This window comes from Anabrus simplex, chromosome 3, assembly GCF_040414725.1.
Source record: "Anabrus simplex isolate iqAnaSimp1 chromosome 3, ASM4041472v1, whole genome shotgun sequence".
NCBI lineage: Eukaryota > Metazoa > Arthropoda > Insecta > Orthoptera > Tettigoniidae > Anabrus > Anabrus simplex.
The window spans coordinates 90,398,192-90,542,370 of record NC_090267.1 but is presented as its reverse complement, the minus strand read 5'-3'; the positions used below and the strand labels follow the sequence as shown (position 1 = coordinate 90,542,370).

The following is a 144,179-nucleotide window of genomic DNA, read 5'->3' as shown; positions in this document are numbered from 1 at the left end:
TTACTTAGCACTTGATTTCGTTTCCTGCATATTCCATACATCGGAGTACCTTTCGAATTGTAGATGCGGTATATTTTTACGGCAACAGCCCTATCAGTATGATGTCAACAAACCCACAAAAGCCGTCGGATGCACGACTGTACGTACGTATCTGGTCAGCGCGGTGCGAACATCGTCCGTCTCAGGTCTCCTCGCTGCCACACTGTAGTGGTGGTAGGGGAAGGTACGCTAGTGTGACTGCCCAGTGCTTCCCGAGCGCGGGCGCGCTCTCGGAGCGCAATGGCTGGATGGCCCTGATCTATGGTATTCCCTACAAACCTATACAAGATTGATTGAATTTTATGTGACAATAGTCTAGTGTTGCAATTTAATTATGAAGCTACCGTAACTATTTAGGATAATATCATTCATTTCCAAAGTAGATACTGAATATGTTGACGATTATATTATAATTTATAAGATATTAAATGATATGTAGCCAATGAATGATACACGGGAATGAAACTGATCTTATTATGTATACGTCAAATGTATGAAGACAGATCAAAGCAACCGTTCTTAATATCAGGAAGTTAGTCCATGAATAAGTGAGAGACATTTTCGTTAAAAAGAATGTATGTAATTTAACAAGTCCAATCCACGCAGACTTGTAGAATGTGATCCATGTCAAAGCTAAGCTGAATTAACTACATTTTTCGATTAATATTGTGACAATTTATATTGTTCCGGGTTATCTATGGAACGCAGAGAGGTGAAAGAAGGTGTGGGCTTGAATGGGTCTAACTACAATATCAAAATTTGAATTAAAACTTTAAATGAACGTTATGTTTCTTTCAATAAACAAACTTAACAAATTTTCACTAGGTGAAATAACAATGAAAGTTCAGGTAAAATGCCAATTCAGTTACAAGGGAGAAACACGCCAGAATAGGGAATTTAACAATTTTGGGGTTCGAGCCCCAGAGTTACAAATTCTGAGATGCCGGATCCAGTTTTCAAGATTTTGCACAATCACAATGTTTAGAGAAGAATCAGAATATTCCAATTTAAGAGCACTTGCTCCGACAATTTAACCGCCTTCCAGAGACGCACCTCAATATGCAGTTGAATACAAAAAGAGCTTACCTGCTCTCCAACTTTAACAAATCTCTTACAGCCGCTTGAGGCAACGTTAACAAAACCTTACAATCTCTGGCCTCTGGGCGAAATTTACAGTTGACAAAGTTTGTTTACAGGGGTATCTAGTATCCAACCTACTGGGCATTCGTGGAAAAAGAATAACACGTTAACTTAATGGCCCGAGCACAAAATGAATGGAGGCGTATACTTGCACTCCTAAATGAAGAATAAAATCCTAACGGGGCTCTCGGCCCAGTGATACAGGGGATAATCCCAAGCTACTGAGAAGACTCGAATAAAAGTTACTTTAAGGCATCACAGAAAAGAAGAAAAACAGTTACAAAGTCGTAGTCACCTCGAACGAAGTTGAAGGGGAACTCGAGAGGGTAACGCACTCTCTATCCCCGATTTACAGTTAAGGACTTGATGAAATTTTTACATTAGCCGAACGAAAATTTACATTTTAGAAAAGGTTGGTTACATAGTTAGAAATTCAGACCTTCCGCTCGGATAAGTATGCGGAGACAGCAAGAAAGATAGAATTTATGTGGCCATTACCTGGCTGTTGTTCAGACTGCCGAAGAATGAGGCGTCTCGCCTCCTGCCTTAACACACACACACTCAGAAAGACGACGATCAATGAGACAAGGAAACTTGAAAAGCCGCAACTTATATACCCTTAGGGAAGGTTCGAGAGGATTCTGGACTAAACCGGACACACCCTCTCTTTTTTATTGGCAGAACCCAAAAGTTACACTAAAAACCGAACAAGAAGCCTGTGATAGACTGAAAATTAATTACAGAAAAATTTTCATTGGCCAGCTTCAAAATTGGCGGAATGGGAAAGAAGTGTTGCAAATCTAGAATTACATAAAAAACAAATGAAAGTTGAGAAAACCTATTAACACAAAATTTCTTTCAATAACAAATTGTTCTTGTTGGCACCAGGGTGCGTGACCTCAGTTTTGTAATGACATCTATGGAGAAAAGTTCAAACTTCTTGAAGTAAACAAACACAAAGCAAAATAAATTCAGTCTGTTTAGGCAACTTCACAATAACGCAATTACTCAATACTTCCGTAGTGACATCTTCAGATTAATGTCCCAAATTCCTGTACTAGCAATTTCACGTTTTGGTCGATATAGGAGTTCATAAAGGCGCTTCTTTTTAATGTGCGGGGTTGAGGTGTACCTCCCGGTATATACAGTATATGATAAAAATATTATTGAAGAAATAATTTAAAAGATAATCTTTAAATTTCGTCCATAATTTCAAGTTTCAATCAAATCATATATTTAATTTATCCATCATATTTATTTCTTAAATAAATGATACTTAGTAAGAATAATTTATAATCATTTGTAGATTTTGGTATAGTATGTAAGTGATGATTATGGCAATGTTAAGATATAAACCGATACCGCAATTGATAAGCGATAAAGACGTCTATCAGATTTATCTTAGGTGATTGGAAGTGTTTCATGGTATGATCCTCTTTGAATTCACATAAAAAAATCCATATTATTTGTTACAAACCCTGAGATGACTACCGACACTAACCGTGGATTTTTCTTTGACGCCAAGAGACTTGGATTCGGGAAACGACGCAGTACATGTAAGTCAATACCCAACTACCATAATGTTTATTGTGTGTAATGTAATGTACCCCATTATTCTATCTCCGAGACACCTAGAAAGCCATCTGATGACGTTCCACTGTTTACAGAGGTGATGAATCTCTCCATCATGTAATCCAGAATTCCTTCCTTTTCCCAGGCTTCCCATTCACGTGATTCACTGCACGTCTGCCCATCTCTCAGCTGTCACAGGTTCACCTACGTTAGGGCTTACCGCGTTATATTTTCTACCTGCCTTAAACTGTAACTTTCATTGTTATGGACCGCGAAACGTTTTACCTGAGCCTAAATGAGCTCAATTGCATTGAAATCACAGTGGCATGGTGGCCACCGTAATACACCTTGCACATGATTTTGTGCCATCTCATCAAATAAGGCTTGACTTGCTTCGCAACTTCCAGGAGCTCAGTCTTCTCCACTCCTATTTCAGTAACTTTACTACCACTTCGTGATCTGAGGTTCGAGCTAGCTTGGGTGGGAGCCTCATCGAGTATTACCGAGTGATAGTGGGCGTTATGTCCGGCTCCATGGCTAAATGGTTAGTCACAGAGGTCCCGGGTTCGATTCCCGGCATGGTCGGGAATTTTAACTGTCATTGGTTAATTTCGATGGCATGGGGGCTGGATATATGTGTCGTCTTCATAATAATTTCATCTTCATCACGACGCACAGGTCGTTTACGGGCGTCAAATCAAAAGACCTGCACCTGGTGAGCCGAAAATGTCATTGGACACTCCCGGCACTAAACGCCATACGCTATTTCATTTCAGTGAGCGTTAAATTGGGAACTATTGCTCAAACCATTCATTTCCTCGTGGTATTCCCCAGGTTTCTTGAATCGGAACAAAAGCGTACAGATTGAAACAAAGCCTTCAGAGGTGCCTGAATGAAAAGAAAAAAGTCTTCCTCCCTTACCTTTAGCTGCTAGCATCGTACCTTCAGTTGTGTCATCACACCAACCTTTACTAATAACTCGCCCTTTATTAGTCCAGGTTTCCTCAACACTTCTAAGGAAACTATAACGCCAAACAATAATATCTTGTTTTTCCATCAAAAGTTTACGCCCATTTATTTTACTACTAGCAAATATACCCGTGGTTCCCTACAGTATTCTACCTTGTGCACGGATTTCTGCGTTAATAACTGTATACGCAGTGAGTAAACATTAAAATTGCATGTCTCTTATCGCTATCCGAGAAACACCACTGTGGAGGACCCCAGACATTTTTTCGGACGTAAGGTGCGCGTTGGGGACATTGGCGATAAAGGCAGGCCACGTTTCATACTGCCATTCACAGTCGAGTTCGGGAGTTTCTACTATAACGACAGGCTCACTTGTCTAGTGCCAATCATAAACGAAACTGGGAGATTCTCAGTTGACTACTGCCATTCACAATCGAGATCGGAAATTTTCACTATAAAGACAGGCTCCTTTTCCTAAAGCCATGCCCAATCGAGTTGGAGAGATTTGATTATAATCGAGAAATGCAGCTCATCTAACGTATAAGGGATCACAATACGACAAATATTCATAGGAACTCAGTTGTGATACGACTTAACGTTCAGCCCCAATTACCCCGAACGAAAATTTATACCTGCAACAATGTTGCCTCCATATTTCGATATTTTCGGGGCCAAAATGTTACACATTTGAACAGCTTGGAATTTTTCTTCAAAGGAAAGAGTTTCCAGGTTTCGGGATTAGCACTCACATACATCGGAAGAATTAATGAAGAAAATTTTACAGTTAAGAAAGTCGCCATTAATTGAAAATAGGATAACTGAGAACAGCCGGATAGGAAAAATATGTAAATACCAAGTGGATATATTGAACGAATGAAATGTCCCTCAATAAATTGTGATAATATGAGTTACGGTTTTAAGAAAGCGGTAACAGAGAAAGAAATTTATGAGCAGGGATTCTTTGGTAAACAGTTAAGAAAATGACTGATGGTGTTATTATTTAAGCCTAAAGAGGCTAGGCAGAGGCTAAACATTATAGCAGAAAACAGAAGTACAGGAGAGATACATTAAAAATAATAGCATGTACCAGAAAACACGGTGTGAAATAATGGGCTACACTCCACGGTACTGTTGAAATATTAACAGCCAACCTTAATGCTATTCGAAGACGATTGTAACCTCTAGCGGTATTCGCTAAATATCCCGCAGAATGGCAACTTGACGTCTCTTTGCCTTCTACCCAAGGAAAAACCACAAGTTCACAGGACTGATGACTAAAATGGGCTTCGTTACTTACCTGCTGGCTAGCACCCAGATACATTGTCTACGTAACCGTTAGGTACGTTTTCGGTCTTCGAGGGCCTTCGTCATCCAAGGCAGAAAATAGCAAATTTGTCCGTCCTGTGAAGAGCGAGAGAAATTATGTACATAAAAAAGGTTGTTTAAAATGAAGATGCCTACGGATTTTGCAGAAAAGCAATAGTATGAATTGAAAACCCTTGTTCGGGTTTTCGTATAAACTCTAATTGAATTGCATGATTTTTTCAATTATATGCATATCTAAACCTGCTCCTGGATGAGTATACTCTAAGTATGAAGTTTGGTCAAGATCTATCCAGCCGTTTCCCGTGATGGTGGAACAAACGGACAGACACGAAAGCTAAAAACCACTGATACGGTTTTGTGTTGGCGTGAACGGATATATATCTGAAAATTAAGCAAACCAAACGAAATTAGAGACCGCGGACACTCTACAAATTTATTTATATAGATAATGGGAACCTATACTCTTAAAAGGGATAAATCAATCAATCAATCAATCAATCAATCAATCAATCAATCAATCAATCAATCAATCAATCAAGCAATCAAGCAATCAAGCAATCAATCGATCAATCAATCACCACTTATATGCATTTAGGGTAGTCGCCTAGCTGACAGATTCCCTATCTGTTGTGTACCTAGTCTTTTCGTAACCGAGCTCGATAGTTGCAGTCGCTTAAGTGCGGCCAGTATCCAGTATTCGGAAGATAGTAGGTTCGAACCCTACTATCGGCAGCCCTGAAAATGGTTTTCCGTGGTTTCCCATTTTCACACCAGGCAAATGCTGGGGCTGTACCTTAATTAATGCCACGGCCGCTTCCTTCTCACTCCTAGCCCTTCCTTGTCCCACCGTCGCCATAATACCTATCTGTGTCGGTGCGACGTAAAGTAACTAGCAAAAAAATAGTCTTTTCGTAAATAATTGCGAAGGATTTGCAAATTTATTGACCTTTAAACAAACATCAAACAAAATATTAAACAAACATAAAACAGGACTCTCCTAAAGAACTTAACTTGTTTAGTGCAGGATGGTCCTTATGCCGATAATAATTGTGAACATGACGTCTCATTGCATCCTCCTGAAACAAGTCTATGGTATTAACTCTCTTCTTACCTTGTCGCTTCTTCCCTGACGTTTCCAGTGGAGAGTTCAAGGTCCAAACTGTTGCTCTTTATCATATTTATCTTTGAAATTTATGACATTAGACCTACTAATATTTACAGCGGCACATGTTCACTCTAATACTTTGTCAACCGGCAAAAGTGGTCCAGTATTAGCTTTTTCGGCTCGAAGTATTCACGCAAAGCAATAAAAGCCGCTCGTGTCTGGTCACGATGAGGCACATCTCTTCTCTTCTTTCCTACCTTCTCCGTAGCACGGGCATTAGGAACAGGCGGAGTTCAAGGTCTGTCAAACGTACGCTTAAGCACACGTGAAAAATGCACGTGGAACACGCACACGTCCGCCTCTGTGGTGTAGTGGTTAGTGTGATTAGTTGCCACCCCCGGAGGCCCGGGTTTGATTCCGGCTAAGGGGGGGGGTCAACTGAGTAGAGGAGGATTCGATTCCCACCTCAGCCATCCTGGAAGCGGTTTCCCGTAGTTTTCCAATTCTCCTCCAGGAAAATGTCTGGATGGTACCTAACTTAAGGCCACGGCCGCTTCCTTCCCTCTTCCTTGTCTATGCCTTCCAATCTTCCCACCCCCACCAAGGTCCCTGTTCAGCATAGCAGGTGGGGCCGCCTATGCGAGGTTCTGGTCATCCTCCCCAGTTGTATTCCCGACCCAGAGTCTGAAACTCCGGAACACTGCCTTTGAGGCGGTAGAGGTGGGATCCCTCGCTGAGTCCGAGGGAAAAACCGACCCTGGAGGGTAAACAGAAGAAGAAGAAGAAGAAGAAGAAGAAGAAGAAGAAGACGCACACTAATCCCTTAACTATTATGCTAACCTACAGATAAGACCCAATAATGAAAAGTAAAATGGCGTATGGCTTTTAGTGCCGAGAGGGTCCGAGGACAAGTTCAGCTCGCCAGATTCAGGTTTTTTGAATTGACGCCCTGCGCATCGTAGGGGCTACTTGGCCGAGGGGGTAAAGCCGTGCTCGGTTCGCCCGAAAGAACGCGGTTTCGAATCCTCACGATATTTCCACTTGCGGAGGTTCACTCAGTCTGCACCAAAAATGAGTACCAGGTTAATTCCTGGGGGCAAAGGTGGCCGGGCGTAGGGCTAATCACTCTACCCTACCAATTGCCGAGGTTACGGATAGTGGAAGCCTTTACCTTCCACCCATCCAGTGGCCTTCATGACCTGTACGGACAAGACTGCTTTTTGCTTTTTGTCCTGCGCGTGGTGATGAGGATGAAATGATAATGGAGTGGACACCATACACCCCGCTCCCGCACCAGCGGAATCATTCAATTATGGTTAAAACTACCGACCCTGTCAGGAATCGAACCCGGGACCCCTGTGATCAAAGGCCATCCCGCTAGCGATTTAGCTATGGAGCCGTACAATACCGAAGATCCTCAAACAATCAATAAAATGTATAACTATATCCTAATGAGAAATGCAAGAACAAAGCCCCAAAGCAAATAACTAACTCAAAACGATTCATTAACCTAAATAAAAGTCTTATTAAATATGAAGGATGTTCACTAAAATGTCCAGCCTCAAATAACTCGTGAATAAAGATATTGACATTCTGTTTTCACTTCCAGCAATGTTAATAAGGAGGCTCATAATTGGATTTAGAGTACTTTCTCATCGTGTCAATATCTTCTGAGATAATAAACTAACTTCGTTTACTTATATGGAACTACACAGTTTTCTACACCCAGCCTTAAACTTACAAACATTTCAAATTCAGCACCGTGATTATTTTGACACACTTTCCTTCACCTTCTTCTGATAGCTGGGTAATCGCTATACTAAGCCTATCAATACACTATGAAAAAATGGGTGCAATGAAGACTAGACAAAAGAGTGACTTAATTGGTGGCTAATAATCTAGAAAATAGAACCCAAGAGAATTAGAGTAGGTGAAGCTTTAACTTACCTGATCGTGTAATCAAGAACAAAACCCCAAAACAAATAACTAACTTAAAATGATTCATTAACCTCATTAAAAGTCTTAATAAATATTGTACCGGGCGGTACACCTCTACACCGTTTATTTAAAAGTTGCGCCAGTTGAAACTCCTCTTCTGGAGGAAGGTTGAACTTTATCTACTCTATTAATTCTCTACTTTCTCAGAAGATGTCACCACGTGGAAAATTTTGAGTTTTTGAACTGTGTCACTTTTGATGTGTTTTTGTTTCGCTTGAAGTAAGAAGTGTGAACTTTCTCTTCTAGAGGACACTACTGAAGATCAACAATAGTGCACCCTAGTGCGGAGTCAAAGAACTATTTTGTTGGAGAAATTTTTATTTCAAAAGTTTGTTTCTTGTTAAATTTCTTTCTGTTATGGTTTAAGTTGGCTGTTTACCCCTCTTTTTCCCCTTGTTTTAGATTTATCCAATCCCGAATTTCTTTTAGTAATTTCTGACCAATCTGGTGTATTTTCCCCCAACTTGTATCTGTTGCGGGGTCCTATCCAATAAAAACATTGTGGGCGGGTGTTTTCTTTCCCCTAACGCCTAGAAACTTCCGCGAGAGTATTTAAACTGCTGATTTTTGGGTCTCTGGGCCACTTCTGTTCCATCTTTCAGTGTGTTAAGTACCTAGCAGGAGGCGGGAGGCGCCTCTTTCTTCGGCAGCGGTCAACAATAAGGTAATGGCCGATTAATAAATTCTTTCTTTTCTTGCTCAGCAGTTTAACTCTCGGGGCGGGTGCGAAGCGTTCCACCATGTAACCTTTTCCTAAAATGTAACTAGTCTTTTCTTCTATTCTCTTGAAAAGCTACATACTGGGATAGAGAGTGCTAACCCTCTCGAGCTCCCACTCATAATGTTTTGAGGTGAACTTATTGTTTCTCAACCTATTCTTCCGTAATGTAATGTAAATTGCTATTAAGTCACCTCTGTAGTATGGGATTAGCCCTTGTAATAACGGCCTAGTGCCAAGGTAGGTTTTAAAATCAAAGTGTATTAGGAGTGCAAGTTCGCCTCCTCTCAAATTGTTTTAGAGGTCATTTAATTAACCTGCTTTTCATTTAATAGACCTCAGTAGATTGGGTATTTTACCCCTGGGTTTGTGTCCGTTGTGGACAACTTGAAGGTGGAGTTTGGTGTGGCCTGGGAGAGGCTTAAATTAAAGAGCGGGTGGCTCTTTTGGAAACGGAGTGTTGTGTGCCTCGAGGAGGCTTAACTGTGTAATTTGGAGCAAGTGCTCCAGGGTTGGATTGGGGTCTTCTGCCCCTTTGTTAAAATTTGTATATCGGAAAGTTGGGCTAGTTGCTCAAGAATTGTGAACTCTGGGCTCGAAGCCCAAACTCTGTAACCCCTGTAATTGTACATTTCAAATTGTGTTTTGGCTACTAAGTACCTGTTCTTTGTTATTACTTAATATTGAAAAGAAAATATAACCTCGTTAAATTTTACATTAACTTTGATTCCGTAGTTTGAAAACCCATTCACGCCCGCACCTTCTTACACCTCTACCTACCGCTAAAACACGGTAACAAGTGGTAGCACAGCGTGGTTGAATGGGTCTCAATTTAGCCCCTTTTGACGGCTAAACATGGTTTGTTCCGAACTCTAACTATTTTCCCAGTTGCTGGAATTTTTTGAGTTTTTCAAAATTGTTCTGTCACCATGCCCGGCCCTCGCGATGTTCTCCTTCTTAACTATTTGCGCAAGGAGGAGTTGATCTATGAATTAACTATCAGAAATGTGCAATCTGGAGGCACGGTTGCAATAGACACTAACAAGCTTAGAGAGTCTCTTGATTTGCCCATTTCCATCCCCAATTTGGGAGAGAAAGAAATTGACGACTCTCTTTCCACGATCACGGAGAATATTACTGGGCTAGCTTCTGTAGTTAGTTTTTTTGATGAAAATGATCCGTCTCCTAATCAAATTAAGCGTGTGCAAGGCAGGCTATATCATTTTTCGAATAGGGTTAACGATCTGTTGTCTCTAAAACTGAATGACGTTCAGAGGAAGGAAGCTAGTACGCTCCTGGAAAATATTTCTGAATTATCTAGTAAGGTCACTCAATTGTTAACTGGGGAAGTTCCTCCCAAATCTGATCAACCCACCATAGTGAATGCAGGTAGTGAGGAAGCGCCTCCCAAGGGAGAAGTTAATAGGATAACCGTTGCTGCTCAAACTATCCCTGCCCCATTGGACAACGAATCTGAACGTCGTGCATCATTGAGTAACATCCGTTCTGAATTGACTTCCTTGCCATTGAAACCTTTACCTACTATGTCACCCGGATTTAGTAGCTTGCCTCATCCATTGGCAATGTTGCTCAGAGGTATATCCAAGTTTTCTGTTAATACCACCAGTGACGTAATTTCATTTTTAAGATTTCTAGTGGAATTTCAGGATCATGCCCTTGTTTTTTCTCTGTCTCCGTGTCAAATCTTGCAAATTATCTATCCGTATGCTATTGGTATTCTCTCCGACAAAATAGTAAGAGCCATAGCTGAACAGTCATCCATCGAAGATTTTCATGCACATCTACTTGCTAATTTTATTCCTGCCCGCGCAAGGTCATCTCTGATTCAGAAATACTATTATCGAGTACAGAGGTTGGATGAAAACTTGGCTGATTTCATACAAGACATTAAGTTTTATACCAGGGTGTTTGCTCTTCACTTCCCTGAGGACCAAATTGTACAAGCTATTGTGGAAGGCATTTCACCATCTTATAGGTCATACTTGTGTTTTGCGGCGTGCCCGCAAACTTTTTCTGAACTTGAAGCGTTGGCCGTCTCAGCGGAAGGAGTTAGATACGCCGATTCTTTGCGTGTAGCGAAAGAACCCCCGCCTTCCTTTAGTAACACTCGGCCTCCACCTCGCCGACCAGTCACACCCCGTAAATGTTATGCTTGCGGGTCGCCTGACCATCCTCGCAATAAATGTCCATTTGTCAAAAGTAGTAGGGCAAATAATGGAGCTGGTTCAGCACAAGGCTGTTTTAAATGTGGGGCCTTCTCACATATCGCCAAGAATTGTCCGAACTCAAATAGCACCCCCTCCTGCTCAACTTCTGGTGCAAATTCCACCTATGCCAATAATAAAAAGTGACTAGTGGCTTCGGTTGAGTCGACTAATCCATCTTCCCGAGACTCAGCCCCTAGTAAACAGATTGTAAATGCAGAGAACGATCAGCCTTCAAATTCATCTTTTGAATGCCCTAAAGAATGTCTTAGGATTGCGGCGGATACCCCCGCACCTGTTCCTTTTCTTAAGATTGAGTTAAATAACGAGCCTATAACAGCTCTCTTAGATTCAGCTAGTGTTTGTTCGATTATTGCGGCTGAATGGTATTCTAAATTGAAATCGGTTTGTAAACTTCCTGACTATGTCTCTTCTCCTGTTCAATACGTTTCGGCTAATTCATCTCCATTAGAAATTCTAGGTTCCTTACTGGTCAAAATTCGTGTTTTTAAGTTTACATGGAAAATTAAATTGTTTGTGGCCAAGCAATTGTCTTGCCCCATTATATTGGGAGCTGACTTTATCTCTCACACTGGTCTTGTGCTCGATCTCATGTCTAGGTCGTGCACATTCAAATTTGCTTCTAGTTGTAAAATACCACTATTAAAGTGTAATTCTGTGTCATGTTCTTCTATTTCGCCTACCCAGGATGAGATGTTGTTAGACCTTAGACATCTACCTGAGGAGCAGGCTGATAGTATTCGCAAACTGTGTCAGTCGTTTCCCGAGGTGTTCTCTGATACTCTTGGTGTTACTGACCTTATTGAATACAAAATTGAGGTTACGGATTCGATTCCTGTCCGTTTTCCACCGTATAGGCTATCTCCACCTAAAATGAAGGCTCTGAAGGAAATCATCGATCAGATGTTGAAGGACGGTATTATTAGGCCCTCTAAGTCAGCGTATTCTTCGCCTATTTTTCTAGTACCGAAACCCCAAGGAGGCTTCAGGCCTGTCATTGATTACAGGGCTCTCAATCGGAAGGTGGTGTTACAATCTGTGCCCCTTCCCGACCTTCATTCTTGTTTTTCATGGTTTCGTAAGGCCAAGTTCTTCACCATCTTGGACTTAAATCAGGCCTATAATCAAATTCCCCTTGCCGAAGAGTCTAAACACCTTACAGCGTTCGCCACGGACTGGAATTTATATGAATACAACCGCGTGCCTTTCGGGCTCCCCACGGGAGCAGCTGTGCTCACTAGGCTGCAAGATAGGGTCTTCTCCGACATCAAATTCGAGTACTTATATCACTACTTAGATGATGTCGTAGTATTTTCAGAGACTTTTGAAGAACATCTAGATCATCTGCGAGAAGTTCTTGATCGCCTTCGTAAGGCTGGGTTAACTGTTAAGTTGTCCAAGGTTGCCTTTGCTAAGCCCTCTATGTCATTCCTAGGGCATATTGTGTCACCCGATGGTGTAGCAGTCGATCATTCTAGAACACAGGCCATCCGTGATTTTAAACCTCCCAAGGACATTAAAGGTATCGCCAGGTTCATTGGTATGGTGAATTTCTTCAGAAAGTTCATTCCTAACTTTGCTAATAGAGCGGCGCCCTTAAACCTTCTTCGTAGGAAAGGCATCAAATTCGAGTGGGGACCTTCTCAACAAGCCGCTTTTGAAGATCTGAAATTAGCTCTCTGTAATGCCCCTGTCCTTGCTATGCCTGATTTCTCGAAGAAATTCATTGTCCAAACCGACGCATCGTCGTCAGCAGTAGCGGCAGTCCTTCTTCAAGAGACTGAACTAGGGAGGCGACCCATCGCCTATGCGTCTAGGACATTGTCGGCTCAAGAAGCCAAGTATTCCATCTATGAGCTCGAAGGTTTGGCAGTCTTATTTGCCTTAGAAAAGTTCCGTCTCTATCTGGAACATGTCAAATTCGACCTGGAGACAGATAATCAAGCCTTAAGCTGGGTCTTAGGTAGGCCGCGTCGTACTGGTCGTATAGCCCGCTGGGCTATTCGTATTTCCGCCTTCCAGTTTGATGTTAGACATATCAGAGGTACCGAAAATGTTGTTGCTGATGGACTCAGCCGTATGTTTCATAACGACGTCGAGACCCACGAACCGGTCGACAGTTCATCACCTTCCGAGTCCATGCTATCTGAGGTTAATGCCATCCTAACAGATGCTCCCATGCTTTTTAGGGATATCGAGAAATACCAACGTGAAGATCCGACGCTGGCTCCGATAATGGAAACCCTTTCTTCTGGGGAACATGTTGTCCCTTATGTTCTGAGGAATGGTGTTTTATGTTGCCCTTCGAGGCATGATAAGATGATGAAAGTTGTTGTTCCAGCAGTTCTTGTACCAATGATCTTCAAGTATTATCATGAGACCCCATTAGGAGGGCATCTGGGTATCTTTAAAACTCGTGAAAAGATTCGTGAAATGTTCATATGGAAAGGTATGGACGGTGAAATTCGGGAACTTGTAAAAGCTTGTAAATCTTGTTTGATCAGTAAACCCACCATGTCCACTAAAGTAGGCCTTTTGTCTTCTCATCAAGCGTCGCGCCCCATGGAACGCCTGTATATTGATTATGTAGGACCCTTCCCCCAGTCGAAGGGAAATGCCAACAAATTCATCTTTGTATGTGTAGATGGTTTTACCAGATTTTCTTGGTTATTTCCGACTAAGCTGGCTACCGCTCAGTCCACCATTACCTGTCTAAATTCTATTTTTGCTTCTTTTGGTCCGTGCCAATATATTGTATCTGATAATGCTAAGGCGTTCACATCAAATCTTTTTCGTAAATTCTGTTTTGACTTGTCCATCTCTCATGTAACCACTTCTGCTTATTACCCTCAACCATCTCTGGCTGAACGGGTTAACCGTAATCTCAGGTCCGCACTTATTGCCTATCATCATGAAGATCATTCTAGGTGGGACACGTCCCTGCATTGGTTAGCTTTTGCTTTGAATTCGGCGGTTCATGAATCACACAAGTTTACTCCAGCTTCCTTGATGTTTAAGTTTGTTCCCAACACGCCGCTCTCTAACCTCTGGTCTCTGAGTGACATTCTGCCCGAGACAATAGATCCGGATAATATTAAAGATCTTTGGAAGAAGGCTAAAGCCAATCTTAAGGTATCTCATGAAAAGGTTAGGGAAAGGTATGATCGTGGACGGAGACCCACCCCTTTAAAGGTAGGTGACCAAGTAATGGTCAAAAATTTTGTTCCCGCGGGCAAGCTTGCCCCCAGATTTCAGGGGCCTTGTATCATTCTCGATTTTCTTACGCCGGTTACCTTATTGTTAAGTAATCCAGCCACCGAGAGGATATTTAGAGTTCACCTGTCCCAGGTGAAGCCGGTGTAATTTCTGTGTTAACTTGCTTTATATTATTTTGAAAGGATATGAAGGTTATATTTTTTTTTGAGTTTCATTTTTAAGGCATTCTGCACTACCTATAATATTTTGTTTCAGATGTAAGCATTTTTGTAAAACCTGTCCCGACCCGTTAAACTGCCATTCTGTCCTTTCCACGGCCATTACCACGCTCCCGTCTCCTGCTCCACTACACTCAGTGGCTGGCTTAGATGAAATGCCATGGATATCTGCACGCCGCTGGCCCCTCAATCTCTTTACATGCCTGTGCCCTTAAAAGAAACATGATGGTCCAACACAATTCTGCCGCCTAGCTTTAATGTTTCAGTGCCCCCGCAGCCGCGCGGCGCCGTGCAGTAACTGGGGAGGGGGATGGGCCCCCTCCTCTCCAGCGAGGACGACATGTGCACGGCGAGCCGGAGCTCTCCTCCCGGCCAAGGCTGATGTGCGGCGCACGACCTGCTACTTGCCCGCAGCCTGTATATGTTCACCGCGGGCGCGGCGTGCTTCAACACCTCTGCTCCCCTCATAGTGCGGGCGAGCGGTATCTCAGGGTACTTAAGGGGTCCGAGCGGCCTCCTTTTGGACGCAAGCTGCAACGGCCGGTCCGGCCATCCAACTTCATCAACATCAACTACATGGACAGTTACTATAAGAGATAACTACACTTGGGAATTCAACAGCAATATTTGGTGGACATTGCAAATTTTTCCTTCACTTTTAAGTATTAAAAGCTTATCTTCAGAAATTCAACTTCTATAAACATAAAGACTTTACTTCACCTGCAACAACAAAATTTTGGAACCGACTTAAGAAATTTCTCAAATACTTCTGCAAGTTATCTTAATCTCAACATCAAAACTTGGAACTTATTTTCAAACAAAAGTTTATGTTCTTCTGTGTTACCCCTTGGAGGAACTTTTGGGGGGGGAGGTCTGTACCGGGCGGTACACCTCTACACCGTTTATTTAAAAGTTGCGCCAGTTGAAACTCCTCTTCTGGAGGAAGGTTGAACTTTATCTACTCTATTAATTCTCTACTTTCTCAGAAGATGTCACCACGTGGAAAATTTTGAGTTTTTGAACTGTGTCACTTTTGATGTGTTTTTGTTTCGCTTGAAGTAAGAAGTGTGAACTTTCTCTTCTAGAGGACACTACTGAAGATCAACAATAGTGCACCCTAGTGCGGAGTCAAAGAACTATTTTGTTGGAGAAATTTTTATTTCAAAAGTTTGTTTCTTGTTAAATTTCTTTCTGTTATGGTTTAAGTTGGCTGTTTACCCCTCTTTTTCCCCTTGTTTTAGATTTATCCAATCCCGAATTTCTTTTAGTAATTTCTGACCAATCTGGTGTATTTTCCCCCAACTTGTATCTGTTGCGGGGTCCTATCCAATAAAAACATTGTGGGCGGGTGTTTTCTTTCCCCTAACGCCTAGAAACTTCCGCGAGAGTATTTAAACTGCTGATTTTTGGGTCTCTGGGCCACTTCTGTTCCATCTTTCAGTGTGTTAAGTACCTAGCAGGAGGCGGGAGGCGCCTCTTTCTTCGGCAGCGGTCAACAATAAGGTAATGGCCGATTAATAAATTCTTTCTTTTCTTGCTCAGCAGTTTAACTCTCGGGGCGGGTGCGAAGCGTTCCACCATGTAACCTTTTCCTAAAATGTAACTAGTCTTTTCTTCTATTCTCTTGAAAAGCTACATACTGGGATAGAGAGTGCTAACCCTCTCGAGCTCCCACTCATAATGTTTTGAGGTGAACTTATTGTTTCTCAACCTATTCTTCCGTAATGTAATGTAAATTGCTATTAAGTCACCTCTGTAGTATGGGATTAGCCCTTGTAATAACGGCCTAGTGCCAAGGTAGGTTTTAAAATCAAAGTGTATTAGGAGTGCAAGTTCGCCTCCTCTCAAATTGTTTTAGAGGTCATTTAATTAACCTGCTTTTCATTTAATAGACCTCAGTAGATTGGGTATTTTACCCCTGGGTTTGTGTCCGTTGTGGACAACTTGAAGGTGGAGTTTGGTGTGGCCTGGGAGAGGCTTAAATTAAAGAGCGGGTGGCTCTTTTGGAAACGGAGTGTTGTGTGCCTCGAGGAGGCTTAACTGTGTAATTTGGAGCAAGTGCTCCAGGGTTGGATTGGGGTCTTCTGCCCCTTTGTTAAAATTTGTATATCGGAAAGTTGGGCTAGTTGCTCAAGAATTGTGAACTCTGGGCTCGAAGCCCAAACTCTGTAACCCCTGTAATTGTACATTTCAAATTGTGTTTTGGCTACTAAGTACCTGTTCTTTGTTATTACTTAATATTGAAAAGAAAATATAACCTCGTTAAATTTTACATTAACTTTGATTCCGTAGTTTGAAAACCCATTCACGCCCTCACCTTCTTACACCTCTACCTACCGCTAAAACACGGTAACAAATATGAAGAGTTGTTCACTAAAATGTATTATTATTATTATTGTTGGACCTTTATATTTCTTTTATAAACATAAATTATATGAGTAAAGAACTGGTATCAGAGGTGGGGCTTTTTACGGATGATGTTATTCTGTATAGAATAAAAAGTAAGTTACAAGACTGTGAGCAACTGCAAAATGAGCTCGACAATGTTGTAAACATGGACAGCAGGCAATGGTATGGTGATAAAGGGGGTTAAAAGTCAGGTTGTTTCACTAATAGGAAAAGTCCTCTAATTTTAATTACCGCGTTGATGGGGTTAAAATTCCTTATGCGGATCACTGTAAATACCTAGAGTGTAATCATATAAATGGGATTGTAAATAAAAGGTACAGCCACAGGGCATATAAATCTCTGGTAAGACCGCAAATAGAGTATGGTTCCAGTGTATGGGACCCTCACCAGTATTACTTGATTCGAGAACTGGAAACTTTGTTTAAAAGAAAAGCAGCTCGATTTGTTCTGGGTGATTTATGACAAAAGAGTAGCGTTACGAAAACGTTGCAATGTTTGGGCTGGGAAGACTTGAGAGGAAGGAGACGAGCTGTTCGACTAAGAGGTATGTTCCGAGCTGTCAGTGGAGAGATGGCGTGGAATGGCATTAGTAGACGAATATGTTTGAGTGGTATTTATAATAGGAAAGATAACAATACGAAGATAAAGTTGGTATTCAAGAAAACAAATTGGGGCAAATATTCGTTTATATGTAGGGGAGTTAGGGATTTGAATACTTTACCAAAGGGGACGTTCAATAAATTTCCAAATTCTTTCCAGTCATTTAAGAAAAGTCTAGGAAAACATCAGATAGGGAATCTGCCACCTGGGCGACTGCCCTAAATCAGATCAATGTTGATTGACTCATTAACAGCTTTAATATCGCCGCAGGTAACACGTAAGGGAAATGCAACTGTGAGGATGGTTTTCAGAGGTTTACCATTTTCACACCAGCTAGACACTGGGGTTGTACTTTATTTAGGCTATAGTAACTGCCTTTCCAGTCGGCCCTTTGCTATCCCACCGTCGCCGAAAATCCACCTGAGTTAATGCCGCCATTAAAACACTAGGAAATGAAAGGAAACCATACATGGTTGACTTCAGGAAGGACATCTTGCCGTAAAACTGGCCCCAATCCACATGAGTGACACCGATCGCAACCACATCCCCATCACGCTGTGGGGAAGATGGCAGAAAAAGAAGGAGAAACATTCGTAAATAAAAAGGAAAGAAAGAAAGAAAGAAAGAAAGAAAGAAAGAAAGGCCTAGTATGAGGGATAATAGTTAACGTTGCACGGACTATTTGAAACTAATATTGGTGATGGAAGTGAGTATTACTTTAAGAAGTAGTACAACTGGTAAAGGCAAACTCATCTCCGTACAGGCCATGAAGGCCCTTGGAGGGGTGGAGGGTAAAAATTTTCACTATCCATAACCCCGGCACTTGTTGGGGTAGAGTGGTTAGCTCTACGCCCGGCTGCCTTTGCACCCAGGAATTAACCTGGTACTCATTTTTGGTGTAGACTTAATGAACCTCAAGTTCATGAGCACCTCCGGAAGTGGAAATCTCATTTCTTAAATTTTTCGATTTCCCCACGGCACGCCTTTACCCTCTCGGTCTGTCCAACTAGTCCAGCTGGGAGGGCACTCCTTTTAACACTAATCAGAAGGGAAGAAAGGAAATGGTTCAATCCTCCGAAGAATGAAGCAAGGGAAAGAGGACGGCCACGAAGACCGTGAAAATGAAAGACTCCATCAGCCTGTAGTGCTGGCTACAGACGGTGAGTGAATGCTTCGAAGCAGTGTGTTGATTCATTCAACTGTTTGAGTGGGACGAATCGCAGCAACGGCGAGCTAGTGGTACACGAGTCACCTGATTCGGAGCAGACACTGCTGAGTGGTCCACTCGCGGATCTGAGCGATTCAGCATACACATGGTTCATGATCATGACATTGGCAGAGAGAAAAACTTCCGCTGCACGCGAGACATTAAGAGCTATGGCTCTGTGAAACTAGTGGATTCATAGCGGAATTTCGTTCTCACCTCATTCGAAAATTACTTATTTTGATACGTTGCCGCTAACTGGGGGGTTTAAATAATAGATGAATAAAATTAGAAATATCATCATTTTCCAAAGTAGATAGTAGTAGATAGTACTTTGTTAATTAACTAATTGAAATTATGTAGAATATTGGTTCCACTAAACTGCAATATTTATCAAATATACTTAAAAGTTTGAGTTTACATTTAAATTAACACACAAATAACTTTCTTGTTATGTTAGTTTATAATAAACCAATAAGCACGGATTTCTGAAAATTAAATTTATCGCTTCACTGAATAATAATTAAATTAATTTAATCCGACCGTTAATGAATGGTACCAACAAACTGAACTGAAAAGAGTAACGTCAATGGATAGTGTTGCAGTAATCATCGCCATGCTATCAACAACAACTAACGCGAAATTATTAAACAAATGGTCATCAGAATGTAGAAAACATACTCATTACAATAATCATCACCACTATTGTGGTAAGAAACACCGATGAACGTCTCACTCATACAGATAAGGACTTCTTATTTATTTCCGTAATTACAACTATCATCTTCACCGTTGAAGAAATGTGCTACTCAAAAGCTGTGACCAGTGCTACCATAAACGATTTTTTTTATCATAAACACTTAAGTTTAGTGATCAACAGCAATAAAATTTAGCTGACGCACTATCATCGCAGACTGAACTAATCGTATAGTGATTATCCACAAGTATTAATTCTCACTAGAATAGACTAGTCCCAAGTCCTCGCAGACTGAGCTAACCCTCTAACTTGGATAATGAATATTAAAAATAAACCGGACACCGATCATTGCAGACTGAACTAACCATCTAATGGATTTCATGAATGTTGAAAGCAAATCGGACACTCATCATTGCGGACTGATCTAACTATCTAACTGATTTCATGAATGTTGGAAGTTAACTAGGCCCCGATCACTGCAGACTGAATTATCTACTTGAATTCATGAATGTTGGAAATAAACTGGACACTGATCATTGCATACTGAACTGAACATCTAATTGATGCCATGAATGTTGGAAACAAACCAGACACTGATCATTGCAAACTGAACAAACTATCTAGCCAAATTCATGAATGTTGAAAACAAACCGTACACTGATCATTGCAGACTGAACAAACTATCTAGCATAATTTATGAATGTTGAAAATAAACCGTACACTGATCATTGCAAACTAAACAAACTATCTAGCATAATTAATGAATGTTGAAAATAAACCGTACACTGATCATTGCAGACTGAACAAACTACCCAGCATAATTCATGAATGTTGAAAATAAACCGTACACTCATCATTGCAGACTGAACAAACTATCTAGCATAATTCATGCATGTTGAAAATAAACCGTACACTGATCATTGCAAACTGAACAAACTATCTAGCATAATTCATGAATGTTGAAATTAAACCGTGCACTGATCATTGCAGACTGAACAAACTATCTAGCATAATTCATGAATTTTGAAAATAAACCGTACACTAAGCATTGTAAACTGAACAAACTATCTAGCATAATTCATGAATGTTGAAAATAAACCGTACACTGATCATTGCAGATGAACTAACCATCTAACTGATATTATGAATGTTGGAAATAAACTGAACACTGATCAATGCAGACTGATCCGTCCATCTAACCAATTTCATGAATGTTGAATACAAACTGGACACTGATCTTTGCAGATTGAACTAACCATCTATTGGATTTCATAAATCTTTGAAATAACTATCAACAACATATGCTGACTTTATAACTAGTGATCTCTCTTTCTTAGTGGATGAATTTATCCGCTGTTACCAAAAATATGGAATATAATGATATGGCATAAGCATTCTTCATTGTTACGTTCTTCTAACCTTAAAATTATTTACATTACTTACAACTATCTGTATGGTCCACCAACCAACCAACAAAAATTACGTATGAGTTTAGCCACAATCATTACGTCTTTAACTGATCACTACTGAACAACTTCAACACCCTGTTGGTCCCTCAGACAACCAGAACTGAGGCCATCTAATAATTAAACCAAAATACCAATGGTGGGTGCCTGACAGACGAGTGCCATCATTTACCCGTAAATTCCCCACAATACACATTAAAAATCTTCTCCCACAACAACTAACTGTGTCAAGATTTCGCCGTAACAAACACTCCCACATCTCAAAAACGATGAATCCATTATACGAAAAATATTATCTCTATCACTTACGAGGTATGCACAATATTATAACTTCTTTTTACCCTCTTAATCTTCCAGACATTCCTCTGATAACCGGCTCGCAGTGTTTTAAAAATATCTCACACTTCCGGTAGTTGTTTGTCAGTTCTATCCCGTACCACCTGTCAATTTTCTATGTGCGGTGAATCTGCATAGAACAAGCCAGTCTATAATATACTCTTTTCAATTGAATTTACCTCTCATAACATCTCGCCTTCTGAGATCACATGATTCCTCAAACATTCTCGAACCCTAGACATTGCACATGCCTCCCATGGCATTCTAACATATTAATTCCTAGGGGCATTTCCTCTTCCCAGCATTATATCCTTGGGGCATTAATCTTCCTGGCATCAACACACCCTGAGTTCGATTCTCTCTCGGGGCATTTCCATCCCGAAATCCAACTGAACTCATTTACTTGAACATTGTCTCTGCTGTTCGTCCTTTCTCATTGTGGCTATTGGATGTCTATATGATTTCAGATTAATTTCTAATACATCGTTATAAGGCCTATAATGATCTCATTCTTATTTTATTTATTTCATTTTAATATCGTGGCTTATTTCATGGATTAATCAACGCACTGAAATTACGTAACCATCGAAACAAACATCTAGCAAACATCATACTTTATATGATAGGAAAGTCATGCCGATCTTGACTTAACTTAGACATGATATCTACCCGATACACACAAAACCAAAATTTATCAACACTCAATTATGTTTTACATTATACTTTTCCACAGAATCTTCACCCACAAATTCTTTAAGGACAGACTGACATTAAAGTTATATTTACCTGATGCCTTCTTTAATTCGATTTAACATAATCGACTGGAATTTGGGGATCTCAACACAAAATGTACGTAGACTTCTCATAAGATCTGTGTGCCACACAGCACTTAATATTTAAACCAAAGCAAAGAAAAACATCAAAATATCTGCCTGTAACTTCGGCCCTTATTTACACAGAATACAACGATGCAGAATACACTCTAAGGAATAAAAATTATGTCACCCACATGGATTTCTGGTGAACAATGGCATGTTTTCAGATATTGCCATTCGCCGACCACCCAATTAAGGCTTACCACACCTTGTTGATTCAAACTATACACACTTCACACATTTGTATCGGAGATTCTTAATTAACAATATTATTTAATTTTATTTTCTTACGTTCTACACACTTACCAAATATATGTGAATATTCAAATTTATCTCACAAGTTTCCTCTTGAATACTTTACCTTTATATAATATTTACATGAAACACTGTACGTTTAACACATAGAATTTATTACTAATTCATTTCTTATTCATACTTCAATATTTACACCATCTGACACATTTAACAGGCAAAGGACGGTATTAATATGATCGTGCCGAGATATGCCGTCAATTTATCCTTCCATCACCAAACGCGGGCAAACTTAATATTCACAAGAATATGAGCATTTATTTTATATCACACTTCCCAGTTCTTACCATAGACTGGTACTTCACTCTTACCAATAACCAATCCGGAATGTTCAGTTTATCAACCGTACATAAATAATTGGCCCAGGGCTACACAGACCTGGACTCGCGCACCATCAAGTAAGGAATGATTCTTGTCTCCCTCACCACTCTTAGTATATCCGGGCTTTTAGCGCGCGAAAAGTGGTAAGAAGATTTCATCACATTACACAATGTCTTTATCCCGCGGGTCTCATCTCTAGTGTTGATATCAGAAAAATTCGAGGAATATGAAGCTCATGATTTTATAATTTAAATTTTCCTCTAAGTGTTCTAAAACACTGAAGCGAGGGTTGAATAAATACTTCCCCCCATGACGTCATACACACGTAGCTTCTAATCTTCTCACGGTCTAGCACAATCTTTCCACTTCTGGCCAGAAGAGATTTGTCTCGATCTCTATTTGGGTCTACTATTAATAATGATATTAGCTTTACGTCCTACTAAATACGTTTTAGAGTCGTTGAAGTGCCGTAATTTAGTCCCGCATTAGTTCTATTTTAGTTCAAGGGAGTCCGAAATCGATCTCCGTTTTAGACTCTCTAAGATGATTCCCAATATTACGCACCCTATGAATACAGCGCATGTATTACGCATTACACAACCTCCCTAGTCCTATGTGCAGCCGCTATTCTGTTTCAAGTTCAGCTTCTACCAATCTCAGCAACAAAGCTCCCTAAAGTTACCCTCGACCATGTCTCATCTTGTCTAGTTAAGTCTAGGCACATGCATCGAACTTGGGTTTCTACAGTTAACGCCCTTAGGTCAGGAGTCTAGAGTCTCCGAAGTGCCGGAATTTAGTCCCGCAGTCATTCTTCTCTTGTTCAAGGGAGTCCCCGACTCGATCTCTGTTTGGGTCAACCATTAATAATAATATTAGCTTTACGTCCTACTAAATACGTTCTAGAGTCGGTGAAGTGCCAGAATTTAGTCCCGCACTAGTTCTATTTTAGTTCGGACTCGATCTCCATTTTAGAGCCCCAAAGATGCTTCCCAATATTACGCCGTCTATAAATAAAGCATATGTATTACACCTTACACCATCTCTGTAGTCCCGTGCTGCCATCTTGTGCTAAGCTCAGCTCCAAGCCCCCTGAGGATGCCTTCCAACGTTAAACCCCTATGAATAAAGCGTATGTACTACACTTTACGCCATATGCCTAGTCATATGTGCAGCCGTCATCTTGTGTCAAGCTCAGCTCCAAAAGCCCCTAAACTATGTCTCATCTCGTCTAGTTATGTTGAGCCTGGGTTCGAATCTCAAACTTGAGTCTGTAACGCCCTAGTAAACTTAAGTCTGGCGTCAAATGCGTGCCTGTTGGGTTACGCTATCACTCCTGACCATAATCACGTCGGCAGTTAGGGTAAGCTGCCATTCTTGGGTATCAAACTTGGGTCTAAAGCCCTTAAGCTTAAGGTCGACTCCAGGACCTGTAAGGTTAAGCCTGAACACGTAGCCAGTGTAAGGTCATGTAAGGTTAAGAGTACGATCTTAGTCAAATAAAGTTACGAGCACGCTCGTAGCTACCAGCTCATACCGCGCTATGACGTCACTCACCGGATCAGGCCTCGTCCAGGAGCCACCGGATTCCGAATGCAGCAGAACCCCCGCAAAACCACTACTAATATCGAGAGATGTCAACTTTCGCTAGCACTGAAGGTATTCAGCGGCACTTCATTCCGCCTCAGGCTCCACACTTCGGAGGCATTTGGGAGGCTGGCGTCAAATCATTCAAGCATCGTCTTCGACGAGTGATAAGAACGGCATACCTTACCTTCGAAGAACTTGCAACTCTCACAACACAAATAGAAGCATGTCTTAACTTAACTCTAGACCCCTAGTTCGGCTATCCGATGAAACCGACGATCTAGTTGCTATCACTCCAGGTCAATTTCTAACTGGATAAACTATCACTACAATTCCCGAACAAGATTTGAGTAATGTACGTCTCAATGTACTCTCTAGATTGCAGTAACTACAACGGCACCTCCAAGGATTCTGGAAGGCGTGGTCAACAGACTACCTCTCCCACCTGCAGCAGAGGAATAAATGGACACTATCAAACAATAATGTGCAACCTGGCACATTAGTGATCGTCAAGGAAGACAATTACCCCTCCCCCACTGTGTTGGAAGCTCGCGCTAATTGATCGGGTCCACCCTATGTGCTGATCGAATAGTACGCGTCGCCACTATCCGTACTTTTTATGGAGAATTTAAAAGGCCCATTGCAAAACTTGTCCCGCTTCCCACTTCTCAAGGAGACGGTATCTGAACGACGTGTGTTTTGTATTGTAACTGTCTTCATGTTTCTTCTTTTGTTGTACTTTGTGTGATAAAAATACGAGTATGTTTAGCCCTTTTCTGGCGAGCGGCATGTTTGATCACCAGACTTAACCTTGCCGCTTTGCTTTTACTTTAATTTTAGCAAGCCCTCACCAGAGGTCCGATTAGGACAGTGTTCCTTTGAATTACCACTGTCCGCTAGGAAGGGGTAAACTACCTGCTACTTATAGCCACCACCCTTAATGAGTGGGAAGTCGAGTAAAATAATGTGCATGTGATAATTAGGGGCCGCCTGGTTGAGGATGCAAAGGCGTGCTCAGTTCACTCGGAAGGACATGGGTTCGATTCCCCGTCAGGATGTCGACAAATTTTAGTAAACGGAATTTCCACTTCCGGATGTGCATATGATCCTGTAGCTCTCTCAACCTACATTTAAAAAATAAGTACCAGGTTATTCCTTGTGCAAAGGCGGCCGGGCGTAGAGCTAACCACTCTACCCCACCAAGTGCCGAGGTTATGGATAGGGGTAGCCTTTACCTTCCACCCATACAAGGGCCTTCATGGTGGAGATGACTTTTCTTTTACTTTCAATCTCAACATCGCAATATTTTGCACTTAGCCAGTTTTGGAATGGACCGCTGACGATATTGCCTTTTACGCTGCTCGCCCCGTCCTCATTGTCGCAAATGTGCTGCAGTTATCATCACTCGGTGGCATTATTGCCGGCCGCCCCGCATTCGGCCTTCATTGTCCCTATACAAGGAATCGAAAGACTTACCTTTCGTCTTGTCGTCCCGTATGAATGTTGATAACTCTCCAGGCTGTCACCTATTCCGAACTGACAATATTTCCTTACACATTTCTTTTGATAACGGGTTCTTAAAGAACAAGTAAATCAATCACACGATGAAGTAGATCAGTTATCATAACGTTCTCTCAGTTAAGGGGAGTCATGACCATAGAGTTAGTAAATAATACACAGTCGCGTGCAGGGTTGAACGAGCGCGCTGTTTGGCAAAAACTGGATTGTATGGCACTGTCACGAATGGTAAGGTAAGGGTTATTCTGCCCGAAGACAGGTAAGAACCTCCGCAGAGGTGTCCCTGAGTCTGAGTTTACGTGCTGTAGGGGGCCAGTTCCTTTCCGCTCCTCCATTCCCTTACCCCCCACCAACAGCGCGTGGCAACCCATCCAACTCCTGACCACGCCCAATGTTGTTTAACTTCGGAGATCTCACGGGATCCGGTGTTTCAACACGGCTACGGCCGTTGGCGTCAGTAATGGAGCTTCGCGATAAATTGAAGTATATCTTTCTCTGAAGGGAAATGCCAGTCTCCTTTGCAGCTAATGTCAGCATAGAGAGGTTCCAGAAAGGTCAGAAGGATTGGAATAATTTGCGCAGAATGAGAAGCTAATATACAGCATTACAATATTTGTAATCGCTTACTTCATGTTCAGGACGTTCACCCGCCATACGTAAGGAAGTTACCTGAAGAACAAGATATGGCACTCCACAGACTTGACAAAAAAAAAGAAAGTCCCCCCTCCCCCAAAGATTGAAGGAAGAAAACTACGTGAAATTATGAGAATTCGATCCTAACAGTCTTGGTGCCAGCTACCACATAAAGGAAAAGGAGTAGTATATTATTTAGACTGCCCGAAAGCAAACTCCTTGATGACTCATAAATCACCTCTGTCCTCTTCTGAATATATAAATGCAGTGAAGATGACATGCAACCTCACCGCAGTCAGGTCGGTTCCCGGTAGGTAATTCAACACAACCCGTTGCCGCCAAAATGGCCGCAACGGGACAGAAACCCTTGGACATGTGCTGGGATACTGCCGGAGCACTGAACTAATGCGCAACTATCGCCACCACCGTGTAAGAACGTGGATTGCTCAAGGCTTGATGGGAGGTGCACCAGGAGGTTCACTGCGCCTCTACCGATGACTCTAATCGGAGGGCGGTCATCGTGGCCATCAACAGAGAGAACATTAAAGGAATGGTCTTAGATCCCACCATTCGCTTTGAAAGAGACCTTAATCAGGCTCGGGATGTGGACCTAGAAAAGCAAACTATGTATGTTCCATGCTTGCCTTACTTTCATCTACGTATAAAATACCTGTCAATCGGTGGATTGTCAGAGGCCTGCTATTCGGAGAAAGAGGCGCCCTCCCTAGTCAGACATCGAACTTCCTACAAAACTTGAAAGTTCCATTCTGCGAGTTAGAAAAAAATAGTAATACAGATACTGAGGGTCTCTCTCTGCAAATCATTAATATTTCCATCTGTACCTGAGAACGTGATTGACATTCCTCCCCCACTAACCCTGGGAAAAAAGAAGATAACAGCATCAACGATTAAATTTTCATTTCTTGATATTTTTAAACTTCATTGAAATTGAAACTGTATTGCGGATCCAAATGGTCACCCTCATTGGAGGACGGATTATTTATTTTTTTAATAAATCTCTCTCTCTACTTTGCCTGACACTTATTGTCATGTGAATTGGCCTACTTGGACTGATTTCGTGACTGATTCCCTTGTCGACGTGAATGAAATTCTTTAGATCTTACGTTGAAGTCTGAAATTATTACTGTTTTACGAAACATAAGGGAGGCCATTTTCCTTTTACTGAATGGCCATGTCTTTGAAAGCAAATATCCGGAAAATTCATGTGCATGATACCCAGTGAATGGTTCCAGGCTTTAGGCCACGTAGCTGTCAGCTTGCATTCAGGTGATGGTGCGTCTGAACCCCAATTGTCGGCAGCCCTGAAGATGGTTTCTAATTTTTACACCAGGCAATTGGGGCTGTACCTTAATTAAGGTCGCAGTCGTTCCCTTCCCACTCCTTGCCCTTTCCTGTCCCATATTCATCATGTGTCGGTGCGACATAAACCAAACTAGTAGAAAAAATAAAATAAGAAAAGATGTGCATGATAACCTGGAATTGTGCACCGTTTTTCACTTTTTGTGTGTATTTATTATATTAAAAGCTATTGAATATATTTTCTGTATATACAGTTTGTTGCTTCCTTCATACAATACGTGTAGCAGTCCCCATTCGTACCTTACCACGTTTTAAAAGTTAGAGACTAGATGTGCAACACTGGGTGAACATCTGAGTCCATTACTTTCGACAATATTATTATTCCTTTAAATATCATATTGGATTATATACAAGCTTAATAAATTATTGACTGAGCGAGTTAGCCGTGCGGTTAGGGCCACGCAGCTGTAAGCTTGCTTTCGGGAAATAGTGAGTTCAAAACCCACTGTCGGCAGCTCCGAAGATGTTTTTCGCTCGTTTCCCATTTTCACACCAAGAAAATGCTGGGGCTGTACCCACGGGCGCTTCCTTCCCACTCCTAGTGCTTTCCTATCCCATCGTCACCATAAGGGCCATCCCCGCCGGTGCGATGTAAAGCAAATTATAAAACATATTGTAAGTATTTTTTCAGTTCTCTTCAGTCATATAATTTAACACTCTCCTTTTCGTTGGGCAGAATTATATCAAAGTCTTGGTCATTACAACGTATGTTGGTCATTTACACAAAAGTAGCGAAATATACGTGCCTTCCGTCTAAATGTATGATGTTAGGAGACTTAATTTGAACAGTAAATAGAGTTTGTGTTACTTAATTGTACCTGAACACCGTCCTCTTTTATCACGCATTTACTCCTGTATTTTTTCTTTTTAGGCTTCCTTTCTTACTGTAGAGAAGCATCGCAAGTATACTGTAGGCTGAGAATGTTTACATGTAAGAATTTTAAACCTTATCTATATCCACACAGTTTTAAAAGTCCCCTATTTACATTGGTGAGTACAGCTGAGTGAACGTTTTGCCAAACAACTGCTATTTCAACATGCTCCGCTCGCTACAGTGATTCTCTCGTAGACGGTGGCGCCAATGCTACCTCTAGTGTATCATTTACTAACTCTATGGTCATGACTGAAATTTGAAACTTATATCATTTACCACAAGAAATGTAAAACACAAGCACGTGTTAATAATATATCACACCAAACAAAACTTGGAGTTGATTGGTTTATTTTTTGCAAATTTTTTAACAAATAACTTCTATTTTTGTACGTTGCATGGAAAATGCTCCTTGCGGCAAAGTTTACATTTTTTGTCCTACAACTTGGCAAACTTGTCAAAAATACTCATATATTTGATAACATTTCCGGGCTTTTGCATTCAGATGGATGCTGTAAACTTTTAGAGATATAATTTTTCAATATTTGATTATTCGTGAAACATTTTAAAATATAGTTTAGTGCTATTTTAGCGGCAAAATATGAAGGTAATATTCAACTGATAACAAAATGCAGAGCTGTTTTAAATTCCTGCTCATATTGAAACATTATGTGGAAATTTCAGGTGAATCTTACAGGAACTCTGACACAAGGAGCATTTTATACAAGGCAAAGAGCTGAAAACGTTTTAGCTAATGTTGTCTGACAGGAGCGTGGGCTTGCTCTTAAACGCTGCACCACCACGCATTAAATCGGAAATTTAAGACATTAAAAATGGCCTTAGGGCAAAATTGATAGCGAGACTTGCTATTGTTAATTATAAAATTTGAATTCTTCTTGCGAAAAATAAAATATTTCAGTCATGACTCAACTTAAACGCTCTTAGAGGCTAAATGTATATAGATTAGTTTCTACGACATTGAACAGAGTTGGCGACCGTCCAATTCCTTGAGCTACGAAGATGGAGGAGAAAACCAACTGGCCTTGCCAGGATAAATAGATAATCAATCAATCAATCAATCAATCAATCAATCAATCAATCAATCAATCAATCAATCAATCAATCAATCAATCAATCAATCAATGTTCAGCCTGAAAACAATAGAAGACATTCCGTATTTACGAAATCTTAATCTTCTTCATCTGTAAATCTCAATCATATTATTCAGTTTGGTATTCACCATATTGTTAACACGTCAGTTTTGAGGTAGACATTTTATTTGTGCTAAGAAAATAAATAACAACATGATACAAAATACACATTAAAATTGTTTATCGTTATAACAAGTCTTGATTTACTTGAATATACCAAGGGAAAATAAATTGTAACGTAATATAATAAATCAAACAATAAATAAAGAAAGAAATATACCTAAGAACTTTTTAGTTTAGAAGAGGGTATAAAACTCCTGACGAACATCATTAGTCGTCTTAACACTATATAGATCACAATAAGAGCTATAATTGAAACCGGCAGTACGAAAGCGATGACATCCAGCAGTAGGTACTGGTACCATGAGAGATCCAGTGCTGCCGATCTCAAGTGCCGAGCACCATTATGTCTCAATACATATTCTATCCACCAGATCGCACGATCCAGAGATGGTCCCACTTCTTCCCGGTACACTGCCGAAAAGGTCTTCATATTGTCACGGTAACTGTAAGAAAGGAGAGAGATTATTTGCAAGGGTGTGTAAGGACAGTTTAGAAGGGTTATAGAGAGTTATTCAGGGAAACAGGGTGGTCTATGGAGCGGTGATAGAGAGAAAAAAATGCATTTACTTTGTATTTCTGCTTCCCCCATTGGAGGCTGCCGAAATGACAAAGCTTGATTGACAACTACAAGGGTCGTGTAAAATATGTCTATAAATGATTGGTATACCATATTACAGCCTACCTATTACTTAATAAATATCGTATCAATCAATAATTTTGAGACCCACGAGGAACTCCTCACACGACAAAGATATAGTTAAGATATAAATGATCTCTTACTAATGTTAACGAGCCCTTCAGGTCTGCTAACCCACTGCCCTTAATACATCGATTATCCAATTCAAATTTCTTACAAAAGTTGTAAAATATGTGAGTAATGACGCCTCTTGTTCGTATCATCAAACCTAATAACTCTACGGAGTCCGGATGATATTTCTCAGTGTAATATATTATTGTAGGTTTGATATATATCACATTTCTCCTTGTGAACATCTTGTGGTTGAGTAGTACAGTGAGCTGGACGTCAAGTAAGGATGATAATTATAAAGTTGTTCGTGCTAAACTGTACAAGTACTGTAAAGGAAGGAATTAATTAAATTAAAATATATTAGGGATTGCGGAAATTTGGTCATGGAACTGGACTGAAGGAACGGTAGGATGGGGAGTATTCAAACTGGAAAAGGAAGAATTTTTAAGCAACGAATGACTTAAGGATCAGAAACATGAAATTCTAGGTGTAAGGCTCATCTCTAAAGATAATAGGCTACTTCATGTTCTTGGGGTGTGCAAACCTAGGGACGGTGGCGCTGACGCTGATGAGGAATTACTTGATGAGGTCACCCTGTGAGTGGGGTTGGTAAAATAACACTCACGGTATCCCCTTTCTATCGTAAGAGGCGAGTATTGGGGGCCCCAGGGGCTCTGAATTTTGGAGCACGAGTTGACGACCATGGAGCTCTTAGCTGAGTCCAAGCATTTTTTCCACATACTCATTTTCATCTATCCTATCCAACCTCCCTTGGCCAACTCTTGTGCTTTTCCTGCCCTTACGGCATTAGAGCACTCCAGCCCTAGGGAGTCTTTCATTTTCACGTCCTTCGTGGTCCTTGGTTTTCTTTGGCTGCTACCATTTTTCGAAGAGTGGGATCCCTTCCATTTTTGCTGTCTGATTATTGTTATACAGAGGATTGGTGCCCAGTGAAATGAAATGAAATTGAATGAAATGAAATGGCGTATACCTCTTAATGCCGGTAATGTCTGAGGACATGTTCGACTCGCCAGGTACAGGTCTTCCGATTTGACTCCCATAGGCGACCTTCGCGTCGTGACGAGCATGAAATGATGCTGAAGACGACACATACACCCAGCCCCCGTGCTTGAAAAATTAACCAATGATGGTTAAAATTCCCGACCCTGCCTGGAATCGAAACCGGGATCCCTGTGACCAAAGGATAGCACGCTGAACATTTATCCATGAAGCCGAACGGTTGCCCAGTAGTACTTCCACTTAAAACAATAATTACCACCACCACCACCGTAACTTGATGATGTAATCAGTTATGTGGGAAACCACACAGAAGGGAATGTTGTTGTAGTGGGTGATTTTAATTAACCAAATGTTAATTGCGAAGGTAATGAGAATGACACGGAGCATGTTCAACAAATACTAAATAAGCTAACCTGGGAAGTTTTGCTCAAGAGGAAAGTGGTCAAACCAACCACAGTGTCTCTCTCATAAACCCAGAGCGACCGCATGGCCGCCCTGCTTTAAGTTTTATGCCACTAATTTACCCTTATGTTGTACCTCCTGATATCGTGTTCGTTATCGATGCCATAGATTAATCTGACTGCTTTAGTATTCTCGAATTTGACAAATAATTAGCCTATATTTGACAGCTGGAGGCTCTTCTTATGAAGGAATTACGAAGCATTTCATTCTTACCATTCTTTTCTTCTTTTACTCTCTGAAAGAGAGGCAAGAATGACTTGGATTAAAGAGATGGAGGCGTTGGGCTATGATATGACTTTAACAGATTTCTACTGGTATTTTAAAAAGATTCCTTATTTGGCCTATATGAATCTCCGTTCTGAAACAATGTTTATGATTAAACAGAATCTGTGGATTCTATTTCTCAAGACTTCAGGTATATATCTCTTTTACCTTTCTTGGCTTGCCATGTTACATGCTGAGAGATTTTTGTTCTGTAGATTGAGTTTATTTCGTTTGTTGCAGGCGTTTTATGTCTTTCATCTTCTTCTCGTCTGCTTGTTGTGTGTTCATCCCTACTCAGAGGCGGGAGATAACACTGGTCCATGTAATCCATGTGGATGATGTGTTTGTGTGTGCTTTTATTAGAGACCTTTTATCATTCTCTTTGGTTTCTACGTCTCGCTGGAGCTTATATTCTGTCCATATGGTTTAACGCTAATGCTGTGAACTTCATGTTCGCCATTTTGGACGATATGGATGTGTTACATAGCGTGTGTACTGAGATTTGGCTATGTTGACGACTAGGTGAGTCTTGCCCATATTTCTGCAACACAGAATTCTGATCTATTCATTTGGATCAAGCTCAAGAGCTTATGATTACTTTTCTCGTGCTGTTACGAGTCTCATCGTAACGTGTCTTCACACTATATCATTTATTCTACCTTGCTTATTTTCGTCTCTGCGTGCGTGCGTGTGTATGTGTGTGTATGTTGATGTATGATTGCTGGATCCATGTTATTTTTCGTGTCATACGGGTGTTGCTTTATTTCTATTACTTTTTAAACCGAGCTTGATAGCTGCAGTCGCTTAAATGCGGCCAGTATCCAGTAATCGGGAGATAGTGGGTTCGAGCCCCACTGTCGGTAGCCCTGAAGATGGTTTTTCGTGGTTTCTCATTTCCACACCACGCAAATGCCGGAGCTGTACCTTAATTAAGGCCACGGCCGCTTCCTTCCACTTCCTAGGACTTTCTTATCCCATGGTCGCCATAAGACCTATCTGCGTCGGTGCGACGTAAAACAAAATAGCAACAACAATTACTTTTTAATTTATCCTACACTAGTTCTCGGCTGTATCTGCATGTTTATTTGCCCATTTTCGGGATTTTTATCTCAGTTCTATTTATTTCATTTAAGACATATTTGTTTACCTTCGTAACTAAGACAACTCGCCTTATCTCTTTGTCTTCCTTGTTTATTCCTTTTCTGCCAGGTTTACTTTTCTGGCGTTTTTCTAGTGGGATAAAGTCTCCTTGGAGATTGTTGTTATCTTTTTCCAAAAGGAATGAACTGATTTTTAGCCTTGTATATTCCGATGTTATGATAGTATTCTTTTGATGTGAAACGTTGTTTATTTCACGTATCATTAACGTTTTGTTCTGAGGAAAGAAATGCTTAGCATCAAATCTTAGTTATTTCTGTCAAAAAAGGACAGAATTGAATATTGTTGTAATCACTTTACACTACGCTCTTGTGACGCGTATACTGAAATTCATAAGATTGGATTTTGTGATTCATATGACTCGACTGTGTTTACAATACTCTAAAAATTATGAATGTGAGTATTCTTTCTCCCTTAACCCTAATGCGGTGCATTTCATGTTCGTCTTTTCGGACGATATGAATGTGTTACGTAGCGTGTGTGCTGAGATTTAGTTATTTTCACTACAAGGTGAGCATTTGTCTATATTTCTGCATCACAGGATTCTCATTTTTCTATTTACCAAGTTATGTCAATAAACCTTATTTTGTCCTCCTAATCGGTCTGTGTTGGGTACATGCCTTTTTTTACCGTTATTCTTTAGTTTAAGAGGCCCGAAGTCAGTTCCTGGCAGTCTCTAGCCATTTTCCACCGGTCCACGAGGGTTTGTTAGTTAGGTTGGCGGGTTGAGTGTGTATACAATCTTATATTTCTTACCTCATGAAAGATGTTGGAAGTGTCAGTCTTCATCCTTCATTGAGGGACTTCATAAACACTATTGAGATTTTATGCACATCAATAGCGAGAGTTATGACTGTTCACACGACCATTAAGATGAAAGCAGGCCTCATCCAAGAAGAACACAAGCTGAGGGTCAAATAAACTGTCATTCAATGATGCAATATAACAATCATGATTTTTCACACTTGTGACTGGATCATCAGGTTTAAAACAATAGGACCGTGTAAACCTGTACGGTTTGATGTGAACAGCTTTGTAGCACTGTGTGCAGAAGAAACCAAGACCCCTACTTATTGCGCTAATTTTGTGAGTGATTTATTCATTGGCCGTTTAAGATTCGCAGCTATATCACCTAGCTTTTCGTTTGTTAAAACTTTTCGTATGCGCACAATTTTTATTGAGCATTGAGCCAGTAGATTCAAATCTATTTACAATAACGCGAATCTGTGCTCGTGAAGGTGGCACTGCGCCATAAAATTGCTCAACAATTGCATCGCGTCACCGTCGAGCCGACTCGTACTTAAATTTTACATACGAAAATATGGTGTTCAATGATAACTGTCTCACCAGGTTAACAGCTGAGATTCAAACTGGCTATTGATGCTAGGAGAACACGTGAACGCTCCTTGCAAGATCAAGAGCTATGCGCGCGCCTCCCGTACAGCTGTTTAGGTCGCGGAGAGTAGGAACGCCGTTGGACGGTCTGGCTTTATAAGAGAAACCCTGTATTGGGAAGAATGTTCTGAATGTGATGTTGGTAAAACCGCATACGTTCTGTGCTGAAAATGAAGGTATAGATGGTAAATGTAATCAGGAAGCTGTTTTAGTCGTAGTTAAAAGTAAATGTGATAGGAATGAGAGTTGTAAAACTAGGATTATTAAGGCGTACCATATGATTAAAAACGAATGAAGAATTAAAAACAAGTAATTCATTATAATCAAAGTTATATGGTAAATGAAATGCAAAGAGCGTATTGGATCGATTAAAAACAGTTCTTGATGAATGTTAAAACAGGTGTGTCCCTTTAAAGCTGGTATAGAACTGTAAAGGTCCACTAGACTATATTATAACAGAGAAATAAAGAGCTTGCGAACGAGGTGCAGGTTAGAAAGAGAGTTAGGATTGGTTGTGCGTGGTGGTAGGGAAAAATTGACCAAACGTATTAGAAAATTTCATCTAGCGAAGATGTCGGCTATGAAAAACATCATTAGAAGCAAAATTGTTAGTCATAAGAATTTTCATGAAAATTACAAGGGTATAAATACTTCAGTCACAAACAAGTACCACAAATGACTGGCCAGGAATCAGTAATGAACAAGGGGAATGTGTATATAGGGGAAGGGCGGGATTTACAGAAGGTAGAAATATTCATTCTACAGTATTAAAACATGTTCAACATAAGGATAAGGTACAGGTGGAGGAGGTGACCAATACTAACGATGTACCGAAATTCACCTATGATAACAAAGATATTTATAATAAAGTACAAAAATTTAAAACTAAAAAATCAGCTGTAATTTATAAGATGTCAATGGATATACTAAATGCAATGGATTAGAAAATAGTACCATATCTGAAGGAATTATTTGATTACTGTTTGTATGAAGGAGCTGTACCAAATGAAATGAGAGTTCCTATAGTAGCCCTTATGTAAAAAAAGAAGGGTGAGAAACATAAAGCTGATAATTACAGGCCGGTCAGCTTGACATGGGCTGCATGCAACGTGTGGTAAAGCGTGCTTTCTCATTATATTCGATATATTTGCGAATGTATTAATCGGTTTAATGGAAGCCAGTTCGGGTTTAGGAAAAGTTATTCAACTGAGACTCAACTAGCAGCATTTCAGCAGGGTAAAGTAATATTTAAGATTCAGGAGGTCAAATGGATTGTATCACTACGGACCTGTCCAAAACTTTTTATAGGGTAGATCATGAAAGAGTAGTGAAAAAATGAGTGATATTGGACTAGACAAAAGAGCGATTGAATGGGAGATTTAATTTCTAGAAAATAGAACTCAGAGATTTGAGAAGGTAAAGCGTTATCTGATCCCGTAATGAAAAAGACAGGAGTTCCTCAGGGCAGTATTATTGGCCCTTTATGTTTTATTATATACATAAATGACATGAGTAAAGAGCTGGATTCAGAGATAAGCATTTTGCAGATGATGTTATACTGGTCGAATAAATAAGTTACAGGGTTGTGCGCGACTGTATAAAGACGTCGACAACGTAAAATAGACAGCAGAGAGTGATATGATGGTTTCAGTGTCACAATTGCACTGCACGAATATTGGAAGATTCTCAGGCTGCTTTGAATGCAATTCAAGACAAATACAATTTACATCCGCTTGCTGTAAAGATCACATATACTACACGACAACAAGCATATCTGCATGATACAGGATCGAGGACATAACTGTACAGAAGGAACGAGAAACTGCAACCACTCCGGACTCTGTTAATATACAGCATGTTAGGGGTATACCTGCAGAAATTTCTTCTAGCAATAGGGAACGATGTGACGAACCACTATATATCAAACTTTTAGTAATCCTCGTAAGTTATTTTCGAGAGCAAAGAGATACGGTGTTTTTAGAACAGGAAATATGCCTTCTTCTTGTAAATGAATAGCTTCCCTTTGTTAACCGGCAAGTCACGCACCATCCGTGCCAAACTGGTTTCTGTTTATGTTTACGAGCAACTGTACTACTGAAACAGCTGAACGCTACCTATGCAATGCACGAGATGTTAAGTAACATACTTGTCAAACTGGTTTTATGTTTAAAGCAACTGAACTACGATAACAGCTGAAGGCGGCTACTACAGTAGTGTATGCCATGTTACGTTACATTGTAGCCAGACTGATTTTGTTGTTGTTAGTATTTAGTTTCCGTCTTAGGGGCTTCAGATAACACTAGTCATCGGTTTCGGACCCTGGAGATGTATCGAATTCTCAGCGTTAATACTGGTTCATTTGCTGCTACGTTCTTTAGGGGATTGGGATATCTGTGATCATCAGCCCCGTGGTCTAGTGAGTATGGAAATGACCTGAAAACCTGTGTCGGTGCGAGACCTGTACGAGCGTCTGATATAATTATTGGTTGGAATAGGTGCGCCGGGACGTGAAATACGGTACGATCGCCGGTGTGCATCGGAATTGAATTAGCGAAACACATCGGACGTTTAGTTTCAAAGGAATAATAAGCTTGTTATACAACTAAATAAAACGTACCTACATTTCGTGCCTCCTTCCGGGCTGAGTAGCTCAGACGGTTGAGGTGCCGGCCTTTTGACTCCAACGTCGCAGGTTCGAGCCTGGCCCAGTCCGGTGGTATTTGAAGGTGCTCAAATACTGTACGTCAGCCTCGTGTCGGTATTTTTACTGGTACATAAAAAGACCTTCTACGGGACTAAATTCGGGCACCTCAGCGTCTCAGAAAACAGTAGAAGTAGTTAGTGGGACGTAAAGCACTTAATGTTATTATTATTATTATTATTATTATCAGGTCATTAAAAGCTGAAATACGTGGAAGAAAATAGTAAAATATGCGTGGTTTAAGAGGAAACAAGACGAAATATACGTCACGTGAGGCAACATCGGTCGCAGTAGTTAACTACACATTACTATGCGTAAGACGAGAACCAGGTCAAGTTCGTGGGGTTGCGTCAGCTGTTATCTCGTATTGTGTATAAATATCAAACATAGACATCAACAAATCTGAAAAACATAAACAAGGTTACACGTTAGAGACATGTAGCTATTAACCTGAACGCCAGGCCGATGGTCGCTTTCATGAGCATAAGATGAGATATCAAATTATACACAATTCACAGATGTCGAACGTATCTAAGAAGATTCCGCCACAACTACATCCTACATTTTACTATGATAGTGCTAATAACAAATCGCAGCAGATTACGCTACTGCGTGTTAAGATGATGTCGGTAGAATACAGAAAACCTGTTCAGATATAAGGCTGCAATAGAAGAAGAGGAAGGCGAAAGTAACGAGTGCCAAATATTCAAGCAGGACAGAGCCGAATAAGGCGCACATTAATGACACAGATATAAGAGTGGCGTGGTCGTAGGAACTACAGTCGTAATAGTAACACTCTGTTGTAGAAAAGAATGAACTAAAATACAGTAGGGGCTCCGTAATTCCAGGTGGACGGTAAGAAGACTATCTCGAATAGAAAATCACGGATTTACGAACGTACAAGAAAACGCCTCTGTACAAAAAATGTTTCTGTGTTAAACATTACTGTACAACACTTTAGAAAACAAAAACGTACAGACTGCCATACACTAAAAGAAATTTTAAACTTTGTTTTGTAAATTAACAAAACACTCTGGGCAACCTTCTTAAGTTAAATGTTTACTTACAGTTTCTATTTCAGTAGTGATGAATATGAAACAAACATTTTATTGAATTTTTGTACGTGATGATGATGATGATGATGATGATGATTGCTGTTTTAAGGTCATCGGCACTTAGAAACGCAAAGTGTCTTCTGTTTTAACTCGTAGTGAATAAGAAACAAAATATAAATTGCTCGAACACACGTAATAAACCCAAACTAAGTGCAGGGTAGGATTGAGGTACAGCCGAACTACGTTCAAGGTCAAAGTCTAGCGTTTTAACAAGCAGGTCTTCCATGTGCAGTGGTCAGTTTTCGCCACTAACAAGCACTCGCGCATTCAAACTCTCCATTTATAATTTTTGCTACCGGTACATCAATTTCTCTGCTCGGATTTATGAGAATATCGAACTATCGAGACTCAAAATACTATATCGATTCTGTACTGTACTCCCAAGCCATTACGTTGCAGAAATGGCGTAACATCTGACATACCGAAGTAAAACTCGTAGCAATTGTTCAAAGTGATCACCCTGGGCTTCTATGCAGGCTTCACTTCTCCGAATCCAGTTGCTGCTTAAAAAATACGTTCACGGAAGTCATCCGAAGTGGTTACCTCAGTTCGATATACTTTGTGTTTCAAGTCCCCCCAGACATAAAAATCCATTAGAATACGGTCTGGAGATCTGGCTGGCCAATTAATAGTTCCACATCGTCCTGTCTACCGTTGAGGAAATGTCTGCACCATCGTGTAAAATCCACGTGGTCCTGCGTATCGAAGCGACACGTCCTCTGAAAGCTCCAGTAACGTACTGTATCTACAGGAGCAAGGTAACATTAATAAAAAAGATGATTAGTCAAAGTAACCGACCTCCTACTACACCCATCCAGGTATTAATTCAGAACGGGTGCTGGAATTGCCTTCTTCTACTGAATGAGAATGTTCCACAGCCCATGAGTGGGATACAGTGGGTTCGAACCCCTCTGTCGTCAGCCCTAAAGACGGTTTTCCGTGGTTTGCCATGTTCACACCAGGCAAATTCTGGTGCTGTTCCTTAATTAAGGCCACGGTTGCTTCTTCACGATCCTAGCCCTTTCCTGTCCCGTCGTCGGCGTAAGATCTATCTGTGTCGTGGCGACGTATATCAACTCGTAAAAAATGGTAATCAGCTGTGAAAGACACTACACCCGTTGAATGTGGTCAGGATGCACTCGCTCTTCATGCAGTGTCCTACGTATGGACCAAGTTGGTACACCAACGGCACGTGTTATACTTCGCGTATGGCGCCCGGGATCATCGTTTACTATTGTCAGAATACCCGGCTCCATGGCAAAACGGTCAGCGTGCTGGCCTTTGGTCACAGGGGTCCCGGGTTCGGTTCCCGGCAGGTCGGGTATTTTCACCATCATGGTTAATTTCCCTGGCACAGGGGCTGCGTGTACGTGTTGTCTTCATCATCATTTCATTCTCATCACGACGGGCAGGTCGCCTACGGGAGTCAAATCAAAAGACCTGCACCTGGCGAGCCGAACCCGTCCTGGGACCTGCCGGCACTAAAAGCCATACGCCATTTCATTTCATTGTCAGGATGTCTTCTTCCGCGTCTAGGATTACACCGAGCTCGATAGCTGCAGTCGCTTAAGTGCGGCCAGTATCCAGTATTCGGAAGATAGTAGCTTCGAACCCCACTGCCGGCAGCCCTGAAAATGGTTTTCCGTGGTCTCCCATTTTCCCACCAGGCAAATGCTGGGGCTGTACCTCAATTAAGGCCACGGCCGCTTCCTTCCCACTCCTAGCCCTCTCCTGTCCCATCGTCGCCATAAGACCTATCTGTGTCGGTGCGACGTAAACCACCTAGCAAAAAAGAGGATTACACGCTGCCATCCAGGCCATCGCTTTTCAAAGCGTGATGTTACACAACCTGTATCGCGAATATGCTGCAGTACAGCAAGTATCGTTTCTGGATTCGGCACCCGTCTGTTGGGAAGTCTTTCCCGATAGATTAATGGAGGGCGACCCGTGTTCTGTTCTGCCACACGATACACTAGCATCTACACTATCATGGTATTCGTGGTTTTCATACACTGGCATTATTCAAATACTACTACTACTACTACTACTACTACTACTACTACGAAGTAACTCGCGTACTAGTACGGACGATAATTCGCCGCTCTGACAGCTGTTATTCAGGTCAAGGTCAGACAGAGAGCTCATACCTCTAGTCCGGTTTCATGTAGGGGCTGGAACCCGTCCTACCACATCCCCGGCGCTAGGAACAGCAGACAACCGAACCGGCACGTGACAGGTCTAATGATTTTGTCGAACTGTTTACGTGGAATATTCTCCCACAGTGTGATTTCAATATCGTGGATTTTTTGGAGACCAACTCAACGTACGCAGAAACACCCCGTGTTGTCGTGTACGCAAATAAAGTTCTTTACGTCAACTGAAGAATGCATGGGAGAGGATTTCGAAGTGACTAGTATCAGAATTGAATTGTCAAAGCACATGGAACGTTTTGCTTCATACCAATAAGGGACATGTTATAAAAATAAATAAATTAAAAGTACCTTCCTTTCGTACTTCCAAACGAAAAGAACATGTTTAATGGTAAAGTAAAGCATTCTAGCTTACTGCTGCTTTTGCAGTGCCTATTAAATGTATCAAAATAAACGTTGCCAGGATGAGTGGCTCAGACGGTTCAAGCACTAGTTTCATGAACCTAGCAGGCTCGATCCTGGCTCAGTCCGCTGGTATTTGAAGGTGATCAAATACGTCCGCTTCTGATCGGTAGATTTACAAGCACGTTAAGGAATACCTGTGGGCAAAATTCCGACACCACGCGTCTCCATAGGCACGTAAACATTTACTATTATTATTATTATTATTATTATTATTATTATTATTATTATTATTATTATTATTATTATTATTATTATAACTGGGCGAGTTGGCCGTGCGATTAGGAGCGCGCGGCTGTCAGCTTGCATCCGTCGTAAAGCCACTAGCAACATTATAATAATAACTGTGTTAGTCTATTTTTACTAACTATTATGAAAGTAAATGTTAAACGCCCCACTCAAACTTCGTAGCTCGTAATCTCTAGGAAAACACTAAATAAAATAGTGAACTGTTAACAAGTCCGAAGTATTATTAATCTTATAATTGCAGACATGTCTCCAAAATTACCGAAACATGTACTTACAAATTGTTTTACGTCACACCGACACAGGTAGGTCTTACGGCGACGACGGGAGAGAAAAGGGATACAAGTGGGAAGGAAGCATTCGAGGCCTTAATAAAGGTACAGTCCCAGTATTTCCTTCATGTGAAAATGGGAAACTGCGGAAAACCATCTTCCCGACTGCCGACAGTGGAGTTCGAACCCACTATCACCAAAATGCAAGCTCACAGCTACGCGCCCCTAACCCCACGACCAACTTACTCTAAGCTGTTCTGCCGGTCTGAGTAGCTTGAACGATAGAGCGCTGGTCTTCTGACCCCCGCCTTGGCAGGTTCGATGGCGGCTCAGTTAGGTGGTATTTGAAGGTGCTCAAATACGCCAGTCTCGTGTCTGTAGACTTACTTGCATTTAAAAAAATACTGCGGTAAAAAATTATCGCATTTCAGCGTCTCCGAAAACCTTGAAAATCAGTTAGTGGAAAATAAAGACATTATTATTATTAGTAGTAGTAGCCGTAGTAGTAGTAGTAGCAGTAATAATATTATTATTACGGAAGTTCTAATTAAACGGGTCCATTACAGTCATCATTTTACCTATCGGCACTTACTGTCCAGTAATAAGCCTTCTGTCCGCCTCTGTGGTGTAGTGGTTAATGTGATTAGCTGCCAGCGGCCGAAGGCCCGGGTTCGATTTCCAGCTCTGACACGAAAAGTGAAAAGTGGTACGAGGGCTGGAACGGGGTCCACTATGCCTCGGGAGGTCAAATGAGTAGAGGTTTTCCGATTCCCACCTCAGCCTTCCTGAGAGTGGTTTCCCGGAGTTTTCCACTTCTCCAGAAAAATGCCGGGATGGTACCTAACTTAAGGCCACGGCCGCTTCCTTCCCTCTTCCTTGTCGATCCCTTCCAATCTTCCCAACCCCCGCAAGGCCCCTGTTCAGCATAGCAGGTGAGGCCGCTTGGGTGAGGTACTGGGAATTCTCCCAGTTGTATACCCGACCCAATGTCTCACGCTCCAGGACACTGCCCTTGGGGCGGTAGAGGTGCGATCCATTGCTGAGTCCCAGGGTAAACCAACCCTGGAGGGAAAACAGATTAGGGAAAAGAAGAATAAGCCTTCTATTAAAACTGCCCGGCGGCAATTCCACAGTAGCTCTTTTTCCTTAGAGCAATGTTCACGCAAGGATGCAACTACGTTTTTTGAAATTTGTCTCATTAATAACAATTTTACTGAATACTTATAGCATTTTATTTCAGTGTCCACCGTCCTTTCATTGACCTGAAAAGTTTATGAATAAGCATTGACAACTCGCATTGTCTATTGTCATAAATTCATCGTAGACTGTCGCAATAACAGCACAGATATGTTGCGCCCATTTATCATTTACTTACTAACTATTTACTTTCATTTTGTCAGCTTGGATCACTAAGTAATGCCATTGACGTCTTATAAATCACACACAATTACACAACACTTGATTCGTATGCATGTGCTGGTACGGATCTTCGACGTCACTGTAAGGATTCTGTTTTATTTTCACACAGGCTACCCTAGAGCGGTTTTCGAGTACAGCAAGTGGCCTGGCACGCGAGTCAACCTCTCCTACTTGCCAAGCCTTCAGAGGAAGTGCACAGCAACATGTGTTGGCCTGCGATAAGAAACAGGTTCAACAAGTCCTATACTCTGCTACTGTACTTCCACTACGCGTGGACAGAATGACATAGAGGGCGTATCCTGCTACGGCCTTTCAAAACACATTAAGTCCTGAAATATTTCGCTCAGTTATGGGAAAACTAATAGGACAAGGTAAAAAGTACATAGCATATATTGTGAGATGTATTTTTCTTTGCCGACTAGCTTAATATCTGCACGTTTACCCCTAACACACTGATTATGGAGAATATATGGAATTATCTGTGGATAACTGGTTCTTATTCTTTCCGTAGATTCAGGATAGACTGGAAAGTAGATTAACACATGGCCATAATTTAACACAGTTTATGTCATGAAACGAGAAACTGGAGCCTATTTTGAGAGGTTCAGAATTGATATAAAGGAGCCCTACACTATTGTACCTGTGAAATGCAACATACTGTTAACCATTTTTATTTGACTGTCCCGTTTTTGAAAGAAGTAGATATTAATTAATGATTCACTTAAATGTGTGTGAAATAAAATATAAAGCTCCTTTTAATTCCTTATTTGAAAAAATTGCTATATTGCATATGCTAAATTCTTCAATTTAATTTACACGTCGTACTATTTCTAAGTTTTAGTTGGTGTGTTGCTTGTGTATTAATCTAGTTTTGTTATCTTCAGCCCTAATATACCATGTGTAAAATGGGGTTTTCTATTTGGATTAATAATAATAGTAATAATAATACCAATAAGGGTATAATGGTAAACTCAGTGAAGGGTTACTTTGTGAATTTCACCAAAAGGGAAAGTCCTCTCAGTTTTAATTATTGCGTTGATGGGGTGATAAAACCTCATGGAGATCACTGTAAGTACATAATTGTTAATATAAGGACAAATCTCCATTGGGGTAATGACACAAATGGAATTGTAAATGAAGTTTATACAAACATTTCGTATGGTTGTGGGTGTATTTAAGATTTGTATTAAGTACGTAAAGGAGAGGGCATGTAAGTTAGTGGTAGATCCTCACGAGGATACCTGATTCGAGAACTAGAAAGTGTCCAATAAAGAGCAGCACGATTTGTTATGGGCGATTACCAACAAAAGGGGAGTATTACGATCCAGTTACAGACTATGGGTTGAGAAGATTTGTGAATAAGTAGACGAGCTACTCGACTAAGAGGTATGTTTCAATCCGATAGTGGAGAGATAGCGTGGAATCACATGAGTAGACGTGTAAGTTTAGTGGCGCTTTTAAAAGTAGGTAAGATGAAGATATGATTATAAAGTTGGAATTCAAGAGGACAAATTTAATTGGTGCATGTATTCGCTTATAGAAAGGGGTAGGGACTTGAATAATTTACCAAGGGATTTGTTCTATAAATTTCCAACTTCTTTGAAATTATTTCAGAAAACACTACGTAAGGAATCTGCCATCTGGGCGACTACCCTGAACTCAGATCAGTGGTTATGAAGATGATGATGATAATTGTTATTATTGAAATGGACTGGAATCATATTGACGTTCAGAGTACTTCTCTTATCCTTACTTCTACCTTACCTTGAGTCATTAATTAACTTCTCAATGACTTCCAAAAGGGTATCCTTAGTTAAATCTTTGAACTTCAGCTGCACTCCAATTTTAGCAGCGTCAAACTTGGCAACATTATAAAACTGATCAAAGAAGAATGGGATGCCAATCAAAGGAACACCATGGTAGGCTGCTTCTTGGAAACTCTGGAGTCCTCCGTGGGTGATGAACACACGAACATTCGGATGAGCTGTAACGAGAATTGAAAATATAATTTTATTAGAGACCATAATTTTTATTCTTGTCTGGTTTGATTTAAATAATTACCTTGGTCTTTGCAATCGATCAACAAGTAACAAATTTTCCAAGTAATTAGAAACGTATCCACTTATAAAAAGTGTAAAAACGTATGTTATGTGTTACTCGCTCACAATCCTTGTTAACGTGCTACAGCACAGATCAAGCAGTTCAGTTCCGCATCACCTACCAAGTTCAGAAGAATCCACTATAGACACTTTTACTTGGTCGTGTGATCACGTTCATTAATCAGAAATGCTAATAACACGACGAACTACAAGCAGCAGTTGATAGAAGCACAACTATAATTTCCTAAATGACACTCGAATTTTGCAACGCACACTCCAATTCGAGTGCATGCACATGCTTCCACGGTTCTCTATTTGTAGCTATCTACTGTGAATTCATTTATTTCAAGCCCTCTAATCCTAAAATCGTTAAAAATATTCTAATGATCGTCAACTTAGTCTTCTACTTATCTTCCCCTCTATGGCCAAGTCCGTTACTCTCCTTAGCAACCTTTTCGTGCTTCTGTGAACTCTTGAGCAGAATTAGATAGTCCAATCGTTCAAAAAATACCTACATTTCTATTCTTAGCATCTTGCTTCTTCATAATAATGTTAGGCCCTACCCTTTTTCCGCACAAAAGCTAATGTGGAATAATGCAATAGATAACTCTGAATCACCCCTTAATTGACCAAGTTCGTCACCATGTGATTATCCCTTGTGAAGAAGGTCTTAATCATAGATGAAGTATTGACATTTTTGCTTTGATTTTGTAACCTACAAACAATCAGAGGAAGTTGACTCAGAACACTACCTAATTATTTGTTAAGAAGGAAGCTATACTTTCCATTGTCGGCTGAGTTAAATGTAACTTAAGAGCTTCTCTGTCCGTGGAACACACAACTTCGATATAAATACTACGCTATAACACACCTGTAAGACACACACTATCAACAAGGAATAAAAATACACGCTATTATACAAAGAACGAATGAATATCCCACAATTTGAATTTTGTCTTCGAACGTTAAACCAATTCGGAGGAAGGAATGAATATATTTGTTTTCGGATCTTAACCCGCATTTTACATTCTGAGGGGTTGTTTTAAAACTTATGTTATTTAACACCTAGGATAGCATTCGATATATTAACTTCATAATTCAAAAGGTTTTATATAAATGCATATTTTGTTATCATTCCTCACCCTCCAGTCAAAACCCTCTTAGAGGTGTGTTTTTAAAGATATATTATCGTACAATATTTATTTTCAACTTAATATGTTGACAGCCTGAAAAGCTTCTAAGTTACATTTACGACATAACTGGAACAATGAAATGAACCAGATTTTAGAATAAGTTGTACTAATTTATTATATGCAGTGATCGTGTATTCTACACGGTCCTTCCTGCCGCCATGTGCCATACTTAATTCACATTCGCTGATCGAAAGGTTTGCTTTATAAGCACAAGACTGTGTCGATCCAATCCATGAATATGCATCTTCCCATTTAGAAAGTTTTGTACACATAAACGCTATTTTCTCTTTTGGTGGCGTTTCATCTTCGTCGCCATTGCCCACTATTTTATTTTAAAATATTGCACCCACACGACTCACACGTTATGTAGAGTAAAACCAACGAAATCAAATCACGACAAACAACCACAATCTGAGCAACACAAAAAAAAAAGAAAGAAAGGAAAAAAGAAAGAAAGAAAGAAAGAAAGATTGGCAGAAAGAATTAATACAATTAATTCTAAAAATGCAGTTCATAACTGTTCCAGTTACGTAACATGGTCATTTTCTGAGATAACTTCCTGTGATTGGGTTTAGCAAAGCAAAAGATGTCAATACTTCATCTATAATTAAGACTTTCATCATTTCTCCCCACCTTCAATCAGTCACTAATGATCTGCATTTAGTGCAGTCGCTCAGATAGCATATTCCCTACCTGTTGTTTTCCTAGATTTTTCTTAAATGATTTCAAAGAAATTGGAAATTTATTGAACATTTGCTTTAGTAGGTTATTCCAATCCCTAACTCCCCTTTCTATAAACGAATATTTGCCCCAATTTGTCCTCTTGATTTCTAATATTTTCTTCATAATGTGATCTTTCCTACTTTTAAAAACCATTCAAACGTATTCGTCTACAAATGTCGTTCCACGCCATCTCCCCACTGACAGCTCTGAACATACAACTTAGTCGAGCAGCTCGTCTCCTTTCTCACAATTCTTCCCAGCCTAAACTCTGCAACATTCCTGTGGCGCTACGGTTTCGTCGGAAATCACCCAGAACAAATCGAGCCGAGTTTTAGAATCAAGTAATCCTGGTGAGGGTCCCAGACACTGAAACCATGCTGTAGTTGAGGTCTTAGCAGAGACTTACATGCCATCTCCTTTACATCCTTACTACAACCCCTAAACACCCTCATAACCATGTGAAGAGATCTGTTCCCTTAATTTACAATCCCATTTATGTGATTACCCCAAAGAATGTATTTCCTTATGTTAACACCTACAGTAGGTACTTACAATGATTCCCATTTGGAACATTCACCCCATCAACGCAGTAATTAAAACTGAGAGGAATTTTGTTATTTGCGAAACGCTTAACCTGACATTTAACCCCGTTTTTCATCATACCACTGCCTTCTGCCCATCTCACAACGCTACAGAGGTCATTTTGTAGTTGCTCACAATCTTATAACTTATTTATTACTGTATACATCATCAGCGAAAATCCGATCTCAGCTAGAAGACTGTGCCATCAAATTTTCACAATGTGTTCAGCGAATGTGATGAGTCCAAAAAATCTGTAGTTTGTGGAAAAATGCTGAGATAATTGTAACGAACGTATTAGCCTATGGAAGTGTATTTTCTTCCGGAAAAGATAATGACCGAAAAAAGTGTACCATATTCTTTCCATACCAACAGATGCCTCCAATCAGCTAAACATGAAAAAGTTTCTAGTTGCGGTACGAGAGTTTCACGCATTTGGTGAAATCCAAACTAAGTTGGTGTATTCCATAGAACGGGGATAAGAAACAGCAATTGGTGTCCATAGGTTATTTGACTTACTAAAGTCAAACCATTTGAATATCAGGAATACATCATCATACTCCGCCGATGATACCAGTGTATTAATTACGGCCAGCGTAATTCAGTCATGAAATTGTTAAGTAATGAAAGAAGAAAAATCCCTTCAAGCCAGTAGTTCTTACCATTTGCTTCACAATGCCATTAATAGCGCACGTAATTGTTTAGGTTATACAGATATTGAAATGTTACTGATTAAGATTTCTAATTTTCCCTGTTCTGCCAAACAAACGGAAATACTAAAAAAAAAATTTGAATTTAAAGATATTGAATAGGCTGAAATTATTCACCATTCAAATGCTTTTTTTTACTATTTGCTTTACGTCGCACCGACTTAGATAGGTCTTATGGTGCGATGGGAAAGTAAATGCCTAGAAGTGGGAAGGAAGCGGCCGTGACCTTAATTAAGGTACAGCCCCAGCATTTGCCGGATGTGAAATTGGGAAACCACTGAAAACCATCTTCAGGGTCATCTCTTACAACTGGTGGAGAAAGGCTATAAAAGGTTTTAAAAATGTTGAGGCTGTAAACACTCTACATTGAAATTTTAGACAGTCCAAACGTTTTTAAAATGTATTTCAGCAAAGCAAATCTGTAAGTAGGAATCATTTTTGAGGCTAATGTTAGTTTACTTGTGAATATTGGAAAGATTTTAATTCAAACAGAAAAATATTTAGAGAATTCTGATGTTAGTATTATGGAATCCCATGAAGTTGTACAATTACTAATTAGTAAAGTTGGGCAGAGAATTAATGATACTTCTGTAGTGCTTCTCACAAAGGTTCAGCTACTGCTCTCGATTCAGATCCAAAATATACATTTGAAAGCAAATCCCTCCACATAACGTTGGTGTCAGAAAGGGCATCCGACCGCAAAAGGTGATGAAATCCGTATCGAATCTGGATCAAAACAAATTTGGACCACGAAGAGGATTTCCAATATGCAGTGTCCACCTGAACATGGCGACGGAATCGGCATGGAACGGGTTAAACCTGAATAATAATGTTATTTGCTTTACGTCCCACTAATTACTTTTCGGCTTACGGAGATTCCGAGGAGTTGGAAGTTTGTCCGACATGAGTTCTTTTACATGCCAATAAATCTACCGACTCGAGGCTGACGTATCTGAGCACATTCAAATACCACCAGACTGAGCGGAAATCGAACCTGATAATTTGCGTCGCAATATGTGGTCAGTGAATTCAGCTCTTCTACTTTATATCGTAAGCATCAGTTATCTCATCCCTTGAATTTCTTGCAGAACGCTTTTCTTTGTTGTCCTTTCAATCCATTTAATTTTTAGCATTTGTATCCGGACCCCTTCTGCGACACAGCGCCTGCACCGTCTGAGCCCGGTGGTTAATCCTTGAATACTGTGATGAATGATAAATATCATATGATGATCAGGTCATTTCATCTAAGAGGACACACACAAAAAAGGGGAATGTGTACACGAGTACTTTCACACTTTTTATTTACTATGTCGCACCGACACGTTGTCCCTTATGTAGGAAGCCTGAATACCAGTGACAACAGGTACATCAGAAGGATCAAAAGGCGAATAGTTCTTGCCAAACATTCAATTAGTAATAAGAGAAATATTTTAATCTGCGCAAATTTAGATTTTGGAATTAGGAAGAAATTTGTGATTTCTTTTGTGTGACGTGTGCTATTGTATGGCTTTAATCTAAGACAATAAGAGTTCAGGATTCTAAGCAAGTGGAAACGTCCGAGAAGTGGGTCTGGATACGAATGCTTAAAATTAAATGGATTAAAAAGAGAACAAACAAAAGTGTTCTGCAAGAAATTCAAGGGAAGAGAGAACTGATGCTAACGATAAAAGAAGAAGAGCTACATTCACTGGCCACATCTTGCGGCACAATAGCTTTCTTACTAATCTGCTGGAAGGAAAATTCACGGGGAAGAAAGGCTAAGGACGACCGAGGAAAAAGTTTTTTTCAAGACTGAGCCATGCTAATATGGCATGTTCATAAAAATGATGTTTCCCAAATTGCAAAGAGCTTGTATCGGCCTCACCTCAATTGACTTAAGTGTTTCCATGATTGTACCAGAGAAGGCAGCTCCCTCAGTCATGAGCGCGCAAGATCATTCTTTAGGCGAGACAGTAGTTTTATCTTTTTGGAGCGATTCTTAGCATTATGTGTGTGGAATATAAACATGTACCTCACGCAAATTGGAGTGGCGTTTTTATGCCAGGAATGGGTTTTTAACAGATTTAAACTTGACCCGTACTACCATCCTTCTTGTTACTTTGATTATTGATATTACAGGTATGGTAATCCTTGTATTTATATTTTTTCTACGATTAAATTTTACCGCTCGCCTCTTCTAATGATGGCCGATTGATATGCGTACTGCTCTGCTGCATGAGTGGGCTCCGTGCTAGTTGTCTATATTGTGATTAAGTTATGATGTTAGTTTGGTCTCTGATTGATTTTATTTACGTGCACTACATTGTGAAGTATTTCGCCATCAATGAATGTATGTCCTGCGTGTCGACGCGGAGATCTTTTCGTGTCGTACGGAGTGCGTGATCTGATGGGTTTATGTGTGACCACTGGGTCTCTATTACCCTACTGCAAATAGTCTGCGCCGTGCACGCTATCTCTGACATATGTGAGACCTTTGTTGTGACCATGAGAGTCATAATATATGAGATTGTGTTCAACTTATTAACTAGAGCAACTGCTCATATTGTTTGCCGATACCGGTAATGTCTGAATGTTTGGGTCTGTGCTGGTGAGTGAAAGGGAAGAAAGGATGACGTATCGGTCAGCTCATTTAATAGTTTAATATTTTAATCTTGTTTCTGTGCCTCATGTTTGTTGCCATCACGGTAATATTTATTTTGCCTTGGTTTCAATCACGGCCGTTTGCTTGCCCACGAGACCGCCATGTTCTTTTCTATTATTGAGGCTATTTAGAAGCCTGTGATCCTCTTTGGGTTTAAATTTTATTCCTTTGGTCCAGAGATGTTACTCTGTGCTATGTTGTGATCTCTCGCATTTTATTTTTATCTTCACTGAGCCTTTTTTCTTCTCCATGCCGCGTGGGAGCTTTGATCTGTGTGGTAATTGTTGAGACGGATATAGAAGTTAAATAGACGCGTATGTATTGAATTCTATTAATCTCGGGGAAAGAATGACCTAGCTGATCCGTGTGGATTGTATTCACATTACCACATTATGTAGCGAGATTGCAATTGAGACGGTGAGCCCGTCTTATGAATAATTTAAGCTTGGTGATTGAAAACGCTGTGCTCACGCATCAGTGTTATGACTTCAATTGGATGAGCTCTGCACATGTACGTATCCTTTATAGTTTTTAATTGCTGGCTTCATTTCTTGTTTATTTTTGATTTTATTATATCAATAAACCCTCATTTAAATTTAGTTGGGATTTTATTGCTAGTAGCTTTAGTCTCATTCCTGTTCTACTTTTTGAAATGAGGACCGTTTCCAGTTCAGGGCTGTGTTTGGCCTTTCCTAGTCGCTGTCCACGCCTCGAATCTTCCGACGTGTGTGTTTTATGGTGAGATAGGTTGTCGGTAAGGGAGGGGGTGTGGCTCAAGACTAGGCACAGATTCTTCATTATGGCTCTTATGAAATGTAACCAAGAGCTGAGGACAGAAAATAATGGTTGCATGGACGAGACTTTGCTTTCAGACACTGATAATGATGGGTCAGGAAAGAGCTAGGAGAGAGAAGGCAGCGGCCTTTGTAATTATTAAGGTACAGCCCCAGCATTTGCCTGGCGTGAAAGTGGGAAACCACAGAAAAACCATCTTCAGGGCTGTCGACAGTGAGGTTTTAACCCAATATCTTCCAAATGCAAGTCCACAGCTGTGCGGTAAACTCCCTGGGTACGTGTTATATGTTGCTGTAAAATAATCCAAAATTCTTCCCTTGTTATACCTTAATATTTAGTTTGTCCAGGGTACCTTCAGCACCGCAAGGGTGACCTCTGGATTTGGAAACTCTACTTACCCAGTACATCCTGCTGAGGCAGCCACTTGTGTATCATTACGTTGCTTGGCGTTCCTGGTAACGAATCAGACTCCCACTTCCAAAGGACACGCTGTGGTACCTCAGAGAAAGCATCGAGAATATGTTTCAGTTTCTCTTGCGGTAGATTTACGCTCTTCACATTTGAACCCAAGCTGAAGTAGATGACTCCATGCTGTGCGCCATCGAGAAAACTTTTAATGTCCTGAAAGAAAGAAATCTGCAACTTTACATCCGTAATCAAGGATGGATTTAATAAATATCCTGCAACCGAACAAAATATAAAATTACAAGTTGGGTGCCAGGAAGATTGATTTCCAAATAAATATGAACATAAAATAAAGATTAAAAATGAAATTTAATCAGCGACGATTGGAGGTATGCAACCTCAGGCCATGTCTCATGATTTAGGATACCAATGACAGTAGAAGCCCGATATAACACAGTTGTTGCGGGACATACCAGGTGGGATAAATAAAAGTTATTCGGAAAATATTTATAAAACTACCACGGAATTGGCCCTTGTTAATGAATAGCAGAATTGTCCATCACAGGAAATGCTGGAAACCATGATTTCGATGCACCAATTGGCTGCTGTCACATGACTACGCAAGCGCATCTCCCGCTTGCTCTGTCCCGAGTACGTCTTTCTGTCATTACGTGTGAGTGAGTGAGTGAGTGAGTGAGTGAGTGAGTGAGTGAGTGAGTGAGTGAGTGAGAGGAGCAGACGTGTTTAGTGACCAGTTGAAACGACACAAAATTTTGCTCACGATAAAACCGAGTGTGTTCATTGTTGTGTGTTATGCGAAGCAAGATTCGTGGAAAACCTGTGGAAAACTGTTAGGGCAATATTTTAAGACGTGAACTGTTTTTTTTAAACCTCTGCAAAGTCTGCAATGCAAAACTTAGTCGCTAAATGGCGCGAAACTGGCTCTGTAGTGAATAAAAGCCGTTACTATCCGAAAAGTGTTCGAACTCCAGAAAACGTTGTTCGAGTGAAGGAAGGCCTGGAACGAAGTCCAACGAAATCTTAACGCCGTTTATCTGTGAAAGTGGGAATTAAAAAATTAAGAGATCGTCGCGTCGAAACATTATCAAAAAGTACCTTCAACTGCATCCTTACAAATTAACTGTTGTGCACGCATAAAAGCGTCCACACGAACCTTCGTCTGTTGGTTCTGCCGGTGGTTTCCGAATGAAGTGGAGTCAGGACTCCTTGATCCTCGGTTGTTTATTTCTTCAGGTGAGACATGGCTCAGCCTGCCAGGGTATGTAATCTCACAGAACATCAGAAAATCCCCATTAATACGTCGAGAAGCAGTTGCATAACCTTAAGATTGATGTGTGGTGCGCAGTGTCTCGTGCCCGCATCGTGACACGATTCTTTCACGAAACTGTTAATGCTAACCGGTATTTCCAGACACTGCTTAACCCATGTGTGAATCAACACACAGAAACAGAACGGATATTTTGAGCAAGATAGAGCAACAGCTCACACCGCCTTAATAACCTTGTCACGAGTACATGAAGTGTTTGGTGAGGACAGGACAGTCAGCAGGGGCAGTGCAATCAAATGGCCACCTCGATTGCCCGATCTCTCTCCCTGTGATTTTTATTTGTGGAGGAGAATTGGAGGGGCAGATGTATCCAGTATTTCTCACATACTGCAAAAGCTACAACAGAAAATAGAAAACTCTCTTGCTGCTATCCCTTAGGCAGAGCTGCTACGCGTGTCTCACAGTTTGATAAAGCAATCATAGGGCTGCAACCACATCAATGGTGGTCATTTCTAGTATATTATATGATGTTCATTAACAGTGGTCAATCCCGCGTCAGTCCTATTGTAAATATAAACGAAATGTTACGTAGTGATAGGCTTTGTGTGCAGAAAAACATATATCAAAGACAGGGTTTTGAACACATGAATCCACTATCACATTATTTTAAAATGCTTAAACTCTAGCAGTGATCGTACTAGTGTCTGCCGAGGATTAACTTTGCATGATTCTAGTAGGAAAGTGGTTTCATTATTTTAACATACAGCTTTTGCCGAAATAATATTAATGAATATTTACTCTCCTACTGAGAGAAAATGAAATTTTACAATTGCCAGTATCGACTAAATGTATCTGTGACGTGTGGAGAAGAATTCTCTGTGAACGTAGTGTGGTTAATCTTAGACTTTAAGAATCGACACAGGACGTTTGTAGCCCATGGTCTACAACAGCTTCAGAATCGAGTAAAATACACTGCGAGCCATCTGAGGCTCGAATGATGGACAACACGACACAGTGTTGAGTACAAGTTTATGATTTTGCGAATGCGGTTATTCTTTTGTTGTAAATATGTAGATAATGTCAGAATAGAATTAGAATAATTTGATGAATATTAGATTGTCAGATAAGGGTAGCTTAGAGTGGTCAGTAGGCTATTATTTTAATTATGTGAGATAATCCGAGAAGGAAACTACTGAGGCTAATTTTAAGCAATTTATTCCGATTCATTTAATTGCATGAGCATATGTTTGCTTGTTTTAATGGTCAAGAGTGCTTCAGAAAGGGGGGAATTTCTGAACATTGGTGTTAACGTAGTAGCCTTCTTCTAATTTAAATATTCAATATGAGTCAGAATAGCATGACGACAGGGTCTTCATATTTTCCAGTTGATATTATTTAAATGTGGGACTAGATAGGCAATCTATTCATAATATTAAAATTCTTTGTAGTTTAGATTGCATGTTTAGAGTAAGTAAATGTTATACATCCTGTGTCGTGCCTGGGACTCGAAAGACCATCCGCCCCAATGTAGCTAGGCCCATGTCTTATTAGTGTTTTGAGATTGAATTCTTTGATTTAATTTAAAGATAATTTACTTTACAGTTGCATATCTTTTGTTTTGAGGTAATGATAATTTTTAGCTTGTGTGTAAGGGAAAACGTGGAGAAATCTCCCATACGATGAGCTGTATCCGAACCCAAGTCTTCTGTGAATATGAGATAAAATAAAAAAATATGGCAGTGAGATATTTTGATATATTTGAAGAGTGTAATGAACGCACGAGTTGATATGAGCATTGAGAGTGATACGTCAATGCTGTTGTATTGAAATAATTAGCCTCAGAGATGCATTGAGCATATGTCTATTTGTAGGGAAACATGGTTTGATGGAACGAGCCTCTCCCTTTGACGTGGGCACGGCTCAGACAAAGATTTATTGCTGACGGCTCGGCCTTGAGCGAGGACTCGCTGTTAAAGGGATTGTCGAGCGAACAGAAGTCTCAATGTTGTATACGATACTGGGTTTTCACACACAAATTCAGCTCATAGAAGAAGAGGCAATAATGTTTGGTTTGCTTATTTGAGTAGCAAAGATATGATTAAAGTAATGTCAGAGTAATTAATTATTATCCCTGTTGAGGCGATAGCCAGGGATTTACAGGATCCCCTGTTGATGGTGAAATCGAGGCCACTAGTTCGAGTCCCGGGGCACATGATGATTACCAGTAACACAGCGACGTGTTTACTACAAGAATACAGGCAGCGCTTGTGTCATATGTCATTCCTTTTCAGGAGTTATAGATTTCAGTATATTTTATGTGTAAATATTGTTTTCTGTTGGATATGACATCGTGAGTTTCCCTTGTAGTGTTTATTGATGTAAAGAGGTTCTGACCCTCTCAGTCACTTTTGATTATGTAAATAGGGAATGTTACCGAAGAATAGCTTCGCATTCGCAAAATCTTTAAGTATGTGTCAAGAGATGATGTGTTTGAATGATATGTGGTAGGATTTAGAAATACGTGCTCAACAATTTATAATTACGAGAAGGGTTGATCAACATCTAATACTTGAAGGAAGGGTTACTCAACTATTTAATTAACAATTTAATGAAAATTTCATCATCAATCTAATTGATAATTGAACCCAATGAGCTGATTAATCCAGTCATTTGTCGTTCATCTCGTTCCATTAGGGGCCGATGACCTTCGATGTTAGTCCCCTTAAAACAACAAGCATTATCATCATCAAACCAGTCATTGATACTTGTGAAAGTTGCAATCAATTTTTCGTTTGATTTTGACAACGGGAGTGTTAAATGATTAATTAGTATTAATTCATTTTCATTATCTGGGTTATAGAATTTTGATTATGTGCTTTAGCAAGAGTGATTTAATTATTTTTAAATGTATGCTTATCATTTGCCAAGAAAATGCATCCTAGCAACTTCCGTTCATTTAAGCCTGTAAGTTAGATTTAAGTTAGATAATGTTCGTAGCCGCGGACGGTCTGTGGCTCTGAGAAGGCCGGCGTTCATATCTCGGAACGGAGGAGGTGCGGTTGACCTCGCACTGTCGTAAGGGAATTTGTTAGCTCATAGGTTCGGTTAACATTTTACAATACAGGTTAGGTAACATTTGCCACTAGACAGAAAAGGTCCTTTGACTATCGATCTCTGTGGTGCGTGGTCCCATGTGTTAATGACCCGTTCGGGGTAAATTTCGTTGTCACATGGTCCCATGAGCTCTGGAGGTTGATGGGAAAGGTCCCAGTATCTGGCATTAGTAAGGACGGCGTACTGTTGCTATGAATGATTCCGTTTTCGATTTGACTGGCAGAAGGCAAGGTAGCCCGCAATTTTATTCAAAACTCACCTACCCGATTGTATCTTGCAGTAGGCCAGTGTGCCTGCCGTTATAAATAAGATTAACCATCTAAATTTTGACTGGCATCAGGCAGTGTTGCCTGTTTTGTAATCGAAATTCACCAACTCGAGTGTGACCGGCAGTAAACTGACTCTCATTAGGAAAAGTCCTTTCATTATAATGATAAGAGAACAACTCAGTTTTGACTGCCATTATAATGAAAAGTCCTCAACTGAAATGTGTTTGGAAGTAGGAAAGGGGGCCTGCCATATATCGGAATCTTCCCAAAGCTATTGTGATCGGCAGTAGGCAAGGGGACCTGCCATTATACTGAAAACTTCCCTATGGGCCAATAACCTTCGATGTTAGGGCCCTTAAAACAACAAGCAACAAGCAAAACTTCCCAACTCGATTGCGAGTGGCAGTAGGCAAGTGAGCCCGCCGTTATCATCACAACTCCACAACTGGTACATTTCACTGAAAACAACGTATGCGGACATCCCAATACTTTTTCTCGAATAACACTAAGAGACATCGTAGACAATCGTATTCACTGCATGTACCGACATTTACTTTGATATCCGTATACAATGTAGAACCGTAGCGAAGCACGGGTACATTTGCTAGTGAATAATAAAGATGAAAAATTGCAGCCTTATATAACATGCGCAAATGCATAGAATTCTAATGTTAAGTAATGTTCCTACCTCAGGAAGAATTTTAGTTGTAGTCTGTACGTGCAGCCCAGTAAGTTCCACTACATTTGGAAGCAGCGGCCGTGGGTAGGACAGGCTCCAGTGGTTGCTGAGGAGTAACAGGCTGTCGTTATGTTCAGTCTCGTATACTGATGGTGGTGCAGAGCCGAAGTATTTCCTCAGCAAGGCTTCCTGTCCAGGGAGCACCTCCGATCTCCATACGTACATCATCTTCATACATACGTAGGCATTGTAAAAGCGTTCCCAGAATGACATGTGGTATGAGTATGGAGACAATAAATCTGCCAGATACGAAGGATTGAATGGATTCCCCATGTTGTTGTAAGATATTGACATACCTCCAAAAGACAATACTCCAACCACTGGAGGGGATCCCAATTGGTGAATTAGGCCGACGAAGGCTTGGTTCATGAACCTTTCAATTATCACTAGGTCGAATGTTGTATCGTTACTTCTGAAAATATAATTTCGAACATTATTAAATTAGTATGTGTTATATTTTATCTAACGTAGAAACTATCTGAATTTTTACTTTTAAACATACTTCATTTTTAAATTTTGTACTATACCACCATTCAGCAATCTGATTGTGAGTGCGTACGGACGTACTTGCATATACAGTATACATACATACATAACATATTTTACACTCCATATTGTGCCCGACCGTAGCGTCCTGGTGCGTCTCCTAAAACTAGCTGTCTAAATTTATGTATATAAAATAACATGTCCCACCTGACTGACTGACTGACTGACTGACTGACTGACTGACTGACTGACTGACTGACTGACTGACTGACTGACTGACTGACTGACTGACTGACTGACTGACTGACTGACTGACTGACTGACTGACTGACTGACTGACTGACTGACTGACTGACTGACTGACTGATTCATCATCGCCGAGTCAAAACTACTGGACAGAAAGAAATTAAATTTTGTGGATACATGTATATTGAAGTGTAGGTGCTCGCTAAGAGAGGATTTTCTGATATTCCATCGTTAAGGGGGGTGAAAAGGGGGTGAATGTTTTAAATGAATATATATATATATATATATATATATATTATCTCAAAAACTTGACAGTTTACAGACGTATATATTGGTATTTGGGTTTATTCTTTAAAGATAAAGAAAGACGTATTTTTCGGTTTTCTGATGATCCTCTTAAGGGGGGCAAGAAGAGGAGAAAAACGGATTCAATTCCTTTGTTGAGGGTTCTTATAGATAAAAAACTGAAGATTTTACTGACATGAAAATTGTTATTTGGAATCACTTTTAAAAGTAAAGAAGTACATATTTTTAGTTTTCGGTAAATCCACTTAAGGAGGGTGAAAACATGAAAAACGGGTGAATTTTTAAAATGAGTATATCTACAGTACACCTCAAAAGCTTATCATGTTACAGACGTGACAATTGGTATAAGGGGCTTAGGAGGGGGGGGGGCGCACATATGAAATAGCTTGAATTATTTTTATGTGGATACTTATATCTCAAAAACTGAAGATGTTCAAGACGTGAAAATTGGTATTTGCCATCTCCTTTAATAATAATGAGAAACACTTATTTTTTTGTTTTCGGAAAATCCACTTGGGGGTGATAAGAAATGAATGAGTTGGATTATTTTTATGCTAATACTTAAATGTCTAAAACTGAAGACGTTACAGGCGTGAAATTTGGTTATATACCTTTCAATGGATTCGGAGTCGAAGATGAATTAATCATTGAAGTTTATGATAGTATGGAATCTGTTTGAAATCATGTGAAAGTATGCGTCCAGTCAATTTACGACCGGATACATTGATAATTCGAAGTAACTCGGGCAATTGAGTGGCAAGCTTAAATAAAACTCAAATATGTGAGAATTCATAAGCTCAGAACCCCATGGTAGCTAACAGAGTCAGGTCCAGAAATGTAATACTGAAGTACAATTAACTACTGTTAAATGGAAAGGGCAATTTATATGACGGAGGTCATGGACTGAATTAAATTTTATTATTGATATACGTCAAGTTCACCTTCAGTTGCACTAAGTCCAACTACAATCATATCAGACCGCAATCCAGAAAAAACATGGCGGACATCGGTGAGCGAGGTTTATTCCGAGTCACCTAAAGAAAAGATCACAAGTCGAACGCCATGAAATGCAACTCACTAGCTCAAAATATGAACAATTAAACACAAAATGTAGCGTTATCGCGTATTGTAAGTATAATTATAATTTCAGTGGGAAAATAACGAAGGGAGAATTATTATATCAACATCAGGTTGAAACAGACACAGAGTATAAAAATATTCGCATATGAATTTCCTGTCAGCAAATAAGGTATATAGATGTCAACGAAAACATTATTAACCTTACATGAAATACTATGCAACAACACCATTAACCACAGCCCATTATGTAAAACAAGCAAACAAATTTCTCCAACAAAATTTCAACCCTTCAAAATCCACCTGGATATTTTTAGTAGGTACAAGTGATATTTGTATGATACACTTGACCATCTAAAGCACTCGGCACCTTAAAACTCACCAGAATTGATGGTACAACTCCATTTTATATTAAAAAGGACATAATCCACATTTTCTCTCACGGGAATTTGGGTTCAGTTTGGTTTACGCACGTTCAGTGTAAAACGTTGAAAATTAATTACATCATTATTGCACCACCGTTTAAGATTATTTTAGTCTCTAAATCATAAATCTTGGTCATGATTTTCCGGATCTTTCCAGGACTGATTTAATTTTCTTTGTAGTAAGGTACGTTGGCTGATAGGGGAAAATGCTAAGGTAGGTATCAAAAGTTTTAACTTCGGAAGTTTGCGCGTCACTCGCATTAGATAAATTTGATTTAAAGAATGATTAATGCACACAATATTATTAGACACAACATTCGGTTCGATGTCTTCCTTACGAAAGCTCATAACCCATTTTTGCCTTAATAAAAGGTATTTTGGAAACGGAAACACTGAAGTTTGTGCCCTACTCCTTACTTACATCCAGACACACAGTACATTAAACTATGAACATATTGCATAGGTAACTGAAAATAAAGAAAATACTTTCAGAGAAGAACAGGAGAATCATCATTAACCTAATCACCGCTGTTATTGTTGGCATAAATAAGCTCTTTGAGAACAAACAGCTTCTTACGGCACAGAAAGAAGATCTATAACCTTTTTAGTACTATAAATAACTTACGATTAATAATGTTCAAATTTCCGTAAATATTTGACAACAACACGACTTACAAAATCAAAACAAACGCATGCTAGCACTCCAGTGGCCCCCATTATGGACAGTTTCGATAGGTCGGTTAAGGTCTGAGGTTTTGTAGTTGGTCTTGGTTGCACTATTCATACGTTATTTTACTGCTATTGCACCCGCTCAAAGCCTGAGTCCCAACCAGCATTTATCTCATGCCGGATTTTTGCCCCGCTCGACTTCCAAGATCAAAAATGGGCTTAACCCACTGTGGGCCTTCAACATAGCGTGACCATCATGTACAAGTGCCTCTATCGCGTCTTAACAAATTACTTTGATTATTATTGAGTCCAAGAACGTTAAATTTTCAAATAATATTAAAAACAAATTTACTGTCCGAATTAAAGTCTTCCACGTACTACATGTTATCTCTCCATTTAAATTACTTTAACTTGCAAATATTCTACAAAACTAGGTCCGTGCTTTATTCACAAAGCATATTTATTAATCATTTTGACATCACCCGTGTCCATTTTCCACTCCGATACTTCTAATGATTATCATTATTGCTGTCCACTGGCGAAACTTCGCGGTACACATAATCATTGAGATTTACAAACAAACAATTGGACTTCAATCCAGTCCCACAACATTTGAATTCACCGACAACTCTCTACCTCTGGATAATCGGACAGCATGTCTTAAGGACACCACGTACTCTTACACGATGAAAGAGTCAATTTTTTTGGCATCACTTTAATAAGTATTTTCTGGGTTTATGCTAAAAGTACATGTATTATTCATGTAACATATAACAAGCAATATATTCTGAGCTGTTTATGACCATGTAGTACTAATTTGCTTTTATAGTGTGTGTGAAATGAATAAAAATTTGGACAGATACGTTTTCCAAAAAGTATTGTATAAGTTACTTCAGGTACACATTTCTCAGTTGTTTTTCATTAAAATACTCTCAAATTTTGTTCACATACTGGGAATGGATCTTGGAAGATGGGTAACTACTTTGTTTCATTATTATTGGGACAGAATGCAAGAAAAATCCGAACTCTTTCTTTTTAATTTTATTAAAAAACATGTATCAATTTTTCTCTTCCCAATCCAGGCCTACTAATTTTGGAAATGAAAATAGGTTAACATTCAAGTACTCCATTAGGCAACGTAATGTACAAAAAGTTAGTCCTCTATCTTGAATGGTTTCCTAGTTATTGGTACCTAAATCTGAAAAATGAGTATTAACGGGAAACAGCTGGCAAAGTTAAAAGTGTACTTTTCAGAGAGTTACCTGTATTAGAAGATCCCAACTGCATAATTATGATCTTTCTCCAGTTCTGCTTCCTCTTCCTCTTGATATTCCTATTTCTCATCCTGGCCTCTTTGGTTATCTGTTTAGCATACTTTTCGGCATCCCGTACTCTCACCTTGTCAACAGTGATGATACTATTTTTCTTGTTAGGTCCACATTTTATTCCTAAGTTCTTCAAGTCATTCATTCTAGCTCTTACACCTCCATTGAAACAGACTACTGCATTTAAAACACTCATCTTGAAAGTATTATGCCCAGCTAGAACATTTTTGGTGCTCTTAACCAAATACAATGGTTCGAACTTTAATTAGGATTCTGAGTACCACCATGTAACCACTTGGCGAGGAGTTTTGCGTCACTCAGATCCCTGTAAATTGGTTTAATAGCAGCCATGACCGCTGCAGGAAGAGAATGTTTATGAGTGTAGAGCTCACCAGACACCAGTGCTCTTTGATAACCACACCAAGTATCACTACCCTTTGGACAGAGCTCGTGAACTGGGTGATCATCTGTGGAGCACTTGTGAAAAAATGTGGCCCACACTGCCCTTCTCATTACGTGTACATCATTCGATGATGCAATTATCCAGGTAGTTAGACCATAATAATTTTAATGTACATCTATTCCCCCATCAGTTAATCTACCTCGTCCTGACAATGTTTCACCACCACAAAATCAAACATTTAATGATGATATCGAAGCAACACGGTGTTCAACATAAACAATGTATACAAATACATGGGGCAAGCAGAAACATTTGAAGGAGTTTAAACATAAGCCAGGATTGCCAACCAAGGAAGTCATGCATTTTTCAAGATGCTAAACAAGGGACCTTCTGTGTTATGCCTAATGATAACCAACAGTACACTGATGACATTTAAAGTAGGCGTGACGCATGGGACGCTTTAAAAAACGAATTTAAGGTACTTGTAGACATCTAAACCCCAACAAACTATACATATTTGGATTCAGAAAAGAATGAAGAATTTTATGGTGTCAAAATAAAAAAATATCTAGCAAATTTACGAAAAACTGACCTTAGTCAGACAAACATCACTGGAGCAATTCTAACCTGAATTTCAATTTATCTTTACGTGAAACGTGCTCCTAAATAATCAATCAAGAACACTTCAAGCATTTGAACAAACAAAATCAACAATAATCTACTGTACTAAATAATCAAGAATATTATGAGTGCTTGGTATAATTATTTATGTATTAATTTGTCCCTTTGTCTACCTATATGTAAATTTGACGAGCCGGGAAGCATCCCGTTTAACGATCAAGTTACCATAATTAAAGAATATGATCTTCCCGTTAACGTTAGCAATCTACATAATCTAATAGGTATTTGTACCCATCTCTGCCTGTAGTTTGCTAATCCGGACGAGGAGCACATGGCCCGTCCGGTTTAGCACGTCATCTTGCTGGTCTCCATGCCAGCATGTAGAGGTAATCCTTTACACTTTTCAATTTGACACAATATAAATTGTAGATAAACAAAATAAAATGTAACACTTGGAAGATTTTACACTCTAATTTTAACAAAGGAATTTTTACACTGATGTCCTTTTATCTGGTCCACTTAATGTAAACGTACCTTCTTCATTCCTTCCCGGCACTAAGTACCGGTATCACCTTCAACGGCTCGGCGTGCACATGAGTTTCGAACCGGGCACTTCCGTGAATGTTCGCGTTTCTCCCGGCTTACGTTTACTTGGCTGACCAGGTATCAGTATGTAATCGACTGTTCACTCGAACAACCGCGACCGTTCTCCCGTGTAATATACACTGTTCCCTCGATATATTATGTCACTCCTACCCGTAGGTTTATGTTTAATTAGTTCCGTAACTGTTTACACATTTCTATTGATTTGTTGTAGGCAACTACTTGTAACTTTCTCCGGTATTCGAACACACGATACTGTTGAATGTTCAAGTCCGTAACGCGTACTACTTCACGTACTGGATCACTGTGCTAACGAACGTTGTGACGGCTCGAATAAACTTTTACAAGTATCTCCTCTGTCATCCTGACCTGCTATTTAAGTGTATGTTCAGCCCCTCTCCGAGTTCACAAGAGGTCACCTTAGAGCGAGCAGTTCCAATATCCCCATTTGTCTATATGCAGACCTGCCAGTGGCTTGAACATGGGAGCCACTGATGTGATTATATAATTCATGCCTCTATGTCAAATCTCGACTCATTTCGATCGCTGGTAATTAATATAATTGTGAATTTAGCTCCTGTATTCCTGGCGGGTAAATACACGCCATTTGCGGCGTCCCTTTCCTTCAACCAATCAGCGAATAGCGTCACAGATTTCTAAGAATTATGACAGTCAATCTTCATTAATTAATAACTATTAATATTTGGCCATGTTTCTAAATTTCTCCTGATCTCGAATCTATAATCAGTTTTCCTTCATAAATTTAATCAGTGAAGTTATATTTGATAGAGCCTCCTATAATATGAGGTTGTCTTGACTGCTTCTCTCTGGCGAATTTTACTATTGGTCCATAGCTGAGCGGGAGTGTGAAATTTCATACTTTTTTCTTTAAATGGCAACTGCTCGCTTCGCACCCGTCTGCAAGCATGGCCTTTCCCTGACGTCATTTCCAGTAATCTTGCGCGCCGTAGTTTCGTTGTTCTGAATATCACTTCGCCCTCAGGCTGGGAATTTACCATTGACTCGGAAATAACCATTCCCTTCTCTTTCGAAATTGGCAATAATTTCTGGGAAAACTAATTTTGCTGGCCATTGTGTTTCAAAATCTCTAGTGTAGTCAAAAGTCTGTGGTAGGTTTCACAATACCTTCCGAACTGGCCAGTATGCCTGTAAGATTTTACTGCTTAGCGAATAAATAATTATAATTGAATGACGCAGCTGACATCCCCACCAGGGTACACTATGAGCATCTACAAGTGGTCGAGAATTTGTTTATGAAATGATCGATTAGGTCACAATTGAAGAAAACGATATGAATTATTAGGTGAATTCCATTGTTAGCATTCCTGATCGTGAGAGTAATTTATGCCAAGGAGAATGTTCCCCGAACGTCAGAAATATTATTATTATTATTATTATTATTATTATTATTATTATTATTATTATTATTATTATTATTATTATTATCGTATGGCATTTACAAGCATAATCTGTAAAAATATACAATTAACATACAAATTAAAATATAGAGGTAATTAAACAAGAATGTCCAGCTTCGACAACCAGTCCACTGCACTTGGTGTCAATTCATGCAGAGTCCGTAAACCGTCCTTAAATGGTGACAGTGGACAGCTCTCAACAACATGAAGCAATGTTTGCTTCTCAGAACCACACTCACACGCAGCACTTTCACGATATCCCCACTTTTTCATCATATATCGGCACCTGCCGTGGCCTGTTCTGAAACGGTTGAGTTTTGACCACTCATGTCGAGGAAGATCGAAACCTGGCACTTTCTTCGTTGGGTCTTTAATCAGAAAGGCGTTGGTGGGTGGACATTGTTCCCATCGCTGTCTCCATTCTGCTGTTACACTGAATTTTTCATAGGAGTGTAGATCAGTCCAGAGTGGATTCCTGGATTTTAACCTCATCACAGGTGGATCTCGTAAGGCATTGAACAAATGTGAGTTCCTATGTGTAAAGGTCTTCTTGAACAACTGTACTTTCGCTGCTTTTCTCCTCAGATCTGGAGGAGCAATGTTTGCTAAAACAGGCAGCCACTGAGTAGGAGTGGACCTCACTGTACCAGTAACAACTCTCATGGTTTCATTGAGCTGTACGTCAATCTTGCTCGAATGTACGCTGTTTTCCCACACAGGAGCGCAGTACTCACCAGCCGAGTATACTAGAGAAAGTGAAGCAGTGCGAAGAGTGTTTGCATCTGCGCCCCAGTTGCTGCCCGCTAGTTTATGCAGTAGATTTACTCTTGTGCTCAACTTTTTGACAGATTCGAGCAATGCTGTTTGAACGACAAGGACCGATCCAGTGTGACACCCAGATATTTTGGGAAGAAGTTGTGGGAGACTTCTGTTCCGTTAAAAAGCACATGTAGCTTCTGATTAGCTTCCATGTTATGCAAGTGAAATGCTGTTACTTCCGTTTTACTAGGATTTGGATGGAGTCTCCATTTGTGAAAATAGTCGCACGTGGTAACTAGGTCCTCTGTAAGTACATCCTCACAGGGTGCCAAATCCGTACTCTGAGTAATTAAAGCTAGATCATCTGCAAACTGTATCATCTTTGAAGTTGTTCTTGGCAGGTCATGGATGTAAAGATTGAATAGATTGGGAGATAAAACTGACCCTTGGGGCAAACCATTATTTAGAGATCTCCACCTACTTCTTTCTCCATTCACAAATACAGCAAGTCGACGGTTGGATAACATGCTGTTTAGTAAGCATGCTAGTTTCTGACAAGGGATGACTTGAACAAACTTAAGCAACAGTCCCTCTCTCCAGACCGTGTCATAGGCTGATGTAAGGTCGACAAAAGCTGCAGCAGTCTTCAGTCTTTTCTGGAATCCTGCTTCAATCTCTGTTGTCAGTGTTAACACCTGTTCACAACAAATACGATTCTTTCTGAAACCCCCTTGCTCAACTGGGATGACTCTTTCTATTGCTTCCTGGATACGGTTAAGTATCATTCTTTCAAGCATCTTGTAGATTACGCTAAGGAGTAAAATTGGTCGATAATGTGAAGCATCAGTTCCTTCCTTTTCTGGTTTCAAGACTGCAATTACTTTGGCTTGTTTTAACAACTTAGGTAATTTACCAGTTGAGGAATTTTACTATAATAGGAGGCACCTTCCCTACTGCCCGTGAAAATTGAGTAGTGTTCTTATAATTAAAATGACGGACCAATTTTCCTAATGCTAGTCAGCTTACTGCCAGTCCCACCAAGCTGGCGAATTCCCAGTATAATAGCAGGCCACTATGTCCAACGTCAGTCACATTTTAGATGGATAAATTTGTTTATAATTGGGGGCAACATTGCCTGCTGACAAATCGTATCGGGTAAAAGAGTTTTGAAAAAATTGCACGCTCCCTTTCCTTCTGCTAGTCAAATTGAGAAAGGAATTATTCGTTACAATGGTACACAGGAGTTGGAGGAAGACCTAATTCCTACTGCCAGTCAAAGTCGACGCGGGGAGTACTGATTACAATAGCAGACGCCCACCTGCTGACAGTTACCATCGATTTGTAAAGTATCAATTACAATGGCAGACACACCATTCCTAGTTCGCTACAAATCGACTTCAATGAAAAAATACAGATCGACATACGGACGTATTTGCATGTTCACCTTCATTTACAGAATAACTGCCGCTAAACAGTGCATCATATCGAAAAAGGGATTGTATGATAAGACGCATCTGGTCTCATTTAGCGATATAAATGCCTGGTCATATGATATTTCCTCGTATCTCATCTGTTTAAAGGTAAGATTGAATTACAAACATTGAATAGGGTGAAAATGTGTAAGGTTTTCACACACTGCATTACTTTTCAGATACTCATGTGACAGCTACAAATATAGAAATTCGCTCACATGTGGCTACTGGGTGGGCCAATATTAATGTAGAATTTGTTGATCCTATCTTTCCTATGAGTGATTCAAACCATCAATTATACGTGTACAAAGTGCACAATTTAGGTACAATCCAGTAATAGAGCCAAATTTAACGTATAAAGGATAGAGATACGACTAAAAGGCATAGGACCAAAGTTGTAGATCACTCCAAATTGAATAGAGATTATGCCATCCGTTTTGTGATACGACTTACCGTTTAGCCACCAAATACCTCGTAAGGAAGGTCTGCATCGTTATTAAAATTGTCTCCATCTTTCGATATTTTCCGGGGGTAAAAAATAAAAATGTTAAACATCTCGTAATTTTACCGTCGGTTACAGGCTAAAAGCTATAATCTTGCTAATTTCAATTTTCTAGCTCGTCTAGCAGATTGTGCCCCCATTTTGATATTGGGGAGGGGGTTAAATTAAGGACTTTCAGAAAACTTTTAAGCCCATGAAACCTATAGGTTATCGTTTTGGATAAATATATCCGACTGCGTTCTTAGGCAAATTTGAAACTCCCAGCGTGCTCCCTCAGAGAATTTTGCGAAATTTCGAATTTTCTACGGATCCTAAAGTCGTCAGCTTGGTACCAAGTTTTAAGTTTCTAATATGCCTGCAATTATCTCATTAATTCACGACTGTTTTCATTGTTATATCTTAATTTTATAAATATACAGGATATAGATCGCTCCAAACTGATTTCCATTTATTAATAAGTATTATATTTCACCCCCTTCCCTAGTGGTTATAGGGGCGTCTTACTCCCACAGTATATTTTCCAGGTAGTAAGTCCTACTTGTAACAATGTTGGTTGATAGCAACGCTGGAACATACATAAGTCCATTATCTCGGTCATTTAGGATATTTTATTTTTTTACCCTTTCAAAGGCAAAGGGGGATGAACTTGGACTTTAAAAAATCCGGAATGTTACTCTTCATCCCAGCGACCCAGAAAACTATGGATTCGACACTATTTTCAATTATTTTCATATCTCAATCTCCCTTCCCACACCCTAAAAGGGGCTAAAATTCTGAGTTTAAAAAATCGGGAGTGTTACTATTCATATCAACGAACCCGAAACTATAGGTTCTACATTATTTTCGATCATTTTTATATCTCAATCCCCTCGCCCGCCACCCAAAAGGGAGCTGAACATTGATTTTTTAAAATCAGGAGTGTCACTATTCATCTCATTTTTTTGCTAGGGGCTTTACGTCGCACCGACACAGATAGGTCTTATGGCGACGATGGGATAGGAAAATCCTAGGAGTTGGAAGGAAGCGGCCGTGGCCTTAATTAAGGTACAGCCCCAGTATTTGCCTGGTGTGAAAATGGGAAACCACGGAAAACCATCATCAGGGCTGCCGATAGTGGGATTCGAACCTACTATCTCCCGGATACAAGCTCACAGCCGTGCGCCTCTACGCGCACGGCCAACTCGCCCGGTACTATTCATCTCAGCGACCCCGAAAACTGTGGATTCGACACTACTTTCGATTATATTTATACCTTTCCACCTGACCCCCACCCCTAAGGGAGCTACGGATTGCTTACCACCACAGTGCTCATCTCCAGATAGGAATACATAAGTGTACCAAGTTTGCTTGAAATTATTCCAGTGACTTAGGAGGAGATGTGTCATTTACACACACCATACGTCCATTTTTATATATAGTAAGATTATAGAACAGGGTTTTGTTTTATTTAAAAAATGAGAAATGGAGAACGAGCATCGACATTTTGACATACAGACACGAATGAAAGAAAGCTGGTCGAAGACTGATTGAATCAGCGTAATTAATATATGCTAATGAGAATAGTAAAGCGTGAAGGCATAAAGCATAGTTCATAATAGAAAATAACAAGGCCAGTGCTGTATCAAAACACTGATATATCTATTCTGGTGTATGATACTCTACTAATCGTGTTATATAGTTTACAGGTTTCATGATGTCAAATCGGATGGAAAATTGTTGTACTGAGATATCAGCCATTATGATCACGCAGGCCTAAACCGGGTTGGAATCCAGGAGGGTCTGGAAGATGTGTTGAAAAAATAAGATGACCCTATCCTAACAACCAAAGTGATTGAGCTGTGTCTTCATGAATTCGTCAAATACGATGAGTACCAAAAACTTGTCCTTTTTCTTATTGTATTAGAATTGTACGTACAGTAGATGTAGATTGGCTTTCACGTTTATTAGTGTGACGTGTTACATGTAAATACAACTTGATCGACGCTATAAGATCATCTCTAAGTGTCGTATGATATTTTTGAAGTGCAATAATCCTCATAAATAATGGCGTAATTGGAATCATGACTTATAATGTGCTATTGCATTTAGTTTCGAGTACACAACCATGAATGATAATACGGGAAATTTACTAGGAATTAATTGAACGTTTTTGAAGTACGGTCTTCCTAACTGATTTAATATGCCAATTACTACGTAGAAGGTTCTCATTGGAATAAATATAAATATTTGTTACGTGCGTCGAGATTAGAAGTTTTCTTAAAATGCACTCTTTCATACAACGCGAATGAGTCTTCATGAAATTAATGCTTGATTAAACCGCGTTGATGTAGATGGAGAAGTTCAAATGTATTTGGAACCGAAATAGTCTTCTTCGGCAATTTTTAGCTTTTGTATTTAAAGGAAAGGTTTTGAGTAAGCATGATGCGTAGATGAAATTATATGATATGGTCTAATGATAGAGTCGTCGAAGTAATTGAAATGATGTTATGCGCGATGGTTATGTTGTAATATATCCTTGGGATATAAGCATTTCTTGTAATGTAATGTAGTCTTCGAAGAATCAAAATAATGTAGATGGTGAAGGTAATGGAATAAATACTCATCATGCGAATATTAAAATGATATGGACGAATAGACAAGCGCTTAGTATTTGATAATTATATTTCAAATTTATTGTTTCCGAATAATATTTCCTTATTGGACATGTGAAGAGTCATCAATAATATTAATTGAAATGTAGTTATGGAACTAATGTTATATGAATGAACAGGTAAATGTGATAAGAATATCTTCGACATAATATTACACCATTGAGACGTACAAGTTGTAAAATTATTGGGAATGGAGTTGGGGTCATATTATGTACCGTACAACTTAGTATTTCCTGTGCAGTGGTAGTTGTTGTGGTGCTCATGTCTTGTAGATATCAGTAGAATTTCAGATCTTTGGAGGGAAACCCATTGACGGATCCAGATGCTGTGATGTCTCAGTTATATCAAATCATGATTGATTATGATAGCATTATGTAGTTTTGAATGTCTACTTAATTTTAGGTGCAGCGGATTGAGAACACGAGGATTATGTTGTTCTTTATTTTACAGTTCTGATGATTATTTATCTGAGGTTGGTAGCGAATATTATTTCGAATATCCATCATTGTTTTATTTTAGATTCCACGACGTAGCACACATGTAAGTAGTGAACATTAAGGTTGCTAGTTAGAGTTCGCTTATATACGCGAGAATTATAACATTATATTAATAGAATATTAAAGGACAAAGTTTTGACATATCGACGAATAGATATGAAGGAATACATATTTTCTTTATATTTCTGCGGCGGACAAAAGTAATAATTTAAATACTTCTATTGTTAATTGTACATGTATGCCTTCAGCTGTTTTCATGTTGGCGATAACCTGTTTAAGTTAATGTTAGATTGGTTTGCCAACATATTTGTTTGATTTTATAAAATTGTAGCGCCTTACGAGCAAGAAATGACAACCAATAACAGTACGTTAATATTTTTATGCGTTGATTAATATGTTCAGTACTTGGTTGCAAGATTTCATTAATTTTTATTGTTAATTATGTTTTGCCAATGAATTAATTTAATTAAAGCGGAACATCCTTCCAATAAAAATTGATTTTCAGTATTGTCATTTACAGATTAATATGACGATTAACGTGCTAATGATTTCCATGAATTGTAACCGGTGCCTCATTGAAGCTGTACGCCCGCAAGTGGAATTTTATGGATCACCGCTGAGAAAGGACGAGGCATATCTACAACATTTCTTCGAACCCCAATTATACTTACACTTCCTGACGCCGAAGCGTGAACGGTTACAATATCTATATATTTTATTCGTTCAATACCATGCTAATAGGGATTTAATGATGCCCACCAAGACATGTAAGCCATTTTCCGCGTCATTCTACGGCATATCGAGTTCTAACAAGCATTTTATGCCCGATCCGGAATACGAACAGCGCTGCGCGAACTCAAAAGTGGAAGCTCTATTTGCGCGTACCGAGAGAAATAGCTATCAGTACAGCGAGACCTTGGAATTACGCTGTCTGTCGTACAAGTGAGAAGGAAGTAGGACGCCACGCTCAAATACTGCCTATGTCAGGAGGCGGAGTTAAATTTGCAGGGTTCTAACTTGAGAACTGGATATTCTCACCGATTTCCCTGCATATTCTTGATTACCAATCCACAAATTTTGTGCGTTACATAATAATAATAACAATAATAATATAATAATAATAATAATAATAATAATAATAATAATAACATTTCGTTACAAGACTTAGAAATTTACGAGTAAGGACTCGATGAACTCAGCATAACTTACCATATTTGATAATGTAAGAATATGTATTTCTTAAGGAGCACATTAGACAAATGTGCACAGTATAAACCATCCGTATCTAGCGCTTATCTTGACAGAGATATTGGAGTCCCCATCTCTCACCACTTCGCGCGCTGAAACCCATGAGAACTCTTGAAAGATTACCCTAAAACCTGCTATGCGATTTAAACAAAAATAGATCAGTGAATAGAGGACGTCAAGATCTACAAATGAATATATATATATATATACACGACTCTGATGGGCCTGTATTAGCGGAACGATCTTTCGCATGTGGACGGAGTTTACCCTCTCCATATATGACGACTCGCATCTTCTATATAAGGACACCAGGATAACCCTTGGTTACTCATTCATTGATTGTGATTCAGTGCTACTCAGTACTACTCAGCATTACACAGTGTTCTCGATATTGTGTCAGTCAGAGGTCTACTCCACGACAGGCCGTTACACGTGCATAGTACAGTTACATTTTCCTTGTGGGCAGTGATAGTTGTGGTATGTGAATCTATGAAATACTAATCCCAGTATATATTAAAGTTATGCTGACAAGCAATATTAATGTCGACTAAAATGAATATGTTTAAAAAGAAGGGTAATATTCTCAAAATCATCACGACTATTGTAGAGCGTCGAAGACTATAGAGTACCAGTAATTATTGTACTGTGATTAAGGTATGTGCAATTGTAGGAGACAATAGACTAACCGGTAAACGTGTTAGATTAGCCAGGAAGTGCTCCATAAATGAACAGTGACGCTCACGTAGGAACAAATAAAGCCAGTAAGTATTTCGCTCTACAACGAACTTGAATCGGGTAGCGATCTTCAGGGACAGTAACCGCTACTTGGGTAGTCCATTCGAGGCTATGAGTGGGTCTATCAATGTCATGTTATCGAATACATATACACAGCGCTTCAAACAATCAATTAAACTTTTGGTCCCATGTATGTGAGTGCCCATTGAACCCAGGATTCAACGCTACAAGAACGCGCCTGTGTGCATGCGAAATTCCTGTCCAAGACAACGCAAAACTTCCAACAGTAGGAGATTACATATCAAAACACCATGGATTCAACCCCGAAGGAAATGAACCTAGGACTGCCTGCTAACGAGACGCCAGCTATGGATAACTAAGTCCATAAGGGTGCCCTGAAATGACAGCCGGTTACACACAACAAATGATAAGTATATTCCAAGATATTTCTAAGCATGAAAATAAGATGTGTCGCATTAATATGTAAATTTAACTTTGTAAATATAACTTTTCAGCATACACTCTGATGCTTGTTATAATGTGTAGGTGACGCAATATGCGTGTTTCAATGGGGTAAAGTTTATTTAATAATTTGATTTTTTGTCTTCAGCGATTATTATTCCGTTAATCCCTGGATTCATCATGAAGTAGTATATCAGGCCCTTTAGTGTGTTATAATTGAGTGAAGCATTCGTAAGGGTGGATTTAGATCATTCAGCGGATTTCATAATTTAATCCAATTCCAATCAGCTGATATAGATCTTCTCAATTTTCCAAACATACAGTTAGCATATGCTTCACAACTTTAATGCATGCATACAATCATTTTCTCTTTTAATCTTAAAGATACTGTAAACTCAAAGAGGACAGATGACTCGAGGTGTGAATGGACATTAGTTAGCTACGGGAGTGAGTGACATGTGAAGTTTAATCCCTGGTGATTAGGACCTTCGCAATATGTAAATAACGTGGATTTGAGGTACATGTGTATGAAACTTAAGGGTGAAACCGTATATGTGAAAATGTTTAAGATGTTTAAGATGATAATGATGAAGTGAACCAATAATGATTATGGGTGAAGCATTGAGATTAAATGATATTTGAAGTTATCCATAAATGATCATATGCCCGGAGAACACGAGATAATTGAACTAAGAATTACGTATTTGTACCTGGGTGAAGGTGAAAATGTTCGCACAGCTGGCGGAAAGCACATGCTGTTCTGGGAGAGAGAGATTTATGGCCTTTAGAATAAATTACAAGAGGGGAAGCGCCATACCCTCGAAGGTGGTCCCGTTAAGTCTGTCAACCGCTCGCAAAAGTTACATAAGGTTTTTCTCATTTCACACTGTATTGGATTTCCACGTGCCATATAATTTGTTACCTCATTGCTGTAAGTTTTATGATCCGTTAGGTGATGTACACGCGTCCAGTTTTTGTAGTTAAATAAGACAGTAGTAGGAATTTTCAGATAGCACTTCAAAGTCAAGCTAGCGTGGTTGGATACCCGATTGGTATCGACATCCTTGGATCGACACCAGGAGACCGGAAAGGGGTCACAGATTCAGAAAGCATTAGAGACTATGGATTATATATTGTGTTTATGTATTTACAGGTTATTGCTTCATTTCTCTATCAGTAATTCAAATTCAGTTTTTTAATTGGGAACAATCAATTCTAATTATTTAGTAGAGTAGCGTATTCCTCATATTATAGCATCCTACTTTCAGTATATTTAGATTAAGTATCCACTTAACAGAACAGAACCATTGACACGTATGATATTGAACGTAGCCCCTGTGCCAGTTAAAAGTAGGGAGGATGGGACTTCGATGCTCGGGTTTGATCCCCGAAGTTTCTCATCCAGAAGATTTCCATCCAACATGATATTTGTGAAATTAAATGTTATATTCAGTACTCTGTTGACCCTGGTACAAGTGCAATATATAAAAGGCGATAGGCACCCACTAAGGAAAGGTTTAAAAAAATCCACACCTAAGGAGATGAAACGGGGGCGAACCCTTGAAAACTAAAATATTCATTCCTCCAGAAGCGTTGACTAGAGTTTAAACTGCACTCAATTATTGTTTCTTTATGTACTAGATGGCACGTAAGACAAGATTAGAAACAAATCAGCCCTTAATTGTAAGAGGGGGTTTAAACCCAGAAACAAATATATTCCTTTCTCTAAAACCGTTTAATGTATGAGTTTGAAATTTAAAATGTTGGTTCCACCTGTGTCTTATATTTCGATAAAACTTGATTTTAAATAATACATCCATAAGGGTTGTTTACTGGAGGGGTGGCTGACAATATAAATACTCAATTCTCTCCAACCGTTTGGCATATGTACTGGAAAGTTCACATGATGGTTGTCTTGTATGTCTTAGATTTTGAATAAGAATTGGTCGCAAACAATACACCACTAAGGGGGGTCTTGATTTGGGGTGAGGTCTTGACGACTTAACTGTTCATTTCTCTCATGCCATTTTGCGTACGAGTTTGAAATTTCACATTACGGTTGCTCCTATAGTCGTGGATTTTAAACGAAAAGAGGTCTTAATGCGTTTTGACCGTGAGCGTGAGTCCTAAAAACACAAGTATTCATATCTCTGAAATTGAATGACATATAAGGTTGAAATTTCACATTTCGTGTGCTGATATATTTGCTACATTTTAAATAAGAAGAGATGTTAAGGGTGTTTTATTGGGAGGTGTAGTTGACATAAATATTCATTTCTCTCAAACCGCTTGATACGCGTGCTTGATATTTCACATGATGGTTGCCCTATATGTTTTAGATTTTATGTAAAAGTGGTCTTGAAGTAACACGCCCCTAAGGTGTTTTGACCGACAGAGAAATGATTGAAAAAATATATTAATATTCGTATCTCTGAAACTGTTTGACCTACTTACGAGGTTGTAATTTTACATGATGGTTGCTTCTCTATGTAATAGATTTTTCAATAAAAAGTGGTCTTGAAACAATGCTCCCTTAAGTGGTTTCGACTGAGGGTTGGGGTGAGGCCTGATAACAAAAGTATCAATTTCATTGAAATTCCTTGATATACGAGGATGGAATTTCACATGGTGGTTACTCCCCAATATCTTAGATTTTGAATAAAAATCACACTTAAAACAATGCTTCCCTAATTGGTCTTGATTGGGGGTGATGTCCGATGTCGAATAAATTTATTTCTGTTAAACCGTTTAACATACGAGGTAGAAACTTCACATGATGATAGCTCCCTTGTGCTTTACATTTTAACTAAGAAGTGGAACCAATACACACTTAAGGAATTTTGACTGGGTGAGTTCTGATGTCACAATGATCATTTCTCTGAAAATGTTTTCTGAAACTGGAAAAAACTTGAACATGATACAAAACTGGAGGAACATTTTTGAGACTCTATACTATTAATGTTACCTACGAATTCTTGCAGACGTTGAATGTATGATATTTAAAGATTTAAACCTCTCAAATTACTAATCACTTTCCACAAGCGTAATGCCTAAAACAGGCCTAAATAATAAAGAAGGTTTCATCTCTATGTTATCAGAGATCGGTGCTGTCGTCTGTACACACTAAATTCTGTCTTAGATTTTAAATAAGAAGAGGTCTTCAAACAATATACCCCTAAGGGGGGGGGGTGAGCAATGATACAAAAAGATTTTCTATGAAACCGTTTGAATTACGAAGTTAAACTTTCAAATCGTATTCTAGGTGTTAAGTACGAATAACAGAACATCTGAAATATATTTAACCTCAGAGGATTAAATGGGCGTTAAGATCCGAAAACAGATATATTCATTACTTCCTCTAACAGTGTTTAACGTACGAAGACAAGAATCCAAATAGCGGTATATATTTCATATCGTGGACATGAATTAGGAAACATTATTGAACATCCAACACCTAAGGTGGTAAATCATCTTATCTCCGCAAAAGAAATAATTCATCCCTCCAGAATCGTTTCACGTACATCTTTGTAATTTTACGAGAAGGTACTTCGTTTAAGTCCTAGATGTAAGATAGCATAAACTTCAAAATATTCCTCCTTTAAGTGGTTTATGTGGTGGATGCCTCTCAAGAAAAAATTATCCATTCTTCTGAAACCGCTTCAGGCACGATCTTAAAATTTTATACGAAGGATGGTGTTCTAGGTCCTAGATGTTAAGAAATATTTTTAAAACATTCGCTGCCTAAGAAACATTTCTGTTCGGAGTACAACACCTAAATTTCACAGGTTGATCACTTTTACATCCTAGATGTTGAATAAGGTAGGGTTTAATAAATGCCAATTTTTTTGTTCGGGGTTAAAATGCGTGTTAGATAAGAAAATTAACAATCATCCCCCCAAACCGTTTAACGTACGAGCTGGGCATGTATTTTACGGGCTCAGTCGAAAGTAGACTCTCCAAAGTGTAAAGTGTTGAAAAATAACTTGCAATTTAAAACCGTAGCAGAGATATGTTGCTAGTATTATACATAGACAAGAATCTTAGAAGATAGCATTGAAAGAGGTATGAACAAAATTTATTATACCAAGACCAGATGACGAAACAGTCATCGCCAGTCATCACGAACAAGTTAACGAAGCAGTTGGTTCATTCCAAGCTGTGCGTTATGTGTTAATGTCATACTTTCGAACGTGTGTACAACGGTTATGCCCCCCCCCACTTCACACACAGTCAGTAGTATGAGCTGTGTATGTTCTAAAACACTTCGTCAGCATTTTTTGTGCTGAGTCAGCACCCGAGGTCTTTGACGCCGGCCACGTGATCCTGATGACACGAGCACGTGGTCTTGTTTGTGAACAAAAGCTGTCAAGATGACACCTGTCATCCTGAAAGACCCTAACCTCACATTTTTACCAAGAGAACGTCACTAACGTCACTGCTGCCACCTTGGCAGGGCCTAACATTACTTTTTGTGAACAAGTGAACGTGGCTAAACTCACTGCTGCCATCTTAACCACGTGGGCGCTGAATTTGAATAAGTGACAGCTGTCAAGATGACAGCTACCATCTTGACAGGTCCTTACCTTACGCTTTCGGCTACATGGGGCGCGGAATTTGTACAAGTGAACTTGGCTTATCTCAACGTTGCCATCTTAACAGGTCCTACTTTTGGCCACGTAGGCTCGGAATTTGAACAAGTGAACGTGGCCAAACTGACAGCCGTCATCTTCAGAGGTCCTAATCTCGTGCAGTTGTTAGGCGCGGTTTTTGAAAACGTGTGCGTGGCTAACCTCACTGCTTTTATCTTGCCAGGTCGATGTGGAATTTTTGAACAAGTGAACGTACCTAACTTCACTCCTGCTATCTTGACAGGTCTTAACCTCGTGCACTTGATTCGGGACGGAATTTTCAACGAACCCCTAACCTCACAGTTGTTATCTTGACGGAATTTAGCCACGTGCTTTTGACAAGCGGAATTTTGAACGACCCTAACATCACTGCTGCCACTTTGACGGGACATAGCCACGCGCTCGGAATTTTTTGAAAAATTTAACGATCCCTAACCTCACTACTGTCTTCTTAACGATACTTAGCCACGTGCTTTTGTGAGGTACGGAATTCCCAACACTATCTTGGAGGGGCCTAACCTCAGAGGTCTCTGGTTTTATAGCAAGCTACCCTTCTCGATTATCTTCCAGGGGCCTAAACTCGGAGGACTGTAGTTTTAAGGCTAGGTGCCCTTCATGTCATCCTCCTTCCCAACACCATCCTAGAGCGGACTCACCGCAGAGGATTATAGTTTTAAGGCTAGCTGCCCTTCTTGATATATCCTTTCCCGTCACCATCTAAGAGGGGCTTAAGGACTCTAGTTTTAAGGCTAGCTGCCCTTCTCGTCATGTCCCTTACCTGTTACCATTTTAGAGGGGCCTAAGTACTCTAGTTTGAAGGATATCTTCCCTTCTCGTCATGCCCTTTCCCATCACCATCTTAGAGGGTAATAACCTGAAAGGATTATAGTTTTCAGGCTAGCTGCCCTTCTCGACATGATCCATCCCGACACTATCTTCCAGGGGGCCTAAGGACTCTAGTTTTATGGCTATCTGCCCTTCTCGACATGTATCTTATCCGTTACCATCTTGGAGGGGGCATAAGGACCCTAGCTTTAAGGGTAGCTGCCCTTCTTGACATGCCCCCGAACGATCGCTACCTCACTGATCTTGACGAGACTTAGCCATGTTCCTCCTCCTCCTCACCACAGTTTTACCGTTATCTAATAGATGCCCTCTTGCGCAAGATGAGCCACCCTCTTTACTATTTTTGGAGGAAGCCTAACTACACCGTCGCTAAAGCTTTACGTCCCCATCCGACGCGTGACCTCCTCTCCTGAACAAGATAAAATATGTTATTAATTAATCCTGCTACAGGGGATCATAAAAATGCATTGTGATGTGCCCTCTACGAAGAGCATTAGTTTTTTATGTTTATAACATACAGTACAGATTTGAATAGTCAGCAAACATACCCATGCTGTTCTGAACAGATAAACTTATCTTGATTATAAATATGTTAGAAGGAAGCAGATAATGACACGCCGGATTTAGTGGCTTAAATGGCTGATCCCATGATATGTCATCTATTCTTAGGTCAGATTGAGTTAGAAACGTGGAACAGGGTAAAGTTTTTATAAGATTATCTCACATTACATTACTTTTCGGATAATTATGTGACAGCTACATACATAGCATTTGGCTCACATGTGGCTACTGTGTGGGCCAATTTTCGTGAAGAGTTTGATGATTCTGTATTTCATATGAGTAATTGAAAGTATGAAAAGTCCAAATTTACTTAACATCGATTAATAGAGAAAAATCAAACGGCAAAAAGTCATAAGACCAAGGTTGTAGATCATTCCAAATTGAACGGAGATTGTGCAATCCGTTATGTGATAGGAATTTCCGAAGGTCTGCACCATCATTAAAATTGCCTGCATATTTCGATATTCTTCGGGGATAAAAAGTGAAAAATTTAATGATCTAGGATGTTTTCCGTTCGTTACAGGCTTAAACGTATAATCTTGTCAAATTTCAATTATCTTCTTTTTCTTCTGGCAGATTATGCCGCAATCTGGATTTTGGGCGAGGCGGGCAAAAATTAGGACTTTCAGGAAACTAAACCAAAAATTATGCAGATGGTCATTATTACCCCTTAAAGGGAAAGCTGTACGAAAATTTCGCCAAAATAGTCAGTGTAGAGGCACACAGTCGTTACGATTTGATTTATATAGATAAGGAATCTGCTCCATGTAAAACACCTTTTGGGCTATCTCCGCTGGACTTAACCTGCAAAACTGACCATTCATAATATCTCCCTTATTAATCCTCCTGACGAAAAGATGCACATGAAAAAAGGTTTACAGGTGGAATTCCATCACGTTTGGTCGATTTCCAGTCTGGTTGGTCTAGTTCTGTATATATTGTGGAAGAGTAAAATCACCATTTCGGTTCCCTATAAACCGCCAGTCCATTCCGGAATATGAAATGTTATTTACGTTTAAAACCTACCTTTGGACAGGTGGATGCTAAATATGAATTTTGGTTCGGATGTCTTCGGTAGTTTTCAAGTTGTAAGGAATACGCTTTACACGCATCCGCTTGTGAGTTAAGTCCGATGGGACTTGTACAGAAAAACGGTGCGTTAATGATATCTCCCTTATTAATCCTCGTATCGAAATGATGCACATGAGAAAAAAAGGTTTAGAAATTAATTTCTACCAAGGCAGGTAGATTTAAATGAACGTTGGTTGTGTATATTTTGTGGAAGTGCAAAATCACTGTTTCTGTTTCGTATAACCCCCAGTCAGTTCAGGGATTTAGAAACAATATTTGCCCTAAAACCTATCAAGGACAGGTGTATTCTAAATATGAGTCTTGGTGGAAATACATCCAGTAGTTTGTAGCACTCGCGTACATACGGCGTAATTAAGGAAGAAAATAATACAGTTAAGAAAGTTGAAAGTAATAGAAAATGGATTATAACTGAGGACAGCTGGATAACGACAAATATGTAAATGCCAAGTGAATGTAATGGAAAATCAAATGCCCCTCAGTAAATTATGCTAGTGTGAGTTATGGATATAATAAAGCGGTAACAGAGGAGAAATTTAGGTCCAGTGATTCTTAGGTAAACAAATAATAATACGATGATTAATGGTGTTATTACTTAATCTATTCAAGGGCGGTTATAACATCCAAAGATATTCCGCTAATATCCCGCAGATAGGCCGATTGACGCATCTCTTGCCTTCTACCCAAGGAACAACCACGAATTTAAAAGCATGATGAGGAAAATGGCAATACGTTACTTCCCTGCTGGCATGCAGTCAGAGACGTTGGCATGGTAACCTGTAGGTTTGTTGTCGGTCTGTCGGTCACTCAATGCAGAGCATGATACCAGCGGAAAATTGTAAATTTCACCGTCATGTGAAGAGCAAGGTAAATTATGAACATAACGATAGTTGTTTATAATGAAGAGACATTTCACGTACGGTAAACTAAGTTTACAGAAAAATAAATAGTATAAGAGAAAAAGGGGGAAAACCATTCTGGTTTTCCTATAAACCCCCTTCTATTCAAAGATTTTAAAATGATATGCATATCGAAACCTTCCCCGGGATGAGTACACTCTAAATATGCAGTTTGGTTGAGATCTATCCAGCCGTTTCGAAGTGATGGTGGAAAAACCTTTCGGGTTTTCGTATAAACCACCCGTCTATTCAAAGATTTTAAAATGATATGCATATCGAAACCTTCCCCGGGATGAGTGTACTCTAAATATGAAGTTTCGTTGTGATCTATCCAGCCGTTTCGACATGAAGGTGGAAAAACCATTCTGGTTTTCCTATAAACCCCCCGTGTATTCAAATAATTTAAAACGATATGAATATCGAAACCTTTCCCGGGATGAGTATACTCTAAATATCAAGTTTCGTTGAGATCTATTCAGCCGTTTCGACGTGATGGTGGAACAGACAAACAGACAGACAAACAAACAGAAACGAAACGTAAAAACCACCGATTCGGTCTTGAGTTGACCTAAAACGGATAAATATCTGAAAAATTGGCAAAACAAGTGAAATTACAGACAGCATACCCCCTACAATTTTATTTATATAGACTACCGAATGTACCCGTGCTTCGCTACGGTATTCTACATTGTATTCGAATATCGAAGTAAATAGTGTACATGCACTAAATAAGATTGTTTTAAAATTGCATGTATCTTAGCGTTATCCGAGAAAGAGCATGGGGAGGTCCCCGTACGTTGTTTCCAATGTAAAGTGTTTGTTACGGATTTGTGATATAACGGCAGGCTCACTTGCCTACTGGCATTCACAATCGAGTTGGGATGTTTACATTATAATTGCAGGCCCCATTGCTTACTACGCGGACAGAATCGATTTGGGGAGTTTTCGTTAAAATGGCAGCCCCCCTTTCCTACTTCCAGACAGATTACAGTTGAGGAGTTTTTATGATAATGGCAAGGAATTTCCCTACTATCACTCGAAATTGAGTTGTGCAGTTATCATTATAATACCGGTCCCATTTTCCTACTGCCAGCCAGCTTACTGCCAGTCTCACAAAGTTGGTGAGTTTCCATCAAAATAGCAGACCACTATGCCTAATGTCAGTCACATTTTAGATGAGGACATTTCTTTGTAATGGCGGGCACAACTGCCTACTGCCAAACACAATCGGGTAGGGGAGTTTTAAACAAAACTGCATGCTCACTTGCCTTCTGCAAGTGAAATCGAGAAGTGAACTATTCATTACAATGGTAGGCCTTCCTTACTAATGACAGTTACACAGGAGTTGGAGAAGGAACCCTTTCCTACTGCCAGTCAAAGTTGGCATGGGGAGTACTGATTACAATAGCAGACCCATCCTTTCTCGATCGCTACAAATCGACATCAGTGAATATATATAGATCGACATACGAAAGTATATGCGTGTTTACAATATTGAAGACCTTCATTTACAGATTAACTGCTACTAAACGTACGTCATATCGACAAAGGATTATACCATAAGACACGCCGGATTTAGTGGCTTAAAGGGCTGATCCCATGATATTTCATCTATTCTTGGGTCAGATTGAATTAGAAACGTGGAACAGGGTAAAGTTTTTATAAGATTAGCTCACATTACATTACTTTTCGGATAATTATATGACAGCTACATACATAGCATTTGACTCACATATGGCTACTGGGTGGGCCAATTTTCGTGAAGAGTTTGATGATTCTGTATTTCATATAAGTAATTGAAAGTATGAAAAGTCCAAATTTACTTAACATCGATTAATAGAGAAAAATCAAACGGCAAAAAGTCATAAGACCAAGGTTGTAGATCATTCCAAATTGAACGGAGATTGTGCAATCCGTTATGTGATAGGAATTTCCGAAGGTCTGCACCATCATTAAAATTGCCTGCATGTTTCGATATTCTTCGGGGATAAAAAGTGAAAAATTTAATGATCTAGGATGTTTTCCGTTCGTTACAGGCTTAAACGTATAATCTTGTCAAATTTCAATTATCTTCCTTTTCTTCTGGCAGATTGTGCCGCAATCTGGATTCTGGGCGAGGCGGGCAAAAATTAGGACTTTCAGGAAACTAAACCAAAAATTATGCAGATGGTCATTATTACCCCTTAAAGGGAAAGCTGTACGAAAATTTCGCCAAAATAGTCAGTGTAGAGGCACACAGTCGTTACGATTTGATTTATATAGATAAGGAATCTGCTCCATATAAAACACCTTTTGGGCTATCTCCGCTGGACTTAACCTGCAAAACTGACCATTCATAATATCTCACTTATTAATCCTCCTGACGAAAAGATGCACATGAAAAAAGGTTTACAGGTGGAATTCCATCACGTTTGGTGGATTTTCAGTCTGGTTGGTCTAGTTCTGTATATATTGTGGAAGAGTAAAATCACCATTTCGGTTCCCTATTAACCGCCAGTCCATTCCGGAATATGAAATGTTATTTACGTTTAAAACCTACCTTTGGACAGGTGGATGCTAAATATGAATTTTGGTTCGGATGTCTTCGGTAGTTTTCAAGTTGTAAGGAATACGCTTTACACGCATCCGCTTGTGAGTTAAGTCCGATGGGACTTGTACAGAAAAACGGTGCGTTAATGATATCTCCCTTATTAATCCTCGTATCGAAATGATGCACATGAGAAAAAAAGGTTTAGAAATTAATTTCTACCAAGGCAGGTAGATTTAAATGAACGTTGGTTGTGTATATTTTGTGGAAGTGCAAAATCACTGTTTCTGTTTCGTATAACCCCCAGTCAGTTCAGGGATTTAGAAACAATATTTGCCCTAAAACCTATCAAGGACAGGTGTATTCTAAATATGAGTCTTGGTGGAAATACATCCAGTAGTTTGTAGCACTCGCGTACATACGGCGTAATTAAGGAAGAAAATAATACAGTTAAGAAAGTTGAAAGTAACAGAAAATGGATTATAACTGAGGACAGCTGGATAACGACAAATATGTAAATGCCAAGTGAATGTAATGGAAAATCAAATGCCCCTCAGTAAATTATGCTAGTGTGAGTTATGGATATAATAAAGCGGTAACAGAGGAGAAATTTAGGTCCAGTGATTCTTAGGTAAACAAATAATAATACGATGATTAATGGTGTTATTACTTAATCTATTCGAGGGCGGTTATAACATCCAACGATATTCCGCTAATATCCCGCAGATAGGCCGATTGACGCCTCTCTTGCCTTCTACCCAAGGAACAACCACGAATTTAAAAGCATGATGAGGAAAATGGCAATACGTTACTTCCCTGCTGGCATGCAGTCAGAGACGTTGGCATGGTAACCTGTAGGTTCGTTGTCGGTCTGTCGGTCACTCAATGCAGAGCATGATACCAGCGGAAAATTGTAAATTTCACCGTCATGTGAAGAGCAAGGTAAATTATGAACATAACGATAGTTGTTTATAATGAAGAGACATTTCACGTACGGTAAACTAAGTTTACAGAAAATCAATAGTATAAGAGAAAATGGAGGAAAACCATTCTGGTTTTCCTATAAACCCCCTCTCTATTCAAAGATTTTAAAATGATATGCATAATGAAACCTTCCCCGGGATGAGTACACTCTAAATATGCAGTTTGGTTGAGATCTATCCAGCCGTTTCGAAGTGATGGTGGAAAAACCTTTCGGGTTTTCGTATAAACCACCCGTCTATTCAAAGATTTTAAAATGATATGCATATCGAAACCTTCCCCGGGATGAGTGTACTCTAAATATGAAGTTTCGTTGTGATCTATCCAGCCGTTTCGACATGAAGGTGGAAAAACCATTCTGGTTTTCCTATAAACCCCCCGTGTATTCAAATAATTTAAAACGATATGAATATCGAAACCTTTCCCGGGATGAGTATACTCTAAATATCAAGTTTCGTTGAGATCTATTCAGCCGTTTCGACGTGATGGTGGAACAGACAAACAGACAGACAAACAAACAGAAACGAAACGTAAAAACCACCGATTCGGTCTTGAGTTGACCTAAAACGGATAAATATCTGAAAAATTGGCAAAACAAGTGAAATTACAGACAGCATACCCCCTACAATTTTATTTATATAGACTACCGAATGTACCCGTGCTTCGCTACGGTATTCTACATTGTATTCGAATATCGAAGTAAATAGTGTACATGCACTAAATAAGATTGTTTTAAAATTGCATGTATCTTAGCGTTATCCGAGAAAGAGCATGGGGAGGTCCCCGTACGTTGTTTCCAATGTAAAGTGTTTGTTACGGATTTGTGATATAACGGCAGGCTCACTTGCCTACTGGCATTCACAATCGAGTTGGGATGTTTACATTATAATTGCAGGCCCCATTGCTTACTACGCGGACAGAATCGATTTGGGGAGTTTTCGTTAAAATGGCAGCCCCCCTTTCCTACTTCCAGACAGATTACAGTTGAGGAGTTTTTATGATAATGGCAAGGAATTTCCCTACTATCACTCGAAATTGAGTTGTGCAGTTATCATTATAATACCGGTCCCATTTTCCTACTGCCAGCCAGCTTACTGCCAGTCTCACAAAGTTGGTGAGTTTCCATCAAAATAGCAGACCACTATGCCTAATGTCAGTCACATTTTAGATGAGGACATTTCTTTGTAATGGCGGGCACAACTGCCTACTGCCAAACACAATCGGGTAGGGGAGTTTTAAACAAAACTGCATGCTCACTTGCCTTCTGCAAGTGAAATCGAGAAGTGAACTATTCATTACAATGGTAGGCCTTCCTTACTAATGACAGTTACACAGGAGTTGGAGAAGGAACCCTTTCCTACTGCCAGTCAAAGTTGGCATGGGGAGTACTGATTACAATAGCAGACCCATCCTTTCTCGATCGCTACAAATCGACATCAGTGAATATATATAGATCGACATACGAAAGTATATGCGTGTTTACAATATTGAAGACCTTCATTTACAGATTAACTGCTACTAAACGTACGTCATATCGACAAAGGATTATACCATAAGACACGCCGGATTTAGTGGCTTAAAGGGCTGATCCCATGATATTTCATCTATTCTTGGGTCAGATTGAATTAGAAACGTGGAACAGGGTAAAGTTTTTATAAGATTAGCTCACATTACATTACTTTTCGGATAATTATATGACAGCTACATACATAGCATTTGACTCACATATGGCTACTGGGTGGGCCAATTTTCGTGAAGAGTTTGATGATTCTGTATTTCATATAAGTAATTGAAAGTATGAAAAGTCCAAATTTACTTAACATCGATTAATAGAGAAAAATCAAACGGCAAAAAGTCATAAGACCAAGGTTGTAGATCATTCCAAATTGAACGGAGATTGTGCAATCCGTTATGTGATAGGAATTTCCGAAGGTCTGCACCATCATTAAAATTGCCTGCATGTTTCGATATTCTTCGGGGATAAAAAGTGAAAAATTTAATGATCTAGGATGTTTTCCGTTCGTTACAGGCTTAAACGTATAATCTTGTCAAATTTCAATTATCTTCCTTTTCTTCTGGCAGATTGTGCCGCAATCTGGATTCTGGGCGAGGCGGGCAAAAATTAGGACTTTCAGGAAACTAAACCAAAAATTATGCAGATGGTCATTATTACCCCTTAAACGGAAAGCTGTACGAAAATTTCGCCAAAATAGTCAGTGTAGAGGCACACAGTCGTTACGATTTGATTTATATAGATAAGGTGAAATCTCTCTATTAAATATAAATATAAATAATAATGACTAATGGAATTTGGGAGCCATAAATATACAAATAAATAATTCTTAAACTTTGCCGGCTGTTGAAACTCATCTTCAGGGTCGTTGCCTTGTGACAAGGAGATCTGAATCACTTGATACCTAAAAAATTAATATTGGAAAAGGAGTCCATCTGGTAATTTCCCCCACCCATAGAAATTAAACAGAATATATATTAATCTCATACAATATACCTGTATTTACCTAGAAATCCGAGCAGAGCTCGTCGTGATACACCCTTGAACATATATAACAAAATAAAGAGAATATTGATATAAATAATAAATGTCTTAATTTATGAAATAACTCTCTCTCAATAACTGGTACTCAGTTTATTCCGCAACGCAAAATATTCACACGCAGTCATGACTCATTTTTCAAGAATGGACTCCACTTTGCTGATGGCGTTGGTATAGTTTGAAAAGGCCCAACACGTTACCTTACGTAGACTCTCCGTAGAATTATATATGGCTAACATTCATAACCATAGAATGTTGTTACACTCCAGCATCTTTCTCCCTGGTTCCTTCAACAGCAGATCTCGAACTCCCAACATGGCATGGGACATCTTCCCACAACTCGTACAAAACACCTCTCCGATTACCACCAGTATCACATCTGCCCACTGCAAGCTGCAACTTCCAACTGCCGACGCGTGCTTGCACCACACTAGCCCAAGCCAACACAACAGCATCTTAAAATAGCCCAGTTCCTGGAATTTTCCACCTCAGCTCCGTCAACACGTAAACCCCCGCTCGGAGACTCGTCACGTACACAACCGGGAGATAAACTGAGTGATCGAAACACACTAGTCCCAAATAAAATATAGAGAGTATCCATAATAACGAGAGTTCCAAAAAGAGTTACTAAGCCGCGACGGCTAAATACACACATAAATGAAATATACACATGAATAAATAATAATAATAATAATAATAATAATAATAATAATAATAATAATAATAATAATGACAATAATAATAATAATAATAATAATAATAATAATAATAATAATAATAATGACAATAATAATAATAATAATAATAATAATAATAATAATAATAATAATAATAATAATAATAATAATATCTACCGGGGTTTGTCAGGTTACAATACTCCCCCTTTGTTTTCCAACAGATGCAAATGTTGGCAAAACAACACAAATCAGGTGGCTGATGGCCCAAGGACAGCTCCTCAAACTACCCATCAAATATACAATATACAACATTAGGGATCCCGATGGTATCTCCTCAAATTGAACACATTATAAGTTCCAATACATTTCCTATTAGCATCAATTAAGGAATATGCACACCTACCTATCCTTCTCGCAACAATAAAAGGACCCTTAAACAATTGAAAAAACTTAGACATGGTCTTATCCTCAGCGTTAGATGGGTGAGGCACTCGCAACAATACTTCATCTCCTACCTCTAAACTATCAGAGCACCTATTCTGAACTATCCTCGCACGTTTCTGACCAGACTTAACCAGCTTCTCCCTAGCAAGCTGTACAAATAGATCCTGAGGAACCTCCTCCACGCTCTCCAACCTCAATATCTTGGCCAACTCAAAATCAGGCTTTCTCCCAAAGTGCACCTCAATGGGTGTAAGACCAGTACTCTCATGTCTTGTGACATTGAGCCAATTTTCCATCCTACTTAAATGTTCATACCAAGAGCTATGATTATGACTTACATAGGTCCTAAACATCCGTCCAAGTTCCCTCATGACTCCCTCAGACATGTTTCCACAAGGAAACCTTATAGACGAATATGTTACCTGAATACCTCTGTCCTGTAGAGTCTTCTTCCAGATGTTCGAAGTGAACTGTGAGCCGTGATCGGATAGGATCCTCCTAGAGTTACCGAATTCCTCGCAATTCTTACTCACTGCATTGGCACATCCTCTAGCAGAAGCCTTCCGAAGTGGGTATAATTTAACAAATTTAGAGAACGAGTCAAATATTACAAATATATATCGGTAGCCATACCTAGACTTAACCAACGGTCCATAGATGTCCACACACAGTAACTCACCTATATCCTCGGTTATCACAGCCTGCCTCGGCCCGTGCATATACCTATTTGGGTGTTTACACTTCTGACACACATCGCAAGTAGCCAAAGTCTGACGGACTTGTCTACCCATATTGCGCCACACAAAGTGATACTGAATTGCACATAATACCTTCTCCGCACCAAAGTGACCTAATTCCTTATGGAAATACCAAATCATGTCTTTCCGCAAGGCTTGAGGCACTACAACCCTCCATACATCCTTATGACATATGCGAGCTACTAAACCACTCAGAAGTTTATACCTCATATTCCCTTTTTCCACAATAGTGTCAGGCTCAGCAGCCTCTAACTCAAATAAAATATCACACAACTCCTCATCCTGTCCCTGTTCCAATTTCATCTTCGAGAGTTTCCTCTTCTGCTGCTCCTCCAGGCATGTCTGTCGCACCGCTTTCTCCACCTCACTGACCAAATCCTGACTTTCCGATACCATACTGTCATTAATTCTGATACTTGCATTATTAACTTTAACATCGACTTCATCCTCAACAATTTCCTCAATAACCTGAATATGACTACAATGAAGCACAAAACTACTCCTATCCACCTGATAATTAAGCTTAATCGGTTTACGTTCTTCACCAACAAGAAATTTCAAAACAGCAGCATCATAGTCAATCACACACTTGGTTTCAGATAGCCAGTCATTCCCCAGTATAACGGAATATACCAGATTAGGCACAACAAGACAACATTGCAACATGGTCTGACCACCAACCTCAATAGGAACAGTAACCTGACTACGAATACGATTACTCTTAGCACCAGTTGCTGTGATAATAAATGTGTTCCTCACAGGAATCTCCTCAATAATCTCACCTCTGCGACGAGCTTCCTCACAAAATTTAAAATTTACACAAGACTTATGACTCCCCGAGTCTACAAGCAATTTCTCCTTCACACCCCATATGGTAGCCTCCATAGCTGGGTTGATCAATAATTCAGACGAACCACCTTCCTTAGCACTATCCTGGTCACACAACAAATCCTTACCAACATCAATCTCAAAAGCCTCCCTGATAACATGGATTTGCACATCAAGTGGGGATCTCCTAACGGACCTATTTAGGACATCCCGTTGGAGTTTAAATTCTGATTCTGCTGATTACCACTATTATTACCTCTCTCATCCCTTCTCCCCCTATCATTCAAATCCCTAGACTGATTACTAGAATTAAAATTCCTACTATCTTGATTCCTGAAATAAATCCTGGTTTCTTCCTGCCTATTCCCATTACCCTGATCCCTTCTGCTATAGTCATTCCCATTCCTACGATTACTTTCAAATGCTACTCCTCTCCTGTGATTATTTTCCCCCACACTCCTATGTCCTACCTGCCTACCCAAAGAATCGAAACGTTGCAACAGCCCTTCCATTCCCTTAATGATCTTAACCTGCTGGATGCACATGGCCAACTGAATATCTTCATTAAAATGTCTAGCCATCCTCCTAACAATATCCTGCTCTGGCAAACTCTCTTCTAAGTTCTGACTAATAGCCACGTGCACAAGAAAATACTCCGTACGAGAAATACCCTCATTACCCTTATACTTCCCAGCCATAATCCTATCTCTTTCCCTACCCTGAATCTCCTCATCCCAAAACTTATCCATAAACAACTCCCTGAATCCCCTTAAACCCTTAATATGACCTCTATAAACATCATACCAACTCCTAGCTTCACCCGTAAACGCACTTGCTAACATATCATCTACCAAGTCCCACTCTAACACACCTTCTTCCAAGCTCCTAGTAAAACGTTTCTCCACTACCTTGAGAAATTCCAGAGGGTTAAACTGCTTACCATTAAACTTAGGCAGCTCAATTTCCTTAATAATATGCCTTTGTATGCTAGAACTCTGAACATCACCTGAGGCCCTGACTGATTGAATCTTTTCGTCAACCCTCTGTAATACATCTGCCTTCCATACATCAATATGACTAGCGTTCTCTCTGACCTGATGTTCAATTACACCTTGTTTACTTATCACATTGTGAATACTGTTAAAGTTATCTAAAATTTTATCCTGACATTTAGAATTATTTTCAACAAGTTTAGCTTCAAGATTATTAGCAACATTACAAATTACTCGGTTAAATTCACTTTTATTTGATTCAGATATACCCCTAATTTCTTCAATTTGCCTATCATGATCAGACAATTTACCATTAATTTCTACACATTGATAGTTTAATTCCTTCCTCATCTCCATAATACCTGAATCGACTTTCTCACTTAACCTCTTTACTTGATTATCCATCCTATCACTAATTTCCTGAACTTGTTTTTCAATTTTAGCAACATTAATTTCCATTTTCTGATTATTATCCTCAAGTTTACTTTCAAGTTTCTGTGTTAACTCATCATTCTGCTCTCTAAGTTTACTTTCAAGTTTATTAGTAAATTCACTCAAAATATGAACTAATTGGTCTAGCTGCTGGTCACTATTATCGCTACTCTGCTCTGATAGAGATGATGAAGCATTGTCCCCGGTTACCATCGAATCTAACACAACATTTAAATTATTATCGCCCATTGTGGCTTCACTCTCTGAATTAATCATGTAAACGGTATAGTTTGTTCCCCCTGTACTACAATTAATATGCACTTTCCTTTCCACACTCCTATTTCTTAATTTTAACAGATTAATATTTTCTCTCGTCCAACTCATCACCTTGCGTTTCCCACATACGCAAAATTTCCACAAGACATATTATACACTCCACAGCGAACAAGAAATCTCCACAACAACTGTACATATCATGAAATCTGAGAGCAACTATACCATTTCTGTGTGCATACCCTATCGTGACTCAGATCAGTCTTGCCCCACGTTGGGCGCCATTGAAATCTCTCTATTAAATATAAATATAAATAATAATGACTAATGGAATTTGGGAGCCATAAATATACAAATAAATAATTCTTAAACTTTGCCGGCTGTTGAAACTCATCTTCAGGGTCGTTGCCTTGTGACAAGGAGATCTGAATCACTTGATACCTAAAAAATTAATATTGGAAAAGGAGTCCATCTGGTAATTTCCCCCACCCATAGAAATTAAACAGAATATATATTAATCTCATACAATATACCTGTATTTACCTAGAAATCCGAGCAGAGCTCGTCGTGATACACCCTTGAACATATATAACAAAATAAAGAGAATATTGATATAAATAATAAATGTCTTAATTTATGAAATAACTCTCTCTCAATAACTGGTACTCAGTTTATTCCGCAACGCAAAATATTCACACGCAGTCATGACTCATTTTTCAAGAATGGACTCCACTTTGCTGATGGCGTTGGTATAGTTTGAAAAGGCCCAACACGTTACCTTACGTAGACTCTCCGTAGAATTATATATGGCTAACATTCATAACCATAGAATGTTGTTACACTCCAGCATCTTTCTCCCTGGTTCCTTCAACAGCAGATCTCGAACTCCCAACATGGCATGGGACATCTTCCCACAACTCGTACAAAACACCTCTCCGATTACCACCAGTATCACATCTGCCCACTGCAAGCTGCAACTTCCAACTGCCGACGCGTGCTTGCACCACACTAGCCCAAGCCAACACAACAGCATCTTAAAATAGCCCAGTTCCAGGAATTTTCCACCTCAGCTCCGTCAACACGTAAACCCCCGCTCGGAGACTCGTCACGTACACAACCGGGAGATAAACTGAGTGATCGAAACACACTAGTCCCAAATAAAATATAGAGAGTATCCATAATAACGAGAGTTCCAAAAAGAGTTACTAAGCCGCGACGGCTAAATACACACATAAATGAAATATACACATGAATAAATAATAATAATAATAATAATAATAATAATAATAATAATAATAATAATAATAATGACAATAATAATAATAATAATAATAATAATAATATCTGACCGGGGTTTGTCAGGTTACAAAGGAATCTGCTCCATGTAAAACACCTTTTTGGCTATCTCCGCTGGACTTAACCTGCAAAACTGACCATTCATAATATCTCCCTTATTAATCCTCCTGACGAAAAGATGCACATGAAAAAAGGTTTACAGGTGGAATTCCATCACGTTTGGTCGATTTCCAGTCAGGTTGGTCTTGTTCTGTATATATTGTGGAAGAGTAAAATCACCATTTCGGTTCCCTATAAACCGCCAGTCCATTCCGGAATATGAAATGTTATTTACGTTTAAAACCTACCTTTGGACAGGTGGATGCTAAATATGAATTTTGGTTCGGATGTCTTCGGTAGTTTTCAAGTTGTAAGGAATACGCTTTACACGCATCCGCTTGTGAGTTAAGTCCGATGGGACTTGTACAGAAAAACGGTGCGTTAATGATATCTCCCTTATTAATCCTCGTATCGAAATGATGCACATGAGAAAAAAAGGTTTAGAAATTAATTTCTACCAAGGTAGGTAGATTTCCATTAAGTTTGGTTGTGTATATTTTGTGGAAGTGCAAAATCACTGTTTCGGTTTCGTATAAACCCCCAGTCAGTTCAGGGATTTAGAAACAATATTTGCCCTAAAACCTATCAAGGACAGGTGTATTCTAAATATAAGTCTTGGTGGAAATACATCCAGTAGTTTGTAGCACTCGCGTACATACGGCGTAATTAAGGAAGAAAATAATACAGTTAAGAAAGTTGAAAGTAACAGAAAATGGATTATAACTGAGGACAGCCGGATAACGACAAATATGTAAATGCCAAGTGAATGTATTGGAAAATCAAATGCCCCTGAATAAATTATGCTAGTGTGAGTTATGGATATAATAAAGCGGTAACAGAGGAGAAATTTAGGTCCAGTGATTCTTCGGTAAACAAATAATAAGAAGATGACTAATGGTGTTATTACTTAATCTATTCGAGGGCGGTTATAACTAGGGCCCGGATTTTTAGGTTTTAAACTATTTTATTCCTTGCTAGTTAACTGCAGTATTTTAACTTACTTATCCATTTCATTACCATTGGATTAAATTACTCGAATCTTATAAAACCTAAAAATAACTAAATAAGACGTTAAAACCTAAAAAAAACTAAATGTACTATTCAAAACAGTATTACGTTATTTTGAAATAGAAGTACCAAATATTAATGAATTTGAATGATTTTTAAATAAACATTATGCACGACTTTTTGAAAGGACTTCGTGGTTTGGAACTGGGAGTGGTTTGTAAGTATAACTAGTGCGAGCGAAACAACGTAATACGACACTGTTCCCCTAGGGTACAACACAAATCAAGAGACAACCCCCTGGCGTTCACTGACCTGTATCTAGCAGGTACAAGCCCGTCTAACTTGCCAGCTTCAGTGCATCTCTCATTGTTTACCGTCGACTTCCGCCAGCTACGGCGCTGTTCACTGTTTAGCTCTATACACATTATTATGCGACAGACTAAAATTAATTATCCCTCTAAATCAATTTATTATTGAAGGCAGTTTAAGAAGTTTACGCATCTCAGAAGTAGCGATGCCTAAAGGCAAGTCATCTCGAGGTTGGTTGATCCGCCAGTGGTTTGGTAACGATCCGGAATTTACTACAGATGGCAAAATTATATTTTGTGAAGTCTGCCAAAAGCAGGCAAGGAATTATTTAGCATACCTCCAATAAAAGAATCCCCATTACTGTAATGAAAAGTAAGGTTTTCTTTGCTATTTGCTTTACGTCGCACCGACGTGGGTTCGAACCCACTATCCCCCGATTACTGGATACTGGCCGCACTTAAGTGACTGCAGCTATCGAGCTCGGTAATATCCGTTTATGTGAAGCGCTGGTTTCGGCAAACGTGCCGAGGAATACGCTGACCATAGCTTGCACCGTCCGAGATGCTCTTCGCATTCTTTGGCCAAGAGAAAAACAGGATGGCAAGTTTTTACTTCTTTTGAGTGATAGTGCGGCATATATGATCAAAGCTGGTGAAGTATTGAAGAGTTTCTACCCTAACATGCTGCATGTAACTTGCATAGCCCATGGCTTACACAGATTGGCTGAAGAGGTTAGAAATAATTTTCCATGAGTAAACAGTATTGTTTCTTCTGTGAGAAAAGTGTTTCTTAAAGCTCCTAGCTGGATTCTCACATTCAAGGAAATGTTACCTCAAACTTCTCTTCCTCCCAAACCCATCATCACTCGTTGGGGGACATGGCTCAATGCAGCCCTATACTATGCCAATCACTTTGAAGACATTAAGAATGTTATAAATTCTTTTGATGTCGATGATGCACTCTGCATAGTGAAGGCTAAAACACCTCTCACGAACAAGAACGCTGTTTCACTTGCCTTCATTAGGGCACACTCTGCTGATCTTCCTGCAGCTGTTGAGCGTGTTGAGTCGGTATCGTTGCCATTAAAAGATTCAATAGTTGTGGACTCCATTTCGAAGAAGGAAATAACAGGACCAGTGGGTGAAGCAATACTTCAGGGAGAAGAAATTACTGACGAGGTACCATGGGGACCGAGAGCTATTGCTTCAATTAAGCTTGCTCCAAGGACTTCTTGTTGTGTGGAGCGTACATTTTCCTGCTATAAGAATATTTCGAGATATAACAGAAAAAGTTTTACTCTGAAAAATCTGGAAGTGTTTTTAGTTGTACAATGTAACAGCAAGTGAAAACTGTGTTCTGTGCTTCTGAAAATGTTTCTTGATGCATTGGAAGTGACAAAAATTTAACCTACATGAACCATTTATTGTATTTGCGCATAAATAGTCTTTGTTATTTTTAATTTCAGCTTGTATGATGTGTTTGAAATGCTTTCATTAAGCCATTCTGTCTTATATTTAGAGAATATTTTGAAATAAGTGGTATAGTTTTGTACTAGAGAGGCGTGAAGGTTACAATAAAGTACAAAAATGTTTGATTGAATAGTATAACTTCAGTAATGATTGAAATGATCATTAAAAACTATTGCAGGAGGATAAAAAACTAAAAAAAACTATTTTGAGCTGTTAAAAAACCTAAAAAGTGGTTTTTAAGAACCTAAAAATCCGGGCCCTAGTTATAACCTCCAACGATATTCCGCCAATATCCCGCAGATAGGCCGATTGACGCCTCTATTGCCTTCTACCCAAGGAACAGCCACGAATTTAAAAGCATGATGAAGAAAATTGCAATACGTTACTTCCCTGCTGTCATGCAGTCAGAGACGTTGGCATGGTAACCTGTAGGTTCGTTGTCGGTCTATCGGTCACTCAATGCAGAGCATGATACCAGCGGAAAATTGTAAATTTCTCCGTCATGTGAAGAGCAAGGTAAATTATGAACATAACGAAAGTTGTTTATAATGAAGAGACGTTTCACGTACGGTAAACGAAGTTTACAGAAAATCAATAGTATAAGAGAAAATGGAGGAAAACCAGGGAGGAAAACCATTCTGGTTTTCCTATAAACCCCCGTCTATTCAAAGATTTTAAAACGATATGCATATCGAAACCTTCCCCGGTATGAGTATACTCTAAATAAGAAGTTTTGTTGAGATCTATCCAGGCGTTTCGACGTGATGGTGGAAAAACCATTCTGGTTTTCCTATAAACCCCCGTCTGTTCAAAGATTTTAAAATGATATGCATATCCAAACCTTCCCCGGGATGAGTATACTCTAAATATGAAGTTTGGTTGAGATCTATCCAGCTGTTTCGACGTGATGGTGGAATAACCATTCTGGTTTTCCTATAAACCTCCCGCCTATTCAAGTATTTTAAAATGGTATGCATATCAAAACCTTCCCCGGGATAAGTATACTCTAAATATGAAGTTTGGTTGACATCTATCCAGCCGTTTCGACGTGATGGTGGAAAAACCATTCTGGTTTTCCTATAAACCCCCGTCTGTTCAAAGATTTTAAAATGATATGCGTATCGAAACCTTCCCCGGGATAAGTATACTCTAAATATGAAGTTTGGTTGAGATCTATCCAGCCGTTTCGACGTGATGGTGGAAAAACCATTCTGGTTTTCCTATAAACACCCCGTCTATTCAAAGATTTTAAAATGATATGCATATCGAAATCTTCCACGGAATGCGTATACTCTAAATATGAAGTTTGGTTGAGATTTATCCAGCCGTTTCGACGTGATGGTGGAACAAACAGACAGACAAACAGACAAACAGACACGAAACGTAAAAACCACCGATTCGGTCTTGAGTTGACCTAAAACGGATAAAAATATGAAAAATTGGCAAAACAAAAGAAATTACAGACAGCGGACCCCCTACAATTGTATTTATATAGATTATTATTATTACCGTATTATTATTATTATTATTATTATTATTATTATTATTATTATTATTATGCAAGTAACGCTAAGCATGATACTCCGAAGGCCTGCAGATTACGAAGTGTCGTGTAGTTAGTATGACAAATCCTCTCGCTCCAAAGCATATGGCCGCTGCACAGCCCGAACCTACTACCTCCAGGATGCTGGCCGTATCCTTAATTAAGATACAACCCAGCATTTGCCTGATGTAAAATAGGAAACTACGGTAAACGGATGGCTGAGGTGGAGATTAAACCACACCTACACAGATAAATCATATATCGACGATAAAATAGGAGATAAAAGAACCGACCTTATTCTTAATTAAAGTACAGTCTTGAGGAAACTACGGAAATGTATCTTTTTGCGCTGTCGACAGTGGGATTCGAACCTACTATCTTCCGAATGGAACCTAACAGCCGTAAGCTCCCTAACCGCACGACCAACTCGCCCGGTACTACGAAATTAATAGTCATTCTAGACCTCGCAATTATATTATTATTATTATTATTATTATTATTATTATTATTATTATTATTATTATTATTATTGCCTGCCTCTTACCCAGAGACCCCGGGTTCGATACCAGGCGATGTCAGAGATATTTTTGTGTTCGATTCCCCGTAAGGTCAGGGATTTTTACCTAGGGACGACTCGTGGACTACTTTCCTTGCTAACAAGGAAGCGGCAGTATCCTTCATTAAGATACAACCCCAGCATTTAGCTGACGTAAAATAGGAAACTGCGAAAAACGGATGGCTGATGCGGGAATCGAACCTTCCTCTACTCAGTTAACTACTCGTGGCTGTGTAGACTGCGTTCACTGCTAACAAGCCTAATTTCGACAAGCAAGTTGCCCGTGCGGTTACGCACGTGTAGCTGTAAGCTTACATTAGAAAAAAAAAATCTCTAACCTGCCCGTGGACCGAACATCGGCTATGACAGTGAGACATAAACCAATTTTTCAAAATAAGGCCTTAGCGCTGACCATTTAGCTACGTGTCGAATAATAATAGCCTAACTGGATGCCACTGACGGTTGAGGAACAGGCCTTCCGATTATCGAACCCGGGATACTCTGAACCGGTGGCCTCAACGCTAAACAACGACGGTGCAACGAAAAGCAATAATAATAATAATAATAATAATAATAATAATAATAATAATAATAATAATAATAATAATAATTGTAATGATAATAATAGCCTACAGAAAATTATATACACCGGCTGGCGACAGTGGGTTTCGAACCTAGCCACGAGCCCGTGGCTAAGTCCGTCAGGATGACAGCAGGGAGGTTAACGTCGATCAAAATTCCGCTTGTCCAAAACACGTGGCTAAGTCCCGCCAAGATACGACGCTGTGAGTTTAGGGGTTCGTTTAAAATTCTTCGCCAAAACAAGTGCACGAGGTTAAGACCTGTCAAGACAGCAGCAGTGAGGTTATCCACGGTCACTTGATCAAATTCCGCGCCTCACGTGGCCACATGTCAAGGTGGCCGCTGTCATTTTTCAGCTGTCAATTATTCAAATTCCGCGCCCACGTGGTTAAGATGGCAGCAGTGAGTTTAGCTACGTTCACTTGTTCACAAAAAGTGAGGTTAGGTTCTGTCAAGATGAGAGTTGTCATCCTGACAGCTGTTAAAGCACGTGCTTTTGTTTACAAACAACACCACGTGCTCGTGACGTCACGGCCACGTGGAGGTGTCAATGACCTTGGCAGGGGTCAATGACCTTGGGTGCCGACTGAGCACAAAAAATTCTGACGAGGTGTTTTAGAATATAGGCCTACATAGCTTATACTACTACAGTCTCAGATCATTGTCATCCTCTGGTTTTAGCCACATACTTTCTTTCCATTCATCAGCTCTGTTCTCTTCTAGCCTGGTGTGTATCGTTGCATTTTATTTTGTTTTATTAATTTATATTTATTGTTTCTACCACATTCGTCCCTGATTCGTCTGATGTACTTTCTGATACTTCTCACGCACACTCGATGAGGTAACACATCTTAATTGGAGCTTAATGTTGTCATCAGCTCCCACTAGATGCGCTGAGCCAACATACAGCGAGCCACCTGGTGACGAACGTGCGTACCACTACTGCCCTCCAACGGTAAAACATTCTTAAATTCAAACACTCATTATTGTAGAAGATTTCCTTGTGTACAGTCGAGAGTTTCTTCTGAAGGCGCTGAGCAGTCTGCATTACAGGCCACGTATACTCCTGGTGATGCTCACCTGGTGGTACTGAACATAGGCAATGCAAACCCACGGCGTATCACACATTATAGTACCACCCACAAGGCAAGGCAGACCCAGGGTGCTCCTCACAATATGGTACCACCCACAGGCAACGCAGACCCATGTGTTCCTCACTTAATGGTACTACTCTCAGGCAGCGCAGACCCAGGATGTTCCTCGCATAGTGTTACTAATCACGGACAACAGCCACATCCATGGTGTTCCTCACATAGTGGTACCCCCACAGGCAAAGCAGACACGCGGTTTTCTTCGTCTAGTGGCACTTCTCGTTGTTGACGCAGACCCATTCCGATAATAGGAGAACCGAAAGATTCCAGCGCAACGTAGACACCTTTTCTCCATGGATATTTGTCCGCGTGGCCGAGTGCGCCCCCGACCCCACCCCCACCACGGGGGCTTACACACGATGGTACTTAACAAAGGCAACGCCCAGACCAGTGGTTTTTCTCACACAAGAGTACTGATCCTAGGTGACGTAGTTCCATGGTGTCCTCACATGGTGTTACCAATCGCAAGTAACGTCGAACCAAGGTGATTCTCACGTATTGGTACTAAACACAAGTAGTCTAATGGTTATAATTTCATCATCACTCGGTCGCCCCTTTTAGTCACCACTTACGATAGGCAGGGGATACTGTGGGTGTATTTTTCGTCTGCATCCCACACACAAGGAGGTATGCAGTAATTAGTAGGTTATGTAGTAATGAAAAGGTTAGCAGAGGAAAGGATGAGATGGAAAGCTGCATCAAATCAGTCTATGGTTTGATGACCCAAATAAGAACTCGTAGAAGGTAGGATGGAAGGGAACGGGATATGGGCGGAGAAGATTATTCTGCCGTCGAATTTCCGAGAGTAGTTCGATATTTACGATACGCAAACCCTGACATGCAAGTTCGAAGTACCAAGGATAAACCTTGGTGATTTCGTGATAATCTGGAATCTGATAATTGTGCTAATATTTAAAATTCTGTAAGTTGTATTTCATTAAACTGATATTTCGGTCGTTAGTATTTATGGATGAAATAATAGTTTAATTTACCTGTTTTATGCAACATTCGCCTTTTGTCACAATTGACTACCATTTGTTATAGCTGCCTCTGTGGATCAGCGGTAGAGTGTCGGCCTCCGGATCCCAAGATAGCGGGTTCAAACCCGGCAGAGGTAGTCGGATTTTTGAAGGGCGGAAAAAAAGTCCATTCGACACTCCATGTCGTACGATGTCGGCATGTAAAAGATCTCTGGTGACACATTTGGTGTTTACCCGACAAAATTAATTAAATCTCAGCCATAGACGCCCAAGAGAGTTTCGGTGTACTCGGTCTGCCATCTAGTGGGGGCCTAGAGTAAAACGGAACGTCGAAATTTACGAGCAGACAGCCAGATGGCGTCAAATTGAAATGTCTGCAGACGGTAGCTGAGGCCATACGATTATTATTATTATTTATTACCATTTGTTATTTCGTGATACCCTTGGCAATTCCGTGATAGTACCTTGGTAACTTCGTAATGCTTATATAAGTCTATTAAAAAACCATTAATTATTCTGTAAAAGTAAACCATCCCTTATTTTATCAATCAACCATTAAAAAGACGTGAACAGAAATTACAATTTATGACGGGGAGGGGAAGGGAATTAACGACCATAAAACAAATGCCCCTCACAAATATCATGATGTTACAGTCTCCTTGAGTTTATCAAAATACACAATACAAACTTTCGTACTTGCAAAACTCACAAACCGAATCCTACTTCTTGCGTATCGAGAATATATTCTTTGTTCCACCTCCATCGACAAAGGAAACGGTTTCCCTGATTTAAGGGCGCAGTGCCTGACGTCGTCTTCATCTCCCGTCCGTTTAAAAAAAATATTAGTGTGGACCATGCCACCTCACACTCCTTTGAAGCTTTATAAAAGACTGTAGATGTTCTCCTTTGCCAGCTTTACTGAATTAAGCAAGTTTTCGTTTTTGTATTGGTGGTACTTCGGAGAAATCTAACATGAAAGAGAAAACTAAGGGTATGATAAATGCGTGATACCTTGGTTAATTCGTCATGTGTCACTTTTAAAAGATAATAGGTTAAAACATACTATATTAACACCATTATTTATGTAAAACTCAAACATGGCAAAATTATGGTATTAAGTATGGAAAAAAAGGAACACATTTTATCAACGCCAACGTTATTCCCACGGAATGCAAAAATTTCTATCTAATAAGGTAAGGATGTTTAATACAAACCGTTGTTCACAATAATATTAAAATATGTTCAAAAATACGGAGATTTTGAACACGTATACTAAATTATAACTTCTTATATTTCTTCTTTGTGTACATATGTATTAACATAACGCAAGAATTATATTAACAAAAGGCAATAACAAACTTTCCCCAAATGGTAATAATTGTCTGTGACCCATGCTGGGTGAAAGTAGAAAGCCTAAGATGATGTTTCCAGAAACAAGACATAGGCTCCATCACTACCTGTGAGCGAAAAACTGTACTTCTGAGACGGAATAATTCGAGAGGGAATTTCAGGAACGAATAAAGGAATTTATCAAGGTTTACCCTATAATTACTCCGTGATGGTCTTCAGTCTTCTGTAAACTGAAAACACACACACAAAAAATAAGAGCAAGAGAAATGAGGTAAATAATGCTTTGATAATTACAAGAACGCTACATTTTTAACGATTTGGGGCGACTAAATCTATGAAGTCGTGGTTTCAAATAGCACATTTATCAACAAAATTGCTAACTGGCGATAGGCTAGATAGTGTACATAAAAATATTATATAGTTAAGATATATTCATTCTTAATACTTACTTAATAAGGGCCTGGATTTGAGGACAACCAAGCTGAAAGTCGACTACCTCGGAAAGATAGTAGCTGTGGAAAGTCATAGTATCAACCGGCTGCATCTTCTCCAACTCATGGAATTTCCATTCTGAAGCGAATTTGTAAGAATCCGATACATCAATTTCGGTGAAGTTCGCAATAGGAATCTATAAGAAAAATTAATGACGATGCACAAAATATTTGTCTTCAACTTATAAATGGAAAGTGTTGAGGAATTAAAAATCAACCATTATTATATTGAGGATATTTAATACCAAAAATAACTTCAGATTTGATTTTACAAGGAACGACTTGTGTAGCATATACTGTAGCAGCAAAGAAATGTGATATGCTGTTCGTTAATTAGAAACTCTGACAGTGTTACGAATAAAACGTCGTCCATTTTATTGCTCTGGATTATTTCAGGAAGAGCCATAAAATGCACACACAAATAAATAAATAAATAAATAAATAAATAAATAAATAAATAAATAAATAAATAAATAAATAAATGTCTAGCACTGAACTACAAGCTTAATAAATTAGAAATATTAGAAAGAAGAATTATAAGGAAAATATTAGGTCCTCTAAGAATTGCAGAGTTTTGGAAATTAAGAAGTAACAATGAAATTTACCAGAACATAGACAACATAGCAGAAACAATGAGAAAAAGGAGATTGCTATTTCTTGAACACATTTACAGAATGGATGACAATAGACTAACTAAACGTATCTTCAAGTACCTTTGGGAAAAGAAATCAACCACCACCTGGATTCAAGAAGTCAAGAAAGACCTGGAAAGGAACAACATACGAGAAGAAGAATTATTGGAAAGAAAGATTTTTCGGAAGAAAGTCATACAAATGGAAGGATTCCAAGGGAAGAAGGAAAATAAAACAGGCACAAAGTGGACTGAAGACAGGAAAAAGAAGCACAGTGAAACAATGAAAGAATACTGGAAGAAAAAGAAAGAACAACTAAGGAGGAAGTGATGAAATTGTAACGTGGTCCCTAGAAGGCCGTAACGCAAGAAGAAGAAGAAATAAATATGTATTCAAAATAGCCAGCCATGAATTACCACACTTACTCGTTGCTGTCTATTTACAACTCTCTATTCCTTAAGGCACAGCAGTTGGTCTGGCCCGTTCTTATTACCTGTGGACGGTTAATACTTTCTTTCACATTCCCAAGTAATGTCACCTCATACAGCAGCTGTATGTATTTTTTTCAAGGTGCTTTACATCACACCAACACAGATAGGTCTTATGGTGACGATGGGAGAGGAAAGGGCTAGGAGTGGGAAGGAAGCGGTCGTGGTCTTAATTAAGGTACAGCACCAGCATTTGCCTGGTGTGAAAATGGGAAACCAGGGAAAACCAACTTCAGGGCTGCCGACGGTGGGGTTCGAACCCACTCTCCCCCGAATACTGGATAGCGACCGCACTTAAACGACTGCAGCTATGGAGCTCGGCGCAGCTGTATGTAGAGCACTGGATTTGAACACAGGACTACGGGCTACACAACACATGATAACTCTTCCTTGGTTCGACTCCAGAAACAGTCCAGTAACTCACATAGTCATATGCTGTGAACAACTAAACAGCAACAGCTCAACGGTATTCACAGCAGGACGATACGCACAACAGCGAATATTAACGCAGTTCCATTTACCCTCTCACTCACGATAGCGGCTTCCCTCGCTGGCTCACGGAGATCCTCAGTCCACAGAAATACAGAAATACACATTACTCTCTCAGGGAGTAAACAATCTTTCGTTCCGCACGTCTTCAGTCCACCCACTCTCTGGATACTCCGATACCAACAGCCACAGATCCTCGTTCAGACCTCGGTGGGACACTAGCGACAACCATTACCTCTGTCGCCCTCAGGCCAGCCACCAAATCCCAACACACTGTCTCACTCACTGACTCAGCCACGGAATCCAACACTCACTCCGAGTCCAGCACTTATTCTGACCACCACGGAGCCCCCAATACTGAATGACTGACAGCGGCTAGCCTCCCTCTTTATAGCTCGGGTGATGTAAACCAGAACATTCCCCTAGAATTTCCAAGAAACTCACAGGTAAGCCAGCGGACGAGAACAATGGGCGGAAATGCCAGCTATGCCCTCCAGGCCGGCTGGGAGCTCACCGGTCGGCTGACTCACTAATCCTTTCCAAGAAATACCGAAAGGGGCTACGACTCGTCTGGCGTGTAACAGTAGAATGGAGCACGGATGTCATACATTGAAAATAGGTTATCCAAGGCCCGGAAGTTGAAGTTATAAATTGCCAAAAATGACCTATTAAAGACCAAAAAATATGCTAACAAAAAGGACGTGAAATTGCGGTCCAAATTCATTCACAATTTTAGTTTCAATTATACATGTAGTGAAGTAACGTTTTAAAATGCGGAATTCCAGTGGCATGCACCAAACAGTGCGAACTAAAATATATGAGTAAAGTACTTCTTCTTTCAGACAGTATATAATTTTTTAAAGGTAATCCCGTGTTTGTTAAAAAAAGATTTTTCAGGATTTAGAAAAATATCTTTCCCACCTAGAATGATTTCAGAAAACCCGCAACGGACATCCTGGGGAAATAAATTTAAATTCGTATATTTTGAATCATATTTGGCTTAACCACATTAGGGTTACGGGAATTGGAATTCGTAAAACTTACCTCAATAGCTTTGCAGTATATCACAACAGTCATCTCCAGGTTCTTAGATGTAAAGGATCGTCGATTTTCAGACAACACCTGGTGAAACATCGAGTAACTTCTCTCCCCATCAACGGATGTTAAGGGCTCAAAACCACTCGCATAAAGATTTTCTCCTTTCAGTGTTTCACTTATCTTGCAAATAATTTGATACCTCTGCTTTTTTCAAGCATTAGTTTCAATTTTACATATCATTTCATTTCCTCTGTTTTCAGATATGCTTCCAATATATGGATGAACTAATGATGATTCGAATTGAGAATGGGCAGTAAAAATGTACTCGAAACAAGGTGAAGTTGCAAAAAAAATCCGGTAAGACATAAAAAAGGAAAAAAGATCAATGAGCCAAAAAACGCTGAAATGTGCAGAAAAGGTCACACAAAATCCACCATGTTCTGGCCTAAAATGGAGACTAATTGCGCACTGCGAAAGCTTTCTAAATGCCCGTTTTTGATGTGTATTCAATTTTTAAATTTATCTACATGTTAACATTTGATAATAGCCTATATATTTTAATTGAATCACCCTTGACTGATTCGCTTACCGAATTATCCATTATTCATCAAGTGTTTTAAAATTATCCTTGTTCCAATAATTTTATCTTTTCATAATAGCTGATGATGCCCCAAAGTGGACAAAACATGTCCTATTTTATTCAGTATAGTGCGTTATTTTTCAAATGAATAAAATAACTTATGTATTGTATGGTGCAATATTTTCAATAAAAGTATTACGACTAAAAAGTCGTAATAACATTCTCCAACGACTGGCTGGAACTTCTTCTGGCCTTGGTCCATTCTGCAGCAGAATACTGCTCTGGTATCCTGGCTTAACAGTGCTCACACACAGCTAGTAGATTCACAACTTCGTCAAACCATGCGGATCATAATTTGTACACTTCGTGCTACACCGACCCAATGGTTACCGGTTCTCAGCAATATACTACCTCCACATATCAGGAGACAGAAGGCCCTTTTTCAGCTATGGACCAGAATGCTGAAGAATGAACATCTACCTGTTCGTGGGGATATCAGACAGAAATGTACACGCCTTAAATCTCGCCAGCCTGCTTGGAAGACTGCCGTGAGGATAACATCCAGTGACTTCAACCCCACCTCTAAATGGTTAACAGAGTTGCCTTTATCCTCACCTCGGGCAATTTTGGATATTAATAACCCATCCACAAAGCTGGCAGGCTTCGATCTGCCACGCTACACCTGGAGTAGACTAAATCGCATGAGATGTGGAGTAGGTCGAACAGCATCTACTTTACACACCTGGGGCTCGTCAGTTTCTCCATACTGTGATTGTGGGGAGGTTCGACAAACAATGAAACATGTAGTGCAGGAATGTCCACTCCGTGCTTTTACTGGCACCATGGAAGACCTCAACTCAGCAACACCTGAAGCAGTGAAGTGGGTGGCGGGTTTGGACATTCACGTTTAGAGAGATGTACATCACTCGCACTCAGTGTGTATATATGAACTGTCAGAGTTGATAGGTGGATAGTGATGTAAATATGTTGTGTTTTCTTCTTGTTCTTTCAAACTTTGTAAAAAATATATATATTTTACTGTATAGATATAATTTGTAATTACTTTGCACTCATCTTTCACTGGTTGTGTAAATAGTTTATAGGTTGTCATTATTCATGATACGCCAAATAAATGAATATTGTAACGATTATAGAAGTGGCAATACGGGCTTAACAATGAACTTTCTTCTTGCAGTGTTCCAAGACGTTCGAGTTCTTAGCCATTCTATACATTACAATTCTAGAATTATACGGGAAGCAATAATTGAAGAAAGGGCTAGAAAAAAACATATAGGGAATCTGCCACGTGGGCGACTGCCCTAAATGCAGATCAGTAGTGACTGATTGATCGTTGTTTCGTTTTGGTGTTTTCCAAATTCGTACTCTCCTCATCACGAGATGGCTCACTCTCTCTAGGCTATGTGTTATGGATCATACTTTGATAACCTGTTACTGTATTATTCTTAAAAACCCAATAATTTTAACAATGTGACTAATGCGTGGTTGCCAGCCATTAAGGATTTACGTCCTTTCACTATCGTGCAATGAGTGCAGTTGGACTTGGCAAAAGAGTGACAGAATGGGTTGCTCTGTTTCTAGAAAATAGAACTCAGAGAATTAGAGTAGGTGAAGCTTTATATGTCCCTGTAATTATTAAGAGGGGAATTCCTCAAGGCAGTATTATTGGACCTTTCTTATATATATCAACGATATGTGTAAAGAAGTGGAATCAGAGATAAGGCTTTTTGCAGATGATGTTATTCTGTACAGGGTAATAAATAAGTTACAAGATTGTGAGCAACTGCAAAATGACCTCGTTAATATTGTGAGATGGACAGCAGGCAATGGTATGATGATAAACGGGGATATAAGTCAGGTTGTGAGTTTCACAAATAGGAAAAGTTCTCTCAGTTATAATTACTGCGTTGATGGGGTGAAAGTTCCCTTTGGGGATCATTGTAAATACCTAGGTATTAATATAAGGAAAGATCTTCATTGAGGTAATCACATAAATATGATTGTAAGTAAAGGGTACATATCTCTGCACATGGTTATGAGGGCATTTAGGGTTTGTAGTAGGGATGTAAAGGAGGGAGCATATTTGTCTCTGGTGAGACCACAACTAGGGTATGGTTCCAGTGTATGGGACCCTCACCAGGATTACTTGATTCAGGAACTGGAAAAAATACAAAGAAAAGCAGCCCGATTTGTTATGGGGGATTTCCGACAAAAGAGTATCGTTACAAAAAGGTTGCAAAGTTCGGGCTGGGAAGACTTGGGAGAAAGGAGACGAGCTGCTCGACTAAGTGGTATGTCCCGAGCTGTCAGTGGAGAGTTGGCATGGGAGGACATCAGTAGAAAATAAGTGTGAGTGGTGTCTTTAAAAAGTAGGAAAGATCACAATATGAAGATAAAGTTGGAATTCAAAAGGACAAATTGGGGCAAATATTCGTTCATAGGAAGGGGAGTCAGCGATTGGATTAACTTACCAAAGGAGATGTTCAATAAATTTCCATTTTCTTTGCAATAATTTAAGAAAAGGTTAGAAAAAAACATATAGGGAATCTGCCACCTGGGCGACTGCCCTAAATGCAGATCAGTACTGATTGATTGATCGTTGTTTCGTTTCGGTGTTTTCCAAATTCGTACTCTCCTCATCACGAGATGGCTCGCTCTCTCTAGGCTATGCGCTATGGATCATACTTTGATAACCTGTTACTGTATTATTCTTAATTATTTTCACTCTCATGTCTTCAGTCTCGCTGCAGTACGTTCTACTTTCCACCCCCTTCCACCTACGTCCTTCTCCCACTCCCACACCCAAAATCAAAAACCAAACCCCATGGCACAACAGCCCCGAAAGGCCTTGGCCTACCAAGCTGCTCAGCCCGCAGGCCAGCAGATTATGAAGTGTCGTGTGGTCAGCACCACGACGAATCCCCTCGGCCGTTATTCTTGGCTTTCTTGACCGGGGCTGCCATCTCACCGTCAAACAGCTCCTCAATATTATTATCACGTAGGCTGTGTGGACCTCGAACCAGACCTCAGATCCAAGTATAAATCCCTGACCTAACCGAGAATTGAACCCGAGTGTTCCGGGTAAAGGCCAGCACGCTATCCCTGCACCGCGCCACTTCACCCCCACCTGAGTCAAATCCATTTTCCTCGTTTTTCTGCTACACACTTTTCTTTCCATCTTCCGCTCTATTCTGTTCTTCTATCCCGTCAGCCTTCTACCACATAGTCCCTGATTAATGCAATGGAACAAGAAACTTGTTGTTAATTGGAACTAAGATGGTGCCGTCACCTTCCACTCAGAAGGCTAGCGCACACTGAGCCATCTAGTGACGAAGGAGAGTACCACCTATTATAGACCACGGCCGACTGCATCCCTTGCTGCTCTCCCCGTGTATATTCACACGATAAAGCATTCATAAATTCAAACCTCCATTACTAGAGACGTCTTACGTTTGCCGCACCCTAGCCGACCACGACAGCAGCCAAAGTCGCGGCTTTGGTCGCTGATCGAACGACTAACACAGCGACCAGCAGGACGACTGATGTTATCGTCAGTCTTGACTCTTAAAATGGATGCTAAAGAGGTCGCTGCTTTAGCATACTCTCATATTTACCGAAGAAAATAAAAACAAAAGAAAGGTTAATGGGTGCCTCCACTCTTAAGTTCTAGCTAGATCATCAAAACATATTTTTCCTTATTATCTGCAATGTTGTAGCCTGCAAACAGTTCAACGACCTTTCTTTACATTTCTTTCACTGTATGCTTCCGAGGCCATATTCCAAATTGCCACAGCCAGGCGGCAACAGTCGTCCAGTGTGCGAATGTCCGTATACGCATTAACAGTTTGCTAGCCGCGGGGACTCTGCCCGCTACCATGGACGCCTAGTGCGCGGGAGGCTTTACTCATGAACAGATGAGAGTTCCTTCTAAAGACGCTGAGCAAAGTTCTCTGTTTTCACACCAGGTATATGCTGGGGCTGTAGCTTAATTAAGGCCAGAGCCGCTTCCTTCCCATTCCTAGGTCTTTCCTGCCGCTATAAGACATATCTGTGTCGGTGCGACGTAAAGCAACTAGCAAAGTTATCTACGAAACGTAAAGAATTTCACCTTGTTTTCTAACAAGAAAAAAGCCCAAAAGCTTATCATTATGCCTACACTTACAAGTCGTGAAAGCATCAGTCTGAAAAAATAGTTAGGAGGTTTCTTTAGAGGAGTTATAGAAACGACTATTCAGTGAAACGGGCTGAGCTAGGGAGTGGTGATAAAAGTATAGGGAACAGGAATTCAAGTAAGGATGTTAGTGTTAAACTCTAGAAATATTGTAATAATGTTATTGGCTGTACATCCCACTAACTACTTTTACGCTTTACGGTGACGCCGATGTGCAGGAATTTAGTCCTGCAGGAGTTGTTTTACGTGTCAGTAAGTCTACGGATTCGAGACTGAGCACCTTCAAACACTACCGGACTGAACGAAGATCGAACCTGCAATATTGGGTTCCGAAGGCCAGCGCCTCAACTGCCTGAGCAACTCAGCCAGGAAAGAAATATTGTAAGAAAAGGAATAAGTAAACTCGTATCCTCATCCCGAGGTGGTGCAGCTCTTTACACGCACACCCCCATTGGAGGTAAGCTGCATGTACCATTTCAACCACATTCCAGCCCTCCTGCCATTCGTAATTTCTGGCAGTACAGGAAATCGAACCCAGGCCTCCAAGGACAGCAGCTAATAACATTAACCGCTACGCTACGGAGGCTGGCAGAAAAGGAATAGAATTTAGTGACGTAGAGTGACAAGAGATTCGATACGAGGGCGGAGAATTCATAACGGTGAAAGAAGAATTTGTAAGTATGACAAAATGAAGGTGTAAAGCTCAGCTCAAAAGATAATATGTAACTTGGTGTTTCTGGGGAGTACAGCCCAAGAAGGGCTGATGCTGGCACATAATTGTTTGATAAGATGATCAGTGATGTGGGAAACTACACAGAAAAAAATGTGGATTGCAGTAGGTGATCGGAATTTACCAATACAATAATGTTAACTGGGAAGGTAATGCGAATGACGGAAAGCATGACCAAAGTGGTGCATAAGTTAAAATGGGAAGGACAGCTGAATCAGAAAGTGATCAAACCAGCTAAAGGGAAAAATATTCTAACCCGGGGTACTGAAAAAAACAGATGAACTCTATAAAGAAAGTGAAGTGATAGATGGTATAAGACATCACGATGCTTTCTTTACCGTAGTTAAATATAAATGTCATAGAATGAAAGGCTTTCAAAATAGGACTATCAGGCAGTACCATGTAGCTGGCCCCACGGTGTAGGGTTAGCGTGCATGGCTCTTACTTGGAGGCTCCGGGTTCGATCCCCGGCCAGGTCAGGGTTTTTTACCTGGATCTGAGGGCTGGTTTGAGGTTCACACGGCTACGACGTAATGGCGGCCATAAAGTCCAGTCTAGGAAACCAAGAATAATGGTAAAAAAAAGGATTAGTCGTGCTGACCGCACGACACCTCATAATATGCAGGCTTCCGGGTAGGCTATGGCCCTTCGGGGTTGTTGCGCCTTAGTGTTTGGTTATAGCAGAACCATGTACCATATGGTTGCTAATAGAGGCATAAAAGAGTTTTTAAGTACTAATTATGACCAGTGGAAAATAGTAAATGAAAATATAAACATGGGATGAGTTTAAAGTAATTGGTGAAAACAAGTATGTACCTTTTAAGACTGTAAGAAATAGTGAAATTCTACTTTAAAATAACAGAGAAGTAAGGAGAGTAAGAAGGAGGTGCAGGTTGGAAAGAAATAGGCTTGCAAATATTTGTGACTGTAAGGAGCAACTCAAGGAACTTGCAAAGAAATTAAATGTAGCGAAGAAGTCAACTAAGGATAACAATATGATGTTATTAGCGTTGTTGGCAGTCATATGAATTTTATTGAAAATGAAAAGGCATGTAATGATAATTTAAGGCAGAAACAGGTTGCAGGAAGAAAATTTCAGGAAACATTAATGAACAAAAGAAGAGCATACGCAAAGACTTACGGAAGGTAGAGATCGAGCGAGTTTGCCGTGCGATTAGCGTTGCACAACTGTGAGCTTGCATTCGGGGGATGGTGGGTTCGAATCCCACTGTCGGCAGGTCTGAAGATGGTTTTCCGTGTTTTCCTATTTCCAGTGTATAAGTTTCGAACCAGCAACAACTAGCAAATTCCAACGCGAGGTCACTGGCTGTCACAGCCAGGTTTGTTCAAAAATCAACCGCCCGTGAGTTTGTCGTGTTTCACGACTAGACGTCACGTACTCAAAATGAAGAAATCGTTGTTGCGCCTCGAAAAATCGTTATGTGAAAAAGCTGAGAGAAGATATACTGGCCCGCAGAACATGTATCACAGTACGAAAATTCGTTGATATAGTTCATGTAATACTGAACCTTACTTGGGTAATATTGAAAGATGCGCTCTGACAGTTCTTAGAGGGAGATCCTTTTACTGGCTGCCTGGGTGGAGAGAAGGGAGTACGGGGTATGGTTGCCATGGAAACATGGTGGCCCCACTGCGATTGCCATAGAGATAAGTCTGTTGGCCGGCTCGTGGTGGTTGGTGTTGCCAAATCTCTCACTTCTGAGTTACGTAGAGCAGAAGACAGCGGTCTGAACCAACGAACAAGTGAGCCGGAAGCTAAAGGAAGGAGAAAGGAATGCAGGAATCTGGCAACACCGTTCAATGCTCGTCCCTTCAGCCCTAACTGTCCAAACGCTTCTTTTAAAATTACGGGTATAAATGACAGAACACTTCAGGTCAGAGTTCAAAGCTGAAATATTATCACGCATAGATTTTTCTAGGTGCAACGACGAAATTCTGTTTGTATATATCGAAATGAAACCATGTATGATGTAACGTTACCTGTCGCTAAATATAGAAGTTCTGAAGTAACATTTAAATATTTTTCAGTGTATAACATTTAGTACCCCATCCTTCTTCCCTGTAGAATGAGCATATTCCTGTATCGGATCATGTAAAAATAAATAACTTGTTCCTACCTTTTGTGGATTAGGAGTGATGACCGTGACCTGATGACCTCTGGCTGCCAAAGCCTTCATAATCACTCGGAAGGGCAACTGGTGGCTGAAGGATGGAATTGGAAATATACCAAGTATTCGAGCAGCATAGCCACAGCCCAGTGAAATGAACAGTACCACGCTTACGAACATTACTGGGAATCTGAAACAACAATGAGGGACTGGTGTATTCTTGATTTTTGATATTCTAACTCCATGGGGAGTTATATTTTTTGGAAACGGAGAATTCGCTTCTCCTTTAGCAGGTTAGCAATCGCTATTTGCTAACACGGCGGGACCATGCGCTTGGTCTGCCACTGCTAAGCAGAGTCCTGGAGGGGAGTGCCAATCCAGGTGATGAGCCCAAATGGCACGTCTCGGCGAAGCTCTGCAAAATGCACACGGCCTAACCCCCCAAAGGCTGGTTCTATTCATGTGATTGTAAGATCTGCGGCCGTGAAAGCCATTTTTTATTTATATTTCACTTAGTTCTATCTTGCACAACATCTTTCAGCAATTTTATGTGCAGTTAGTCCGATTTAGACTTACCCGCACAATGCAAAAACAACACAAGTGTTAGTAAGTGAAGCCCATCTCAAACACACTGTACTATTATATGTAGAGCGGAGTCTGGTCATTTTTACGAAATGTACTGTACTGTGCAAACCGTAGCCACACCTTTAGCTGTCGGTAGAGAATTGCGAAACTGACTGGTTCAAGAGGCCATTTTCTTTTGACAGAAAAGGGTGGTCTCGGTCCCATAGACAACGTGATACAGACATGTCAATTCACTGCCATTTTGTATAGTCTCATCACATCGAAATACATAGAAACGGGTTTATGGCAGTATTTTATTATCTATTATACGCAAATGCTGTACAGCACATGTGATAGCTTACGCCATGTATTTACTACCGTTACAGCGTTCAATAAAGTCATAAAACTGTACCGTAAGCCTGGAAAATATCACTAACTTTACCAAGCGAGACCTTTCGCTCTCCTCCCGATTACAGAGTTCTAAGGAATGAACGGCTCAGTGGAAGTAGCTGCGCGGACTTAAGCATGTTAGATGTATGTGGATAAGTTACAGGCAGCCGTGAGGGTTGGAAACTTTTTTTTTTTTTTTTTTTTTTAATAGTGGTTCGACGTCGCACCGACACAGATAGGTATTTTGGCGACGATAGAAACCTTGTTGAGCCATGACTTTCTTAATTTTTATTTTGTACTCTTCTAGGCATCCTTTACGACGACTTTTCTGAGGTCTCAGATATTCCTCTCAGGAAGTTATAATAAAGTATCTGTCTCTGTGACGTAGTGGTTAGCGTGATTAGCTGCCACCCCCGGAGGCCCAGGTTCGATTACCGGCTGCCACGAAATTTGAAACGTGGTACGAGGGCTGGAACGGGGTCCACTCGGCCTCGGGAGGTCAACTGATTACAGGTGGGTTCGATTCCCACCTCAACCATCCTCGAAGTGGTTTTCCGTGGTTTCCCACTTCTCCTCCAGGCTAATGCCTAGATGGTACCTAACTCATGGCCACGGCCGCTTCCTTCCCTCTTCCTTGTCTATCCCTTCCCATCTTCCCATCTTCCCATCCCTCCGAAAGGCCCCTGTTCAGCATAACAGGCGAGGTCGCCTGGGCGAGGTACTGGTCATTCTCCCCAGTTTTTTTCCGGCGACGAAATGCCTCACGCTCCAGGACACTGCCCTTGATGCAGTAGAGGTGGGATCCCTCGCTGAGTCCGAGGGAAGAACGATCCCTGAAGGGTAAGCTGATTAAGAAAGAAAGAAAGAAAGAAAGAAAGAAAGAAAGAAAGTTATAATAACAGACATAATAATTATCGCCAAATTCATTGTGAATACACCTGAAACATAATGCTGGACTCATTTAAACAAGCAATAGGCACATACTCTACTTGTAGGGAATACTTGCAACTGTCTGGGCTTAAGAGAGAGATTATTATTTAGCACGCTGTGGTGTTTGTAGCAAGGTAAACCTGTCTGCACCTTCCAGTTCAGAACTTGAAACATACAAGATAAGTTTCGAAGCGATAGCGTACATTAATCCATTAGTATAGAGATACAAGACTTACTCTTCGTCGCATGGAGTGCCTGCATGGTACTAATCGCAGTCAGCAAGAGATTTTTCCGACGGATTCGAATCTAGCTGCGAGCTTTATATTTTTATTTTTATACTTTTAAGGTATTCGTAGTTAGGGTTTAACTTTTTAAGGTTTAACTTCCTTCAGTCTCCATAGTCACTTTTCACCTTTAGAAAGAAAGCATACATCAGAAAGGAATAAATACATGTGATTTTTATATGGCAAACGGCTACAACGAATGAAGTGCACTGCACTCATTGTCAGCATTATGACAAACCCATTCAACCAAACAACTGCTCACGTTCGACTCGAAGAACGACTGGACTTCATATGTAAGTCACATAAAACAGCACATAGTAATCTTTACAGCAAAGTGCGGGCAGGTTCCACCACATACGCTGCAGCATGCAAGAATGACTCACCTCTGCCATACCCAGATGTGCATTAACGAAGAAGGTCGTCATTTTGAACATTTCCTTCATTAATCGAATGGCCATACACAAGCCCATTGCACCTCTGTCGGTAATAGGTTATTATACTGCATATAGCTCTTTTACGTGCTACTTAGAAACGAACATAAGAGAGCACCTGCAACATGAGAACTAATCATGATTTAGATTTGTCTTCAAGAACGCGACTCACACGAACATTCAACAACAAAATTAAAAAAAATCGTCCTTTATCGGACAGAACCTTCGACGAACGAGCACCGCTTTCCTCGTCTACCTTCGAGGACGGTCGGCTATCACCAATTGTCGTTCGGCAGCGTTAGATCAACACTACTTCTAGTCTTTCAGCCATCATATTCTCTGTACATGAACTTTCTTTGATACAGAATTTTCTCGATTCTTTACAACCATTCGGTATTTTAGGTATTTTATAGTTAATGATCATTTTGTTGACACGAATAAAGGAATTATAGAAAGCAGAGTAAGACCAGACATCGCTGTGAGTAGCCAAGGTCAATGATTTTAGGTTAGGCTACAATATGTGGGTTGCATAAAACTAAGTGAAGAGCGGCAAGTCCGCCTCTGTGGTGTAGTGGTTAGTGTGATTAGCGGCCACATCCGAAGGCCAGGCTTCGATTCCCTGCTCTGCCACGAAATTTGAAAGGTAGTATGAGGGCTGGAACGGGATTCATTCAGCCTCGGGTGGTTAACTGAGTAGAGGTGGGTTCGATTACCATCTCAGCCATCCTGGAAGTGGTGTTCCGTGGTTTCCCACTTCTCATCCAGGCAAATGCCGGCCGGGATGGTACATAACGTAAGGCCACGGCCGTTTCCTTCCCTCTTACTGGTCTATCCCTTCCCATCTTCCATCCCCCCGCAAGGCCCCTGTTCAGCATAGCAGGTAAGGCTGCCTGGACGAGGTACTGGTCATCCTCCCCAGTTGTATCCCAAGACCCAATGTCTGAAGCTACAGGACACTGCCCTTGAGGCGGTAGAGGTGGGATCCCTCACTTAGTCTGAGGGAAAACCGACCCCGGAGTGTAAGCAGATTAAGAAAGAAAGAATGACCGTGTATCTGTACATTGAATATGTTGGCGAAATTTCCGTACAGTTATCCGTTTCAGTTGTAATACCATTTGAAAATTACTTGTCTGAAATAATTTGCAGATATAGTCTTTTTTTAAATTCACCCCGTTTCTCACTCCTGTTCACCCCAAATTCATCGGATTATCCAAAAACAAAAAATACGTGTTTCTTTATTTTCAAAGGAGATTCCAAATTTCAATTTTCATGTCTGTAACATCTTCAGTTTTGGAAATATAAGTCTCCTCATAAAAGGTGTTCAACAACTTTTACCCCTTTTTCAGTCCCCTTTTCTGAAAACACAAAAATACGTGTTTCTTTATTTTTAAAGGAGATTCCAAACACCAATTTTTACGGCTCTAAACTTTTAACTTCTTAAATATAGATATCCTCATTTTCAAAATTCACCCCCCTTTTCACCCCCTTAGCGATGGAATAACCAAAAGTCCTTCCTTAGCGAGCGCCTATATGTTAATATAAATGTATCCCCAAAATTGTATTCCTTTGTGTCCAGTAGTTTTGGCTCAGCGATGATGATGATGAGTCAGTCAGTCAGTCAGACAGTCAGGACAAGTTATTTTATGTATATAGATTATGGTGTTTTCTACCGAAATTACAACAATATGGAAAATTTGAATTTGAAATAACAATAACTGTACGTGATAGACAAAAACGGTTTACATATTTGAAATCAGCACACCTAAATTAGGGTAAATCAACTCTTCAACATTTCGCCGGAGAGATCGGTTTTTTTTTTTTTTTTTTTTTTTTTTTTTTTTTTGCAGGCCTGTGTTACAATAGCTGACATCCTCCACCTGAGAGTCACTATCGATTTGTAAAATATTGATTAAAATGGCTACATCGCTTCAAATCGACTTCAATTATTACATTGACATACGACGTATATTCATGTTTACAATATTCCAAAGCTTCATTTACAGATTAACTGCTGCCAAACCATAAGTCATATCGACAAACGTATTGTACCATAAGACGCCTCATTTAGAGATCTAAATGGCTAGTCTTATAATATTTTCTCCTATCTCATCTAGAGAGGGGTAAGATTGAGTTAGAAACGTTGAGTAGGGTGAAAATTGGCTAAGGTCTCACAGTGTATTACTTTTGGGTGCAAATGTGACAGTTACAAACAAAGAATTTGGCTCACATAAGAATACTGGGTTGACCAAAGTTGGTGTACAATTAGATGATTCTACCCTTCGTATAAGTGATTCAAACTATGAATTATACGTGTACAAATTGCAAAATGTACGTACAATCGAGAATTTTTTTTTTTTTTGCTACTTCCTTTACGTCGCACCGACACAGATATGTCTTATGGCAACGATGGGATAGGAAATGTCTAGGAAGTGGAAGGAAGCGGCCGTGGCCTTGATTAAGGTACAGCTCCAGCATTTGCCTGATGTGAAAATGGGAAACCACGGAATACCATCTTCAGGGCTGCCGACAGTGGGGCTCGAACCTACTATCTCCCGATTACTGGATACTGGCAGTAATTAAGCAGCTATCAAGCTCAATCGAGAATAGAGACAGGTCTAACGTATAAGGAATTCAGGTACGACAAAACGTCATACGACAAAAGTTGTAGATCATTCCAAATAGTACGGAGATTCTGAAATCCGTTTCGTGATACGACTTACCGTTTAGCCACGAAATACTTCGAAACGAAGGTCTGCACCGACATTGAGGTTGCCTCAATACTTCGATATTTTTCGGCGGTAAAAAGGGAAACATTTAAAGATCTCGGAAGCTTTCCGTCGATTACAGGCTAAAACATACCATTTAGCCAAATTTCAATATTCTAGCTCATCTGGCAGATTGTGCCGCAATCATGCTTTGGGGAGAGGGGGGTAAAAATGAGGTCTTTCAGGAAACTAAAGCTAACAAATATGCAGATGGTCATTATTACACCTGAAACAGATAACTACGAAAATTTTGCCAAAATAGTCAATGTACTGACGTGGTAGTTACGATTTTATTTATATAAATAAGGAATCTGCTAGACGTACAACACCTTTTGGGGTATGTCCGCTGGACTGAGTCCGCAAAACCGACCGTTCATGGTATCCCCCATATTAATCCTTCTATCGAAAAATTGCACATGACTAGAAAGGTTTTAAAAATGGAGTTCCATCAAGGTTGGTCAATTTCCAGTCAGGTTGATCTTGTATATATTGTGAGAGAGTAAAATCACTATTTCGGTTCCCTATAAAAACCCAGTCCATTCCGAAAATTTGACATGATATGGACCTAAAAATCTACCTTTGGGCAGGTGGATGCTAAATATGAAGTTTGGTTGACATATCTCTAGTAGTTTTCAATTTATAAGAAATACACTTTACACACACCCGCTTTTCAGTTAAGTCCGGTGGGACTTGTACTGAAAAACCATCTATTAATTATATCTCCCGTATTAATCCTCGTATCAAAATGATACACATGAGAAAAAAGTTTAGAAATTGAGTTTGGTTGTGTATATTTTGTGGGAGTGAAAAATAACGGTTTCGTATAAACCCTCAGTCAATTCAGGGATTTAGAAAGAATATTGGCCCTAAAACCTACCCAAGGAGAGATGGATCCTAAATATGAAGTTTGGCAGAAATATATCCAGGAGTTTTCTAGTTATACGAACTCAGACAAACAAACAGACAGGCACACAAACAAACAAACAAACAAACAAACAAACAAACAAACACCAAAGCTAAAAATATGCAGATGGTAATTATTACACCTGAAACGGATAACTGAATGAAAATTTCGCCAAAAAAATCAATGTAGAGACACACGGTCGTTACGATTTTGTTTATATGGATGTACACACATGTGCTAAATTTAAGGATTATAAATGCCTAACCTCTCTGTTAGTAGTATTAAAGTTGAACTCACCTCATGACCAAAAAGTGATATGTACTGCTGTTCAGCCGAACTGACTGAATTTGTTGTCAAATTATCAAAATAACCAGAGTCATGAGGAAATTTTCTGTCGTTCCATTATGGTTAGTGTTAACTGCCTTCAAATTACAACACAAGCTATTTTGAGGTCATTACGATAAGGATAAGGGAGTAAGGTGAAGTAAGTTTTTTTTTGGTGATAGAGGTTATTTGGTGATAATGTTTTAAAGAAATGCTACCATAAAACCTGTTCTTTACCGGGTGAGTTGGCCGTGCGGGTAGGAGCGCAGCTCTGAGCTTGCATCCGAGAGATAGTGGGTTCGAATCCTACTGTCGGCAGCCGTGGTTTCCCATTTCACACCAGGCAAATGCTGGGACTGTACCTTAATTTAATCCACAGCCGCTTCCTTCCCACTCCTAGGCCTTTCCTGTCCCATCGTCGCCATAAAACCTATCTGTGTCGGTGTGACGTAAAGCAAGTAGCAAAAAAAAAAAATGTATAGCGTAAAGTGCGGATACGGAGCGGACGGCTCTACATATAGAATATGCAACGTTATCTAACTACCAAGCTACTTTCGTACAATGCTCAGGCAGGCAGTTTTACTCGGGACGCAGCAGTAATCCTATCTATCGGAGATGAGTGGCAGCAGAAGAGACAAATTACATCGCAACAATGGTCAATATCATGTTACTATTGATCAGTTTTATGAGCTTTCGATACTCCAGGCCTTCAAATTTAATTTTCCTCCGACTCTGGGACATTAGGACATTTAATGTTAAAGGCAGCCCTTCCCCATTTCATGACTCCCTTTTATCTTATTCTTCAAGTGATCGTTCATTTGTTGTTTTTTTCTCATTTTTATAATCATCTTCACATTTGTCCTTTTTGATATGGACCGACGACCACGCGGTTTTACACCTTACACACTTATGACAAAATCCTACGTCAGGTAACACCATTAAACAATATTTCCAGGTTAGCAATGCTCAGCGTTGATATGAACTAAGCAACAAAAGCAATGTCACGTCCGAACAGGCCATGAAGGCCCTTGAAGGAGTGGAAAGTAAAGGCTTCCACCATAGTTAACCACGGCACGTGATAGGGTAGAGTGGTTAGTTCTACGCCCGCCTGCCTTTGCCCCCAGGAATTAACCTGGTACTCATTTTAGTGTAGACTGAGGGGACCTCAGGGCCATATGCACATCCGGAAGTGTATTTGTATTTGTATTTGTATTTATTAGTGAACAAAACAGGCGTTCAGCCCCGAATACATGTTCACAATAATAATAATAATAAATAACAAATAAGATTAATAAGAATAGTCCAACCTGAGCCACCCCTCTCCACTATATACTAAATAACATAAAATGAAATAAACAATACCGTCCCGGTTTTATACCAGAACCAACTCCATCTACATCAATTCACAACAGCCTGGTCAATGTTTACATTCTACTGCTGGTGTTACAACTCCATGCTTGCTTATCACTCTCACGTACGCAACCTTCTTACTTCAGCATTTTCATCACCTCTATTGTTCCCTGACCTACTCCAGCATAAACTGCAACAGCAGCATTACCAGGTTGCATTCCAAGCCAGCCATTACATGATTGCATACCAAACCGGCCATCTTATTCCGTCATTACGTTCCAATCAACCATACCGCAACTTTTACCAATCTGCGTTAACATTGCTTCATTTCATTTCATTCCGTCATAACACTCCATAATAAAATTACCTCTCATCTCCAGAAATTTCGGCAATGAATAACAAATACCAATCACGCCTCCAAAAATTTTGGCCAGCAATACTCCAACACCACATTTCAACAATACCACACCAACCCTACCTCATATACCACCACTACTTCTTCTACAAATACACTCACCTTTTGCCCTCCACCATCTTATACCACCACTTCTCCCCATCCGGAAGTGGAAATCTCGTTTCTTACATTTTACGACTTCCTGACGGGGACTCGAACCCACGTCCTTCCAGGCTAACCGAGCACGCCTTTACCGCCTCGGCCAGGCAGCCCCTAAGCAACAAAAGTCTACATTCATTTTTCTGATATCATAGTCGGTACGGTAAAACTCTAAAAGACAAAAATGATTGGAACTTTTATTCTCCATAACACTTGCTACGGTATGCAATACTTTACTATAGGACCAATAACATAGGTATTTTAAAAAATAGCCACCTTCCTCTAAACTACCATGTCATCCAGCGTGAATAAAATTATCTAGTAACTAGACTATAGCACATTATTCCCAGACTTTAATCTTCTTAATCTGGTTATCCTCCAGGTTCGTCTTTTCCCTCGGACTCGGAGAGGGATCCCACCTCTACCGCCCCAAGGGCAGTATTCTGGAGCTTCAGACCCTGGGTCGGGGGATACAACTGGGGAGAGTGACCAGTGCCTCGCAAAGGCGGCCTCACCTGCTATGCTGAACAGGGGCCTTGCTGGGGAATGGGAAGATTGGAAGGGGTAGACAAGGAAGAGGGAAGGAAGCGGCCGTGGCCTTGAATTAGAGACCATCCCGGCATTTACCTGGAAGAGAAGTGGGAAACTATGGAAAACCATTTCCAGGATGGTTGAGGTGGGAATCGAACCCGCCTCTACTCAGCTGACCTCCCGAGGCTGAGTGGACCCCGTTCCAGCCCTCGTACCACTTTTCAAATTTCGTGGCAGAGCCGGGAATCTAACCCGGGCCTCCGGGGGTGGCAGCTAACCACACTTACCAGTACACCACAGCGGCGGACTATTCCCAGACTTTACTTACTTATTTTCATTAAATTCTGTTCTCCCATTTTCTCGTGGTTCGGCGTTAATATGTACTTAGCAACAAAAATCCATATTCATTAATATCTCTGTTATCATAGTCGATACGGAGAAAATGTATAAGACAAACATGATCTGAAATGTAAAAATTCTATATAACTTTAGATAGGCCTATATAGTATTTACCGATAGGACCATCAATAACATAAATATTTCAGGATATTTCAGGCCTTCCCTTAAACTACCATTTCACTCAAACTGAATAAAAAAATGTTATAGCCTATATTGCATTGCATTGCATTGCATTATTGCCCGATTTAACATACCGATTTTCATTAAATTCTCTTCAGCCATTTTCTCGTGATGCCCGTACATACATACATACATACATACACACATACATACATACATACATACATACATACATACATACATGCATACATACATACAGAAAGACAGACAGACAGACAGACAGACAGACAGAAATGGCGGAAAATTAAAAAGTGCATTTCCTTGTTACTGTGGACACGACCGATATGGAAATATCATTATTTTTAAATTTGAGCAATGTACAGCCATTAACTTTTATCCCTATTATATAAAGCCAGACGGCTAACTGACTGACTCACACACTGACATTAATGTTTACCCACATCCAGACGAGCTAGAAACTTGAAATTCAGTAATATGATAGCTATTAGGTTATAACCCAAGTAAAAATTCCAAATTTTTTCATTTTACCCACCACCCCCGCCAAACAAAATGGCGGACTCAAATTTCGCGTGTGCTAGAAAATTGAAATTTAGCAAAATTATAACTGTTACCCTGTAACCGACGTAGAAATTATAAAAGCCAGTGTTTAACTTTTTACCCCCACAAAAATATCGAAATATTGAGGCAATTTACATGTCTGAGCAGATCGAAATATTTACCTGTATCTATTCTATAAATAGCCGAGATACGATAAAATTTCTTGGGAATAAAAATGTTGCCTACTAAAAGGGTCTTCCGATGCAGCAATCCGTTTGTCGATATGACCAACCGTTCCGTCACAGTAAATTTCCAAATGAAGGTCTGCACTTATGAACGCGCAAATTTTCAACGCTTATTCTTATTATATAAAGCTAGAAGGTTAACTGACTACCTGACTGGCTAACTGACAATGTTTATCCATGTCCAGACGAGCTAGAAACTTGAAATTCGGCAAACCGATAGGTATTAGCCTGTAACCCAAGGATAATTCCAAAGAGATCAAATTTTTTATATTTAGCCCCACCCCCAACAAAATGCCGGACTAAAATTTCGGTTGCGTTAGAAAATTGAAATTTGGCAAAATTATAGCTGTTACCCTGTAACCGAGGGAGGAATGACAAAAGTTCCAATGTCTAACCTTTTAACCCTCCCAAAAAAATATCGAAATATTGGGGCAATTGTTATGCCTGTGCAGATCTTCCTTTCAAGGTATTTTGTGCCTAAACTGTAATTCCTATCAAAATACAGATAGCACTTGTGTCCCTGGAATGAAGAGATCTACAACTTTGGTTCTGTGACTTTTTGTCGTATCTTGACTCCCTGTACCTTAGATCGATCTTCATTTTCTGATTTTGTGGTAATTTTTTCCATATATTATTTCACTGCTTCAAACACTTATAAAACAGGTAGGATCAAGAAATTCAAAAGGCCCCTTGCCACGTCCATTGATCATAAGCAAACCGACTTTCATAATTCCTGGCGCCATGTAGCCATGAGAAAATGGAAGCGGTATGTGGAAACCACTCAAATTGAAGCCTTATATATGTTTCTAAAGCAATCTAAGGAGAAGCCGACAGAGATACGACAAAATGTCAAAGAACCAAAATTACAGGTAGTTTCGCGGTCGATTCCCCCGCCAAGTTTCAAGACTGTTGCTATCTGGTAAGTTGGCGAAACAATTTCTCAACTTGTGAAAAACGTACGAAATTTGACCTAGATCGGAATATTTACCTCTATCTATATCATAAATATCCAAGATAGAGATAATGTTTTAGGGACAAAAATGTAGGCTACTAAAGGAGCCGTGTTATACCGCAATCCGTTTGTCGATACGACCAATCGTTCCCCCACAGTAAAGGTCTGCACTTATAAACGTGCACATCTTCAACGCTTATCTCTATTGAATAAACCTAGAAACCCGACTCACTCACTCACTGACATTAAAATTTTGACCCATTTCCAGATGAGCTTGAAATTCGGCAGTCTGATTTCTATTAGGCTGTAACCCAAGAAAATATTCCTGAAAGTAAAATTTTTCATATTTAGCTCCCCACTACAAACAAAATGACAGACTCAAATTACGGGTGCGCTAGAAAATTGAAATTTCGCCTAAATAATAGCTATTACCCTGTAACTGACGGAGAAATTCACGAAGTTCCAATGTTTAACGTTTTACCCCCAAAAATATCGAAATATTGAGCCAATCTTCATGCTGGTGCAGACCTTCCTTTCGAGGTATTTTGTGCCTAAACTGTAATTCCTATAAAGAAATGGATAGCACTTCGGTGGCTGGAATGAAAGGACGTACTACTTTTGTCCTATGACTTTTTGTCGTATCTCGACTCCTTCTACCTTAGATCGAACATTTTTCGAATTTTGGTTCAATTTGGCTCCTTTCCCAGATATGATTTCACTGCTTGAAAAGGATTACGAAATACAGCAGGCCTTTCCCACATCCATCGATCAGACGCAAACCGACTTTCATTATTCCTGCCGCCATGTAACTATACAAAAACTGAAAGGACATTTGAAAACAATACTCACATTTCAGCCTTTTCTGTGTTTCTAAAGCAATCTAAGATGAAGCCAACAGTGATACGACAAAACGTCAAAGAACCGAAATTAGAGACTATTTCGTAGTCGGTATTCCTGCCAAGATTTAAGACTGTAGCTGTCTGGTAAGTTGGCGAAATAATTTCTCAACTTGTGAAAAACGTACGAAATTTGACCTATCTCAAATCATTTACCTCTATCTGTGCCATACATAGCCGAGATACGAGAAAATGTCTTAGGTCCAAAAATGTAGGCTGCTAAAGGGGCTGTCAGATGCCGCAATAGGTTTATCGACATGACCGGCCGTTCCACCACAGTAAATTTCCAAATGAAGGTCTGCACTTATAAACGTGTACATCTGCAACGCTTATTCTGTAATATATAAAACCGTACGGCTGACTGACATTAAAGATTAATCACTTCCAGAGGAGGTAGAAACTTGAAATTTCTCATTGTGATAGCTATTAGGCTGTAACCTATGGAAAAGTTCCAAATGTTCAAATTCCAGCCTTATCTATGTTTCTAAAGCAATCTAAACTAACTGGTGGACGATTTGCTGCAGTGCGCCAGAAAATTAAAATTTGGCGCAATTACAGCTCTTGACCTGCAACCGACGGAGAAATTCCAAAAAGTTCCAATGTTTAACATTTTACCTCCAAAAGTTATCGAAAAATGGAGGCGGTTCATGACGGTGCAGAACATCGTTTCGAGTTTTTTGTGGCTAAACGGTAAGTCGTATACCCAAATGGACAAGGCTTTCGGAACCCATCCTGAAGATATCTATAACTTCTGTCCCGTAAAATTTAGTCTATCTTGATTCCTTATGCCTTACATAGAGCTGAATTTTCAGATTTTACGTCAACTTTCTACATTCTCCATAATTAATTGTATTGTCTTACACACTTACAGTATAAGACATATAAGATCATGAAATACGGCAGGCTCATATTGGAACGTCCGTGGGTCAAATATTAGCAAAATGAATGACTAGCACCGTGTAAGAATGGAAAATGGAAGGAATATGTCGACACTGCACTCCTAATCTAACGTTCTAAACCAATCTACGGTGAACCCGATGCAGTTACGACATAACATCACGGAACGAAAATGTAGAACGCTTCAACCATGATAAAACTACCAAGTTTCAAGACTATAGCTGCCATTAGGGAAGGAAATATTATAGGACCAAATATGTACGCGAAAGTGTATGTACAGGCACTTTAAGGTAGAAACAGGTTGCAAGAAGCACATTCCAGGATTCATTCATGAACAACGGGAGGGTGTATGTGAGGATCTTCAAAAAGCAGAAGTATTCAGTCAGCAGTATGTAAAGATTGTTGGTTACAAGGATAATGATCAGATAGAGGAAGTCGCTTATGCTAAAGAAGTATTAAAAGCTACATATGATAACAATGATATTTACAATAAGATACAAAAGTTGAAAACTAGAAAAGCGGCTGGAATTGGTAAGATTTCTGGGGATGTACTGAAGACAATGGGTTGGGATATAATACCATATCTAATGTACTTATTGAATTATTTTTTTACATGAAGGAGCTATATCAAATGAATGGAGAGTTGATATAGTACCCCTGTGTACAAAGGAAAGGTTGATAGACATAAAGCTAAAAATTACAGGCCAGTAAGCTTGATATGCGTTGCATGTAAGCTTTGGGAAAGCATTCTTTCTGATTATATTAGACATTTTTGCGAAATTTAATAACAGGTTCTAGAGAAGGCCGTTCCCATTTAGGAAATGTTATTGCAGTGAAGATCAACTTGTAAGATTCCAGCAAGATGTAGCAGATATACTGGATTCAGGAGGTCAAATGGACTGTATCGCGATTGACCTGTCTAAAGCATTTGATAGGGTTGATCATGGGAGACTACTGGCAAAAAGTAATGAAATTGGACTAGACAAAAGAGTGACTGAATGGATTGCTATATTTCTAGAATATAGGTCTCAGATAATCAAAGTAGGCGAAGCTTTATCTGACCCTGTAATAATTAAGAAGGGAATTCCTCAAGGAAGTATTATTGGAATTTTATGGTTTCTTATAAAAATTATATGGGTAAAGAAGTGGAATCAGAGATAAGGCTTTTTGCAGATGATGTTATTCTGCATAGAGTAATAAATAAGTTACAAGATTGTGAGCAACTGCAAAATGACCTCGATAATGTTGTGAGATGGGCAGCAGGCAATGGTATGATGATAAACGGGGTTAAAAGTTAGGTTGTGAGTTTCGCAATTAGGAAAAGTCCTCTCTGTTTTAATTACTGCGTTAATGGGGTGAAAGTTCATTTTGGGGACCATTGTAAGTATCTAGGTGTTAATATAAGGAAAGATCACCATTGGGGTAATCAAATAAATGGGATTGTAAATAAAGGGTACAGATCACTGCACATGGTTATAAGGGTGTTTAGGGGTTGTAGTAAGGATGTAAGGTAGAGGGGATATACGTCTCTGGTACGACCACAACTAGAGTTTTTTTCAGTGTATGGGACCCTCACCAGGATTACTTGATCCATGAACTGGAAAAAATCCACACAAATAAAGTAGCTCGATTTGTTATGGGTGATTTCCTGCAAGAGAGTAGTGTTACAAAAATGCTGCAAAGTTTGGGCTGTGAAGACTTCTCGACGAAGTGGTATGTTCCGAGCTGTCCGCAGAGAGATGGCATGGAATGATATCAGTAGACGAATAAGTTTGAGTGGTGTCTTTATAAGTAGGAAAGATCATAATATGAAGATAAAATTGTAATTCAAGACTACAAATTGGGGCAAATATTCATTTATAGGAAGGCGAGTTGGGGATTGGAATAACTTACCAAGGGAGATGTTCAATAAATATCCAATTTCTTTGTAATCATTTAAGAAAATGCTAGGAAAACAAGAGATAGGAAATCTGCCACCTGGGTGTCTGTCCTAAATGCAGATCAGTATTGACTGATTGTTTGAAATATATGGGCCGTCTGATAGCGTAAAGCGTTCTTCGTAACGACGTACCATTTCTTCACAGTAATTTTCCATATGACCAATTATAATTTAGAGGAATTGGGGCTTGGCGGCGGTGCCCCCAACGAGCGAAAGTGAGTTTTATATAAGATATATGAACTTACGAATGCTACGAGCAATCCAGCCCAATAAGATGAAATTCCTTAATATTAGAACCATATCCGATCGTGTGTACGTTCCATGTGCCTTTTATTTTGTTTTCTTGCGTTTTTCCACACCTTTCCTAGAGTGGAAATATCGCCCTTTTGAACAGGCACTCCTCAATATTAGAGTATGCTTCTAGTTTATGGCAATCCCTTCGGGCAAACTGGAAATTATTCAAATAAAAGCAGCTCAATTTGTTCTGGGTGATTTCTGCCAAAAAAAAGATTAACGATACTGTACCGGTTACGACCTGTACATAAGTATTTTTTGAGCATAAGTTACGTTTATTTACCACGCGTAATGTTCCGAGCGCGCCTGGTTTGTTTACCAGCAGCGAGGACCAGCTAGCGAGTGTGTGACGACTGTGAGCTGTGACGTAGCCACAGGGGCTAGCTAGACCGCCCGCTCGTCTCAACACGTGTTGCCAGCCTTGACTGGTATTTTCTGGATTCCACGTCACTTGTTCTAGAGAGTTCGATTGAGAAAATTTTGAAATTTCTATAATAATGATGCTAGCGAATCGAGCGATATGTCATCTTGTTTGGGATCACCTAAACGTCCCAATGCTCGAGTTTCAAGCAAATCCATCGAGGGATTCGGGAGATATTCAATCAAACCGTATTATGACGTAGACATCCCGGATTGAATAAAAAGGGGACCTACTATAGCCTATTCACACAGTCTCAGCTGAGTAATCAGCGGGGACACTCTTGCTGCTACTATCATCGTGGAACTCTGTCATGAAACAAGTGTGGGAAGACGATTCTTCCAAGTTTTATAAAGTGGACTCATAAGAATTCGAGTGTGGTAGAAATTTTTCTAAGTCTTCGTAATTGAACTTAGAATATTTTACAAGTGTTCAGGAAATGGACTTGTATTATTTACATGGGTTCGAGACCCGAATTCTTCTAAGTGATCACTGAATGGACTTGTATTATTTACGTGTCTTCGAAGTTGAAACTTTTCTAAGTGTTTGGACTTGTATTATTTACGTGTCTTCGAAGTTGAAACTTTTCTAAGTGTTCACTGAATGGACTTGTATTATTTACGTGTCTTCGAAGCTGGAATTTTTCTAAGTGTTCACTAAATGGACTTGCATTATTTACGTGTCTTCGAAGTTGGAATTTTTCTAAGTGTTCACTGAATGGACTTGTATTATTTACGTGTCTTCGAAGCTGGAATTTTTCTAAGTGTTCACTAAATGGACTTGTATTATTTACGCGTCTTCGAAGCTGGAATTTTTTTAAGCGTTCACTGAATGGACTTGTATTATTGACGAGTATTCGAGATTGGAAATTTTCTAAGTGTTCGTAAAATGGGCTTGTGTTATTTACGTGGAATATTTGCAACTGTTAAGGAACTCATTCTTCTAATAGACAGTGATTGATTAACATTGCTAGTGATGAACTTTAACTTTCCAACGGCTTTGAACAAAGTTAGATTTCACTTGCATTTACTCAAAGACTTGTAGTTTTGCCAGTATTGGTTTTAAAGACTTATAAATTTCGTCCGTGAATTTATTTATGTGAATGAACTTGTGTTTCCGTCAGTGGTCACTCAAAGACTTTATGAATTTCACCAGTGATTAACTTTAAATATATTCAGACTTCTAAGTGAATGGACTTGTGTTTTTTCGTTCGAGTTTAGGCAAAGACTTGCACCTTCGCCAGTAATGAACTTTGAGTTTAACTATAATTTCACAAGAAGGGACTTGTATTTTTCGTTGCCAAACGTTATTCAGAGACGAAGATTTTCCTAGTGATCAACTCTAAAATTTTTAATACCACTCATATCATTTTAGGAGTGTTGGAAGTCTTGATGTACAATTATCAAGAATTCTGCTTATAAGTTAATCATCCAAGGTTTTCATGGACTCAGTGCTACTAGTGACCTTGGGAACATCAATCATCTCAGTCTCATTGGGCTGAGGTAGTTCATGACTATCTACAACATCGCCTGGATCATCGGGGTTCAACCCGGGCCTCAGAGTTCGAGACATCTCTACTTGCCGTCAATCCAGACAGTCCAGCTGCCTCTGTCTGGAGTATCTGGAGTCCCTGGAATCCCTGGAGTCTTCTGGAACGTGCTTCAACCAGCTTGGCTTGGTGAGCTGGAGAACCGGAGCCATACTATTGGAATACGAGGAAGACAGTCCATTCCTACTTAGAGGTGATGTGCAAATTCATGACTTATTTGAATAAACTCGTATACAATCAGAGTCAAAGTTTTTCTGTAGATAGGACCCTACCTCCTGTACCGAGCCCTAGCTACAATTAATCCAGTTTTTCGCCCTGAGAACTCTATTTCATGCTACTTTAAAATTTAATCTGAGAGTCGGGCTCTTTTACTGGTACAGTGAGGGGGTAGTATACGTGGCACCCTACACGTAGGGGCTCGATAGCTAGGTCAACATTGCTATTAATTAAGAGACAATTATAACACCCCGGACGTGGTGTTCTTTCTTTCTTTATTTGCAAAGTGAAACTTATGCCCTGGACGTGGCAAATAATTTGTGTTTGATGTGTTCTTTGTCATATGGTTGATTTCTATGTGCTGATATATGATGAACTGAGTGCTTTTGAACTTTAAATCCACTGATATTTCAATTTATATTTGAAATTTTCTAAGTGTCACATATTGAAATATTTTCATTACTCTCAACATTGAAAATATATTAGCAGCAATTGAAGCCCTTAGGCTTAATATGAATGAAGTTAACACCAATTTAGAGACTAGGCTTACTGCAACATGTGCTAACCTAGAGCGTAATATGAATGAGGCTAACGCCAATTTAGAGACTAGGCTTACTGCAACATGTGCTAGTTTAGAGCGACGCCTCACTGAAACTAATACTAATCTTTCTAGCTTGGCTGAGGCTAACGTTCAAACTAATGCTAATCTTGCCAATGTAGACCAACGTTTAAGTAACTTAGCCCAAGCAAATGTTGAGTCCAATACCAACCTAGATAGGCGAATAGCTGAATCAAATGATAAGTTAGCAGAGTCAAATACCAACTTAGATAGGCGAATAGCTGAAGCAAATGCCGAAACTAAAGCCACTCTTGCCAACCTAGATAAGCGAGTGACGGAATCTGACACCGAAACGAAAACCACTCTTGCCAACCTAGACAGGCGGTTAGTTGAAGCTGACGCCAGGTTAGATAAGCGTTTACATGACGTGGTTCAATCTCAATTTACGGAAATGAACACAAAATTAGAATCTCGTTTTGAGCAAGCAAGTGTTCAAATAGAAGAAAGATTCACTGAGATCCACTCCCAATTTTCTCGCAATATCGAAGAGATTAAAAATACTATTAAAGACCAAGTCTTAGAAGCTGTTAAGGAAGATTTAAAGAAGGTTGCTCCTTCCGTTCAACAACTTTCACAGGGAATTGAGGAATTCAAGGCCGAATTTCAGGAGTCTCATGGTCAGCTTTTGCAAATGCAGGCCAAAATTGTTTCCGTCCAAGATACCTTAAGAGAGACAGTTAAGAATGACATTTCCAGAGTTGGAAACGAAGTTGCTCTATTAAAATCCAAACAGGGCGAGTTTGACAAACGATTCACTCAGCAAGCAGATAATACGACCACACAAATTAGTCGTATTTGCAAAGATGTGGGTGAACTTAAAACCGAATTGAAGAACGACGTCAAACAAGTCGAAGGAGTAGTCCAACTCCAATTAGGAGATGTCAAAAGTAATCTCGAGCATTTAGCCACTAAGGTCGTTAGTCTTGAATCTCGAGATACTTCCAGACCTATCTCTAGTTCGATAGAAGGAGTCGAAAGAACATCGTACCAGTCGACTATTGTTAAAATCCAAGAGAAAAAACGTCCAAAATTTTCCGGTAAAGAAGACTATACTGCTAAGGAATTTCTGATTAATGTAGCAGAATATTTTCAAGAACATAAGATTGGCGAAGATAGAAAGCTAAGGACAGTTGCCCGATTACTAGAAGGCAAAGCTCTTTCTTGGTTTTCTGTATTCAAGTCCAATTTCAAGGCATATTCTGATTTTGAGAAGGCGTTAGTTGATCGTTTTTGGAATGCAGAAACGCAACACCTTATCAAACTTCAATTGTACTCGAGAAGGTATAACACCTCCATCAATACTTCTCGATACGCAGATTTTCTACTATCCCAGTTGAAGAAAATGCAATACTTACATCCTCCTTTGCCTGAGAAGGAACTTATTCAGGTTATTACTTTACAATACCCTTCTCACGTCCAAGAAATTTTAGTAGCTGCTAACATCCAAAACTTGGATCAATTCGATGCTGTATTGCGACGTCTGGATACTGCTCATGCACAGGGCACTTTAAAGCCGAGCAAGAATAAAGACATAGCTGCTCACCCAGTGCAGGTTAATGCTTCTGAGCAACCACGTCAAAGTCCAGAACGAATGGATAACAAGGAAGAGAGAGATACTCAATCATCACCTCCGCGGTATAGAGGGTATAGAAAACGCCCATACCGTAGCCAGATGCCATACCCAACCAAACCTACTTGGTTGAAACAAGAAAGAAAACAAGAGAGTAAAGACTCAAATAATCCGGACTTACAAAAACGATGGAAGGAAACACAGGACTACCTCCATCAGTTGAAACAAGAGGGTCATCAACCTGGAGCGACTTCTCTTGAATATCAAGAATATAATAAGAGAAACAACATCTTTGGACAAAATCCTGAATCCACGGGTGCTGTTACCAAAAAAAAACGTAAATTTTTCCAAAACAAGATTGCCTGAAAATGAGGATGTCGGGTCATTTCACGTCGATATAATAAATTATTGGCACATCGATGATGACTTACTGTTTGAGGACAAGTCACCTATTCGTCAACAGGTCCAACGAGGTTTACCTATAATTAATATTACCATTGGGGGAGTCCGAGTATCATCATAGGTGGACTCGGGAGCGCAAGTGTCCCTGATTGCTGACAAACTGGTAACATTGATTAAGGATAAATGTGATCTTCTGATTTTGCCAGTTGCACAAGTGAAGATCAAGGGCATTATTCCTGACCGGAATATTAATTGCAAGCAACAAGTATTCCTTGAGTTTACCATTAATGAGGAAGTGTGTGAACATGTCTTTTTGATAATTTCGCCTATGAAATTCAACCTTATCTTGGGTTCAGACTTTTTGTCTAAGTATAAGGCTACTATTGATTACTCTGCCAACACCATTCTTCTATGTAGGATTGGGTCTGTAGAGTTGCAGCTGGTGGATGGTGAAGACTTTAGGCTTCAAGGGATTGATTTGCCCTATACCCAAGTCGACGGTGTGATTGGCGAAGCCGCCCCAGTCGGCCAGATATTGAGAGAAGAGGGTGATCCCGAGGAAGAAGAGGGACCCGTGTCAGAAGAAGAAGGAGATCCCGATGAAGAGGGACCCATTGAGGAAATTTTACATGACAAAGGGCCCGATTTTCTCACTTATATCTCCAGTGTAACTGAAGCGCCAGATCACCACCCTGACATAGCAGCGGCAGAGGAAGAAATCTATCAGGCTTATTCGGACGTTTTTGATGAAAAGCCCGGAGAAATTAAGAATTTTCAGCACCACTTCAACGTCAAGGATACTTCGCCTTATAAGTGCAAACCATATCCAGTGCCCGAGAAGTACATGGAAGAAACCAGGGCACTGATTCGCCAGATGGAGGCTGATGGAATTATTTCCAAGTGCGTCACGCCTTATATTTATCCACTCACCATAGTAAAGAAACCCGATGGTAAGCTTCGCTTGTGTTTGGACGCTCGTGCCTTAAATGACCGACTGATCCTCGAGTATGACCACCCTCCTCCGCTTAAAGATGTCATTAAGCGATTTTTTGGAAAGAAATATTTTTCAGGCATGGATATGACATCATCCTATTTCCATATTGTGCTGGATGACAATATTACCTATGTCTTCAACCGGCTGCCCTTTGGCATTAAGAACTCGGGAGCCGTTCTAATAAGAGCATTGGAAAACCCAGTTGCCTGATGAAGTGAAAGCCATCGCCACTATTTATGTCGACGATATCTTGATAGCATCTGATACATGGGAGCAGCATTTGGAAGACGTACACACTGTACTTAAGGAATTAAGGGAAAAGAACTTTAAAATTAATTTGAAGAAGAGTCAATTTTTCAAGACGGAAGTTCTTTTCTTGGGCATGTGATTAGCGGAGAGGGCATCCGCCCAAATCCTGCTAAAATTCAATGTATTACAGATTATCCTAGACCTTGCAGGATTAAGCAAGTGCGGCAATTCCTGGGACTTTGCCAATTCTTTTCACAACATTGCCCTCAGTACACTGAAACTGTAGCGCCTCTCCAGGAATTACTGAAGAAAAACAATCGCTGGATGTGGACTACTGAATGTGAGCAGTCTTTCATTCCTACTAAAAGGATGCTCAAAAATTATGTGCAGCTCTGCTATCCTAACTACGAATGGCCCTTCCATATTGAATGTAACGCCACTAAGATAGGAATTGGAGCCGTCCTCTACCAAGTCGACCCTAATAGGCCCGATGTCAAGTTGTTCATTTCATTTGTGAGTCGTAAGCTTAGGGCTCATGAAAAGGCATACACCATTACGGAGCTAGAAGCCCTAGCGATTGTGTACTCACTTTGGTATTGGAAAAAGTTGTCTTTTAATTTCCAATCACGGTTTACACTGACCACAAGGCTCTTACCTTCATTCTGTCTTCCGACCTTACGAGTGAACGAGTCACCAGATGGGCATTATTCATCCAACAATTCAATGTCTCTATTGTGCATCGATCTGGAAAGAACAACATATTAGCCGACGCTCTCAGTCGGAATCCTTCCGATGCAGCTGTAGCTTGTCCAATTTCAGTCACTAATAGTGACGAAGAAGAATTTCTGAGAAAACTTCGATATCTAGCCCAAGCCCAGCGGAGAGACCACAGGCTAAGAGAGATAATTCGTTTCTATGAAGGTTCAATTCCGCAACATGATCCATACTATGCTAGGATCGAGCAGGCAGCCCAATCTTTTTCTTGGGACAATGACCTACTCTACAAGTACATTAATTCAACCAAGACTGCTAAAAGGATTTATGCCCCGGCTAAATTTCGGGAAGCCATCATCTGGCATTGCCACTTCATCACTGGACATGCTGGAATACACATAGTGGCTAGTGTGATTAAGGAGAGGTTTATCTGGGAATACATCCGTAATAACATCAGAATGACCATAAAAACCTGTGACTTGTGCCAACGGATTAAACCAAATAATTCCCTTATGAGGGAATATCCAAGGCCTATCATTCCGGAGAAGCCACCGGAGGTGATGGCGCTCGATCTGTACGGCCCACTTCCAAAGGCGACCAGGGGTAACAAGCACGTCTTAGTTATAGTTGATGTATTTTCAAAATTCACCATGTTGTTACCTATCCAGAAGGCAAACACTGGAAACATTTTAAGGAGACTAAGCAGGAATGTCTTTCCTGAGATGGGGAAACCTAGGTTTCTACTAACTGACCATGGAAGCCAGTTCACGTCTGCAGAATTCCAGACGGCGATAGAAGAGTTGGAGGTTCACCATATAATGAATTCCATTCGTTATCCCGAAGCCAAACCTGCTGAGCGACTGATGAGAGAAATTGCCAGATTCTGTCGAGTCTACTGCCAACAGGAACATTGGAGATGGATTGAAGTACTTCCAGTGATGCAGAAAATAGTAAATTCCACTGTCCATGAATCCACTGGGGATATTCCGATGTTGGTACATCATGGGGATATTCCTCATCGCCCTTGGGATTCTATTCTTCCTGCTCCGCCTGATGCAGCCATCGGTCAAGAAGCAAGAATTGCTAAGGCACGGGGAAAATTGAGACACGCTGCAGATATCAGACAGAGGAGAAATAGAAACCGAAAGTTCAGACCACCCTTGCAAGTGGGAGACAAGGTGTTGATTCGCAAACCTGCGACGTCTCGTCCAGAATTGAGGATCTATGCTAAATTTGTCCCTTATACTTTGGACCTTTCAAGATTTCTAGATCTTTGAACAACGGTGCTTATGAGATCGCAAGATTAGATGGCAACCTTGAAGGCATTTACAATGCTTCTAATCTCAAAAAATACTTTGAATAAGTTTCATTAAAGAAAATCCTCATCGTATTTTCTTTTCCCCTGAGAGGGAGGGATATGTACCGGTTACGACCTGTACATAAGTATTTTTTGAGCATAAGTTACGTTTATTTACCACGCGTAATGTTCGGAGCGCGCCTGGTTTGTTTACCAGCAGCGAGGACCAGCTAGCGAGTGTGTGACGACTGTGAGCTGTGACGTAGCCACAGAGGCTAGCTAGACCGCCCGCTCGTCTCAACACGTGTTGCCAGCCTTGACTGGTATTTTCTGGATTCCACGTCACTTGTTCTAGAGGGTTCGATTGAGAAAATTTTGAAATTTCTATAATAATGATGCTAGCGAATCGAGCGATATGTCATCTTGTTTGGGATCACCTAAACGTCCCAATGCTCGAGTTTCAAGCAAATCCATCGAGGGATTCGGGAGATATTCAATCAAACCGTATTATGACGTAGACATCCCGGATTGAATAAAAAGGGGACCTACTATAGCCTATTCACACAGTCTCAGCTGAGTAGTCAGCGGGGACACTCTTGCTGCTACTATCATCGTGGAACTCTGTCATGAAACAAGTGTGGGAAGACGATTCTTCCAAGTTTTATAAAGTGGACTCATAAGACTTCGAGTGTGGTAGAAATTTTTCTAAGTCTTCGTAATTGAACTTAGAATATTTTACAAGTGTTCAGGAAATGGACTTGTATTATTTACATGGGTTCGAGACCCGAATTCTTCTAAGTGTTCACTGAATGGACTTGTATTATTTACGTGTCTTCGAAGCTGGAATTTTTCTAAGTGTTCACTAAATGGACTTGCATTATTTACGTGTCTTCGAAGTTGGAATTTTTCTAAGTGTTCACTGAATGGACTTGTATTATTTACGTGTCTTCGAAGCTGGAATTTTTCTAAGTGTTCACTAAATGGACTTGTATTATTTACGCGTCTTCGAAGATGGAATTTTTCTAAGTGTTCACTGAATGGACTTGTATTATTTACGAGTATTCGAGATTGGAAATTTTCTAAGTGTTCGTAAAATGGGCTTGTGTTATTTACGTGGAATATTTGCAGCTGTTGAGGAACTCATTCTTCTAATAGACAGTGATTGATTAACATTGCTAGTGATGAACTTTAACTTTCCAACGGCTTTGAACAAAGTTAGATTTCACTTGCATTTACTCAAAGACTTGTAGTTTTGCCAGTATTGGTTTTAAAGACTTATAAATTTCGTCCGTGAATTTATTTATGTGAATGAACTTGTGTTTCCGTCAGTGGTCACTCAAAGACTTTATGAATTTCACCAGTGATTAACTTTAAATATATTCAGACTTCTAAGTGAATGGACTTGTGTTTTTTTCGTTCGAGTCTAGGCAAAGAGTTGCACCTTCGCCAGTAATGAACTTTGAGTTTAACTATAATTTCACAAGAAAGGGCTTGTATTTTTCGTTGCCAAACGTTATTCGGAGACGAAGATTTTCCTAGTGATGAACTCTAAAATTATTAATACCACTCATATCATTTTAGGAGTGTTGGAAGTCTTGATGTACAATTATCAAGAATTCTGCTTATAAGTTAATCATCCAAGGTTTTCATGGACTCAGTGCTACTAGTGACCTTGGGAACATCAATCCTCTCAGTCTCATTGGGCTGAGGTAGTACATGACTATCTACAACATCGCCTGGATCATCGTGGTTCAACTCGGGCCTCAGAGTTCGAGACATCTCTGCTTGCCGTCAATCCAGACAGTCCAGCTGCCTCTGTCTGGAGTATCTGGAGTCCCTGGAATCCTTGGAGTCTTCTGGAACGTGCTTCAACCAGCTTGGCTTGGTGAGCTGGAGAACCCGAGCCATACTATTGGAATACGAGGAAGACAGTCCATTCCTACTTAGAGGTGATGTGCAAATTCATGACTTATTTGAATAAACTCTTATACAATCAGAGTCAAAGTTTTTCTGTAGATAGGACCCTACCTCCTGTACCGAGCCCTAGCTACAATTAATCCAGTTTTTCGCCCTGAGAACTCTGTTTCATGCTACTTTAAAATTTAATCTGAGTGTCGTGCTCTCTTACTGGTACAATACGAAAATGTTGGAAAGCTTGGGCTCTGAAGACTTGGTAGACTGTGGTGGTGGTCGTGGTGGTGGTGGTGTGATTATTGCACTAAGGGAAAGTACAACGAGGTAAGAAAGCGGACGAGCTGTTCGACTAAGCGGAATGTTCTGAGCTGTCAGTGGAGTCGTGGCGTGGAATGATATTAGCAGACGTAGAAATCTGACCGGTGTGTTTTAAATTACGAAAGATCACAATATGAAGGTGAAGGAATTCAAGACGTCGAGCTGGGTCAAATATTCGTTTATTGGAAGGGACTATGATTATTTACTAAGGGGAATGTTCGATAAATTTCCTTGAAATTATTTAATTTACAATTTGCTTGACGTCTCACCAACACAGATAGGTCTTATGGCAACGATGGTATAGGAAAGGCCTAGCAGTGGGAAGGAAACGACCGTGGACTTAATTAAGGTACAGCCTCAGCATTTGCCTGGTGTGAAAATGGGAAACCATCTTCAGGGCTGCCGATAGTGCTGTTTAAACCCACTATTTACCGGGTGGAAGCTTACAGCTGCGTGCCCCTAACCACATGACCAACTCGCCCCGTAAATTATTTAAGAAGAGTCTAGGTAAACAACTGATAGGGAATCTGCCGCCTGCGAGACTTACCTAACTGCAGATCAGTGGTGATTGTTTGATTGATTGCAAAGTTCTTTCCATCTCGTCTAATGTTACAGAGTAGTCATTGAATTCGACTCTTCCACTTGGTGTGTTAAAATTTTCATTTTGTCAGGCTGAATGACTCAAATGGTCGGGGACTAACTGGTTTCCTGAACTCAAGTTGACGGATTGGATGACGGTTCTCTCCATTATTAATAGCCATGCCAGTCTCGTGACGATAAATTTACTGGCACGTACAAGAATTCGTAAGGGACAAAATTCCGGCACCTTGGTGCCTCCGAAAACCATAAGAATAGCCAGGGCGACACAAACATATTATTATTATACCGGGAGGTACACCTCAACGCCGCGCATTCAAAACTAGCGCCTAAATGAACTCCTCTATTGGTGAAACAGTGAAACTGAAACTACACCAACTTGGAACTTTAGTCATTTAATCAGAAGATGTTACCACTAAAATATTGAGTAATTTTGTTATTGTAAAGTTTCCTAAACTGAATGAATTTCTCCTAGTTTTGTTTGCTATACATCAAGAAGTTTGGACATTTCTCCACAGATGACACTACCAAAAACCTATGCTCACGCACCCTGGTGCAAAGTGTCAGAAGTTATAATTTAAAGAAGTTTTGTATTTCTAGGTTTTTGTAACTGATTGCTGTTCATTTATTTTTGGGTTGGCAATATTTCCTTTTTCTTCCGCCAGTTTTGAATCTAGCCAATCAATAATTTCTGTAATTAATTTTCCACCTATCACAGGCTTCTTGTTCGATTTTGAGTGTTACTTTTGAATTTAACCAATAAAATTGAGAGCGTGTGGCTGGTTTAGTCTTGAATGATCTCGAACCTTCCCTGAGGGTTTATAAACTGCGGCTTTTCAGGTTTCTTGGCCAATTGATAGTCATCTTACTGTGTGTGTGTGTCAAATCACGAGGCGGGCGGCCTCTTTGGTCGGCAGCAAGAACATCTACAAGGTAATGGCCACATAACTTTATTCCTTCTTGCTAACTCCGCAGTTTAACCCGAGGGAAAGGTCCAACTCTTTAGTTATGTAACAAGCTTTTCTAAAATGTAACTTTCTTCCTGCCAATGTAAAAACTTCATAAAATCTTTAACTGTAAATCGGGGATAGAGAGTGAATTACCCTCTCGAGCTCCCCTTCATCTTGGTTTGGGGTGACTACGTTTTTCTCTAAATGTTTTTCCTACTGTAATGTGTTAAAGTAATTTCTATGCGAGTCACCTCAGTAGTTTCTGAATAGCCCCCGTTTCATCGGCCTAGAGCCCCTTCGGTTGATTTAGTGTTCATGTCTAGGAGTGCAAGTATACGCCTCCATTCAGTTTGTGTTTCGGGCCATTTACTTAACCTGTTCTTTTCCGCAAAGGCCCTATAGGTTGGGTACAAGATACCCCTGTTTCAAATTGTAAGTTGGGCCATGGAAGGCCAGAGAGTGCAAGATTTTTGATGTTGCCTCGAAGAGGCTGAAAGAAAACGGAGAACCTGTTAGCTCTTTTTGAAGTTCTGTAACGGTAAAGAGTGCCTCTGGAAGGCCAGATACTGTATTTAGGGAGCAAGTGCTCCGTGAATTAGAGGATTTCTGCCCTTTACTAAAGTTGCTTTTTTTCTTTAATTGTAAATTTGTGCTGGGAGCTCAAGAATTGTAAAACGAGGGGCTTGAGCCCAAAATCTGTCACGTTCACTAATCTTGTATTTTTCCTTGACTTGTTTTATGATTATCACTGTACCTGATGTTTCTTTGTTATGAAAAATTGTTAAGTTTGAAGTTCTGATATTTTATAACCTTCAGTTTAAGTTTTAAATTAATTTTGATATTGTAGTTAGACCCATTCGTTGGAGGAGTACTCCAGTGAAGTTACGACCCTGGATTGGCCCTCCAGATCCCCCGATCTTATTCCAATCGAGCATTTATTGAATGCTGTCGATGCTGGTGTACGCTCCATGAACCCCGCACCAACTACACAAGATCAATTATGGGTAGCAGTGCAAGATGCGTGGGTCCAGGTCCCTCAAGAACGATTACAACACCTTGTAGAATCGATGCATCTCCGTATTGCTGCCAATTTGAGGGGTTGCGGAGGAGCAACTCATTATTAACATCACATTCAGGGTCTTCCGATGTCGTTTGGCCACTCAGTGTATAATGCCTGTACAATATAGAACAAGCAACTTCCATTCAAAATCCAAAGCGGATACGTCATTAATATTTACAACTAAACAAACTCAAACCAAACCCATTATTTAAAAAGCAGTTTCTTATAATGTAGAATGGTTTGACAGCATTTGATGAATCTGTGAGTTCGTATTGTTTAAAAACAAAACAGAAAATGCTTCCACTGAAAACTTTAACGTTTTTGACGTCTCGTTATTCCGTGGGATAAGTGATATGGAATTGAGGGTTTAAACCAGCAGAAGATGGTTGCAATGAATCGAAACATGTCCTAGTGAAACGTATAAAACCTGTCTTTAATACTGTAATGTCGTTTAAAAATGTATTGAATAGGTGGAACATGATAGTTTCTCTCTTAGAGGTACATGTACTGTAAGTCAATACGGAACTACCATAATGTTTATTTTGTGTAATGTAACGTACCCCATTATTCTATCTCCGTGTCTCCTAGAGAGCCATCTGATAACGTTCCATTGTTTATCTCTTCATTATGTCATCCAGAATTCCTTCCTTTTCCCAGGCCTCTTGAATACCCTTCACGTGATTCACTGCACATGCCCACCTCTCAGATGCCACGTATTCACCTACGTTAAGTCTTACCGCATTACATTTTCTACCTGCCTTAAACTGTAACTTTTATTGTTATGGACCACGAAGCCTTCGACCTGAGCCCAACTGAGCTCAAGAGCATTGAAATGACAGTGGCATGGTGGAAACCGTAATACACCTTGCACATGCTTTTGTGACATCTCATCAAATGAGGTTTGACTTGCTTCACAACTTCCAGGAGCTCAGTCTACTTCAAGTTCACTCCTATTTCAGTAACTTTACTACCACTTGTGATCTGAGGTTCTAGTTAGCTTAGATTAATCTTATAATGCAGATTTCAAATCTCATAATGTTTTGCGTTATAAGTTTTTCCGTTCTAAACACTAGTTGTAAACATGTTTCGTCTTGTTCTACAATCAATTCTAGTGTGTGCTAATTGTAACAGGATTGAACTTGGCTTGCCGAATAGACACATACAGCACAGTAACTACTGTGTTTGCGTTATAAGTTTTTCTGTTCAACGGTCAACATGTTTTATCTTGCCCTCTTACGTCCCGTAGGAGGAGGTGGAGGAGGAGGAGGAGGAGGAGGGGGAGGAGGAACGTAGCTGACCAGCGAGGCGGAGGATAAGGAACACGGCTATTTCCGATCAGAGGAGGAGGAGAAGAAGGCTATAAGAGCCTATGTATAGCCAAGAAGAGGAGTCCTTTTGCCCTTTTGCTATACGGATGATGATGAGGAGGAGGGTGGCTGTGTCCCGTGCCCTTTTGCCATCTTGCTACACGAATAAAGAGGAGGAGGAGAAGGAGGGTGGCTGTGTCTTAAATGTAAACAATGTATTTCTTATAGCACTAGTCGTTTTGTTTAATTTCACTTTCCGCATGAGCTACATATATTCCATGTCGACTGATTCAAAATGGTATATTTTCGAACCTAAATTTCTAGTTATATGTTTATCCGATAATTTGTTCGACTGATAGGGGCTTAAATGTAACCAATGTATTTCTTATAGCACTAGGCGTTCTGTTTAATTTCGCTCCTGCATGAGCTACAAGCTTATAACCTATGGCAACAGATTGTAAAAATATGTTTCCGGACCGATAGTTCATGTTACATGTTTATGCGATAATTTTTTCGACTAATAGGGGCTTAAATGTAAGCAATATATTTCTTATAGCGCTACGTGAACTGTTTATTTCACTTTCCGTATGAGCTACAAGCGTATAACCTATGCCAACAGATTGAAATAATGTGTTTCCGAATGGATATTTCAAGTTACATGTTTATCCGATAATTTGTTCGACTGCTAGGTGGTTAAATGTAACTAATGCATTTCTTATAGCACTAGGCGTTCTGTTTAATTTCGCTCCTGCATGAGCTACAAGCTTATAACCCATGTCAACAGATTCAAATAGTATATTCCGAACCGAAATTTCAAGTTTATCCGATAATTTGTTCGACTTCTAGGGGCTTAAATGTAACCAATGTATTTCTTATAGCACTAGGCGTTCTTTTTAATTTCGGTCCTGGATGAGCTACAAGCTTATAACCTATTGCAACAGACTGAAATAATATGTTTCCGAACCGATATTTCATGTTACATGTTTATGCGATAATTTGTTCGACTGCTGGGGGCTTAAATGTAGCTAATGTATTTCTTATAGCACTAGGCGTTCTGTTTAATTTCACTTCCCGCATGAGCTACATGCTTATAACCCATGTCAACAGATTCAAATAGTATATATCCGAACCGAAATTTCAAGTTACATGTTTATCCGATAA

The 144,179-nt window shown here is 39.8% G+C and overlaps 1 protein-coding gene across 1 annotated transcript; it reads right to left on the bottom strand.

The window, feature by feature from the left end:
* Window positions 1-30,184: 30,184 nt before the first annotated feature.
* Window positions 30,185-120,088, bottom strand: LOC136866666 (UDP-glycosyltransferase UGT5-like). Its single transcript, XM_068226800.1, has 7 exons — window positions 120,084-120,088; window positions 113,528-113,708; window positions 103,202-103,380; window positions 57,944-58,406; window positions 52,578-52,800; window positions 45,204-45,423; window positions 30,185-30,470 (listed from the first exon to the last, which is right to left on the bottom strand). The coding sequence occupies exons 1-7, from the start codon at window positions 120,086-120,088 to the stop codon at window positions 30,185-30,187; spliced, it is 1,557 nt and encodes a 518-aa protein (XP_068082901.1).
* Between the last annotated feature and the right edge of the window lie 24,091 nt (window positions 120,089-144,179).

Bases quoted from the DNA above. Each gene is read 5' to 3' on its own strand.
- LOC136866666 (XM_068226800.1), bottom strand. The intron at 58,407-103,201 runs GTAAGTATTAAG...TTATATTTTCAG, and splicing joins CAAATCCAGGCCCTTATTAA to AAGTAACGATACAACATTCG. The intron at 52,801-57,943 runs GTAGGAACATTA...TCTTTCTTTCAG, and splicing joins CAACTAAAATTCTTCCTGAG to GACATTAAAAGTTTTCTCGA.